This window comes from Scleropages formosus, chromosome 21 (assembly GCF_900964775.1).
Source record: "Scleropages formosus chromosome 21, fSclFor1.1, whole genome shotgun sequence".
NCBI classification, from domain to species: Eukaryota; Metazoa; Chordata; class Actinopteri; order Osteoglossiformes; family Osteoglossidae; genus Scleropages; species Scleropages formosus.
The window spans coordinates 10,205,792-10,317,335 of record NC_041826.1 but is presented as its reverse complement, the minus strand read 5'-3'; the positions used below and the strand labels follow the sequence as shown (position 1 = coordinate 10,317,335).

The following is a 111,544-nucleotide window of genomic DNA, read 5'->3' as shown; positions in this document are numbered from 1 at the left end:
GGAAAGCAAGTGAGTACAACGCTAAAGAAAGCACTGTACATTCCTTCATATCCACAAGACATATTCTCTGTTAAAGCAGCGACTGCCAACGGGGCTTCTGTTCGTTTTCGACAAGGACATGACGAGCTCATCCACAAGGATGGCACGAGATTTGAAATAAAAGAGTATAATAGACTGTACTATCTAAACACTATAGATAAGGGAGGAGATTATTGTAACGGCTGTTACGACATTCAAACTTGGCACGAAATCCTCGGCCACTGCAACTATGATGATGTTTCCAAGTTGCCAGATATTGTGGAAGGAATGGAAATCAAAGGAAAGATTGACAAGTCCAAACTGCGCTGTGAAGTCTGCACACAAGGCAAATTTGCGCAAAGCAGGAACAGAGAATCCGATGCACGTGCCAAAGTCCCACTTGAACTTGTGCACACAGACTTGGCTGGTCCTATTCAACCAGGGGCTAAAGATGGTCACAGGTATGCACTTGTATTTGTTGATGATTTCTCAGGCACAATATTTGTTTACTTCCTGAAAGCGAAAAGTGACACTGTAAAGGCTACGGAAAAATTCCTAGCAGACACTGCTCCTTATGGTACTGTAAAGTGCATTAGGTCAGATAATGGCACTGAATTCACAGCAACAAATTTTCGGTCATTGCTAAGCAAAAATCGCATTAAACATGAGACCTCTGCACCGTATTCACCCCACCAAAACGGTACTGCTGAAAGAAGTTGGCGAACATTGTTTGAAATGGCCAGATGCATGCTCATTGAGAGTAAATTACCAAAAGAGTTATGGACTTACGCTGTGATGACTGCTGCAGTAATTCGCAACAGATGCATTAATAACAGAGTAAAGCAGACTCCATACTACATGTTGACAGGAAGAAAACCGGATCTTTCAAAGATGAGAATTTTTGGATCCATGTGCTATGCATACAAACACGACAGAAAGAAGCTAGATTCACGTTGTGAGAAGGGAATATTTGTTGGGTATGACAAGAATAGCCCTTCATACCTAGATTACACAGACACTGGAAGAGTCCTTAAACACAGGCTTGTCAAATTCTTCAAGAAATGTGCTGTCGAGCAGCAAACTCAAACTGACCCACAAATACCAGATGAGGATGTTTATGGGGGAAGTTATTTGCCATCTAAGGTAACAACAAACATCACTGAACAGAGTTCAGGGAAGTCTCAAGATAGTGGAGACAAAACAGATCTTCAAAATGATGATCAGACTGAAAATATTCAGAATAGATGCAACCCCAAAAGGAACAGGAAAGCTCCCCAATACTTATCCGACTATGTAACTGATATTGAAGATGATGATCAGATACTTACTAATATTGACTACTGTTACAGAATGTGTAATGTACCACAAACCTTCAAAGAAGCCATGAGTTCAACCAAATCACAGATCTGGATTAAAGCCATGGAAGAAGAGATGGATTCTCTAAAAGAAAATGGAACTTTTACGTTGATGACTCTACCCGAAGGCAAACATGCAGTGGGGGGTAGATGGGTCTATGCAATCAAGAACAATGCAGATAACAATGAAACATATAAGGCTAGATATGTTGCTAAGGGTTATAGTCAAGTAATGGGAAGAGACTATAAGGAAACCTTTTCTCCAACAGCAAATATCACATCAGTTCGTGTCTTGATGCAAATGGCAGAAGTCGCTCCAGCTCCGGCAGCCGCCGCTCCGGCTAAAGCTTCCAAGAAGAAGGCTGCGTCCAAGCCTAAGAAGGCGGGCCCCAACGTCGGGGACCTGATCGTGAAAGCCGTCTCGGCCTCCAAGGAGCGAAGCGGCGTGTCTCTGGCCGCCCCGAAAAAGGCTCTGGCGGCAGCAGGTTACGATGTGGAGAAGAACAACTCCGCTCTCAGTGTGAAGAGTAACGAGAAGCTGAAACTTACGGCATACAGCGATGCTGACTGGGCATCAGATCCAAATGACAGACGAAGTACGACTGGATACTGTTTTAGTCTAACCAAAAATGGTCCCCTCATTTCCTGGAAGTCAAAGAAGCAGCCTACAGTTGCTTTGTCAACATGCGAAGCGGAATATATGGCACTGGCTGCGACCACACAAGAAAGTCTGTACCTTGTACAATTGATGAATGGACTGGAAAATGGATGTCAGTATGCACCGGTAAAAATCTTTGAGGATAACCAAGGTGCAATTGCTCTTTCCAAAAACCCTGTTTGTCGACAAAGATGTAAACACATTGACGTTAGGTACCACTTCATTCGATCAGCAATTAGTGATGGTAAAATAACAATTGAGTACTGTCCAACAACAGAAATGGTTGCTGATGTGATGACTAAACCAATGACGAAGTATAAGAAAGAAAAGTTTGAAAGCTTTATGTTTGGGGCATAAATGTTGCTGATACAGGGATGTAACTGTGTGTTGTATTGTAAATGGACCTGTAGAGAATGAGAGCAAGTGGGGGTGTTGGAGATTCTATTCAGTGTGCTCTCATGTTGGTGAAGTATCGATCACATGACCTTTGTTGTGCGTGATGTGTTCTGATGAAGCACGTACGTAAATAAATGTTCTCCCCTTCCGGTTTAAGCAAACCGATGGTGTGAACGTGTACTTTGTTACCTCCGTTAAGTATAATCTATTTACCACTTCTCAAACGCAGAGATGGCTGCGCCAACAAGCAGAAACTAAACTTGTGATGAAACGCTTGCAGTCTGAGTGCCAAGCTTGGCGAACACCTGAACATCTGCTTTTTACAGTCTTTTGCACTCAGACTAACATTTTTCCACATTTACGTTTAAATTTATTCATTTAGCAAATGCTTTTCTCCAAAGCGATGTACCTCTCATAGAAAATACAATATATGCACTACCTTAGGAGAAAGACAGACATAGTTGCAGATGTGTGATTCTTAAGTACAGTTAGTTTCTTTCTTTCACCATATGTACCAATGTTCATCACATGAGTAGCTGCATAAAACTTTATCAGAATATCAACGATTCCTGATCACCTTCCTAGTAATTTTATTTTGGAGATACATATAAACATTTATGTTACATTACAGGAGTAAAAGTGTAAAGGACTGATCCGGGCATGATCTTAAAGTTATAGCGCGTGAACATTTACACCTTACATGAACTTAAGACATGATGGGCGAAGCGAGTCTGGAAGAGGTGAGTCTTAAGACCCTTTTTAAACGTGGACAAAGATTCAGCAGTTCTGAGTGAGAGAGGGAGGTCATTCCACCACAACGGAGCCAGAAGCGAGAACCTCTGCACTTTACCTTTCGTGCGTGGGAGCACCAAGCGGGCAGATGTGGAAGAGCGTAACACTTGGCGTGTAGCAAATGATCAAGCCTTGTAGATAGCTGGGAACAATTCTACTGATGCATTTGTAAGCCATAACCAGGGTCTTAAATTTGATCCAGGCAGCTAAAGGAAGCCAGTGCAGAGAAACGAGTAGAGGAGATACATGGGAATGCTTCGGCAAGTCAAACGACTCGAGCAGCAGCATTCTGTATGGGCTGTAGAGGTTTGATGATGGCAGTAGAAGGAAGGCCAGACAGGAGAGAGTTGCAGTAATCCAGACAGGATGTCACCGTGGCCTGGGCAAGTAGTTGGGCAGAGTCAGTTGTGAGGTAAGGACGGATCCTGCGGATATTATGCAGGATGTATCTGCTGGTCTGGATTGTGGCTTCGGTCCTTGAATTTTTTACCACATTGAAAGTAAATTATTATGTGTCTTTTGTTCACACTGAAGATGGTTTGAAAGTGTGTTTAACAGTAACAACATAACGTGTATTATTCTGTGTGCTGCCACACCCGCCGCCGCACCTGCAGGCATCCAGATACACGAGTATAAAGGACGCAACCAGACCGGAGCAGATCGTGGAACCTCTTACGCGCCCTGCGCTCTACTCACTCTGTTTCCCTGCTCCCTTCTCCTGGATTCCCCCAACGTCTCCTTTGGCTCCTTGACTTGTGCTCCAGTCCTCAACTTTGATTACTGAACGCCCTGTTTTGCGGATTGCGAATCGAGAGAATTCTAACTGTGCCTGACTATTCTGTGGATTTCCCCTCACAATAAAAGCACTTGCATCTGAATCCGCTGCGTACGTCTCCTGTGTACGACATGACAGTGTGCAGCTTGGAACAACTATATAATGCAAAAAAAAAACAAGTCAAACCAACACTTTTCCATTATTATATAGCCAATATATTCATACTATATTGAGATGTATGGATTTTCTGTGTACATCTTCCACATGACTCTGTTCACCTGTTGTGTTCACAAAGTGCTAGACTGCGGGGGACACTTTGTCACAGTTGAAAAAAAAATCCTTAATCTTTTTTCTGTCTGTCGCTGCAGAAAATAGCAAATTATTTATAGCATAAATATATAATTTATAGTATGCTTACAAAGGGGGTGCGGTGGCGCAGTGGGTTGGGCTACGGTCCTGCTCTTCGGTGGGTCTGGGGTTCAAGTCCCACTTGGGGTGCCTTGCGAGGGACTGGTGTCCCGTCCTGGGTGTGTCCCCTCCCCCTCCAGCCTTACGCCCTGTATTACCGGGTAGGCTCCGGTTCCCTGTGACCCCATATGGGACAAGCGGTTCTGAAAATGTGTGTGTGTAGTATGCTTACACTGAATATTTTTTCCCTCTCTCCCTTGAGTCCTCTCTCCTTCTCTCTCTCTGTCTCAGTCTGACTTTAACACTTGATAATCTGGGTTTAGGGCATTGACAGATCCCTTTAGCAAGAGAGAGAGAGCAAGGCGAACTCACTGCTGTGATTCGCTGTGCTGTGTCTGAACACAGAACCCCTGGGTCTGAACCGAAGGAGCGGGGAAGGACCGTGCAGCGCCGTGCAGGACAGAGAGAGTGAGAGAAACAGTGTGTAAGTGTGTCCACTTCGCTGTAACTGAGACTGTGGTGAGTCGCACATGGAAAAATAGTTCCATTAGTGTGAGATATTTTTACTATGTTATAGACATAGCCACTCTAATCTAGTTTGCATTGCATCAGAAAGAGTTACGCTCTCTGCGTGTCTGTGTGTGTGTGTGTGTGTGTGTGTGTGTGTGTGTGTGTGTATGTGTGTCCGTTTATTCGCCCTTCACCGTATGTACGGGGGTTTGCGAGCCATTGGTTGTGACAGGATGGGGGGAGGGTGGATAAGTCCAGGTAAGCAGCTTGCAGACAGTTTGATGGATGAACCCACCTACTGCTGCCGTGGAGCTCCGAGCTGCAACAATATCCTCGACGCTTGGGGGAGCTGAGACAATAGCGGGCACGGATTTGTGACCAGGTGGTTGTTTGGTCAAGTCTCTGGATCAGCCCGGCTGCTGTCCTTTGTGTGATTGCTCCAGTTCATGTGAACATAACCTAATCCCCGAAATAATCATTCTGAACACAACTGAGATTTTCATTTACTCTCGCATGAACAAAAAACGTGCGGGCGGTGTGATGTGGCACTCAGTACAGGCTTCCCTTGCATAATGACAGTCCTTTGGTCACTTCTCGTAAAATAAGCTCTTAATCACCATTAATTCACACTGGAAAAAAATGATGCGTTCCTGAGTCACTAACCGTTCACCCATTTTTTGAAGAATCAATTAAAATTCCGGCATTATCTTTTCAACACCAAGTCTGCAGCATCAGAATACAACCTAAGAAACTGCTGATACAGTGTTTACTTCGCTCGCTATCCTCTTCCATGACTTTTATCGCCTGAAAGGTTGCCTTCTCAACTTTCCTTTAGCACTTTTCTTACAGCTGTGTTTGCTCTAGGGCTCAGTCTCGTGATGGATGGTCAAGGGTCACGAGATTTGGCCTCCGGACAGCTGAGATGCGCGGGAGAAGCCGCAGCGGGAGTGTGGGAGGAGCTCGGGGTCACCGAGGCTCATATTTTCAATGAAATTTTCTGTTGTAGTGATGCATTCCTCCGAAGTGTGAGCTGATAGCTCATTATGTACATTTGTGGTGCAAGTTGGACGTGTAATAAAGCGAACACTCGTTATGGGCGGGAAACCTCGATGTAGTTTCCGCTGAGAGTTTTCTGGCCCCGCACCCGTCAGTCCTCACCTGATCTAATTCAGCTGCTCTCCATCCTTTCGTTCTTACTTTTCTTTCTCCTTCCTGTGTCTTCACCCTGTTTCTGATGTCCGTTCCCGTCTCTGGGTCCTCCCTACGGCGTCTCGGTTCTGCTGATCACCCTGTCCACCCGCTGCCCTCAGGGATTCGCAGAGCCCATGTCGAAGGAGCAGGTGGACGCGCTAGTGCGCGCCGTCGAGTCCCTGTTGGCCGGAGCCGCTCAGCTGCAGGCGCGGTGCCGGGAGGAGAGCGTGCATGCGTCCGCCATGGCTGCGCAGCTGCGGGAGGAGAGCGAGCGACTGCGTGTGCAGAGTGAAACCGTGCAGCTCGACATGGAGGACATACAGAAGAGGCTGGAAGAGCTGCTGGACACAAAGGCGGCCTTCGAGGCCCGAGAGAGACAGGCGCGCAAACTCAGCAAGCAGCTCTGAGAGAGCGCAGGAGGGATGGTGAGGGATTCTGGGAAAGAGCATGAGCAGGAAAGAGAGGTGGACAGAGCGTTGGGAGAGAGCACTAAGCCCGACCCAAACCCCAACTCAAACCCCAACCGTCACCATTAAACTGACCCAAACTCAAACCTTAACCCCAACCCAAGCCGTAAACCTAACTCAAATCCCAAACCTGACCTTAACCTTAACCCTGAGGCTAACCGAACCCTAGCCGAAACCTTAACCCTAACTCCGACTGAAACCCCAACCCTAAATGTAACCCTAATCTTGGGTTTGATTGACTAAATTATGCTCTGAAAGCAAGACATCAGTCAAAGTCAGAGTCCACAGCACACCTACACGCACGCAACACACACACAGTGTGTGTCTTTATGACTAAGTTATTGTCTCTGATTTCATGTCTCAGTGACACAGGCAGCAGGAAGCTTGTTTACCTTGAATTTGCTATCTTGGCTTATCACCAGTACTTGAGTACTTTTCAGACTATAAAAAAGAATCTATGTCAAATCACATTTTCATAAAATTATTTTCTTCGGAAACAAATAAACCAAGCCTAGCCATGGGCTCTTTATTGAGGTAAGCTGCTCTTTTACCGCACTTCCTTAGTAAACGACCATCAACACGTTGGAACAAAAGCCTTCCCTCCCATGTCTCACCTTCTCTAGTACAGTTTGTACAGATTTAAGTCTCTTGTTACCCCTTTTCTGACACATCCTCTCACCACCTCCTTACAATTTATAATTAAGATTCATTATGTATTTTTTCTCCAAATAAAAAAAACAAATTACAACAAGTTTTTTATTGCAGTATAACTGTACTGATGTTGATGTTCACATACAAGCTGCCACAAATTATTCCAACACATTAAATAATTATTATTGAATGACAGTATAGGAAATATTGGAACTTTACACTGGAACTTTCTGAAGATAGTGACTGAATACTGTTTTTGTAAAATAAAAAGGATGGAACTTTTTTCAAGATTTCACGCACTTGTGACATAGGAATAACAATCCGCTTTACATTAAATGTATTTTTATTTCAAGATAAAAATGTGTACATTCAGTGATGCCACTTAAAATGATAAGACTTTCAAGGAGGAAAATGTACTCTTGGCTTGTAGAAAAAATTATAAATGGATCTGTAACAAGTAAAATATGAATTGTTATAAGAACGAATAGAAAACAAGTGATGAAATTACATAATTTTTGGGGAAATATCCAAAAGATAGAAAGGCAAGAGGGGTGGACATGGGCCCAGGAAGCTGGACCGGGTGAGCGGAGCAGCTGTCACTGAGGCCTTGGGGGTCTGTGCAAAAAGGGCTCCGTTTCGGAGGGGGTCCAGTTCATGTTCCCACGGCCTGGCCTGACCTCTGCCCCTTGGCACCTCTGGACGGACATGATGATCACGATGAGCACCCAGAAGAACAGGTTCACCCACACAGATTTCTGTCGGGGGGCGTTCAGTGGGACAGACAATACAGGAATGTTACTCCAAAAAACCTACAATGTTAAGCTATTTACAATTATTTACCCATTTTTACAGCTAGGTAATTTTACTGGAGCAAGCCAAGTTAAGTACCTTACTCAAGAATACAACAGCTGGACGGGGGATTCAAACCTACAACCTTTAGGTCCAAAGGGAGCAGAGCTAACCAGTGCACCACCAGTTGCTCCCTATAAGAACCACTATAAAAACTAAAAAATATGTAAGACTTCTTTTTATTGCTTTTACATTTTTACCTTACTGAAAATAATGTGTTTGTACTTGCTGAAAATAAATGTACACCATCTGCACAAAGTCCTGCGCTGCTGACTTGGCTGGTCACGTTCCTCATCTCAGCTTTGATCATACACACCTCTGCGCTTTGCAGGTTGCTGTAGAACTGCCTGCCATCATAGGGGCTGAGCCATGTCTCATTCTCAGCTCCTTTGCAGCTGAAACACACACACGCTTTGTGTGATGATGATGATGATGATGATGATGAGGACGATGATACACACGTGTGCACAGAGACACGCAGCAAAACCACTGAATATTTTGGGAAATGCAGACAGACACAGAGAGGAGTGAAAAAACTTAAACAAAAATAAGAGAACAAGTGACAAAGTGAGGACAGAAAAGTAAAATAATATATTCAGATGAGATGGGAGGGAAACGGGGCACCTGAGCACTGAGTCCCTGCAGGTGAACCGAGCACAAGCCCTTCTGGATGCAATGAGGAGATGAACCCCCCCAATGAAAGGACAACTAGCAGATGGCAGATGCATAGGTGTGTGAAGCAGGCGTCAGCCTCACCTGGTAACCGTGGGAGCGCTGTTGATGATGGACAGGCACAGGTGGTCCTTCCCGATCCTCAGAATGCACCCGGACACCAGCAGGAAGAAGGAGATGATGCCGCAGGCACCGAGAGATACGCTCGTCCACAGGCTCGTCCTGGAGGACAGGAGTCATCGTTTGACCTCTGACTTCTGACTTCTTATCCGCACGGCTGGTGTGTGTGAAGGTGGAGCAAGAGAACAGCAGACCCACGCGGCACTGAGTGTCTCACATCTATGCTCAGCCTATGTACCGATATGCAAATAAGATTGACTGGTAAACTTGCCGCTCTCCACTGTTTGATTGACTGCTGATGCATTTCAAAGGGGGGGGTTGGGGTGGCACAGCGGTTTTGGCCTGTGCCTGCTCTCTGGCAGGTCTGGGGGTTGAGTCCTGCTTGGGGTGCCTTGTGATGGACTGGTGTCCCGTCCTGGGTGTGTCCCCTCCCCCTCCAGCCTTATGCCCTGCACTGCCAGGTTAGGCTCCAGCTCGCTGCAACCCCACTTGGGACAAGTGGCTTGAGTCAATGTGTGTGTGTGTGTGTGTGTGGATTTCAAAGGGTCCTATGAAGTATGACTGTCACATGGTGTCACTCTTTTGTCCCACCTCCCTTCCTCTCTCACCACTCTTCAGTTCTCCTTGCTCACCTCTGGGTGCGGTCGTCCACGCAGCTGCTGTATATCCAGTAGAGGATGAGGACGGAGCAGTAGATGGCCACGCACACAGACACGGCCGACACAAAGTAGCAAAGGGTCGAGGAGCCGAAGCCCTGGAGCTTGATGGCCTCGGCGGACCTGTTGTAGGACACACTCGCGTAGAGGATGCACTGTCCGGCAAACTGCCCCTGCAGCACATCATGGAAACACAGGGCTGCTTGACTGCCTGGGCACATTGCTGAAATGTGCACACACGCCACATAAACTATTATTATAAGCAAAAGACACTCAGTAATACAGCAACATTCAGCTGACACACTTTTCTATGGGAGAGAGCTCCTTGCTGTGACGGGCAACGGTGATGACCGTACTCCGTGCGCCCTGCGGCGCTCCGACCGCAGGCGGTCACAGCAGCACCGACTCACTGTCTCACTCCCTCGTGTGATTCCAATAAGCAGTAAGCGGAGTCAGGCGCTTTGTTATCAGTGCCCACAGCGTCCGGACACCAGTGACCACACGGGTGGAGGTGCGAGAATCCAAGGAAACGAAGGGAGGGAAGAAGAAGATACAGATCGTACAGCACGGAGTCTCACTGAGTGCGCAAGAGTAAATGAAATATGTCCATTCTCGCGGCGTAACGTGTGTTCGATTACCGCTGCAGAACGGGCGAACGACAGGCAGAAATACGGAGAGAGAGAAACACGCAGAAAGACAGACAGATGCAGACAGACAGTCGGATAAAAAGACACCGAGAGAAAGAGACTGAAACGGTCAGGTTGACAGACAGGTAGAAACAGAGAGAAAGAGACAAAGACAGAAAGTCAGACGGACAGATAGAGAGAATCAGACAGGTAACCTGCAAAGAAAGTGACTGAAAGCACAGCCACGGCGACGTGCGGAGAGTCGTTATGACACGTTTTTCGGTCACAGAGACTTCGAAGTAGAGAAAACACGTCCTGGAAGAGCATGCAGCAAGGAGACGGGAGAGCCGCGCGGGTCCTCTCGCTCCCACCTGCGTGACGGCGAGTGTCGCCGCGCAGATGACCGCGCAGACGAAGCAGCCGGCGTGCAGCACGAGCTCCAGCGCAAGGAGCCACGGGAGCAGCGTGACGAACATGTCGGCCTTGCGAAAACGCCGGGGTCCTGCGCTCGCCGTGTGCCGAGGGGCCCCGCCGGCCCGCGCGCCTTAAGTAGCTCTGCGCTCACACCGGGGCCACAAAGTGGTCTTTGACACGCAGGAGCACGAGGGACCGCTGGGCAGTGCCGTTTATTGGCTGCGTGTCGCCGGAGGAATGTCCAGCAGTGTCTCAGTCAGGGCCACGTGTGACCCCTGGAGCGAGTAGAGCGCACGTCAACCTTGAACAGAGCCACTCCACAGACACACTGGACTGCTTTCGGAAACACACACACACACACACACACACACAGCAAATCACTGGGAGTTTCTTCTAAAAAGGCTCACAGTAATAAAAAAAGGATAAGGTTTTAAACTGATTTTTAATTGTATCTTAAACTGTCCGGAGAATTTATTGGAAAACATTATCGATAACACGCATTATACATTTCGCTGATTTTTTTTGTGTGTTTAGGCACTACGGACAACCCTGTGGCACAGCGGGTAGCGCCGGTGCCTCGGAGCTCCTAAGCTGTGTGTTTGGGCATGGGTTTGAATCCAGCTCAGTCTGTGTGGAGTTTGCATGTTCTCCCTGTGGCTCATGCGATGTGTTCCAGGTGAGCCGGTGACTCAAAACTGCCTCGTGAGTGAGCGATTGCCCAGTGATGGACTGGTGTCCCATCCAGGGTGTAGAACCTCTCTTCATTGTGTATCAGTACGTGATACGGTACTTTTTTCTGAAAACACCATAAACTACAGCACATCGGTAGGTACCCTAGCCACCAAACACAGAGTCTGCATTTAAAGTAACACAGAATTTCTATGTTCCAGGGGAAAGGCAGCCTCTGCTGGAGGCGCGCGGACACACAGCTCCACACTAACATTCCTGCGCGGACCCGTCTTTGTTCACACTCTGTGCCGCACTCACTTGTTTTTGTACCTGCGTTCACAAAATGTTCATCTTCGCAACTTGTACGCAGCAGAACAGCACAGCTGGGCTTAAATCATTAAACAGATTTTTAAAACTTGACTGAGATTTTTCTAGAAGTGAAATTACAACCAATCCTCAGTGTGTTGTCAGGCAGAAGGTGGGCTGTGTATACATAATAAACAGACATCACAGTGCAATATTACCTGGGCCACCTGCTTATCCCTTTAAACATGAAGGGCCAGCAGGCGGTGCAGTGGTTAAAGCTACCACTTAAGACCCAGGTTTGAATCCCACCTCCTGCTGTAATACCTTTGATCAAGGTCCTTACCCTGAATTGATAGAGTAAAAATTGCCCAGCTCTATAAATGGGTAAATCAATGTAAACAGCTTAGTGTACAAACTTAAAATTGTAAGTCACCTTGGAAAAAGGGGGGGGTTTTTGAACCGCGCTTTGTCTCGTCTGTCATCCAGGACCTGTCTGCCATGGGGGACCCTACCAGGGACATATAGCCCCAGACAACATAGCTCCTGGACTCATTCAGGCACTCAAACCCCTCCACCACGGTAAGGTGGCGGTTCACGGAGGGGGTTTGAGTTCAAAAACCCCTTATGAAGAAAAAATCAAGGCTTTCGTTTACCCCGCCCGGTATGGGGTCACCGGGGCCCCACCCTGGAGCCAGGCCTGGGGGGGGGGGCTCGCATGCAAGCGCCTGGTGGCCAGGTCTATGCCCATGGGACCTGGCCGGGCTCAGCCCGAAGCCATGACATGGAGCCGCTCTTCGGTGGGCTCACCACCTGCTGGAGAAACCGTAAGGGGCCGGTGCATTGTGATTTGGGCGGTGGTCGGGGCCGAGTGCCCGGCCGACCCAAACCTCGGGCGCCAACTCTGGTTTTTGGGACTTGGAATGTCACCTCGCTGGCGGGGAAGGAGCCTGAGCTGGTGAGGGAAGTTGAGAGATACCGTCTAGATATAGTCGGGCTCACTTCCACTCACAGCTTGGGTTCTGGAATCACTCTTCTCGTTCAAGGGTGGACTCTCCACTATTCTGGCGTTGCCCAAGGTGAGAGGCGGCGGGCGGGTGTGGGCTTATTAATAGCCCCCCAGTTCAGCCGCCATGTGTTGGAGTCTACCCCAGTGAATGAGAGGGTCGTCTCCCTACGCCTTCGGGTCAGGGAACGGTCTCTCACTGTCGTTTGTGCTTATGCGCCTAGCGGCAGTGTAGAGCACCCGGCCTTTTTAGAGTCCCTGGGGGGCGTGCTGGAAAGCGCTCCCACTGGGGACTCTGTCGTTCTACTGGGGGACTTTAACGCCCACGTGGGCAGCGACAGTGATACCTTGAGGGGTGTGATTGGGAGGAACGGCCTCCCTGATCTGAACCCGAACGGTGAGTTGTTATTGGATTTCTGTGCTAGTTGCGGTTTATCCATAACGAACACCATGTTCATGCATAAGGGTGTCCATCAGTGCACTTGGCACCAGGACACCCTAGGTCGGAGGTCGATGATCGACTTTGTAGTCGTTTCTTCTGACCTTCGGCCATATGTCTTGGACACTCGGGTGAAGAGAGGGGCTGAGCTGTCAACTGATCACCACCTGGTGGTGAGTTGGATTCGATGGCGGGGGAAAAAGCTGGACAGACCTGGCAGGCACAAACGCATAGTGAGGGTCTGTTGGGAACGTTTGGCGGAGGCCCGTCAGAGAGGTCTTCAACTCCCACCTCCGACAGAGCTTCAACCAGGTCCCGAGGGAGGTGGGGGACATTGAGTCCGAATGGACTATGTTCCGCTCCTCCATTGTCGGTGCGGCGGTTCGGAGCTGCGGCCATAAGGTCTCCGGTGCCTGTCGCGGCGGCAATCCCCGAACATGGTGGTGGACACCGGAAGTAAGGGATGCCGTCAAGCTGAAGAAGGAGTTCTATCGGGCCTGGCTGGCTCATGGGACTCCTGAAGCAGCTGACAGGTACCGACGGGCCAAACGGAGCGCGGCTCTGGCAGTCGCCGAGGCAAAAACTCGGGCTTGGGAGGAGTTCCGTGAGGCCATGGAGGAAGACTTTCGGTCGGCCTCAAAGAGATTCTGGCAAACCGTCCGGCAACTCAGAGGGGGGAGCGGTGTTCCACGAACACTGTTTACAGTGGAAGTGGTACGCTGCTGACCTCAGCTGAGGATGTCTTCGGGCGGTGGAAGGAGTACTTTGAGGATCTCCTCAATCCCTCCGACACGCCTTCCGTAGAGGAAGCTGAGGCTGGGGACTTGGAGGGGGACTCGTCCATTACCCTGGCTGAAGTTGCTGAGGTAGTCAAAAAAACTCCTCGGTGGCAAGGCTCCGGGGGTGGATGAGATCCGCCCCGAGTTTCTCAAGTCTCTGGATGTTGTGGGGCTGTCTTGGCTGACACGCCTCTGCAGCATCGCATGGAGTTCGGGAACGGTGCCTCTGGACTGGTTGTGTTCCAACTACAGGGGGATCACACTCCTTAGCCTCCCTGGGGAAGTCTATGCCAGGGTACTGGAAAGGAGAATCCGACCGATAGTCGAACCTCGGATTCAGGAGGAGCAATGCGGTTTTCGCCCTGGCCGTGGAACACTGGACCAGCTCTATACCCTCACTAGGGTGCTGGAGGGTTCGTGGGAGTTTGCCCAACCAGTCCATATGTGTTTTGTGGACCTGGAGAAGGCATTCGACCGTGTCCCTCGTGGCATCCTATGGGGGGGTGCTTCGGGATTATGGGGTTCGGGGCTCATTGCTACGGGCTGTTCGTTCCCTGTATGACCGGAGCAGGAGCTTGGTTCGCATTGCCGGCAGTAAGTCAGACCTGTTCCCGGTGCATGTTGGACTCCGCCAGGGCTGCCCTTTGTCACCGATTCTGTTCATTATCTTCATGGACAGAATTTCTAGGCGCAGCCAGGGAACGGAGGGTGTCTGTTTTGGTGGCTGCGAGATCTCGTCTCTGCTTTTTGTGGACGATGTGGTCCTGTTGGCTTCATCAAGTCAAGACTTGCAGCGTGCACTGGGGAGGTTTGCAGCCGAGTGCGAAGCGGCGGGGATGAGAATCGGCACCTCCAAATCCGAGGCCATGGTTCTCAGTCGGAAAAAGGTGGATTGCCCCCTCCAGGTTAGGGGGGAGTTGCTCCCTCAAGTGGAGGAGTTTAAGTATCTCGGGGTCTTGTTCACGAGTGAAGGAAAAATGGAGGGCAGGTTGACAGACGGATCGGTGCGGCGTCCGCAGTAATGCGGTCATTGTACCGGTCTGTTGTGGTGAAGAAGGAGCTGAGTCGTAAGGCGAAGCTCTCAATTTACCGGTCGATCTACGTTCCTACCCTCACCTATGGTCATGAACTCTGGATCATGACCGAAAGAATGAGATCGCGGATACAAGCGGCAGAAATTAGTTTCCTCCGCAGAGTGGCTGGGCGCACCCTTAGGGATAGGGTGAGGAGCTCAGTCACCCGGGAGGAGCTCGGAGTAGAGCCGCTGCTCCTCCGCATCGAGAGGAGCCAGTTGAGGTGGCTCGGGGATCTGTTCCGGATGCCTCCTGGACGCCTCCCTGGGGAGGTGTTCCGGGCTTGTCCCACTGGGAGGAGGCCTCGGAGCAGACCCAGGACACGTTGGAGAGACTATGTCTCCCAGCTGGCCTGGGAACGCCTTGGGGTTCCCCCAGAGTAACTGGAGGAGGTGTGCGGGAAGAGGGAAGTCTGGAGGACTCTGCTCAGACTGCTGCCCCCGCGACCCGGCCCCGGATAAGCGGAGGAAGATGGATGGATGGATGGACCTTGGAGAAAGGTGTCGGGCACATGAGTAAAGAACCAAAAGAGCCACACGTGAAGATGAAGAGAAATAATTCCGCCGAAGCCAGTTCCTCTCGCTGTTGTCATTATGCGTTTGTTACCTTTCCGTATGAGACACAAGAACATCGTTGTGCTATGAAAACACTCTTGCGCACATTGGCTTGTCCAGAGCTCCTTTTCACACCGGATCTCCCCAGCGAGCGAATGAGCACCTGGTCTACATGGAACAGCCGCATGTAACTCGCTCCCACATTTCAGTTGCTCTCTCTTCCTATTATCATGAGGGGCCCTTTTCCACGAAGGCAGAACACGCTGAGCTGTGAGCCAACAGCACAGACGCAACCTTTTATGCATTATTTTTAATTGATTATTTATTTTTTTATTAACACATGACATTCATCAATGGCAGATGACTGAATGTGTGTGTGTGTATGTGTGTGTGTGTGAAGCTCACTTGTCCTGCGCTCCGCCAACTCTCCCACACTACATTGAGGACCAGGGAGTCAGGTCAGTGGGCAGAGCGCCACCCGCTGCCTACGCGCTGCACGGGGCCATTGTGTCCTCCACCCTGTAGCGCTGTGTCGCACTGAAAGGGGCCATTCAGCAAGTCTCGGAAAAATGTGAGATATTTTAATAGAGCCACCATGGCTCGAAGCGAGCGCATTCAGAGCTGGACACGGGGAAAGAATGTGAGCCCTCTGCGGAGGGGCCCCCTGGCCTTGGACTGGTGCAGCTCTCCATCTTGCACTCAGGTGCAGGAAAAAGTCACGCGCAAAGATGTTATAAAGCGTATAGAGTAAAGTGCCTTTACGGCACAGGACTCTGAGCTCCTGGTACCTCTCTGGGGTCTCCATGTTCATGTTCCTGATTCTGTTATTTACTCCGAACTCTGAGTATTTCACACTAACTCATTTGCGTGCAGGCCGCATGTTGCACAGGGGGCGGTGGGATCGAATCCCGTACAGTCTGTGTGATTACCCTGTGATTGGGTTTACCCCGCCCTTCACCCTAACCTTCTAGGATAGACTCTGGACCATCATGCTCCTGCTCTGAACACACTATTTTTGATAATGAACGAGTTTTTGTGTGCCTTTGCATTGTTATGTACTGAGATACTCCCCATTTACACCATCGAACACTTGTATGTGGGGGGAACAATAGCCACTCAAAAGGTACAAACTGCATCCAACTCATCACCAACAGCTTTTGTCTCACTGCTTAAAACAGCACTGATATTAACAGAGAAACACACACCAGCTACATGTAGGCAAAACTCCCATGATCTGCTGCAGAGTATCAGTATGTACAGTATCTAAGAAAATATTCTGAGATATGTCACAAGAGCAGCTGATCCAGAATTTTGCTGTGCGAGTTGTGTTTGACCAGCCCACGTGTTCCCATGATTCTTTGCTCCTTGTCTCTGTCTACTGACTTCCTGTAGTTATTTGTATCAAGTTCAAAAGCCTGGTGAAGGCCTACAAGTCCATCAGTGGCTCTATCCCCTGATACCTGTAGGACCTGATTACTTGCTACACCCCTGAAAGAGTGCTGTGCACCTCCACCTGTGGCTCCTTGGTGGTCCCGCTCACAAGGGGTCCAAATTCAAAACCTTACTGGTTCTTGGTTTTATCCTCAATATGGCAGGATGAACTCCCCCTATCCCTCAAAGCTGCTGAATCCACTAGAAACATTAAAGAAGTGTCTCAAACCATCTTTTTCAGACCCACTTCTCTCCAGATCTCCTAACTGCTCCATCTGCCTCCATCACCCAAATCTCTGTATTTCCTATTAATTCCATAAATAGCCAATCATGCAATGTGTGGTGATGTTGGACAAACTGTACTTCGACACTCTTGTGTCTTTGCCCATAACTTCACCTTTAGCAAAAAAATCTCAGTCTCATCTCGTTGAGACAGAAAACAGGAGCAAAGGTGAACACAGGTAGTACAATAAAAACTGAAGGATCTTGGGGCTCTGGATTCGAGTTCCAGATTAGAATGAGTTCAGGAGAGTCACACGGCGCAGGGGAAATGATAAGGGTTCAAGAGGGTTTACTGATTTGATCTTCCTAACACTGTGTTGTTAATCAATTGGCTCCAAGTTGTGAGTAAATGACCTTTGACTGGATGAAATTCTCTGAAGCTAGATCAGTTGAGGATCAAAAAGTTTCATCACTTTGTACCATGAGAGAAAGCGACACAGTGTTGAGATATCACATACTAGCTGAAGAACTTCCTTGTGTTCTGACCCCAACGCACTGGAATAAGCTGCTCCTCAGAGCTGCTGAATCCCTCCCAGCATTCAACAAGAGTATCAAACCCATGTCTTTGACCCACTTATCTCCTGATCTCCCGACGGCTCCATAAATGAGTCCGACACCATCTGCTTTGATTATCTTTTTATTTGCTTGTTGAATGTCACTTCTATAGGAGCTACTGGAAGGATGTGAGCCTGCAACACGGTGGTATCAGACACACTAGATGCGCGTCAAAAATTCTCTGTCCGTCCCTAAAGCTCTTCATCTGCTGTTGATGCACTTTTATTAATTTTGAGTTGTATGTCACTTTGGAGAAGAGCATCAGCTAAATGAATGAATGAAAAGGCTTAGATACAGTGTGGATAGTTAGTTAAAAGACACATCCACACAGGTCCCCTGTCCCTGAAGAAGACTGTCCAGGACGGGTGGGCAGCCACGGGCACTTGAACACCCAGACGTGTATTTCAATCCCTTTCTTCGTGGCTGGGAGTTCTTTGCTTTCCTCTCAATTGCCGTGGCTCCACTCTGTCTACTGTGCAGCACTCTGCCACTGCGCTCAGAATGCTCTTTAAAAATGAACTGAATTGAACCGAAGAAATGTAAATGTATTTTCAAAAAGATACATTTAGGACTCGTTCAAAAGCCCACGGAGGGCTTGACTAAAAAGGGGTTTCAGAGTGCGTGTCAGCTGCATAACCACTGCACAGTTCAGTCCGAATGCAAAGCCTGATCTTACTGCAAAACATGGAAGTGTGTCTCTGCCCCCAGCGCGCGTCCGTGTGTCTTTTCCTCTGTCTTTCTGCGACTTCAGGAAGAAGTCGAGGGTGTACAAACAGAAGAGTGTGCATCTCCTCAGAGGCTCCTGGCCTCCCAGTATTTCCCCAGTCAGAAAGTCGTGTTTTTCCTATTTCGCCCAGCTGTTCGGCATGAGAGGGAAGTGCGAGCAGAACCTTCACTTCCTGGAAAGGGCTCATGGGCTCCGGAGACGGGCACCTCGATCAGCGGTGTAACTTACCTCGGTCTAGAAACAGTCTGGGACATGTGTTTCAGCCATGTGTTTGTCCGCTGGGGGCGGGTAGATGGAGAGAAACATGATCGTACTGCTTTGGAAGCTGCTTATATCACACGAAAGTGGAGAACAACAGTCTTACACTTGTTTCCATCATTTCTTTTTGGTGAAGATGATTCTCCTCGTCTTGATGAATTGTTCTTGCCTTCATGTTGTGAGCTCCCTCAAGTTCAGCGTTCATCTCCTTAGCTGAGTGGAAAAAAAGCAGATAATATCACCCTTGAGATGAACTAGTGAAGCTTTTTTAAAAAGCATCGATTAAGAGCCATGGTGAAAAACAATGACAACGTTAGTGTGTTTGTGTGAACATGCTTTACTTTATAGGAGTGTTTGACCGCAGAGAACCTTTCAGGGAACCGCAAGAGAACGCCATGTGCTCTGGATTGTTTACAAGAAACCAGACACTGCAGACCCCCCCTTGAGCTGGGGAGGGTGGGGCGTCACGGGGCTCAACCCAACATGTGGGCTCTTTTTCTGCTGAGTGTGTCCTGGGCTCTGTGAGGACACACAGCTTGTGAAACACACACACACATTTTCAGAACCGCTTGTCCCATACGGGGTCACAGGGAACCGGAGCCTAACCCAGTAACACAGGGCATAAGGCCAGAGGGGGAGGAGACACACCCAGGACGGGACGCCAGTCCGTCGCAAGGCATCCCAAGCAGGACTCGAACCCCAGACCCACCGGAGAGCAGGACTGTGGTCCAACCCACTGCGCCACCGCACCCCCCGCTCACGAAACAGTCATACTATAAAACAGGTTCCACTCACATCGCATGGTGTTTACCTGCTGCTGCGCGCTGCCATAATGTTGACATACATGATACTCGGCAACGTCGCGGTAATGTTGGTATGTGTGGTTTACGGTTACATTGCTGTATAGCACAACTTTACCATAACATAACGGTTGTCATATGTGGTAAACAGTAGTGTCTCAGAGTGTGTGCCCGTGGCAAAAGCACTAGAGGATTGAGTCTAAATGCAAAACCTGATCTTACTGTTAAAGAACCCACTGTGCTGTGTTTACCTCCGGTGCATGTCCTTGTGAGAGTTTCCTGTGTCTCTTTGAAACTTTGAGGACAAGTAGATGAGAAAACATCCCCTCCAGACTCTCTTGGCCTCCCGGGATTTTAGTGTCACAAACACATTTTTTTCTTATTTTCCCAGCTGTTCAATACTAGGTTGTGTACAGTAACGCCGCCACGATGTTGACGTATGCGGTCCAGCAGCTGACACAGGTCTCCACTTCCTCTGCGTCTTGAGTTTCTCTTTGCACATTTTCCTGCATCAAACCTATTAGGTAATACAGCAATGTCTGAAAGCACATGAACCCTATAGGGATGGTCATTATTCCTGTACAAAGTATTATGATAAAAGTATAAAATTCAAATCTTAAATGTAAAGAATGAATAAATAATTATGATTTACACACCTGATTCTGCTTACCTTCATGGTTTAACCAATACAACTTGAGGTTCATTTTTGCACCTGCACTGCTTTCATGTTTTGCATGATTTCCTCTAAAGCAACATATGGAATTGGTCATATGCCGCTCTCTGGCGGGTCTGGGGTCTGAGTTCCGCTTAGGGTGCCTTGCGATGGACTAGCGTCCCATTCTGGGTGTGTCCCCTCCCTCTCCAGCCTTGCGCCCTGTGTTGCCGGGTTAGGCTCTGGTTCGCCTCGTCCTCACTTGGGGCAAGCGGTTTCAGCCAGTGTGTGTGTGTGTGTGTGTGTGTGTGTGTGTGTGTGTGTGTGTGTGTGTATAAAGTACATTTATAGTTGGACATACTGTATATAAAGTACATTTAGGACTTGTTCAAAGGCCCATGGAAAGCTTGATGAAAAGAGGTTTCAGACTTTACATATAAATATAAATATGAACAAGGCAGTCAAGGTCTCTTAAACAGACACTGTCATGACCTGGAGCCTATGCAGGATGTCCTGCATATGAAACATCACCATAGCGACTCAGAAGAGCCAGGAGGTGTAGATTTTTTTGCCCCACAGAACTATGAGATGTGGTCTTGAACCACATTGATTTCTTCAGTCAAGCTAGTTAAACAAAGCATGTGAATGACCTTTGCCACCCTGACTTTTGGGTGTAAAAGGTTATCATTGCAAGCATTTCTTTGTAAGATGTATGTTATCAGTGTTCCATATACAAAAGTCTTCGTGAACTCATACCAGTATATTATTTTATGTTGTTGTGCTGATTAGTAAAAAGGGGGGTGCGGTGGTGCAGTGGGTTTGGCCGGCTCCTACTCTCTGGCGGGTCTGGGGTTCGAGTCCTGCTTGGGGTGCCTTGCAATGGACTGGCATCCCGTCCTGGGTGTGTCCCCTCCCCCTCCAGCCTTGCCTTGGTCCCTGTGTTGCTGGGTTAGGCTCCGGCTTGCTGTGTGTGTGATTAGTAGTACATTAATTTGAGGTTTGTAAGATTTTTTTCAGTGAAAATGCAGCCCATAATGCAGAAAATGTGGAAAATTAAAAAGCCAGTTGTTGACCAAAAATAAGTAAAATAAGTAAAATGTATGTCTACTTGAAGTTTAAGGTGGTCATCATTTGTAGGTCAAAGGTCATAGCAATTTAGTCTCATACAGGGAGAACTCAAGTTAACTCAGTAGGATTAACTCAGTTGAAAAGAAGTGTTTTTCACTTATGAAAACATTTTGTTTGCGACACCTACGCATGTCCCAAATTAGCAAACTGTAGGAAAATGTGAACACCTCCGGAAGCAGACTAAATTACTTTTCTTTTCGATGTTCTGCGGGGTATCTTGTGTGGTAATGACCAGTGTTGGGGGGAAGTTTTCCATAATGTGACTGTGTGTGTTTTCTTCAAAAACAGAGATCACTGGGAGCCATTTCATGGAACTTGTTTACGAAAATTTTAGACCCCACTTGTTTATTCAGAAGATAAAGGGAATAGCCTCTTAAGGTGGAAAAAAAACTGATTATAAGGCACGTTTGTATCAACCTGTTGTCTACCATAAAGCTATATTAAGATACGTAATATACATGTTAATATTTTATTTAAAACAAAAGTCCTAGTATGTTGTCAGTGAACTGCTGTTCAAGGAGGACAAGGAGCCCTGGTGTTTGCGCTTGTTGTCGCAGGGTGATGGTCCACCTTAATTGTGGGCGGGTCGACCGGTGAGCAGAGGGATATAAAATAGCCGCGTGTCGGCGGGCGCCGTCGTAGTAGAAGGGGTAGGCAATACAGTGCGGTTTGTTAGTTTATATTAGTGCAGTAAGAAGACGCGTATTTCGGATACGTTGTGGTTACATTCAGTTATAACGGAGGGCCACATTTGAGGTACACTCACTCACTGTACGTGCAGGATACGTTGACCGCTTGGTAACACGCACAACCACTGTCAGTGATTGAAAACTACGCGGGAGGAGAGCCGTGGCGTGGGAACCGGTATGTTTTTTACGTTTTTTCCGTTTATTTGCACTGAGCGCTTATTTTTTATTAGATGTCGCCGAGCGGCTGGCGTCGACGTGACCGTGTTGCGAGCTCCGATGTACTCAATGATTATTATTGTGACTCATTGATTGTGTACAGGTAATCGATACATGCGAACACACAACAAGGATTACAAATTTAACGGAGTGGACGGCTGACTCGGATCATGTATATTATAATTATGTTGTATCATGTGAATACGTACTTAGAAACCTGCTGTTTTTGTATTCCGTGGTCAGACTGTACATGCAAATTTATGCTGCAGTCAGATGCGTGGGAATCTGCACCAAAGATTTTCACCACACTGGTGAAGTGGCAAAGTGGCGTTGTTGCTCGACGGTTTGCATCTTTAACTTCTTTACCGTGAGATTGATTGGTGCTGACTAAACGAACGGGTTTGCCGTGGTGCAGGACAATTTTTTTTTTTTTTTTTTTTTTTTTTTTTTAAACGCAGACCAAATTACGTAATCGGGGGACGCGAGCATCAGCCGTGTCACTAACTGTAGTGACTGACTCCCGTCCCGCGTGGTGGCTCGGCTCCGCGCCGGAACCGGATCATTCCGGTTTTCTGCCGCAGTGGAACCTAAATCAATCAATGGATTGTCCCCGGTTAGAAATAATGATCGTCATTTATGACGTGTAAGGAACACTAATGCGTTGTGATAATTTAATAGTCCTGTTCCCGCGATGGAGTAACAAAAAAGAGGGGGTGCTGCATACGTCGTTAACGCAATCTGTACATCAATTTTATTTCGACTAATTTATAGCGTATCATGACGTTGGTTAGACGCACCGACCGTTACTGAGCTACGATGGGAGCTTCTGCGGGATACGTCACTCGCAGGTGATTGGTGGGCGGGCGTCACGCGCTGATGTGCATTTTGACATGGGAGGGTTGTGTGGCAGCTCCGTTTGGTATAATGCAGACGGTAGGGGTGTGGTCATGAACCAGTAACCTGAAGGCTGTTGTTTCAAACCCCACTCCTCAGTAGGGTACTGCCTTATTCCAGTGAAATACACAGCTGGATAAATAGGCCAAGTACCGTAAGGTACCTGGGAAACGCGTTGGCAAAGAAGGCAAGTTAATTAGTATTTTTCTGCAGGGTTCAGTGTAATAAAATACGCCGGACGTCAGCCTTGTCGACATGAGTAAGGACGGAGATGGCGAGGTGGACCTGAAGGATGTGGAGCTGAACGAGGTGGAGCAGGAGAAGCAGCCGATGACCGATGGAGCGGCCGGGAATGAGCTGGCAACGTCCCCCAGCAGCACGGAGAAGAACGGCTGCGTCAAGGTCAAGATCCCCGAGGAGGCGGATGCAAAGTTCACGGGCCTCTCCAAGGAGGAGCTCCTGAAGGTGGCTGGAACTCCAGGGTGAGTACCTCCCACAGTTGTGGTGAACTTGGCTGCGTAGTAACATGTTACTGACTGTAAGCGTAGGACTTCGTAGTGATCAGCTGCTACTGGCGTTCGCTCTCTGTTCCTCAGGTGGGTGAGGACCCGCTGGGCCCTGCTCATCCTCTTCTGGCTGGGTTGGATTGGGATGCTTGCAGGAGCAGTTGTCATCATCGTTCAGGCCCCATCCTGTAAGCCGCTGCCCACCTTGAACTGGTGGAACATGGGGCCCCTCTATCAGATCGGGGATCTGAAGGCTTTCAGCGATGCTGGGAATCTGAGAGGTAGTTATTGGGGGGGAGGGTCTGAGACATGAGCAAAATACTTTGTCCCACCTCATGATGGAAATAAATGAGCTTAACAGTTGGGACAGATTTCTTTGATGGGGTGGGTCGTTGAGGTTGGAGCAAGTGTGCATGTTCATGTGATGGCAGTAGCCCTGGGACCTGTTTATACAGGCCAGATTTTTATAGCTGCCAGTTTCCTGGCAGTTGGAATGGGGCCAAGTGCATAGTGTGGTGACTGGGATGCTGACTGAGCCAGAACAATCCAGATCTCAACCTGCCTCATAAATATGGGAACATGAATTACTCAATTGCTGCTTTGATTTAGTACTGTGGTTGTGATATGTATGTATTAATGTCCAGCTGCACACCTCTCCTGTGATCCCTGTACTTGACAGGAGTGGAGGAGAAGCTTGACCACTTAAGTCAGCTGAAGGTGAAGGGACTGGTTCTGGGCCCCATCCATGTGGCTGCCATGGACAAACTGGCAACTCTAGAGTTTGAGGAGATCTCTTCTGATGCAGGAACCCTGGACCAGTTCAACAGCCTCATCCACATGGCGCATAAGAAAGGTGAGTCAGTCCTGGCGGGTGATGTACCACGTGTTTTGCAGCACTTGTCCTTATAGTGTTTACTGAATATTTGTTTCATTGGTTGACTTGAGCTGTGGAATAGTCCCTTTGGAGTCCCTAGATCTTCCTTCTTGATCAGTGTTCAGTTTTCTTGTCAACTCAGATGCAGTGCTGTGTCATGGCATATCTTGATGTGCCAAGGGGTTCATGTTGCACATTTCTCATTTCTTTCACCTCCCACAGGAATCTCTGTGGTCTTGGACCTCACACCCAACTACTTGGGCAGGGTGCCATGGTTTGCCAATTCAACTGTCACCAGTGTGGCCGAGAGGCTCAAGGTGAGAGAGGGTGTCAGATGCTCCGTGTGGTGTACGTTCAGCAGGAGGAAATAAATGCCCACAGAGCACCACAGCCTTTCGTTTTTGGTTTGGTCAGCAAGTACTGTCTTATTTTTTTGTAGTTCTGAAATGTGCAAAGACCCTATAATCTAGGTGCAGAGTTCAGCAGTAAGATCACATCTACAATCTGCTGACTTCATCTCCCAAATACCTCTCCCAATAGGTTGCCCTGGTGTTCTGGCTCAGCCGGGGTGTGGATGGGGTTAAGCTTTCTGGGATTGACCGCGTTACCTGGCTGGTTCCAAGCCTCTGGTCAGACATCAGGGCTATTGTGCAGAACTCAACCCAGGAGAAGAAGAGGTAACAATTTAATTCATCTGAAACATTTTTGCTTCCCTTCAATGCTATTAATCTGATTTAGCTCATAAGACATGTCATCCATGAGTGGATGCTTTCCTATCAGTGCAATATATCCCATGACTTTGTAATTAACTTTTGTATTTCTTTTACTCTGTAAATATGCTATTTATTCTGTCTGTCAGCTGCCTTGTCTATTGTCTGTAATACTGAAAGCACCAAGCACCAAATTCCTTGTGTGTGTCAGGGCACTTGGCAAATAAAACCTCATTCTGATTCTGAATGCCTTAAATGCAGACAAAAGTAAAACTGGGTTGGCAGATCTGAAATGTGGCTCATTTACACCCTCCAGTGGTTGAGGTTCAACTTAAAGGATGAGATGTGGACCAGGGCTTGACATTAACTTTTTGGCTTACCCACTACTGCGACTAGTAATCTTCCAAAGTCTAGCCACTCAGCATTTTCACTAGCTAGAATGGCACCCCACACATACACATAAATAAAAGGTAACTGGAGACTTTTTTTGATTTGAACAAAAATGAATTTAGCTGGACACAATGCTCTTTTGTGTGTGCTGAGGGTCAGTTGGAAGAAATGGGGGAGACAAACGGCCTTAATGTTAATTTAGGCTGCTCAGACATGTGCTCACAATTTCCTAGCTGACGACAGTATTACATGTAAACGAAGTTACCGTCCTTATCTTAAAATTTGTAAAATTAATTACTAACAATCAAGTACAATAAAGTTAGTTTTGAGTCGCACATCCACAAGTAATCAGTGAAGGATCTGCCATGCTTTTCGGAAAAGTGGCGTCATCTTTTGAAATTAACTTCATGTTAAGTGCTTTCACAGCAACGCTCTTCTGACAACAAATTACTTTTCACCCTTAGAGTATGGTTATGAATGTGGCCATTGGACTTTTTGTGATCCTTTGTCTCCAGTTTGAAAATGGTAGTTCCCACAAATTTTCTGTACCTTGTTACCATGAGCGTGACAGTTTGCACAATGTTTTTGTTGGCATCACACTGTATCCACTTGCCACCCAATCATGACTTTTTATTGAAAATCGTGGTTTTTTGCCTCATCTTGATTGGTTTTTGGTATTTTTTGTTGTGCTGTCTTTCTTCACCTGATCTTTTCATGCTGTTAATGTCACCACATTTTCAACTTCTTTCATCATCTTGGAGTGTGGTGCTGAAGCAACCAATAGTATGTGCCTGCACACTGCAGCAAGTGCTCATGGGAGTTGTAGTATTTAGGATGACATTCTCTTGATTTGATCTGAGTTTTGTGAACTACTCCCCTTCCCCACCACCAAAACATCACCTGCCAAAGTTACTAGTAGGGGTGATGGTTAGCTGCTATTGCCATTTTCTAGCTGCATTTGACAGGTGGGTGGGTGTTAATGTTAAGCCCTGATGTGGACCATGTCTTTTTGTATGGATTTAAAGGACTTTTTATGGGCCCTGAAAGATGTCTCCCCTCCTTTAGGGTTCTGATAGGTGTGACAGACAGGAGGGACACTGTTGAGGTCTCCAGGCTTCTGAACCACTCTGGAGTGGATTTGCTTCTGTCTGAGGTCCTGCAACCCAGCAGCCATTCCCCTAGTGAATGTGCTTACACTGTTCAGCAACTCTACTCCACCCAGCCCCAGACCCAGCTGGCCTGGAATGTGGGAGGCAGGACACAGGGTCACCTTGCCTCCCTGGCTGGACCCGATCTGGTTCAGCTCTACCAGATGCTACTGTTCACTCTGCCTGGCACACCAGTGTTCAACTATGGAGATGAAATTGGACTGGAGGACCAGGTAAGTGCACAGGAAATGCTTGCGGTACAGCACTGTGTGCATGTTATAGGAAATGGACAAAGCCTGAACTTTTGAGATTTTGTCCTTTCCACCAGGACACGAAGTTTCCCAAAATGCTGTGGGACACTAAGGAATTAGGAGAGGATATAAATGAGACTGTAAAGGTAAATATTTGATTTAATTTTTAAAAATGTTTTTAAACATGGGTGTCAGACTTTAGCCAACAATCTTTCTGCTGACTATGCTGCCTGCTTGCACCTGACTGCCCTGTGGCTTATGCTTTTTGACCTAAATATCATCTTCATATTTTGCAGGCTGAGAGAGAACAGAGGCTTGCCTTCAGCAGTTTCTTCAAGAGCTTGAGTGACTTGCGGACTAAGGAGCGCTCGCTCATCCATGGGGACTATCTGTTGCTCCACAATGACACCACCTCGCTGGCCTACCTGCGCTATTGGGACCAGAGTGAACGCTACCTGCCTGCCTTCAACTGGGGGCCTGACCCAGCCACACTACGCCTGTCCCACTCAGAACTGCCTGCCCGGGCCACCGTGCGCCTCAGCACGGATCCGGCCAAGCACAAAACTGGCAGCGAAGTGGACCTGACTGCCCTAGAACTGGAGCCTAGACAGGCAGTTCTGCTCCACTTCCCCTTCAGCTCCTAGAGCCAGAAGGGTGTTGAGTGTGTAGATGTTTAGTGATCATTTTAGCTTGTATTCTCCAGTATAGTTTTGGGCATTCATGACTTGTGGTTACATGTGTTAACTCATGACTCTGAAGTCCATTCACTTATTTATTTTTTATCCATTTTCTTACTAAGTAATGGTCTCAAATTCTTTATCATTCCAAGCAGTAGTGGATATGTGTTAAATGATAAAAACTGGTGGCTTTAGTGATGCAAGTTGCAAGTACTGTGGATATCAAGTAGCTGTAGTGTTTGGAACTAGTTTTGCAAAATTTGATTTGGATAATGTACTCTAGTACAAAAGATATGTCCTGAATTAAACACTTCGTGGCTCAATTTGTCTTTTTTTTTTTTTTTTTTTTTTTTTAATCTTGCTTCCTTGTTGTACGAAGTCTGACAGTGAGTTGACCATAGATGTTTTAGTCTTTTCAGTGCTACTTAAAAGTGGCAAGCAGCCAGGAAATTAGATGACAAATTTCTCTGGTTAAAGCTGCCAAGAAGCACTTGGACAAAATTCTTAAGTGCAGGGAGATGACTCTGCACAGTGACTAGTTCATGCCATGCTCTTCAGTCACAATATAATGATGCAAAAGTTGGACAGGAAGAAAACTGACACCTTTGAACTATGGGCCTGGTGAAGAATCCTGTTTATGGTGGATGGGCTGGAAAACATGTGGGTATTGTTACAGATCAAACCAAAGATGTCATCAGAAAGCTCAGGTGACATTGTTGACTTTCTTCAGATGCCTTAGGAAGAGAAGTTATGTCAAGGACATGCTGGGCAAAGAGGAAGGCCTGCTACACAGTGGATTGACAGTGCTACTACAACAGAGGAGCCTGTCTAATTCCCAGTATGCAAATGTTTTCATGTGTCCAAGCAAGTACTGTATTGCTACTTGGTTACTCTGGCACAATTGGGGGCCATAAATCCACACCCAGCAGGAGTAACTTGTTACCTGGTTTTAGTAAAGGGAAGCCAATGTTGACATCTTGTTTATGGGTGGTTGCTGTAACTAGGTCGTAGCAGAGTGCATATGTTCATCAAATTATAATGGTGAGCTGGCAATAGACACTCAGTAGAAACTACTTTGAATTTCCCCCCCCGGGCAAGTGATATGTGGTGTGAAACTGGGTGGCGGCAGGCATCCATACCATTACAGAAATGCCCATCTGTGTTCTGCTACTGGTGGGAAGGTGGCAAGTCTGTAATGGCCATTGCCCATATACTAGGCTAAGATGTTTGGTAGGTTAGGTGTATTAAATGCATTTTTAACTGACGATGGGTTTTGCAGAACAGTAATCTGTCGTAAATCGGTGATCACCTGTACCACATTTAGAAACGCAGAACTGTAAGGAAAAAACACTCGAACGTGGCCTGGTGACGCCCGCTCTATTGATTCTCCAGTGTGACGCTGTTGCTTTAAGGATTCTCAGCCTACACCCGCTAGCCAGCCTTCCCTGACGCATTGCAGGCGACTAACAACCAATCCGATGCTTCTTCCTGACTCAGCCCACCCAATCAGTAAGGTGTTCCCCCTGCATAAAAGTTCCGGGTTGCAATAACTGAAATGTTCTACAGTTAACTAGAAAACTGTAACTGAAGTCACGATTTTACTTTTTGAAATGAAGTAAATCGGGTTATAGGTGTATCCATATTTTTCAATAGCACTCTTTTTTTCCCCCCAAATAGTTAATTGTATCCGAGTTCCAAGGATTCCGTACTACTTCTCGTCCCGACACTCTTCACAGTTGGCGCAAGAATACATCAGTTTGACAGATGAGTTGTCGGGCAGCGAAACGACCCCATTCATGGACGCAGAGAATCGGCGGATTGATCTGCGAGCGCGACCAAAGAGTGTCGGCGCGAGGCGCGGAAGGAAGCTTCACGCGGCGAAGCAAAGAAATCGACGTTTACTAAAGCAAATTGAAGCTTGAAACGTAGCTGTACAAGTACCATGGTAATTTTTTTTTACTCTTTCTAAATATTTCTGATCTGTTTAGTCTGGATTTAACATTAAGTATGTCTTGTGAGGTATGTCTTAGGTTTCTAGCCGGAGAACATGTGTTAATTGGAGCGTGTGACTGCAGTGTTGTTGCGGCGGCTAGCTGTATGCGTTTATGTTAGCTCTCTAGCTAACTCGATAAAACTCTGTTATTCAAGCGTTTGTAAACACAATACTGTACAACAAAAAACTTCCGATAACTAACGTTTTTGCAATCATCTCCTCTTATTCATCGAAATAGTTCACGTGAATGTAAATTAAATGACCTGGAAAACACTATTTTCGGAGCAGCTGAGTCTGTCTGGTTGTTCAATTTAACTTCTTCTCCCGCAGGTTTATATATTATGTGAATTAGGTTAAAATCATCGTAACGATGCTTTGAAGTAATTTCTTAGACGGCTTCTGCCGTTCTGGTAATTATACTTTCTTTGTCAGTGGTGGGAAATCTGTTTGGATTGAAATCTGTTTTTATGATTATTATTATTATTATTATTATTATTATGTCAGTATTTTCTTAAGATTATTATTTGCGTTGGTGGTATTTGGATCAAGTGCTCTACATGAGTGCGACCATGAAATGTTTTATTTTGTAGCTGCGGTGGAATACATTAAATTAATCTGGACCCTTTTAGGGTTAATTAATTCTTCTTACCCTCCCTCAGTGCTGTCACTATCACTGCTTTCTAGGACACGTTTCACTCAGATCTAATAATACCCTAGATGTAATGCAAGAAGGCCTAATTTTGGATAATTGCACCAAGGATGGTAGTCATCACAGCAGATATTCTGGTGAAATCACTTTGTCACCAAAACCTTAAAGTTCAAAGGTACCATTCAAAGTTTTCAAAGGTTATTCTAAAGAGTTAAGGTCCAATCACAGGACCAGTGTGTTGGGACTTGACAGTACTCAGTGGTACATGTCATGTTCAGGTGTCTGCGTGTGTGTGGGATGGCATGTGGCATAGGGTTAGAGCTGCTGCTCAATGGACCCAGGTTCAAATCTCTCCCTCTTGTCGTAGTACTCTTTTGAAACGGTTAAAAATTCTCTAGCTGTATAAACGGCTAAATCAATATAAGTATCTTACTTTTCGATTCTCACGTTGTACGACAAATTTCAGAAAACTGTTATTTAAATGAACAAATATAAATGTGTGCAACATTTAATATTTGTTTGCAGATCAATTTCATCTAATTGTTCACTAATTTTTTTTAGGCAGATCAACTGACAGAGGAGCAGATTGCTGGTGAGTAATTAAAAATAGTATTTTATTTATGCAAATACTGTAGGTTTATGTTGGGCTCTGATTCCTCTGACTGTTTTGAATTAACCTAAGCATTGTTGCCAACCTAGGCCTTCTGTTCTAACATGGGCACATTTGCTTTCTGTGGCTAACAGTCACATGTTACATCTGTGATGGTAAAAAACCAGTGCCTGACAGGCCAGGCATCCCTCAGCATGTGCAAGGCTGCAATGCAGTGCCAAGTGACCATGCTGATTAAGATAGGGTTTGTTTCCCTCCTTCCCCTTGTGCATTCAGAGTTCAAAGAGGCGTTCTCACTCTTTGACAAGGATGGCGATGGCACCATCACCACCAAAGAGCTGGGAACTGTCATGCGCTCCCTGGGCCAGAACCCCACGGAGGCAGAGCTGCAGGACATGATCAATGAGGTCGACGCGGATGGTGAGGAAGACGGCGGTGCAAGTGCCCCCCCCAGGGATCTCCAGAAGGATGAGTTTAGAATCTGGAGCATTGTGTTCAGGACTTGCTCAAGGTTATACCTGTGTTTCTCTTGCATGCAGGGAATGGGACCATCGATTTCCCAGAGTTCCTGACCATGATGGCAAGAAAGATGAAGGATACAGACAGTGAGGAGGAGATCAGAGAGGCTTTCAGAGTTTTTGACAAGGTGAGCTGTGGAAAAAGAGGACCAGGATTACAACTGTTTCAGAGTTTAATGAAAGAGTTTTCAGAGCTCAGAAAGTGGCCTGATATTATTATCCAGCGTTTATCCATCATGCTTATTTTACTCCTTCAAATAGCTGTTTATCTTTACAGAAGAAGTTCAAGTTCTATACCTCTGTATAGGCTATAAAAAGGTTCCCCTTGGAATTCAGGTTAAAAGTTTGTTTTGCTAACTGCAGTGTGACAGTTCTTCGTATTGAGCAGGAGCAGAAAATCAATCTTGCAGTGCAGCCTGAAATCAGTTTTTGTACTGTATCAGAAGCAGCAAGATAAATTTTTGTTGATTAGAAGACCTTAACTGATTCAAATTTGCATTAATCTGTCAAAGAAAGAACAACATGTAGGTAGCATTTTTAAATTAAATTGTGAGCTTTGTACCTAAATATCTTTTTCTTTCTTAGGATGGCAATGGCTACATCAGTGCTGCAGAGCTGCGTCATGTGATGACAAACCTTGGGGAGAAGTTGACAGATGAGGAGGTGGATGAAATGATTCGAGAGGCTGATATTGACGGAGATGGGCAGGTCAACTATGAAGGTCAGATTTCTTGTATTCTTTGTAGAAAACAAGGCCAGACAGATTTTTCCACAAAGAACATTTTGCTTCATTTTTTTCCCCCCACCTTAACTACTTGTGGAAAATTTGCTATGCTGTAACAATTTCTTAAAATCATAACTGTTCCCTCAACAATTAATAAAGAACAACCAAAGATATAAGATCTGCAAAGTTAGAGTAGGAGTTAGGACTGAAAGGTCCTGAGCATGTTAATATTATGTTCCTGATTTATCTTGAAGTACCATTCTGAATTGTTAATTTATTTCTAAACCTGACTCTTTTTTTTTTTTTTTCTCTTCTAAAGTGACCTGAAACATTACACTTCTAAAATACATTAGAGCTTTCATGAATTCTAGGTAGCAATACAGTGACATTCTAATGTGGATGTACTGCGCTGCATTGCACAGTGAGGTGTGGCAAATTGATTGCTAATGACCCAGCTGCCACACAGGAATAGTGAACTAAGGGAATTGCAGTGGTGTAATGACAAGTGCACATGGGAAGCTTGTATTACTCAGTTATGAGTTTTTGAAATATGAATTCTGGATTTGCTTTTGACCCACTGCTGTGGCTGATTTCTTCCACAGAGTTTGTACAGATGATGACGGCAAAGTAAAACAACCCAAAAGACTGCGCTGGATTAAACAGAGCAGTAACGTGTATTTCAACACTCAACAAGCATTCAGACCCTGCCTTGACTTTTTTCTTTGCATACAGTTGTTTTTTGACATTTTCCATAATTGTTTTTTATGCCTTAGTTTACCTTGCAGCGAAGAACATTGACATGTGTGATGAGATTAAAGTATAGGAAAACAAATCATTTTCCAGATTTGCTGAAACAAAAATGCAGCATGCATGTTTCTGTGTGTGTAGTTTCTTACATGCCATATTGCCTATTTTTGTGTTGCAACCCTTTTTTTTCTTTTTTTTTTTTTTTTTTTTTTTTTTAAAAAAAAAAAAAAAGATATTTTACCGTGGTGCAGCCTCCGGTTGAACTCTCTTCTCAGTGTTGCAGGGTGGCAGAGAACCTCTGACATCACAGGGAATCCAATCACTAAAATGGTCAGTAACTGATCTCCCACACATTCAGATTCAACATTATCCATTGTACTTCCTTGGCAGGAATCTGTTTTCCTGAGCAATTGTTGCATAGCTTTAAATTTGGCATGAATTTTGTGTCAACAACCCAGATAAAAATGTGTAATGGAAGGCAATATGGCTATCACACTCGGCACAATGGAAACACGTGCCTTTCTTAATATCAGCAAGGTATCTCTACTGAGCTGGTGGTAGGTCAGGCAGTGTTGGAACTGGAATTTTCATTACCCCAGGATTTGGAAGGTGCAGCTGCCACTTTTTTTTGAATGGTGGTTTAAATTTCCATAGAAATGCATGCTTCTCCTTTCTGAAATAATATAAACTAATCTGAGTTCAGTGAAACCCAGGTGATGCCAGATAGTGAGTGGAGGTTTATGTCAATGAAGGGATTAGTCTGAAACATTTTCTGGATCCCCCCTGCCTTTTCCCTGCTTTCATTTCCCTTGATGCACTTACAGGTGTATTGAACATCTCTGGAAACTCCAATATGATCCATTAACTTGTTTTCATAATGTTGAAGTCAGATTTAACCTTATTTCTCAATCAAAACTGCCAGTAACTGACAAATGAATCTGCTAAGCAGTTTAACCTGATTGGCAAAGCATCACTGAGGAGTTTATAATCTGGGAAAAATGTTGTTTCATCTGAAATTTTTTTTTTTTTTTTTTGTGGTGCACCAAAACAATTCCTGCTGCAGAGATGAACATGCAATGTTTTGCATTTCATATTGTAATAATGATGCACTGTCTTGAGTGCATATACTGCATCTTTTGAAGAGAAAAATCAGTGTTAAATTAGTATTTCACCAATGTTTCTCTGACCTTTGAAAATGACCTGTTGACATCTGTGCAACTCCCAAAATTTTATAGGTTCCCAGCAAGCATGTGTGTATATACAGCATTGTTCTGATTTCTAGAGGCTGTATTTTTGCTGCAACATTGATTTATACATGGCTGTCTTCATTTAGTTTTTTCCTTTTCCCCCAAATGTTTTTGAATACTGTCGTAAGCATGTTTTTTGGTTGTGACAACTTGTCTCAGTTTGAGATGTATGCAGCTAAATTTGTTTTCCCCTATACTGCTCATGTCATAAGAGCAAGGGAAGCCATGCATTCCATTGAAGAGCTGTTTTATCTTGCTAATAAACTTGGTGTTTCTAAAATTATGGTTTCATTGACCTGAGGCCAATTTGGTGAGATACTTTGGAAAGATATCTTAAGTGATTTGTTAATGGGTTTTTACATGGATGTTAAGTGTTAAAGAGGATATTCTTGGAAACATGTAGACATGGGCACCTGTGCTGTTTCTATTTAGATGGGTCTTCTGTGACTGTTCAGCTTAGGTGTACAGTGATAGTTTCAATAATTTAAATAGGATGCTTTGTAAAATGAGTCTAGAATAAAGTCTGTCTTTGAGAACACTCTGACATAGTACTTTGCACAAGGTGTTGAGAAAAAGTTAAGTACATGAATACTTTCAAACCATTTTATACATCTTTTCAAAGAGATGAATGCAAGAATTACTCCAAGTAATAAGTGGGGGGGAAGCAATGAAGGAGAGGCGCATTTAAATATTAGCACAGTGTACTATATTAATACGCTGGTAAGTACTGGAAAGGGAGAAAACCGGAGGGTCCAAGGTCAACAGCCTTCCGTCTCATCCTGGGCCTGCTACCCCTACATTGTAGTGCATGCATTAGTGAAAAGCACTGGTGCCTCAGCTCCTGGGCTGTAGTTTGAATCTGTCAGTTTGTATAGAGTTTGCATGTTCTGCCTGTGTGTGCAAATTTCCTGCAGGTGCTCTGGTTTCCTTCCAAGGTCCAAAGGTGTGTCTTGGGTGAAGTAGTGGCTCAGTTGCCTGCAGTGTGTGGCTACCCTCCGATGGACCGAGTGTGCCTTGTGCTTCTGGAATTGGCTCCGAACCCTGCCTTGAACACGGTTACGGATAGTGAGTGAGACTGAACCAAACATAAGTAACATACACTACAGAAGTCATGCGTGGAAAAAGTGCACAAGTCAGTGGCTTGTCGAACTCCAGTCAGAAGAAATAACTACGTTTATACATATTATATAAACCATCGACTATGTAGTGTAGTATAATACACACACACACTAACTGGCTGAAGCCGCTCGTCCCGAGCGGGGTCGCGCGGTGAACCGGAGCCTAACCCGGCAATACACGCTGGAGGAGGAGGGACACACCCAGGACGGGACGATTAAAACATCCATGCTAATACCATAATAATTATAAATAAACACGAAGTTACATGGATTATAAACCCGTAATAAACATGTGCTCACGTGGGTTTCTTCGGCGTTTAAGTGGAATCATATATGAAGGTATACCATTCATTCTCACACAGAAAAATACCAGAGTAACACGGAATAATCGAGTCAATCCAGCAGAAAGGGAAGTCACAGCTCGACAGCAGCCCCGAAAGGGAACCTACCGAAATACCATTGGCTGCACGCACTGTCACTCAAAGGGTACAGACTTCTTTGACGCTTATAATTGCTGTGATTGGCTGTCGCGAAACCCAAGCGTTTCATGATTGGTGAAACTGCTTCTGGCTTGCGGCTTATCATCGAATCATATAGACCGGTTCTCGAGCTCGAAAGGTCCTTGTTATTGGCGCAGGTTCAAGGGAGGGCGTGGATGCTCGAAGCCAATCGCGAGTTCCTCGCGAGGGATGGTGGGACCACCTGACCACCAAGGGGGTTGAAAAGGGGATTCGGGTGGTTTGCGCCAGATGCCCGAAAGAAGCGACACGCCTCCGTAACGAGGGGGTGGAAGTAGGCACCTCATCTTAAATCGTCGCGCGTTTACAACGGGGGAATAAGCCGGGGAGTTTGGAAGCCGACCTGCACGGACGACGTCGCGTGCACTTCCTGCCTGGTCTTGAGCTGAGCGGTAGCGCCGCCGCGAGAGCGCCGACGAGGCAGCGATTTAAACGCGACGTCAGAAGAAGGAGGTAAAAGCGCGCGCGGCGCTCCTGCGCGTCTACGACTCGGCAGCTCTTTGGGGTGGACTTAACGATCCGCTAACGCGGCTGGTGGGCTCGAGTTCGTGTGGGGTCGCCAGCTCGTGAACTTGAACCCCGACTGGCGCGCACGTGCAAGAGTGCTCTGGAGTGGTGCGTTACTATGGTAAAAAAGTGTAACCAGACGGCGTGGCGGCTTGCGATGTCCACCGAATACACTGATCAAGTGATATGTGAGGCGGAACAGTTCGATGGGATTCACTCGCCCCTCGTGACGTGCAGCTTAGTGACCGGCTTCCGTGTAAATTTCACCAGCCCGCAGCGTGGTTGAAGCACTGTGTGTGTGTGTGTGTGTGTGTGTGAGAGAGAGAGAGAGAGAACGAACTACACACACACACAGACAGTGTTACTTGGAACCCCGCACCTCCACTAGAAATTCAAACTGCAGGAGGAACCAGATGGTCCCGGGTCAGTCGGGGTCACACCCTCCTGCTCTGCGACTCTTGACAGCAACACTTTGCTCAGGGCCGCAGATCTATTTTTACCATCTTACGATGTAAAATAATCCTACGTTCCTTTTAAAGAAGCTGAGGTAGTTTGACTTCAAATGCCGCTTGAGTACTGCATCCTGACCATACACACACCCTGAGCATTGTGATAGTGTGCGCTTGTGTTGCCTAATGCTCTGTTTACACCCATAACTGAAAGCGGACACAGTTTGCAACACTGACTTGTGTGTGTTTTCCTTGGTCACTCGCCCACAACGTGATTACACACAGGATGTTGTGAAAACAGTGTAAAAGGACTGGGTTACACTTGTCCCTTCGCTGTGGATGGGCAGATGTCCTCTTTCCGTTCAGGTTTATAGTGTATGGCCCCAGTGTTCTTACTGTAATAATTCAGGGTGAATAGATTGATCAGGGGCACTGCAGGGGGGATCAAGTTTTTCAGGTGGCACCCCTAACCACTCTGCCCCCTGCTGGCCATGCACAGTGGAGACGGGTGGGACTGTGTGCGCGAAGCAGTATCCGCTGGGTCCTCGACTTGCCAACCCACATGGGACCAGAAGCCTTCTCGTAACTTGATTTGTTTGTACGTAACCATCATAAGGTGTGCAGCTACTGCCTCAGTTTACATTTGTTCCTTTACCAGCGACATGCATCTCAATTTGAAAGTTTAAGATGCAGACATCTCCTGATTTTATTAGCAGGTTAGGTCTTGTAACTAATAATTGTAACCTTAACACTGCATGTTTTGGAGAAATTCATCAACTAAATGAATAAATGTAAATATTGGTTGTGTAAAACTTCACTCGTGGCTCTAATGATTAAATATTGCTGTAAGACTGTTTTTGTCAGTGTCTTGTACTAGGCTGGGTCACTATCTTCTAAGTCCTGTTGTGGGGGGAAAAATAGGGTTGAGATGGAGAGGGAAAAACCTTGAAAAAGTCCTGGGACAGACCAGCATCTTAATTTGAAATATGCTGCTATCTTCAACATCCAGATGCTTCATCTGCATTATCAATACCTCTAACATTGCTACAATTTTATGGCAACATACCTTGTTTTGTTCACTGGGCTGGTCCTGTAGAAGTCCAAGATATAGCTATAACAAAAATGGGTGAGGATCCTTCTAATTTCATCATTGTTGACTTTGAGCTACTTTAACTTAAAATACACTATATCCAGAAAATCCTTAGTGCCTGTAGCTGACTGACTGAGCCCGGAAACCTGTGCAACATTCTTTGATCACCAGCATTGAGGAACACCAGCCAGGAGTTGTAAGCACTGAAGAGTTGATGTTCCCCCACACTCCTGCTCTTTGCTGCCTACTAATGGCTTGAGGTGGAACCACCGCAATGCTCCTTTTTGAAAAGGGAGGTTTACATTTATTCATTTAGCAGATACTTCTTCTTCAAAGCGACATACATCTATTTGAAAATACAACTTGTGCATTACATTAGGAGAAAGACACATAGTTGCAGATGTGTGATTATGTACAGATTTCTTTCCACAATATGATGCATGAACAAAATGAAATAAAATTTTGAAGATATGAACATTTAAACTTCGTTGCACTTTGGTCCAGAACTGTTTCCATGGGATGGTTTTCTTTAGCAAAATGGTCAGTTAAAACTCTGAGAGGCTGTAATTAAGACTGGTGTTTTGTTGAACATTTGATAGTGTTTCCCTTTGACCAGCTGTTACTGGGATTTGAGGTTTCTGGTTTCAGGGATGGTAACACACCCTGTTTTCAATAGCTCTTTGTCAGTCTCCTTGTCCTGGAGCTGTCTTAGTTTCAGACAAGCAGGGCGAGCAGGAAGATTGTGGGACAGAGCCCTGTAAAACATGGTAAATGTGAACCTCCACCTTGAAACAGCGTGACCGTTGTTTGTGCAGCGAGCTGCTCCACAAAAGAACGACCTCTGTGTGAGAGCTTGTTGAAAGGTGACGCGAAGGTTTGTTTGTGGAGCCTTTGTTTCCTGTGGAGCGGTCCAATGGAGAAAGTGTACCGCTGCGAGAACTTTGCTCTTGACATGTTTGGGATTCGATAACTGGTCGGTCACCTTCATTTAACATAGCTGTGGTCACATTCTGTACTTGGTAACTTGTGCTTGATTGCAGCCGTTTCTGTAGGTCTAACTGGTCTAAAGTGTCAGGCTATTATGGTCCAACAATAGCACCCAACACTTTATGTAGGTGGTAATTGAATTAATTACCCATCATGCTCAGTTAGATCAAAAGTCCTGAACCACTTTGCTTTCTGGGCTGGTCCCAGTACCCAAAGTGGTTCAGGGCAGTGTTCCTCATGAGCCCAGAACTTTCGTGGCCTAACCGAGCAGTATGAGTGTGAAAAGCCTTTGAGAACCACTCCACAGGTACAGTGATTCCATCTCAAAGCCATGTTGTGGAAAAGTCCAGCTGCAGTTTGCCTCCTTTATGTATCTTGGGACAACCCTTTTCAGACACATTGTTCTATAGAGGGGTGTGGCCAGCAGGATCTTGATTTTTATTGGCTGAGCTGATGTCACAGGGGCTTTTGATTGGCTGTTTTTTCTCAGCAAGTTCCTGTACAATTTGTGGAGCGAAGGTATTTGGTAGCAGTGCTCCTTAGATCTTCCCTGTGTAATTGAGGCTGAGATGAGAAGTTGGAACGGGGTTTGTTACAGTTTGGGTTTACAGTGCCTGTATGGAGCTTAATTTATTTCCATGATGCTAATCTGTCTGAAACAAGTGACTTGCTGCTCTGTCAATGAGGGAATTGGTACCACCTCCACTAGCCTTTGTCAGGGTTCCCCCCCCGTTCAGTTTCCAGTCTTGTTTGTACCAGTAAAATTGTTCGGGTAGTGAATTTCTGTAGTGTTTTGACCCATAAATCCATCCTCCCAAAGAAAAATAAGCAGTACAAAAGTATAGATAATTGTAAGGCTCCCTGTGTATTGTTGTAAGTCGCCTTGGGTGGAGTTGTCAGTGTAGGGGGTCCGTGCTGTGCGACCTCCTACTATACCTACAGTTTGACCTGTGGCTTCTTGTTTGTTGGTTTCCCTATAACATGCTAATGTCAGGTATGTTGTTAGACCTGCGTAGGATGTATTTTAAATTTGGAATTGAAAGCTACAAAATGCAAAAAAATATCTGGATATACTTTAAATGGAAATAAAGCGTTCTCAGATGTAAAGTGGGTAATTCTCTTTAGCAGATGCATTTCTCCAAAGCGACTTCAGTGAACACTATGCAGTGTTATCAGCCCACACTTCATTCACCAGGGTGACTTACACTGCTAGATACACTACTTACACTGGGTCACTCACCCATACATCAGTGGAACACACACTCTCTGGCACTCACACACTATGGGGGGACCTGAACAGCATGTCTTTGGACTATGGAAGGAAGCCAGAGCACCTGGAGGAAACCCATGTAGACACAGGGAGAACATGCAAGCGCCATACTGACTGAGCAGGCATCGAACCCATGTCCTCTCACACCACCCAGGCACTGAGACAGCAGCACTACTTGCTGTGCCACCATGGCGCCCAATCCAGTAATTTTTGTACTTGTGTCCGAACTAGTGGATGTGATTCCCACCCGTCGAGAGCTCATGATGCACTTAGTGACAGTACACCCTCAAAATAAAGAAAAAAACATCAGGGCCACTCCAAAGGTACAGTGATTCCATCCAAAAAACGGGGGAAGAAGTGTGGGGGGTGTTACTGGTACATCTTTGCAGTACTGGTTTCTGCACCAGTGAGAAGGTGAACTTGTCTCAGTACTGTTTGTTTTGCTACTACTGAATGTACATAAAGCATCCTTAGATTTTCAGACTTTAAAAATCTGAAATGGTTACTGGATTGCCTATTGGGTAGTGATGAACAGCTGTCATTCTTATATGAGCACTATTTTGGTGGTTAGCAGGGGCCTCCAATAATAATACTAAGTTCCGTTTCTGTTGCTTGTTCTTTAGTTGGTTCTTTCTAAACCACCTTCACACACAGTGGCCCCCAGTGCCCCTTTGCACGATCAGTGCTTGCTGTTTACTTTTGTTGTGTGCCTCTTGGATCAGTTGAGACCCCTTGTAGTTTGTCTTAAATTACAACAACACAATAATACGTGTGGGGGAGGGGGGTGATTGACATTTCTCTCCGGAGTTGGGCACCTGTTGTGTTTGGATTGGACCACATGCTCCTGGTCTTCATGCAGCCTTGCCACTGCGGTGACGTGACCGAACGTCACTCCCGATGTTCTCGGTGTACAGCGGGTGCCGATTTGGCCGTGACCTCGGCCGTGGGTCTCTTGCAGCGCTGCGGCTGACTGATCCCGCCGCCGTGTAACGGAGGGACATCTCCCATCTGCGTATGGCCGGTGTCAGCAAGGTTAGTGAGACACGGAAAAGATACACGGCACCCATGCTTGCCTGGAGTTCAAGTGGGCTGGGGGGGCTGCACCATGCAAACATCGACGATGCCCATCTGTACTTTGCTCGGCGTACACGAAGGGGACCGCCACGTGGAGAGCTTGTGTCCGAGACAAACGTCAGAGGTCGTCCGAATGTAGGGATCTGTGTCACGCTTGATTAATGTCCTGAGTTGGGGACAGAGGGGTCCAGATGAAGGACAAGAAGACCGCCGCCGTCTTGGCAAAATGGGACGTTGTTGCGCCGACAAAAGCCGAGTGCTATTTGGGGGTTTCGGTTTTGCAGGTTCTTTGCGAACTCCGCTCCAGAGACGAGTTGCACTCCTGGGAACTCGGCACTAAACTCCCCTCCATTCCAGATGTTTCCATTTATGCTGCTTATATGCTTTGGATGTAAAGACTTTCACTCGTGAGCTCAAATCATGCCAGTTAAATGCTCAAGCGTGTTGCACCGGTGTAAATGAGGTAAGCGTTAAACTGATAGAATGCTGATGCATTAGATAAAAGGTCAGCTGGTCAAAGAACCAATGGACTTGGCGCTTCCAGCTTCTGCACTGACAGCTGGTCCCTTGAAACTGGGTGTACTCCATATTTGTTGTAAAAGCAGTGACACATTAATGTCTCATCTTTGTAACAGAAGCAAAGAAATTTTTTTCAGCTTTCCTGAATTCCTGATCTTTCTTTCTCCCATCTGTATTCCTGCTCATCTTTCTACCCCATCTGACTTATCACCTATTTCTTGGTCCCCCTTTCCACCTGTCCTCAGGCCCCGTATCAGCTTCTGTTTTTCCATCTTTTTTCCCAACCTTGATTCTTTGTCTGCAGGCCATGCTGCTCCAGGTCGGGGTGCTGCGGGCGGGTCTCGGCCTGCTAGCCGTCCGCAGGGCTCGATGGCCTTGCCGCAGGACCCACACGTCTACCCAGAATTTGGAGCACAAGCCCATCAAGAAGGTGATGGTGGCCAATAGAGGTATGTTTTCCCCATCTACCCTGAGCGGTGGTGTGGAGCTGTAAGGACACTGCAGGGGGTGCTGTTGTATTGTGCGAGAGCCAGTGTGAAAAATGTACAAGTTGTCAGCTTATGACAGGGTTTCGTTGTTACTGCAAGTATTATATAAGCCGTAAAGGTTTACAAACGGTTAGCATGCATGCATGCATGAATGAATGCTACATTGTACAGTGTAGTAGTTTTTACTAAACTTTTGTAATATTTCAGGCATCACTGCTATTGTTTTATGGCACGTTTGACTTGAAAGTACTACAGGATTCGGAGGTGTGATGGAGCTGAGATCGTAGAACAAAATGCCCTTCCTGATGTCAACCCTCACTGTTTTTCTGGGCTTGGGACTGCCACCGAGTAACCTTCCAATCACCGGTTCACCTGAACTGCACGTGGTTTGTGTGGGAGGAAAGCAGAGCACTTGGACGAAACCTATGTAGATACAGGCATAACGTGCAGATGCCACACAGGGATCGAACCCATGTTCTCTCTCAGCAGCTCTACTTGCTGCACCGTCCTGCTGCGCTCATTTGCCACATTACTAATTTTAAAATGTAATACACAGAGCAATATATTTTCATGCTGCACTTTGATTTAATTTTTAAATCTCTTGCTTTTTTGCGCACCGTCAGAACGCTTACCGTTTCGCTTGTTAACTTTTTAAACTTTTAATCCCAGAACATTCTGTAAATGTTTTTGTGAATCAACTAGTTAGCGAGACGGTCAAGACACGGTGTCTCTCAGCAGCGCGACCAGCTGGCGTACTCTTACAGCACATGGGAGGTCCTCCTTAGATGCGACATCCGAATACCGTAACTCGGGTAACGGTAGATGGGGCCGGTGTCGTAAGTCGCGTATGTCACAAGTGGGGGACCTATGTGTGAGCCACTTCTGTGCCTCCAGCTTTATAACTGCAGTATTGAGTGTGATACAGTGGTGTAACAGTGTCCCTAATTTCTGGGTAAGACGTCAGGTTGATAACGTGTCCCTTATTACCACCCATGACTGCACATCAGTCAGCCCGCAGCCAAAGAATGCAATAACACGGCAGCGTTTGTTATCTTTCTGAAACATGCCGCTTTTAGTCAGCGATGTAGCTCCTTTATCATTTTCTGAGCTCTGTAAAACCCACATTCTTTATGCAGGACCCTCTAAAGCCTTTAAGCAGAACCAAAGCATCTCTGAAACATCCAGCTTTTTCTGCTCTTTGCTCCAAGTTTCTTCTATTATCTGCTTCTCTGCTGTATCTTTTTTTTTCTTTTCTTTTTTTTTTTTTTAAAGCCCATCTCCATTCATCTTTTACCTCCCCTCATGTTTGCCCTGATTTCCCTCCCGTACACTTGCTCCTCGGTCTAATTTTGTCAGTCAGCGCCAACATCCTCTGTAGATAATTTGTCCACTGAGCAGTACATACCTTCTGTCCTCCGTTTCTGGGGTTAAAAAAAAATAACCATGAGGATGTGGGTTTCTGCAGTCTGTATAGGGAGTGCTAATGTCATAACACCATTGCATCAATATTCTGCATAATTAAGCACTGAATGGACTAATTAACCGAGGGGAATGTGCTGAACGACTGTCACATAGCTGGCCAGGGTCTCATTGTGCGAATGGTGATTTAAGAGGCTGTTTGGAGATGTATTGAACACACGCTGCTCCCCAGGTGAGATTGCCATCCGTGTGTTCCGGGCCTGCACCGAGCTGGGCATCCGCACCGTGGCCGTGTATTCTGAGCAGGACACGGGCCAGATGCACCGGCAGAAGGCTGATGAGGCCTACCTCATTGGCCGGGGCCTGCCCCCCGTGGCTGCCTACCTGCACATCCCTGACATCATCAAAGTGGCCAAGGTGAGAGGCTGGTGGTGTCTGCGCTGCCCATGCGGGGGGTCCATAATGTCCCCAGTGCAGTGTTGATTGTGCTGACTCCAGTTTCTTTGAGGACACAATGATGAGAGGTGGAGATGTATTCATTGGATATTGCTTCCCAGATGTAACACTTTATTCTGAATCAGCATGTCCCCAATGCACCTCAGTCACACCACTCTTCTTCCCTCTTGCTGCTAGAGGCTGTTGCGCACATTCTGCACCCAACATTTACATCCCTGCAGTCTCCCTTTGGGAACTAACCCCTCATGACCACCTCCTTCTAGAATGTTTTGTGTAAAGACAACACATGAAAATGTCATACCGATAACAAACTATACCAAAAACCGAAAATCATAAGCCATGGCTGTGAATGGAAGCAGAAACTTACCCCTTAAGTTATTAGTGAGATAGTAAAGTTATTCTCCCACAAGTAGCAACTTGGGGAATCAGGCCTGATTCCATTATTCAGTTTGTAACTAGATCTGGTCCCTCTCACTCTCCAGTTTCTCGAAGTTGAAAGCCTGTCCTGGAAGAGCCATTAAACTGAACAGTGAAACTGAGCAATAATATCAAATGTACCGAAGCTGCTAATTTGCCCAATAAAATTCATGTTACGATTAGAGGGTCCAAAGCCGTTCTTGGCTGGATTGATGTCGGTTTTCCCAGAACACTCTTAGGGGGACTGGCGCCGCCATTAAAACGTGTTTGCCTCATGTCCTGGCAGATCAGTGTTGCTGCGCCAAGTGAGAGGTGTAATGGATCCAGTTACTCCCAACATTTGTTCATTGATACACCCCCTAGGAGAACAACGTTGACGCCATCCATCCTGGGTATGGCTTCCTGTCGGAGCGCGCGGACTTTGCGCAGGCCTGTACTGATGCAGGGGTCCGTTTTGTTGGCCCTCCGCCCGAAATCGTGCGCAAGATGGGAGACAAGGTGGAGGCCCGCACCATAGCTATCCGTGCAGGTACGAGGATCTTACTCGTGCCCTGTTGACCTGTGTGGGTACGTACAGTCATGGTGGGGACGTGCAGCTCTATCCCTGCCGTCTTCTTTCAGGAGTCCCTGTGGTTCCTGGGACAGATGCCCCGATCGCTTCCCTGCAGGAGGCCCAGGAGTTCGCCAACACCTATGGCTTCCCCATCATCTTCAAGGCAGCCTACGGGGGTGGTGGCCGAGGCATGCGGGTCGTCAGGGAGTATGAGGTGAGCTGTGCAGTTGCAGTGAGGGTGTTTTTTAAAAAATGGACACAGCATAGTCTCTGCTCGGTTTAGTGGCTTTCGGTAGTTTTTGGGGCCAATGTGTACATGGGGCCCAGTATGGAGGGGTTGACAAACCTCAAGTGTGACAACTGAGCAGAATGAAGATCCTACATCTGCGCTGGCTCATCTAACAGTTGAAAGGCTTACTGAAGGCACAGGAGTCCTGTTTGTTTCAAGCCACGTTTACACACAATAGGAATGCGTTTCCTTGTGGGTATTGGTGCTGCAGAGCACTTCAAGACGTTTGTCTTAATTGGTAAACAATGCAGCAAACTACTAGATTTGTTTGGCATTCCGCTGCCCTGATGTTCCGCATGGATTCCACCTCATACCCTAGAGCGCAAGTCATTATGGACCTGTTAATTAGTCGGCTAATGGGAGGGAGAGGATTACTGAATTAGTGGGTCACTATGGGGATGAGGCCTGGCTAGAGGCTCCTTCTGACTGGTTAATCGTGTGGTGAGAGAGCTCATTTGGTGGCTGATGGAGTGTCTCCTGCAGGAGCTGGAGGAGAACTACCAGAGAGCGTACTCCGAGGCTCTGGCGGCTTTTGGCAACGGTGCCCTTTTTGTGGAGAAGTTTATTGAGAAGCCCCGACACATTGAGGTTCAAATTCTTGGTGAGTGTGTGTATGTGTGCGCGCACACGTGTGTTCCTGCCTCACTCCTCTCATGCATCTGCATTCTAAAGGCCCATCTAGTCCTGCCACCCTGAATTTTTGCTGTTCTAGGAGAAATAACTTCATGATAATGTAATAATCTTAGTTTTTCTTTGCCTGTTCCCTTAAATAAAAAGCCTTTATCATAGGCATGATCACAGCATATGCAGTTTGAGATTAATAACTATAAATTCTTAAACACTGCAGTTCAATAGCATCCAGAAGAAGTGGACTTGAAAGACACTTTGGCGGTTGAGACTTATTTGTTAAGCAGCATTTTCCTGCAAAATGAGGAAGTGACTAATGGCTAGGTACAAGGAACATACCGTGGTGACTGTACACTCAACTTCAAAGTGCTACAGTAGCAGTCTAACAGTTTGAGGAAAATTATAATTGGGTCCAACTTTTGAGCACAACTGCAAGTCTAGTTTAGTTTAGTCAAAACTAGTAATTTCTACCACTGAGTTACAATCAGTGAAAGATAAGTAATAGAAATGTCATTCTGCTTAACAGATCAGACAAAGCATTAATAAGGAATCCTCCAACAGTCCCAGCGTATCAGTAAGTGCTTGTCCAGTGCAGGGTTGCAGTGGTTCTGTATCCCAGAAACAGGGTGGGATACAGGGTGTACACCCTGGATATGGCACCACTGCATCAGTGTAACACTCTGAACAGCATTAAAATGAAAACTTAATTAAAATTACTCGGTGTCACCTGCACAACCCCTCCAACTCGCGTGAATTCTTAATTTTTTTGTTGGGTCACATTCAAATTTTATTCTATTTGGGTAAGTTTCCAGGCTTCCCTTTATTTATAGGCAAGGTCCTGTAAAAATCCAGAATCTAGCTGTAGTAAATGAAATACTTTCACTTTTAACCTGGAGTTTGGAGGAGTTAACAAGGGAGTGAGTAGAATGAAGGTGGTTGTTCACATCTTGGTTCTTTTCAGAGTGGACTTTGCTGTTAACTGAAGGCAGGACAAAAATTCAGGTGGCTTTGGTGCCACAGACAAAGTAAAGGAAATGCAACTGAACATTTAACTTTTTAACTCAAGTTTGTAATTCACCAAGCCCGTTTACAATAAATTCTAAATGGCATACACAAATTTTGCAGGAGCGTCTGAACATTTCTAAATGGTACATATGATATAGGCAGCATGTTAGTGCTCTGGGACTTGTTTTTGAGGCGCTCTTGCTCATGGTTGGTGTGTGTTGCTGATCTCACTGTGTGCTCATTTTCTCAGGTGATAAGTATGGCAACGTGATGCACCTCTACGAGCGCGACTGCTCCATCCAGAGGAGGCATCAGAAGGTGGTGGAGATCGCCCCTGCTGCTCAGCTTGACCCCCACCTACGAGACAGACTGACCGCTGACTCTGTCAACTTGGCCAGACAGGTAGAGTAGTCAAGGCCATGATGCTAGAGTTACCTCCTTCAGAGTGATTTATCCACTTATACAGCTGGGTAATACCTAGGATTGATACAGAAAACTAAGTACCTGGATCAAGGGCTGTGATACTTGAACCCAGATTCTTCTGGTAGGTGGTGGCTGTAACTGCTGTGCTACCTGTTCAGAACTGCATTAAGTCCTTTCTAATGGGTTACTTTTGGTTGCTTAGAATGAGCTGTGTATCATCCTATCCAGCCAGTACTTTATGCCAGACATCGCTTTGCTTTTCAAGGCTTTTGCCTTTGGCCCGTTTCATTGCTGGCACCACCTACCTTTAAATGCTAATGTCTGTAAGGATCTAACAGCAGTCTAATCCAAGGAGGATGGCGCTTGGCAATTAAATGATCAAGTGATGCCTTCTCTCCCCTCATGTACTTAATTTTCCAGCTTGGTGTTTGTCACACAGATAAAAGTGGTTTTTATATCTATTTGTGCATCGCAGATCACAAGAAGGTCTTGTACTTGATGGAACAGACTAACAGAAGTGAGAATAGCCTCATTAGAGCTACAGTGTCTTTGCAATACTCTGAATGATTTTCAGAGTGGACCTAATTTTACACACACAGGCTGAAACGGCTTGTCCCAAGTAGGGTCGCGGCAAACCGGAGCCTAACCTGGCAACACGGCGCAAGGCTGGAGGGGGAGGAGATGCACCCAGATACGTCGTCAGTCTGTTGCAAGACACCGCAAGCAAGACTCAAACCCCAGACCAGCCAGAGAGTGGGACCTAGCCAAACCTGCTGTGCCACCGCACTGCCCCCAATTATACTCCTGTATCAAAATTTGTGGTTCCAACCAGAGTTCAGTGAAAACCCTTCATCAGAGCACTCTTAGTCAATATTGAAATTCATATTTCCTTATTTGAGGGCACGTCCCCAAAGCAATGTGTAACTCTGTTAAAATGCACTTTTGTTTACAAAGAACTTTAGGTGCAGGATTATGGACACACAGCTTGTGCCACAATGTTGCTGGTTCACTTATAGAAGTGAAATTCAAATGGCAAATGCATAGGTAATCATATCAGGTGGTACTGGACTCATTTATTGAGCATCAGGTGAGAAGTGGCTCTCAGATGGGTTTGAGACCCTTCTTGAATATCAAGAGGGATTCAGCAGCTCTGAGGGAGAGAGGGTACTCATTCCAGTGTGTCAGGGTGAAAACTTAACTCACCAGCTTTTAGTTTTGCTGGGACCAAAGCCAGAGGTAAAGGAGTACAGCACTTTTGTTGGGCTGTTAGTCATCAGTTCCTATGGTGTGCAGACCATTTTAAAGGCCATAAGTAGAGTATTGAACTTCACATAGGCAGCAGCAGGAAGCCAGTGGTGAGACAGGAGGGGAGAGTCTTGAAGCAGTTCGGGCTATAGCTAATGATACTTTCTCTGAACATGTGGTTTGCTCAGCTAAGAAATTCCAAAGTTGGATTTTGGTAGTTATTGTGTTGAGTTTCTTTGCACATTGGCATCTTCTAGTACTGGAACATAAAGCTGGCACTAGCTTACCATGGCATTGCCTTCGGTGTCAAGCTGAAGATGAGATGATTGTACGGTCCAGATTTGGACTGGAACATGTCCTGCAGTGGCCTTAATTGTAACGGCAGCTGAGTTTAGTCTGTAGTCCGAGGAAACATATTCATTGTGTATACGTGAATAGAAGGAAGTTAATTTTTAAAATTGCCTGCAGGGTAAAGAGGGAGGATCAAAGGACTGTAGCTAATTGAATTCAGCATTGGAAAACTTGGGTACAACTTGTGTTTCCTCTAGGTGGTGCTGTTCACACAAGTTGCAGAGAAGCACCATGGTAGAAGCTGTACCAGTCAGTTTCCATTGGCAACCCTGTGCCATCTCAATATTCCAGCCGTCGCTCCCTCGGGCTGTGGCACGGAACTGAGACCCTTCGGCTGCTGATGTCCAAAAGGCTGTGATGCTGCCCTTCTGCCTGCAGATAGTTTCTGTTGTGAACAGGCTTTTTTTTTTTTAGCAGTGGTGTTATGGCAGGTTGGTAAAGTCCGATGACAACACTGTCACCTGATGGTGAGACATGGGCTCCCCTTCCATAACACGACAAAATGAATGGGTACCGCATCTGTTTGCCAAGCCCCTGCAGGCCTGGGGTAGACATACTTTGTGTGTCTGAGTCTGCTTGCTTCCAAATGTAAGGAACGGGAGAGACTCCATGAGCACTGACCAAACAGTCCAATAGTCCCCTGTCCAACAGCTGGACATCAGATACTGCAGTATTGTTGGTGCCCAGTAGAGGGCAGAAGTGGAGTAGTTGGACTCGGACTGAAAACTAACACCCCCTACAGAGCAATAATTGTTTTTGAAGATGCTGGGCAAAAGATGACACACGCCACTGACTCTGGATGGATTAAAAGTGCATTTTTCCCTCATCAGAAGAGGGTCATTCATGATGTGGGACAACAGCCGGTACGCATGCGGGCGGTGTGAGCGGGACAGGTGTGTGTAGGTGCTCAGTGACCCAAGGCTGCATTAAATACTCAGTCACAGGTGTCTTCAAGTGGCTTTTTTTTCCCCAATCCTTTTCACCAAAGTGTTTGCGTTAAATCGGTGCCAGTGGCTTACCCATTTGTCCAGCAGGATAACTTCTGCTGTATACATTCAGGTAAAATACCTTGATCAAGGGTACTGCAGCAGCAGGAGGAGGAATTCAAACCCAAAACCTTTTGGATGCTGCTACATGTGGTGTCTCTGAGGTACATTGCCAAAATGCCTCTTTTACAGGAGTCGCTCTTGGATCCTTTCGGGAATTTTTCCACAGAGCCGGTTGTGTGGGGCTGCTGGGTAATCTGCAGCAGCTTTACCTGCATTTGCCAGTTCTGGCCCCTCATCAGTTCCACTGTTTACTTTAGCAGTTACCGAAGTGGCCCTCGATTTGAACCCGATGCTGATGGAGTGAACTTGCGTTCAGCCCGTGGAGCTCCTGCTGAGCGGTTTCCTTCTGCATGCGATCCGCATCTGTGTTCTGTTAAGGTTAATTTAAGACGACCGCATTGCAGCGTCTGTTTTATATCTATCAAATATACAGAACGGCAAGCTGGGCAACGCATCGAGCCCAAAATGGGGAGAATGGTGCGTTGGCAGGTCGCCGGGGACGGTGATGTTTGAGCTGCTTACGGCTATGAAATTCTTACCTGAGCTGCTCTCTCCGTGCAGCTGAACCCGTGTTTGCTCCCGGTGGGGCATTTTGCCCCACCCCCTTCCTTTGAAAGCTTTCAACATATCTTTTTATACCTGCGCCTCGTGCCGCCATCACACTAACTGATTATTAATTGAGGACCCACGGGTAGGGATGGTGGCTTTCGGATGGGGGGTGTCTGTGGTAACAGCCCATGGTGCGAGGTGGACTCTTCCCCTGGGCTGGTGCCTGGGAGAGAAAGAGAGGATGTGGTTCAAGTTCCCACAGTGGACTACTGCAGAGCCCAGCGGGTGATCTCTCCCCCTGGACACATACACACTTTGCTGTGTGCTCCTTTGTTTGCTCCCCGCTATCTTTTATCACTGGCTAGGAGATGGCGTTAAGCGTGTTGTGCGGCCGCAGCTCATTTTCTACATGTCCTCAGCCCCCTTATCTCCTCACCAGTGCGTGTTTGTGTATTTAGCTCATTGTCTTGCTCAAATTTCTACTCTGCTGATTCTATCGTCTTATTTCTTACATTAGTTGTGAAATGCTTTCTGGGCCATGGGTGGATGACACGAAGCAATCGGATGTAGAATGATACTGTCGCAGTGAGTGTCTGCCTCTGTGTTTGCACACATGCTGACAGGTCCAGCCCTAATCCCTCCCAGTTCATCAAATCTCTTGGTCTGTTGCAGAAAATCTGCCTCATTTTAGCTAATTTGCATGTGCCCCCCCCCCCAACCCCACCCAAGCCTGGTAGCACCACCCAAGACAGCTGGGTGTTGGATTACCAGGAAGTGTTTGTGGACTGGGTGTTTCTGCCATGTATGTTTACACTTTGCTGTTCCATTTGGTAGATGCTCTGGTCCAAAACACTAGCCCACACACACACAATGCCTAGTATGCAGCAGATTACAGCTTTAGATGGCGCTTCGTGGCACGTGTGGAATTCATTCGTCCCTGGGTTTAACCCTCGTGTTGGATGTCCGCTACAAACTTGAGCCTGCCTGTCGTTCAACCGTCCTGCATTCATCCTCTTTGTGGTGCGAGATCTCATCTGACAAGCCAGACTTACTGCCAGTGTCACCCTGGGGAAATGAGAAATACCGTGCCATGGGAGCAGAGGGGACATCTCTCTCTCTCTCTCTCTCTCTCTCTCTCTCTTCCAGACAAAGCTTGATAGAGAGCTCCTGCTTTGTTTCTCCCCTCCTTTTGCCAATGCTGCCACAGCAGAGCACATGTAGTCAGCACTTCCCAAGGAGTGCTGGTGTTACTGCTGTAATGTAACTTGCTGTTAATGGTACAATGGCCGTATGACCGACAGTCGTACGACTCATACTCCCGACGGGCTCCGCGCAGCGCTTCAGATGCTGATCTGCGGTACACGATTCCGTTCCTGTCAGTCGCTGCCTGTCTGATCTTTATACGTAGAGGAGCTAATAGAGCTGTCAACTACTTCAAGGACTTGGGTTTGAATCCCAGCTGTATAAATTGATGGATCAGTTTTAAGCAACTGTGAAGAAAAGTGTCAAGTGTCTGTGTGACCACTGAAGGACATAGTCATTGCCCATGTTTATTTTTATCCTCATCAACAATTTGCATGTCAGTAGGTGACATAATGACACACACACACACACTGTCTGAAACTTTTGTCTTGAGTGGCGTTCCAGTGAACTGGAGCCTAACCTGGCAGCACAGGGCTGGAGGGGGAGGGGACACACCCAGGACAGGATGTCAGTCCATCGCAAGGCACCCCAAGCAGGACTCAGACCCGCCAAAGAGGCATGCACTGGCCAAACCTGCAGTGCCTGCATGCCCCCTGACATGATTACAGCTATTTTTAAATCTGAGGTTAGGTTGGGGGGGGGGGTGGTCAATGGACCCATTCATATGAAGCGATTTGGTACAATAATCAATCTGTCAAGGTTGCATTTTGGTTTTTTGGATGCAGTTTCCCTGGTGACAGTTATTTTAGAGAGCTGTAAACATGGGCGCACGATCACAGCCTTGATTTATTTTCCCTCTCCTCCCCCGTCTTCTGGCACACCTGTTACTGCACTGTTTTGTCATCTTTCTGCTTATTTTATTTATGCATCTTCCACTCGCTTATTGTCCCCTGTCGCATCTGAGCTCTTATCCGGACACTGACAGCTGTAATAGAGCGGCACAATTGAGGTGGTGCAAACAGATGGATGTTTTGCAGGGCATCACCTGTTCACTTACCCTCATCGCTGCTTCTGCGTGGACAGACTCCTCATTACGAGTATCTCCTGTCTCGAGCGTTTCCCGGTTCCAAGTTGGAACTGGTCTGTAACCAGGAGGTCGAGCCCAGCCTCACCGGGTGGGTTGGTCTGAGGAGGTGGATCCATAGCGGCTCTGGTTGATGCTGGATGCCAAGTCCCAAGAGTGTCTGAGATTGGAGTGGTGGGACTGGCTTCTGCGAGGTTTTGGAAGCACCGATTCACCGATTTAATCTGCCTCCAGATACTTGAGCAGAGAAATTCAGTAACATAGGTACCTTGTGTTCAAAAACTAGTCACAGGGACAGTTGGGCTCTGCAAAAAGTAAGATGAGGACATGTGATCCTCAGAGTACAGGATGTGCCAGGGTTGGTTCTGCGCCGGCACCTTGCCGCTGTCGGAAGAGAAGGGGGAGGAAGCTCCCTCACCTGGGGAGTGTTTGACAAATGGAGACACCTCAATTAGCCAGGTAACTCCACGGGTGCCAACAACAAACAACCCAAGCACGTTTCTCCCCCGGAAAAATTCCTTTCTTCAAGATCATCTAGCTTACCTCGCTTCATGGAACCCCCCCTAAATCTCCAGTGATTTACTGTGTTAATCAGGTGCTAATTAAACCTTCAGGATTTCTGACTCTCTGGGATCATGCAATTTGGCACCTCCTGCATCTGAGCTTTCGTAATTAAATTCCAGTGTCAAGAATGAAGAGAATGAGTAACACTTTGTTAATGCCAAGTAAATTGTATTAGTGTGTGTGTGTGTGTGTGTGTGTGTGTGTGTGTGAGAGAGAGAGAGAACAGTTTGTGTTTGAGCATCCAGGCTTGGCACAGCCTGGTGGAATGGGATTAAGAGGGATATATTAGTCTTTGGGAGAAATTGGATCAGATTACAGTGAGTTTTGGCCAGGAGTCATTTCCTCTCCCCATGGGAATGGGGGGAGGGAAGGGGGATGGATGTCGGAGAGAAAATGAACCCCTCCTCCCCCCCCCCAAAACAATTTAAGTGAAATGTACTCAGACGTGTGCGCAGCCACCAGAACTATTGGTACTAAACGGCTGTCATGCCCATGATTATAATTACCATCTCAGCCGGTGGTTTTTTATTTTTATTCATTTATTTATTTTGACTTTCCCCGTCTCCGTCATCTCCTTGACACACTCAGGCTTGTCACGCTCGCTTGTGGTTTCAATGCTCTTATTTGTTTACCTTTTGTTTTAATTGCTTGGCAAACACCCCACATCCAAGGCTACAGTCCTGGTCTTGTGTTAATCTGCAGGGTTTTAATTTGGCTCTTTATCCATTTTGAATGTTTCCCATTTAAATTATACCCATTAAAATGCCCCTCAAGTCTAATCTAGTAACAGTTGCTTTGCGTTTGGGGGGGGTTTATGTGTCTTGCACATTACCAGGTGTCTCTCTCTGGAGAGGGACTGAAGGCATTGCTGTCCTCCGCAGGTGGGCTACGAGAACGCGGGTACTGTGGAGTTCCTGGTGGACAAACACGGCAAGCACTACTTCATCGAGGTGAACTCCCGCCTGCAAGTGGAACACACCGTCACCGAGGAGATCACAGAGTGAGTGTTGACTCCTGTGCTCATTGAGCAAATGCATTCCTCTTGGGATTAAAAACTACAACCTTCATGTTATATGCTTGTCCTTAACCACTGTGCTAGCTGCTGCCCGAAAGCCCGCGGTCTCGTTCATATTTGGTCTACACGTCACGTCGGATGGCACGGACTGTGATCCATCAATTTTTCATGGGCACCATTGATTTTCAGCGCCGGATGGAAACGGGAACTCGGCTTTCCGCTATCAGATGAGCTCTGGCGCTGTGATCCCGCGTAGTGGCTCTTTGACCTGGTCTTAGTGAGCTAACCACCTGAGTCCTTCATCTCCTTGTCACAGTTTGGGCTTTTGGGCTGTGATTGGAAGCAGTTGCCATGGTGATTATGGAAGTGTGCCGTTACTCTAGCGCACCCCTCCTCCCTCCGTGATGCCCAACCTTCACTGTCCTGGAGTTTAGTTGGAGGGGTGGTGGTTACCTGGACAAATCAGAACAAGAACCTACTGGAATGTATGAAACCATTCCCCACCCACACACCTCTAAGATTGCTGTTCTCTGAATCAAAAGGCCTGGTGTTGCATCAATTCTGAATTAAAAGCAGCTGAATTTGAAGGGTTGAGTACCAGACTACTGGGGTCTCTACAACCCCCTAATCCACCTATTCATTCTTGCCTGAAAGTGAAGAGGCTCATGGGGAATTAACCAGTAATTTTGCAGTGACCAGCACCAGGCCAAGAGCACGGTTGCGGAGGGAGAGTAAGTTTATCCTGTGTGGCATGAATCAGATACTGAAAAGTGTGCCATTTGAGTCCTTCTGCAGGCTGCTGTGTGCACATTGTTCCCCAGTTGCTGCAGGTGTGTGTGTGTGTGTGTGTGTGTGTGTGTGTGTGTGTGAGGGAGAGAGTGTGACATGACTGAGGTACAGTGAGAGTAGGAATACAAACATTTCTCTCATGCTCCACCACAGCTGTCCACTGGTGCCAGCCCGGTTGCACCTAGTTGGTCCGATTTTGCTTTATGAAGTCACTGTCAGTCACACTCGGACTGTTCTGCTGCAAATCCTACATTTGGGTGCATTTTCCCTCCTCCTCCGGCACTATTTTTAGCGGAACATGTCTGCCGTGGTGTTGGCTGTGCAAGTGGGCTTCGCTTCCGTGGAAAACTAGGTTTCCGCTTACCTTTGCACTTTCCTCGTGGGCCGCTGTCATCCTCGGCTCCACTGCCCTACCTCTTTGGCTGTTGCTATGCCAGGATCTGGCAGCGCGGTGAGCCCTGGTTCGACAGGCTTTAGCAGCACCTATGATGGGCTCACCCCACAGCCTGGGAATTACACTGGAGGGGCGTGCATGTGCGCATGCGTGCGTGCGTGCGTGCGCGCGCTGCCAGTAATTGCAAGCACCCCACTACTGTACCTCTGGAAGAGGTAAGGATGAATGTAAAAGGTTGAGTTTTTATTCCCCCTGTTAAACATTGAAATTGACCTCTCTTCCAAGCCCTTTATTTCTAATGCATTAAATTAACTAACCAAATTAACTTGGCAATAAGGGCTTTGTATTGACTGATGTAGCTCCTCATTTTTAGCAAAGCCCCCTCTGTAGCTGTATAGTTTGACTTATTCAGCTTCAGTATCTCCTTTGTTCAGCAAAGGGATTTGAACCACCAACCTTCTGGCTATGAATTCAGTTTGACCTCTGAACCATCAGCTAGACCCAGTTTTAACGCTTCTAACTTCCCATGTCTTCTCTAGTTTATCAGCATTTAAGGCTTCTTTTTTTTGGTCCTTGTGATGGTCCAGCACATAAGCCAACAGGCAGCTGAGAAGAAAACAAATTCCAAACTGTGGACAGATGAGGGTTCTTGCTCTGCAGGTCAGAGTACCAGTGACTGCCCACCCTCCCAGCTATTGTCTGTTACACTGAGCCAGTGTTGGTGGAGTCGGTACCTAGAAAGAGCAGTTTATCATAAGGTCATTGGTATATAACTGGTGTTCAGCATAGCTTTAGTGTTGGGGTGACTAGTCCAGAAGGGCAGCAGTTTAATGCAACACCTCTTGGTGTGTAATGCTTGCATGTGAGTCCACATGTGTGTTGGCTTTTTTAAAAAAAAGCCACGTTTTCATGTGTATATCTGAGAAAGAACCAACATCCAGGATTGGCTGCACTTGCTCCTGAACCGCAGCAGCTCAGGCTTGACGTGTAGCTGGCAAACAATTATTAAATTAAAGGGAAAAAAGTTGATACCATGCAAAGCAATTCCTTCTTCCTCCTGTAGGGAAGTATCAGGCTGCAGCTGCCAAGAGAGGAAATAAAGAATAAACCTGTGGACAATTTGGCCGTTTGAGCCGCTGTCATCGGTGCCGCATGTGACGCCGGCAGCAGGAAATGTGGAGAGATGGAAGCGCTTCCTAAATTAGGCAGCAAAGTGAGCTGCTGCTCTAATAGAAATGACTTCCCCTGCGTTCCTGATTTCTCCAAGTGGCCTTCGTTGACCTTGCGGCGTGTGATAGCCTCGCACCCTCAGGCATGCTGTGCCTAACACGGGAACGCGATGTGATTCTCGAAATCGGTCTCCGCCTGCTCGTACCGCCCCCCCCCCCCCCCCCCCCCCCCCCCGCCATCCGCTGTCAATCAGTGCGGTTGCTCACGCACTCTGCATTAATGGCTCTTTTCAAATCTTTCCACTGTTAAGCTTTTTGGAAATTCTCCCAGCAGGAAATCTGGTGGTTAAGGAGCCGCAGCGTGCGGCAGTGTCCCCCAAGGGTGCCCTGCCATTGCGTGCGCATGCGAAGTGCTCTGCTGTTTCAGTAAACACCCAGTAGTGTTGATGATAGGTGTGAACCTACCAGCATATAAAACTGCATTCTTGTTGGCACCAATGTGGTAAAGGACACTGTAAAACATTGGATCTGTCAGAAGATGCTAGACGAGTCAGCTGGAGCTTCTTGTGCATATCAAGGGTTGACTTTAATTTCTGCCATATGGTTTTTCTCACGCGCGCGCACACAATCTGCGTGTGGGTGGTTCTCTCGCTGAGGCCACTAAGGATTGTTCCTCGGCCCATTAATTACCGTATGTAGGTCGTGTGTTTGCATGTTGCCGAGATCTCCATGCTTCCATCCACCTCATTTTGAAGTTTCCTTGTTTTTGAACCGTGGTCAAATGGCTGTTGCATAAATGTCCGGCAAATGTCCTTCCCCGGCCCCCAGAGGAGGGAGCCCCTGCAGGCAGCTCTGCGCGGTCGTGGTTGCGCTCGGCTCTCGGTATTTTAAGCGAAGGCTGATATGATGAAATAAGAAATCCATTTAGTTGAATCTGAGCAGGGTTTTTTTTTTTCTCCCTCCTCTCTCCTCGTTCACTAAAAGCTCACACTCCGTTGCTCTGTCTTGACTCTGCGATAATAAGCTAATCGATGACCTGAGGCACTTCCTCACATTTTTCTAGTGCAATGCAGATGAAGATAATCGCTCAAAGGTGTCTGTTTGGAATGCCATTCGGGAGCTTCGCATCGGTGCCTTGTCTGCATCGCCCCGTGCCTTCGGGCTCATCGGTGCATTTTCCTTGTCATCACGCCAGGGTTGTGTGCCACACTGAGCTGGGTGGCTCTGGCTGGTTGAACTGCTGTTGGAGAGGTGTGTGTGTGTGTGTGTGTGTGTGTGTGTGTGTGTGTGTGTGTCTGTCTCTGACTTGCTTACAGTGTAGTATGGGCAGTTGTCCCTTCACATGGTACAAACCAACCATCCCACTTCCATGTTCATGGGCAGCAGGTTGCATAGTAGAGCTGTTGATGCTTAGCCAAAACTGGGTTTGAATCCCACCTCTTACTGCTGCATGCTTGAACAAGTTACTTGAACATATTTACCCATTTCAGCTGGGTTATTTTGGCTGTGTCAGTTCTGGGTAAGTACCTTAGCATAGTCGCTTTGAAAAGTCAGATAAATGACTAAATATGAATGCACATCACTGTCAGTTGCTGACACTGAGTCTCCTTTGAATAAGTGATATTGTACTGTGAGATGCAGTGTTCCGCTCCTTTCTGAACATGTCCCCCACCCTCCTACCAGTGTGGACCTGGTGCACGCCCAGCTGCACATATGCGAGGGCCGCAGTCTGCATGAACTGGGCCTCAAGCAGGACAAGATCCGCATCAACGGCTGCGCCATCCAGTGCCGCGTCACCACCGAGGACCCGGCCCGCGGCTTCCAGCCGGACACGGGCCGTCTCGAGGTACCATCCCAGGGTCCCGTACCCCGCTTTGTGCATTCTCTTCTAGAGGCCGGATTAGCAGCATTGCCCTGCTCTTACTGGACAGCCCTCCTCCCCCCCAGGCCGTCAGCAGTTATGACTTTTTTTGTCTAGACTTCACATTCATAGAACCACCTGGCAGCCCACTGGAACATGTACTCCCTTCTGCATCTAGCACCAGTGGGGTTGGTTCCCCACACACATACCTTTCCACAAAGCCCCTGTAGGTGAGGAGATGCTCATGGCCTGCAAATGCAGCCATCCCATGAATAAGTCATGACTCGAGTGCACGTTGGGGGTTGGTGGCTGGCCCTGAGGGGTTGAGGCCAACTGAGCGTTGGAGGAGGAGGGGGCTTGTTTACAAAGCAGCTCTCTCCCTCCCTGGAGACAGACTGAGACCGTGTACTCCAGCTGAGATGGAGATACTCGATACAGGGCTTGGGGGGGGGATATGGATCTGCTTTCCATCAGCATTTTGTCCCTTTTCAGTCTCTGCTGTGGGGGGGGGGGGGGCAGTTTGTATTCTTGTATTCTCTGTATAAACAGATCAGGTTCAATTGCATGGGTGTGATTGATGGCTTGAGTGGAGGACATGATGATGATGATGATAATGGTTCAGTTGACAGGTGAAAGGAGGGCTTCTTAAATTCAGTATTTGACACTCCTGTCTGTATGTACAGCGGGGTAAATTACTGGCTCTTTTTGTTTGAGCTCTTTGCTCGAGGGTGCCAGCGCAAGCCTTCTCCTGGGACTTGGACTTTCAGATTTCAAGTTCTATGCTGTTCTCTACAGGCAAGTTTCACAGCTCGGACCTCACAGGGACTGAGATGGATTTTGCAAACGTGTTGGATCCAGTGATTTGGCTCCTTGCCCAGCTGGTCCAAGTTCTCCCAGGACCGTTTCTGAACAGATACCGCACCCCCCGCTGCATCAAATGCATTTTAGGGAGGGAAGGATCCCATGGACCAGTTTCGCTCTGCCTCCTCATCTTCAGGATGAGATGTCTCTACACTGGTCTTAATTTGTGTTCCCTTTGACCAGCATCAGCACTAATAGAATAAACGGCACAACACCAGCTTTGCATTGCTCACACATCCTCTCAACCACGAGGCCTTGCCAAACTTGCAGTCTGAATAAGCGGCTGGGCGAGCAGGTCCAGTGCTGTGCGTGTCTCAAATTGCCGCAGATGAATCTGCTTAAACAAATGGGTAACGGTGTCAACACGTTCCAGTAGAGCACACTTGAGTTCTTGCTGCTGTCAGGGACTGTAATGGTGGTAATCAGTGTGTATCCACTGTGTGTCATCATAGCCTTGGCTGCGGTATGTCTGAAATGCGTTTTTGTGATTTAGTAAGAAAGACTTGCAGAAGGCCCAACCTGTCCAGCTTTCGATTCTTTGCAGGAACCTGGTTTCCGCAAGGCCTTCAAACGCAGCTGGTTGTAGGCAGAAGGACAGCAATGTGGATTGAGAGAGAGGCACACAAGTTTGTGTGCCTATGCCACATGAACACAAAGAGGTCCTGGCAACTCCACACTCTTCTAAGCCCATCTGAACCTGCAGCCTGGGAACTGTGTGGCCCTAACGCTACCTGCTGAGCCACGGTACTACACTGTGATTGACGTAGATGGGTCCGATCCAACCAGGGTGGCTCCAAACCTGCTGTCAGACTGTTCAGGACACGCTGAGAGAAGAAGCTGTTGAATGCTGCTGCCTTTGTTGTCATAGATGTGCTTGAGATTAATTGAAGACTCTGTCAGACAAAAACACACCATCGTTTCCACGGCATTTACTAAATTAACAATCAGGCGAGATGCTAAATCCCCTTTTCTCATTTACTGATGCTTCCATGTCTGCAGTCTCCTGTGTAGTTCTTGCCCCTCATAGCTCATGCTGCAGGCCACCATGCCAGAATGGAATGGGTCAGGTCCCGCCTGGCCCGCAGTGAAGTGGTTTCTGTGCTTTTCCACTGTGGAAATCCCTGGAAAAGCATGGATGCGACTGTTTGAGCTGCAATATAAAAGCACTGCTTGTGGTTTGACATTCGGGTTCGTGGTGCCGTGCTCATGCTGGACCACTGCCTATGTTGAACTCTCCCATTAAAACCCAATGTTCTGATCCGGATTTAATAAAAATTGCTGCCCTGTCTAAGTGCCCAGTTGCCTGGAGATTCGGTTAATTTTCATTATCCGTTTCAACACACAGAAAATGCGACCAAACAATTAGTCGGCTTCCGTAATTAACGGGCGCCACTCCCCTCCAGCCTGTGGTTTGAGTAGATGAACAAACTTGGTCGGTCTGGTTGCCAGGCGGCACTGCGATGCCATGCATATCAGGGTGACCACACTGATCGCTGGGCGAGCTGGTGCGGTTGTTCAATTTAAGGCCCGTTTGGCATCAAACAATTTCCTTCATTAAGTGCTTCTCAGATGGAGATGCTGTTGGTAACTGTGCACTAAAAGCCTGAAGAGGCTGTGGACAGGTAGGGATTGTCTACTTGCACCTGAGTCTCATGCACCACAGTCCCCATTAATTTTGTAATATGTCAAACACCAATCTGACATCCCTTCTCCCCTCGCAATAATTGACCTTGCAAACCGAAGTCCTTGGTACAACTCCTAAATCACTGTTAGCATCATGCCTTTGTTCAAGCTGACTCTGTGCTACAGTGAAGTGTCTGCAGTTATTCACCCCCCTGTATCTCAGAGCGACACAAGTTTAGGCTCTCAGGCACCAGTGCTACCTGCTGTGCTTTAGGGCCCTGCAAATGTGTTTTCATACCTTCTCTTGGTCAAAACAACGTCTGGGTGGCACGAGTCGCTTTTATGCGTCTGATGCTTTCGTCCTGCTCTCATTAAAGGCCTCAAACTTGTCGGCACCTGGTGCAGTTCAAACCCTATCAGATGGCAGGATGCCCCGTGCCGCAGCATTGACGCGTCAGCTACCACGCAGCTGCGCCCCCGAGCTGTCGATTCTGTAATCCCTGGATCAGTTCTTACACGGCACCCTGTGTTGCAGAACGCTGTTGGGTGAGACCACCTCAGACTGTGCCAGAAAGTGAACTGGGATAGTGTATGTTAGTATACCCATGCCTCTTCGTGAACACCCCCACATCACACACCTCATTTCCTGATTTCATGCGTCTCGATCTGAAGTGTGTGCTGTGGTCTTTGTGCCACGATATCTTTTCTCCTTTATGGAGAAGATTCTCTCGTCACACAGCAGTCGCCCTGAAAAGCCCAGAGAAAGATGTCCTACGGGGGTTTTGTCTGGACCCCCCGGAGAAACACCCTTGACCGAGAATCACGGATCACTGGTCCATTTGGGTCCAGCAGTGCGCTTAGTAGTGGCTGATTTGAAATTTCCTGTAGGAACAGCAAATATCTCAATCTTCCAGAAGTTCCTAGCAGTTTACCTTTTCCTTAGATATCATAACGGGGGATTTGCCGAGTTTGGTCAGCGAGCACTAAGATCAGTGCTCATTTCAGGAGCAAAGCTCTGAAATCGGGGTGGGAGGGATGTTGGGGGAGGTGGGTAGCTGAGGACAAACACGTCACATGGCACCCTGGGGGATGAATAGAGGAAAGAGGCCCATGAAAACACATTTGCACATCTCTTGTGTGTACCCTTGTGCTGCTTACAGGATTCTTAACATTGGGGGGGAAAAGAATGGAATTGTGGGAAATGCAGCACCAGTGAGGTCACTGGCATCTGCTATAGTGCTCAGGTTTAAACTACTTATCAGTTTGAGCTAGAGACAAATGACAGCAGTGCTCCTGCTTACTAACAGGTGGCAACGGGGTGATCTGCTGCTTGTTGTAGGGAATCTGGAATCTTTCTCTTGCTTTTGGCAGCAGGTTCTACTGGTTTTCAATTGGAATTTGTTTTGTTCCGGCATCAATTTTTATTCCCACGCGTCTGAACGCTTTCCGGGGGGAGGGGTGGGCAAAGAAACATCTGAAAAATCACGCCTTTCATCTTAATATTCAGACCTTGCGAAACGCCAGCTCCTCTGCGGCGACACGTCAAGCGCTGCGGTTCCCTCGGATGTTGACTCACGCCGGATTAGAATTAGGGGCTGTCGGTAATTCATAAATCACTGCCGGTTCTTTCTAGTCCATGAAGCCTTGCTGAGTCCATGAAATCTTCAGACGCCACTTTTCCTCCTGGGCTGCAAAATGTGAAGCAGGTCAGGAAAAACTGATTGCTTTAAGAAATGCAGGTTTTTATTTATTTCTTTTAAAGGCACGTGCACCCACATCCTGACACGTTTTGTCTGAACTCACACTTTTCAGGGAAGCTCGCATTTCACTCGGCTTTGTGGGTATGGGAGGGGCAGAGTTTATTCTGAAACAACTGTTAAAGCCAGGAAGGGCTGTTGGTGGGCAGAAAAGGGTTTGTTCTCAGCAGCCAGGAGTCCCTTCATTCTTTTGGTGGCATCCTGGGGGGGTGGGTGTTCATGTCATGCCTTGGCAGCCCCCCAGCAATGTGCACACAGTGTGAGCTGTTTAGCCCAAGAGAAACATGCTGTTGACTGAGAGGGAGCGGTAGGATTTTCTGCTGTCACCTGCGTAGACCTCACGTATGCAGATGAGCATTGGGTGGGACATGTTTGTTTGGGCGTCGTCTTCATGCATATGTGCATATGGAATCTCTCAGATGTGCCACTTCCATTGCTGACTATGAATCTCATTAAGAATGCCTGTTGTGGATGACCTTAATTTCCCTGTTTATGATTCATCTTTGTGGCACAATGGCTGGGGAAAAGGGGGAGGGGCTTGGAAAGGTGCGCAACGCTTTGGGTGCCAAGCAAATGGTTAATGGCATTTGGATGCTGTGGCGGAGGTCTCTGAGGGGTGGTGGTTTGGGTTCCACACCCCTGTAGTGAGAGCAGTTGGAGTGGCCCTGGGGTGTAATGTACTTGTGTTGAGTAGCAGCAGTATGGACCCCCTCCCCCGGTCCCAATCTCCATCGTTTTGCCCTTTGTTTACGGAGTCATTAGCATGTTCCCTATTTTATTTATGTGTACAGCCTGGTCCCTGGTGCTCGTGCTAAATTTAAAATGGAATTTTTAAAAATGTGGGTTTTATGCTGGGTGGGGGGGGGTTGCGTGCATCCTCTGTTGCTTAGCTCCCCTCTGTCGGTCTGCTGTGACAACCCCATCTCAGCTGGCCCTGCAGCCACTAGAGTATGGATGAAGAGGGGTCCTGGGGGTAGGGGGGGAGGTGCCTTACTTGTTCCCATGATCTCCAGCCCACCATGAGACCCCTCCTTCTTGGTTCCCACCTAGCATTTTTATCAGTCACTTGCACCCCATAATCCCTGTCTGTAGCACAACTTGAACCTGTTGCCCCAGGATTTCATTCCTCTTATGAAAAGGAATATCTTTCTTTTTAAATTATTTACTTTTGCTTGGTTGGCTTTTTTCCAGACAGGCTTCTATAGCTTGTAGATGGCACCTTTTTCTTAATTCAGCCATTTCTACTCAAGGTCAGTCCAGGTGGGTCTGTCTCAGTACCTGTGTGCCATCAGTAGTCTGGATTCGTAGTGGAAATGCATAAGTGTATTAATTCCAAGGGCCTAGCAAGGAGTAGGGGCCACCCTTAGCCTTCAGTACAGCTTCCATTCCTCTTGGAATGGTGTTATAGAAGTCCTGACCTGTGGTTTGTTCCCAAATGACTTGCAGGAGACCGCTACGGAACACCCATCTTGTTTACCGACCTTATAATGAAGAGATGCTTTGGCTTTCTCCAAACATGAACCTCTCCAGATGTAGGAAAGAAGGTGAGGGGATTCATCAGACCATATTACTGTAATCCATTGGTCAGGGCTCCATGTGTTGTGCTCCTTACCCCAGGTTGTCTTTGTGTGTTGACCTTGGCTACAAACAGGTTCTGAATTGCAGTTCTGTCATAAATTCTAGCTTTGTCAAGTTCACAATGTACAGTTTTTGTTGACAGTGGGTCACAGGTGCTCACTCAATTCTGTGGTAATTTGAGGCTATACTTTTGGGCTATTTAGTAACTATTCAGTGAAGTCAGTCTGTCACTGGTGGTGAGCTTTTCTTGTGACCACTATTCCTCTTCGCAATTTGTCCGTCTTTGTCACACACATTTTTGACACTGTCCTTTTGACACATGAAATTTTGCAATTTTTGGGGTGGATTCACTTGCAATTTGGGGACCGGCTCTTTGGCCTCTTTGGAACTCATTTAGTTGCCTCATTGTGGCTTTGAAAACTCACATGTCAAAGTATTTTTAGGGCTCTTTTATAGTAGGCAGTCTGACGCACTGCTAATCGACAAAAAGCCGAATGATTCAAATTTTGTCACATGTACAGCCGTACTTAGTACGACATGCGGTGAAATGAAGACTTGCTTTTGTAGCCGCGTTTCTGATTTTAAAGTTTCAAGTCGTTTGGTCCGCACCCGGTAATTGCGGTAATAAATCTGTTGCGTACATTTCTTTTCATGATGCTACATGTTTAACCAGAGGATTCAAATAAGTACTTTGCACCAAAGCTGTATTCTTGTAGAAAGTGTCCACAGCTCAGTCGTCTGTCTTAGAGTGTTTGAAGTCAAAGCAAGAACTAATTGGGAGGCTTTCCTCACTCTCTCCTCTTTGTCCCTGGGGACCAGTTCCATGTTTGGTGCTGAGACTAAGGGGGAAATTAGCTCCGAGAGGGCAAACGGCACGCCAATCGTCCGCTGACCTATTGTGTGTGTGTGTGTGTGTGTGTGTGTGTGTGTGTGTGTGTGTCCTGCTGCTGCAGTGGGTACACATGGAAAGGCTGGACAGTGTGGGCCCTTTGGGTAAATTCATCTGAGTTTGTTCTTGGCCTAACGAAGTGTCTGAGCATGCGGAGACCGGCAGGGTTGGGGTCGTGTCGGCTTGTTCTCCTGTCCACCACTGCACGCTGATGATATGGGGGCTCGGGTTCAAATGAGACTCTCCAGGCCAGCCGTCCTTTTGAGGCCCTGATAAATATGCTGTTCTCTCTCACGCTTGCGCTATGCCAGCAAGATTTTCTGTTTTTAGGTGTTTCTATTCTCCCTTAGCTGTGTTTTGTTCACTTGCCCTTTCTGTATCTCCTTTTCTGAGGTTTATAGCTGCTAGTCTCTGCCTCCCTCCTTTCATTCCAAACCCTTACTTGCATCCCATTGGCATCCTTTGTTCACAGCTCTTGAGGTCCCTTGTCTTGGCACACCGCCGTCCCCTTTCCTTCACCCATCCTCAGTTTGCTGACTTACCCGCACCGCCATCCATCTCTAAATCCGGTCTTTATTTTTGTGACATTTTTCTCCAAAGTTGCTTAGTGTTTAAGCTGCTTATGCTGATTTACCCATTTATATAGCTGGTTAACTTTGACTGCATTAATTCAGGGTAAGTACTTTGATTGAGGGTACTACAGTAGGAGATGGCATTTGAACCTGTGGCTTCCATGTTCAGTCAGCAGCTTTAACCACTATGCCGCCTGCCATACTTCCATTGATTTAGCAGTTTATGCTGTTGGCTTCTGATTTATCTTAATGTTTGAATCCTGGTTCATTGGAGACCAAACAAGGAGACCTCATTTTACTGAATTTGTTTGCTTCCAGGTGTTTACTATAACACTTTGGCTACGCTTTTGCTATACTGAACATCTGTAAGACCAAGGAGATGATTCTGGATTGTAGGAGACCTCAGGGAGGAGACCACACACCTGTTCATATCAACGGGGCAGCAGTGGAAAGGATGAGCAGTTTTAAGAACCTGGGGGTCAACATCACTGAGGACTTATCCTGAGCCCACCACACCAACACCATAGTCAAAACAGCACAGAAGTGCTCCCCCCCCCCCCCCCCCTCCATAGGCTAAAAAAGTTTGGTGTGCCATCCCATATCCAGGCCAATTTTTACAGGTGCACAATTAAGCATTGACTGGCTGCATCACTACATGGTATGGGATCTGCTCAGCCCAGCATCGTAAAAAACTGCAGAGGGTGATGAAGTCGGCACAGCTCATCACTAGCTGTGAGCTTCTGAACATCCAGGACATCTATGCAGCTAGATGGCTATCCTCAAGGACCCCAGTCATCTGGTCACACACTCGTTTTCCTCTCCCCCCCACCATCTGGCAAATGTTACCAATGTATCGGATCAAAATCAGACTGCAGGATTGCCTCTATCTCTAGGCTGTTTGACTCTTGAACAGTCAAGCATCACCCAAATTCAACTCATCTGGTTTTTGTTAAATAGTTTCACTTAGTAATTAGTGTTACCCAATTCCTATTGTTTCTTGCAAATGTTAACTCATTTGTTATCTTAATGTATCTTGTTACTCCCCCCCCCCCATAAGCTTACGGAAAGACATTTCATCGCCAGTAGCTCCTCTTATGCATTTGACAAACTATAGATTGTATAGTTCAGCCTACTTTAATTCAGCTCATTTCCCCATCTCTTCTCTTTAACCCTTAATTTTTACCTCCCGCTGCCCATGGAAGTTGTCATGTACCCACCTATGCACTATTTACTGTCATCCCCTGCTAAGCTCTTCCTCCACAGTCTCCATTAGCAGCATGTCAGATCAGTGCTCACCCCTCCTGCTCTTGGGCCCGCAGGCATGTCTAATCTAAGAGTAATGTTTACACTCTTACCACTCATTAGTCCCTACACCCTGCACAGTGGGGTTGGCCCTGCAAAGCAGTGTAGACACATCACCGGGGGCCTCTGGAAAGCCTCTGAAGTTTAAATTAGCTGGCGCTTTTCTCCAAAGCGACTTAATGTTACTTATCATAAATTTCCCACCTGTACAAATGGGCAAGTAATTGTAAGTACCTCCCTCAAAGGTACTACAGCAGTACAAGAGTTTGCACCTGCAACCTTTGCATTCAGACCCAGCAGCTGTACCCTCTGTGCTACCAGCCATGTTTGGACATCGGTTCAAATCCAGGTCCATCTCCGTGGAGTTCGCATGCTCTTCCCGTGTTCATAGGAGTTTCGTGCCCTTGTGCAGTGTGACGGGCATGCTGAGCTGTGCGGATTGTGCCATGGGTGTCAGAGGCCGGGGAGAGACTGGGGGCACCGTGACCTACTTTGGTGGGCGGCAGCAACTGTTACTGAGGGGAGGGTGGGACAACTGATTGGCAGCCAGCCATTTTGAATTGTCTGGTTGCTATGGTAATGGGACACGTTGCAGCTGACTAGTCTGTCTCGTGCACACGGGCACTCGTTCCCGCCTCTCACTGTCCTGCACCCAAATCGCTCTGTACGATGGGCAATGTCAGACAGATAAGGTGGTCAGTGCACCGTGGAAACAGCCCTGTCCACACTGCTCATGTGATACATATGTAGTGAGTCAGACCCTACCCTGTCCTCACTGAACCTCAAGTGGTTCATCAGGTGGATTTACTGCTCCCGTTTGTGCTCTTTGACACTTGAGAGATAAGATGGAAACGGGCCTAAAACATGCATCCATCTGGCTCTGTCTCTAGTGGACATTTGAGTCACCTGCTGAGGTAAAGTGGGGGATTGCCAGGCCTTTCAGCTTTGCTTGTGTGGCCAGCAGCTAGCACAGTAGTTAGGACCACTGAAGGTACTTTGCCCTGAAGTGGTACTGCAGAGTTTTTAATAGCAGAGTAAGTGGTTCAACACTGTAAAATTAACTAAGTTTGGGGAAAATGTAAATCTGCCCTGAGGGCTAAAGACCCTGCATGTGACTCTGAGAAAGGGACTCTTGGGGTATGTCCAGAGTACAGTTGCTGGAGCTGTCTGGTTTACTCCCCCTGTGGCACCAGCATATCCTCGTCTAAGTCTCAATTGTCCGTCGAAGGGCACACTGACGATACTGTGACTTCAGGCATTACCACAGGGCAGCTCTTCTCCCTGGACATCAGCGACTCCCTCATCTCCGTCTACAAAGGGTTTTATCACTGCTCCTGGTGATTTTGCACATACCTGCAAACTAGGGGTAGTGCAAGAAAGTGCTGATGCAGTCTCCTATGCCAACACTCCTTGCTCAGCTACCTTCTCCATAGATGGTGTGTGTGTGTGTGTGTGTGTGTGTGTGTGTGTGTGTGTGTGTGTGTGTGTGTGTGAGAGAGAGAGCGAGCGACAGACCAGTTTGGTATTCATGCTACATTTTTGACTGAAAAGCAGCTTTTCAAGATGTTCAGGGTGCAACTTCTGCTCTTCCTTTTGTCTGTTTAGCCTCCGTGGGGGAGGCTGTCTGACCAGGAAGTGGTCAATGACAGACCGATTGAGATGAGTCCTCATTGTGTGTTCATCTAGTTGATTTTCTCCGAAATGTCAGTTTGATTTGTACACTGTCACATTCAGTCTCATCAATTTACACACCAGGGTAACTTTTTAAACTATCAAGTCAGGGTAAGTACCTTGCTCAAGCACACTACAGCAGGAAGTTGGATTCAAACCCAGGCCCTTCAAACTGGAGGGTAGCAGTTCTAAGCACTACGCCACCTGCTAACCCCTTGTATGCAGCCATCGTTTCAAAGGAGAGTCAACTCCGGTCAACGAGGTCCTTGGTAGTGCAGTGCGTTAATTACCTTGTTTTGTTAGGATGGAAGTTCTCGGCATTAATCAACACACACAGCGGTGTGCTGCATGCACTTCATCAATGTCACACCAAATGTGGGTTCCTCCAGGCTGTGAGCTGTAATGGCGCCGTTCTCTTCCACAGGTGTTCCGCAGCGGCGAGGGCATGGGCATCCGGCTGGACAGCGCCTCGGCCTTTCAAGGCGCCATCATCTCACCCCACTACGACTCACTCCTGGTCAAGGTCATTGCCAGCGGCAAGGACCTCCCCACGGCAGCAGCCAAGATGAATCGCGCGCTTGCAGAGTTCCGCATTCGTGGGGTCAAGGTATGGTCCTGGTGGGGTGATGCTGGGTCTCTAGAAATGGGGCAGTGCTGAGACCTTCCTGCCATCTCCAACACTCGTGCACACACCCGGTCTAGATTTCTTGGTTATTGTGGTTAAACGCAGCACCATGCAGGCAGAGCCAGTTGGACCGAGTGGTCCCGGGCAGAGAGGAGCATGCAAATTCTCAGTCAAAGTCAAACTTGCCATTGGTAGGAAAGGGTTACTGCTCTTTATTCATGTCTTAAAATTTCAGAAGTGCCCGACTTGCATCATTGAGCACTAAATTTCTAGCTCAAAAGGAGCGAAGAGTTTGTCTTTGTGTGTTATCGTAATGGGCTGACATTTCGGGTAACAATGCCTTTAAGCGCATTTCACTTTGTCTCCATTGCAGAGAGACAGAGTGGGGGGGGGGATGGCATGCTAATGCAAGTTGGGGTATGGAGGGAGGGAGGGGATGGGAGGAGGAGGACACGATGAAACGAAACAAAATGTAGAGAATCCGTAGAGGCGAACCTGTCAAGCGCCATGTCCTAGAGCGCCTGTCAGCAGCTTCAAGCCAGCAGTCTCGACAAGACGAGAGCCGTCCCTCATCGCGCAGAACAAGCGCCTGTCGAAGCCTGGACGTCACGTCACTCTGAAACCAAAGAGGAACTGCCGACTTCGGCAAACGCCGCGTTGTGGATATGCGTGGCCGGTTAAACTTGAAAAACTTCACACGCTGTGCATGTTCCTGTTGCCTCTAAATATGCATAAGCCCCCCCCCCACTTTTTGTAGGTCTGTGGTGGAACGGTGCCATACAGGTGAATTAGTCCCTCCCCCCTCCACAGGGAGTAATTACTGAAAATGTTAGTTTCTTGCTCTAGTCCAACAGTTCACGGTAGTTTTCAGTGCTTCAGATGCACTTTAAGGATCTTAGCGTAGCCAAAGTGGAATCGGAGCCCAGTTTCACACGAAATGTCTGAATTCTTAGTCCGCCCCCCCCTTCCCCTAAACCATTTGTGCACATCGCGAGTGTGCAGTCATTCTCGGAATGATACGGGATCCTTTCGATTCTCAGGAAAATTCTTGTGCTTGGCGACTACTTGGGGCTAAAGGCATTCCCAGAGTCATTTCTCCTCCGACGCGTTAATTGCTTCGCTCAAAGGGTTCAAGGGACATGCTCTAAGTGCACTTCATCAACCCGTGACCAACACGGAGGGGACTCTAAGCTAAGCATCGCACTAACTCGATCGATTGAAAGAGAACATCGACTTCGGGTGCTGAAACGGTGAAGTTATACGCCCCTCTGCTGGCCAGTTAGTCCTTGAGTTTCAAAACTGTGACCATGCTGGGGGGGGATGGCTTGATGGGGGCTATTCCTGTGTTCCTCCTCCTTGTGCATGACTTCTACATTTATTACTGGTGGGGTAATGGAGGGGCGCAGGGATTTCGCTGGAGGTGGGAGAACAAGAAGAGAATGATGGGGGGGCTAATGGATGTGCTGTGGAAGGGATAGCGACGGGAACGAGGCCACCGCCACTCTAAATAATTCACGGGTAATGCCAAAATAAAGGCGTGTTACACTAGTTTTGATGTGTAATATGCATCGTGTGGCGGTTGTTGTCCTGGGCTTTCAAACCTCCAGGGAGGGGGGTGACCTTGAGCAGAGACTGGGAGTGAGCGAGTCAGGGTGCCACAAAGCACAGATGAGCTTCAGGAGATGAGTCTAGGAATCATTAATGATTTACTTCATCTTGATATTTGGCTCTCGCCACACACACGTTCTTCCTGGCCTCTGTAGACCAGCTCTCCTCCACCACTGTCATATCCTTGTCTCTGAAATGGCTCCTTCTCACATTTCCATTTCATACTGCTCTCCCCCAGAGGGGTGTGGTTTCCTATGATCCTAACAGTGTATGCTGCTCCTCCACCGCCTTCTGCTGCCCTTAAATGGTGGCGAAATGGAAGGTGTGTGTGTGAGAGAGAGAGAGATATATCCCATTGTTCTGGTACAACTCTAGAAATTGGCATCAGTTAGTGATTGTTTCCACTGTGTGATTCATGTTCTTCAGCCCCCATTAGTCGTTCCTCGTGTTCTTCGTCACTCACTTGCTGCCTCTTCTCACTTTCCTTCCTACACTGCCCTGCATGTCATTTTCTTCATCTTATTAGCAGGGAGCTTCAGTTTGGCCTGATTAGATGGGTATGTTGCCCTTCTGACACCTGCGTCGTGTGTGTGTGTGTGTGTGTGTGTGTGTGCGCGCGCGCGCGCCCCCCCCACTGCATTCAATGGTGGGGGAGGGGTGTACTGGCAGCGTTGTTAGCTATCAACTGCTTTCCACTGTCCGGATTGCAGGAATAAGGAGGATATCGAAGCACCACAAGGAGTAAATGCCCATATGTGTACACTGGTCCACACAGATGCACACAGGAGAAAGGGATGAGGGCTGGACTTGCAACCGAGAACTGCTGGCATGGTCACGGTCATCTCTGAATGAAAGGGCAGTGAATGAGCGAAAGTGTCAAGAACGCTGTCTCGGTCAGCAGCAGGACAACGGCGCACAAACGCCATGCCTCCCCGCCCACGAGTGCTTGGGTCCCTCCTGCTCTTCTGAGCTCCTCAGGCCACCTGGTGCCTAACTGACACCACAAATTCAGATGAACCTGTACTCATACCAGGTGTCTCAGGCCCTCCGCTCATCCTTTTGTGCCACAGTGCACATAGTAAACGAATGCGGAGGGGGCATGTAAACCTGCAGCGCTCTGTAATTAGACAAGGCATTAGGGTTCATGATGACTTCTTAATGATTTAATCATTCTCCCCATACCACTTTAGTACAAAAGTTGATGCCGAAGCACTTTTTTGCAGCGCAAGCAGCATTACTTGTGACTAGAAGGCAATTCTTCAAAAAAGCAAGGCAGCACGTCGTCCTGCCAAGTGAGTGTGCACCTGGCCAGGCGCCCAGTGGGCCCGGCTCTCGGAACGTACCACCTGTTCGGCGCGACGGCCTTGACGCTCTGGTTGGGATCGCAAGGTTACGCCCGGGAACGGCGCTATCTGCTGCATCTGTGGATATGAACGGAGTGTGGTGTTTCAATGGAACAGTCACGTTGAGTCTAAGTGGGGCACTTCCATAGGTCACATACTCAATGAAGGCACGTGTATGTGGTGTCCAGTGAGTCAATTTGTTGTTGTCCACAACGGATAGTGTGGTCAGTCTTTGAGCTGCTGTCCTCTGTAGGCTGGGAAGTTCTACTCCACAGTACCTGGGATGTTGCAGTTTGCTTTCGGATGGGGTGGTAGACCGCAGCTCGTAAGGAGCTGAGGTGGTAGTGTCATTATGAACATATTGGGTCCATTGGAAGACCCCCAGCAAACTCTGCAGCATCACTTGACCACCGTCGCAGTGCTCCGACTACGGAAAGTGTGAAGTTTTTACGCGTCCGAGCAGGAGGTTGACCCGGTCAACTCCCCAGGCCGCGAGCACATGGAGAGATGTCCAGCAGCTGTCCGCTGGGAACGGTTAGACGACCGCCGGACGGAGCACATGAGCAAGACCCGTCTGCAGTGATTAAGCTGAGAAAGGAGAGCTTCAGAGGGCGGCAAAGATCAGCACAATAGGCATGTTCCATGGTAGCGCAACGGTTGCTATGGAGCGGGATCTTTATTTATTTATTTCTAACAGAGGACTTAAACTGATCCTGGCACCCTTTTTCAAAACTAATTAAAATCCTCACGGTAACAGGGTCTTAATTCTGCTCCCAGGCTGTGAGAAATAGAGCCACTTGTACTGTTGGTGGAAGGACTTTGCTTTACCTTTGTCCTGCTTGCTGCTTTTGGGGGTTTATATTTATTTGCAGCTTCCCCCCCCCCTTACATTGCCCTCTTGTCTTTCCAAATCAAAACCAACAGGGTTTAACAACATCCTGGTGAATGACTTGAATTGCCAAATTGTATTATGAAGCCAATATTGCAGATTTTATGCATAAATGCAGTGAGTTCCTTCCATATGCTCTATGCAGGTTTCTTGACTTCCCCTGGAATTTGCCATGCTTGTCTTGTACTCATTGGGGGGGGCGGGTGTGGTGGGGAATTCGAGCGTGTTTTGTTACAGGTTTGCTTTTTTTAAAAAAAAAAAAAAAAAAAAAATTTGTGCATGTGTACTTCTCACACCCTGACGCTTGCAGAAAGGAACACCAGCGTGTTTGGGTTCGGGGGAGTCGGAGGAGGAGGCTTTGAAGCGATAATCAGGATTACACGCTCGCAATCGGCGTGACTGGCTTTCAGCATCCCGGGATGGAGGGTGGGAGATTCCGGAACGTGTGGGAAGCTGGATGAAGAGCGGAGAGGGGCAGAAGAAAGGGGGATTGAAAGGCTTCCCTTTTGTCAGAGCATATTCGCACCATGGCCTAAAAATACCCGTGTGGTTAGAACAATGGTGGTGAGTGCGTATTGGGCCGAGAAATGTGTTTCTGAAAGCACTCGGGCCCTGGGAGCTTCAAAGGGAGCAGAATTAGTGATGCACAGTGGAGAGCGAGGCTGTCTACCGTATCCCCTCCCATCTCCACTTCTCGTTCTTTATCTCCCTCCTTGCTCTTGATGTCTTTCCTCGCTTTCCGTGCACGTCACACACTTTGCCCATGTCACAAGCAACGAGAGCTCGTTCCAAGTGGAGCTCTAGAACCAGGGTTTCTCTGTGGGGAAGCTGTCGGCATGGCGGTAGACGGGCGGTGACCTTGGCCCGAGCGCTCCTGTGCCTTAATCGGGGCTCGCTCGGATGTCGCCCGCTCCACCTCGGCTCGGTTTGACAGATGTGAGCGGCATGCTGGGGGGAAAAATGATTTGCTCAAGTTGTCAGGCGGGTGCAGGCGAAAGGCGGTGGCAGGAGGGTGCCCGAGAAGATGTGTGTTGGAATGCAAACGGGGAGAGGTAAATCGATCAGCGGCTGTGTGGGGAAGCTAAAGTAAAGCAGAGAGCCCAAAAAAAGCTGCCTGCCCATCCACCCACCTTGGGCCACTGGGCCTTTTCACTGAGTCCTAAAGAGACCATTTGATGTGAAGCCCCACCTCCACTTCCTTTGCTTATTCAGAATGTTCTGTTCAGTGGCCTGGGGCCAGGTCCTGGTGTTTGGTGGAACACCACTGTTACCTGGTGGTGGGGTTTTTTTTTTTATTTTTTAAAGCACATTTTCTTTAAAATGAAAGTCTGTGTTGCCTCTGTAGCCCCAGGCTACCAGATCAGACCTAGATGTTGCTCAGACCAGTGGTTTGGAGAGAGGGGTCACCTTAGGAGTAGGATGTTAAAGCCCAGGGTGGACTCGTAGATCCTCTGAAGTGCTCGTTGACCCAGATCTGGTGATCAGACCCCTTGTGCTGGTTACCTCCATGTCTAGAAACACCTTACTCAGATGCTTGGCCCCACTAACCAGACCAGTCAAGTTGGGTCGTGTGAGACTTGCAGAGTGTGGTAGTTATAAGTTCCGTTTAAGCAGTCCCTTTTACCCGAGGAAACATCTGGAAGGATTATACTTTAGTAGTAAACATCAATACCGTTTCTATTGCTCAAGTACATTTTAATAAATACTATTTTCATCACCTTCTTGCTACTTTTACTTTTTGCATTTGAGTAGTTTTCTTTTCACAAGATTTTTCTTGTGAACAGTTGGCAGAAGCACTTCCACGTCAGCTGATGTCTGTAGATTTTATTGGCCATCAGTCCTCGACCGGTGCTTATTGTCGTTCTTTCCTTCCTCTACTGACGACCTAATTCATTCCCATCCAGCAGATCTGAGGAGAAAGTGTTTCAATAACTTTAATACCATAGCTTTATTTTCTTTTCTGGAGTTATTGGATAAATTGCTTCTGTTTTGGTATACATAAGATTTTGCGATTGCCACATATGTAAGTAGCATGTAATTGTAAAAACTGCAGAAACATTAGGTCAGATATTAATTTTAAATATATGGGTGTTATCTGGTGGAAGTTTTTTTTTTGCTTTTAACTGCTATCGGAGTTGTGATTGAACATCTAATTTTAGGAGGCTGAACATTTTAACACCTTTAATAGAGCAGTTCATATGTTAATTACACATGCCTCGAACAGTAGTACAGAATCTGTATTGATCAGAGAGGAAAGCGGTTTGATTTGGATGAATATCAGTTGCCCTTTGGTCAAAAAGCCTGCACATAGAGGTAGTGTTAGTCCTAATTCTGTACACATTTGGCATTATTATAAATGTTAAATAGGTCTTTTGAATACTGTGAATGCATTTTGGTAACTTTATAGTAAACCTGGGTAGTTTTAGTCACATTAGTCCTGTACCCCCTTTTTTGGCATACCGCTGCTTCCCACTGGGGCCAGCAGTCTGCTTATGTGTGGGTTTTCTAACAAAGTTATATTGACTAAACATCCACCTACCCTTCGCATGGGTGGTATCTTTGTCTGCCAAAAGGATGTCAGTCTCGGTGTGCATGAACTTCAATCTCTAACAAAAAGTTACCCCAAATAGTATCTCTTCCTCTCTTGTGTAGCTGGCAGCTCAGCTCACCAACTAGGTAACAAATTGTGTGTACTTTCAAACCAGAATCATTGTCAACTTGGTATGGAATTTTATTGCCCAGTTGGATAGCATTTAGCTGGGTGCAGCAAATAAACTGTGTTCCCTCTATTCTAGGCAATCCCTGCTGCCGTGACGTTTTTATGTCCTAAATAAAGTGTTGCTTAACTAGTAAATCAGCGGAACTAAGTAAAACTAGTTAATAGATTTTGACTATGCTTTTTAACTTTCCTTGCATTTTCAGTGTCTGAAGAGACTGGCCTTCAGTTTTAGTTACTTGCATAGTGGCTTCTGTAGTTATGGGACAGTTGGTAGTATAGTTTTGGGATAATGGCTTCTAACGGAAAGGTTCAAATCCTGCTCCTCTCACTGCTGTATTCCCTTTAAGCAGCGTTTACCCTGAATTGCTCCGGTGTGGCCTGTTCTAGAACTTATTGCTGCTATTCGTTAACTGATGCCTTTTACCCATGCGGCTTATGGATTCATTGGGTCCTGGGTTCATATCCCTGCTCTAGATTGAGTGCCCTTTGAGGTGCTTACTCTGAATTGCTCCAATAAAAATTACCCAGCTGTAAATGGTAAATATAAATGGCTTTGTATACAAACCTGATGTACGTCGCTTTGGAGAAAAGTGTCTGCTAAATGAATAAATGTACAAACCTAATACTGTTTTGCCTTGAGCAAAAAATATCAGAAGAACAATTACATTTACTTAGATGCTTTTCACCAAAGCGACTTCCAACAAACTATGTAGTGTTATCAGCCCACACACATTGACCATGGTGACTTGCACTGCTAGATACACTACATACAATGGGTCACTCATCCATACATCAGTGGAACAGTCTCTCACACACTATGGGGGAACCTGACCAGCATGTCTTTGCTCTGTGGGAGGAAACCAGAGCACCCTGAGGAAACCAACACAGGGAGAATATGCAAACTCCACAGACTGAGCAGGCATATGAACCCAGGACCCACTGAATCCATAAGCCGCATGGGTAAAAGGCATCAGTTAACAAATAGCAGCAATAAGTTCTAGAACAGGCCACACCGGAGCAATTCAGGGTAAACGCTGCTTAAAGGGAATACAGCAGTGAGAGGAGCAGGGTTTGAACCAGTGTCCTCTTGCACCACCCAGGTACTGAGACGACAGCGCTACTTGCTGTGCCTCCGTGCTGCCGCTACAGTATATGCAGCAGGTTATGCACATTTTGCATTTGTTTAGCCTAATTTAATTTTATTGGCACGGTGGACTTAATTTATTGGAATGACACTTTGAAGCAGTATGCTGGTGGTTCAGAACATCTCCAAATCTGAATCAAAGTAATTTGATCTAGTTTTTTGACCTGACGCTTTTTACTCAGGTAAATGTGGAGTATTTTTACTTTAACGATGTGTATTTTTTTGCCCACCTTCCTCTGATACAGGTCCTGCAGAGCTGCATCTGGCAAGCTAAGGGACTGCTGGGTAACTCTCGCCACTGGTGAGAATTGGTACAGTTAAACAGGGGGGGGGGATTGTGAGGTGTTCCCTGCCTGCTGTCCTCAGCTCCCTGCAGCATAGTTCTTTATTCTGGCAAGGAGGACATGTCAAAATGTTGGCTCAGCTGCCGCTTGGGTCCTGTTCCTCCTTGCGCTTCTGTCCCCCTCCCCCGTCAGGCAGGAATGTGCTGAGGACTTAAAATAGCACTCTGCAGTGCTGTCAGGTGTGACCGGAGGCTGTGGTATTGAGGGTGGGGCTATGCCTTCTCCTGCCCGCAGCCTGCTTTGGCGTGTCAGGGGCTCTTGGCCCCCTCCCACTTCTCACTGCTACATGCTGCTGCTGTAATGTGCTGTGTAGGGGACCAGGTACCACTGTTGGCTCACAGCTGCAGGTTCGAGTCTACCTCCCTCGCTGCTAGTGTGGCATCTTTCAGTCGTTCAAGGGCACTTCCTCTGGGGTTTTCATTTGTGAGGTGTGGAGGGACAGCAGGTGACACTGTTTAGAGCAGTAGTCTTTCAAAAGACCCAGGTTTCAACCCCACCTCCTGCTGTAATACCCATGATTGAGGTACTTACCCTGAATTGATGCTGTAAAAATTCAAACCCAGCTTTATAAATGGATAAATCACTGCAAGTTACATTGGAAAAGAATCCACTAAATTAATGTAAAATAAATTCTGCACTGAACTGGTAGTCATTAAGGAAATGGACTTCAGCTATAAGGGTCCAGGGTCAAATCCCAGGAGAAAACACTAGCAGTAGCTTTGTCTACAGACCTGTTGCTGCCAGGTCGTCATGGAGGAAGGTCCTCAGTTAAGTGTGTGGATGGTCTGTGGTGCACAGGTGTCCTGTCCACTGTGTATGCCGAGTTTAACTTATTGGTTCAAAATAATGACCATGGCCTCCTGGTAGGTGGTGACTTGACTAGATGGACTTGAGTTTCTTGGTAATTCTCGCAAGACTGCAGCAGTCACACTCCTTTTCAGTCCCTTTGGAGCATGTATTCGCTCAGCAAACATTGGTCTCCGATTCCCACCAGGTTTAACGCCACTGGATTACTGAAGCAAAAAATGTGATCATTCTGTTCTACTGTGGACTGAACTTGACCCTCAAAGTATTGTGGGTAGCAGTCATAGGGATCAACGGGCATTTACAAATTAAATGTACTAAAAGTTGTGGTGCTGTGTGAAATGCTGCACTTTCCACATTTAAAAAAAAAAAAAAAAGCCTTTACTTGGAAATCCTTATCTGGCAAATGGCGAAATAAAGGGGCCTATTGGCGGTTTCTAAATGAAAAGCGACAGCTCTTTAACCTGAGAGGTGACCATGAGCTCCAACTCTAACACGCATCCAAAAATATCAGCGGCAAATGTGAAATACTGCAACGTGCCTTTCTCCTCCTGCCACCTGCCGAGCGCCCTTTCTCCTGATGTTTTAATGGTCCTTTCTCCCATCCGTTTCCGAGCATTTCTATGAATATTTATTGATGTTCATAATGTTGTAAATCCCATACTGCTACACAAATTTGTGCTGTTAAACAAGCTCCACTCTGATCGTGTTGGAATTGCAGATGAGCGGCATGTCCAGGATCAGACCTGGAGATGAGCTATGTCAAGCTGTTCCTACACTTGTGTGCGTGTGTGTCTCCGTCCATCCTCCTGTTACTACAAGATCCTGCCGTTGCTGGGCACGGTACAGCAGTTTCATAACTAAATGGGAAAAGTGGAACTTAGCATCATTAGCTTATGGTTTGGCCCATTCTGTGACCCTTAATTCAAGATCAGTGGCCGTTTAGTTTTTGCCCAAGGTCACTTCCAAAGTCTGATGTTCAATTTTACATTTATTCAGTATGAAACTCTTACTGTAGGAGTTTAGTGTAAACACCTTGGCCAAGGCTATTGGAACAGGAGTGGGTTTCAAACCAAGAACCTTCAGGTTCCAAGGTGACTGCTCTAAGTGCCACTTAACGTCATGTGACTTTACTCGGTATTCGCAAGCAGAACCTCAGCTGAAACGGAATTTTATTTCCTCAGTCTATCAAGTCAACAAACCTGTTAATTTCTCAGATTAATCTTGCACAAAAACATGATTATTCATATTGCAGTAACGGTTGGCAGAGCCACCGCTAAAGAACAGTTACACGGTATAACTGGTATAATCGTAAGGAAACGAAAGTTATTGTAGGCATTCATAAGCTTATGAATATTGTACGTGTTCCAGTGACTGGCATCCCTCTTGAGCAGCTCTGGTATGAACACCTTCAGTCTGTACAGTGGAAATGTCTTCAATGTATTTTTCTTATACTGGAAACTTGAAGTCCAACATGGTTTATGAACATTAAATTTCACTACTTAACAGCAGGCTTCACTTGCATGTTGTACAAACATTTTGGTTTTTTGTCTTTGTCCTTCAGAATGAGTTTTGGATTTTTCGTGATGGTTGTCTGATCCTCATCCTTGAGAACACATGAAATGCAATACAAGGTTTGCATTACCCTGTTGCCCCCCCGAAAAGAAGCGCACACGTGTGTGTTCACATGGCAAAATCCTGTCCCATTGGGTGGTCCTGTTGCATCTTCACAATGGTGGTTGTTCCCCAGCCCCCCATTCCCTGTTTGACTCTAACAGGTCTTTCCGTCCTACAGTTCTAATGCTCCTGTGCAGGACCGTTATCGCAGAGCCTAGACGACGGTCTCCTCCAGGTCATCTGCATTGGCTGCCATGCTGCAGTTGGAATTGGAGTTTGAGCTGTTGTAGGCGTGCAGGTAACCGTGGCGCAGTGCATGTGCATAATGCTCAGTCCCACTGCCCGAAGCACAATGGACTAGCATGCCATGCAGGGACTGGCTGCGACGTGTCCAGATCACGCTCAGGCGCTTGGCATAGCCATAGCAGGTTGCCGTAGCGACCTCACCCATGTCAAAGGAGCAGCTACGCTTAGTCATGGGAGGCAGGTCCTCAGGGGAGGGGCTGCAGTCTGCACCTCCCCTGCTCCCAGTGGGTTTCTTGCCCTCAGTCTGCTCATTGCCCACTTGGGGTGGGGCTGAGAGTCTGGAGCTGGCCATCCTGGCCTTGGCTCTTTGGCCTTTGGCCGAGTTGCCTGGGCGGGGGAGGGTGGCCGCATGGCTGGAGGAGTAGTACAGGGTGTAAGGAGGGAGGGTGTTCTCCAGGACACCCCTGCTCTGACCACTATGCTGTTCAGGGTTGAACTTGGACCTGAGTTTTGGAGGGGTGGTTAGCATCCCTTTGGGCACCACCACCATCACTACACCCCCGTTGCCATTGGTCTGCAAGCACACGTCGGCTGCCTTGCGCGGCAGCGAGGCAGCTGGGTACTCGGTCTGGTCAGCGTGGCGACCACCACAGGCCCTTTTCCGCACCACCATGGCCACGGTGAACACGAGCAGTGTCACCACCAGGACCCCGCCCACCAGCACGGTCAGGGTGCCGCCCAGGAAGTGTGCCTGCAACGAGCGGCACTCTGGGTAGCCATCCTTGGTGCTGAAGTGGATGCAGCCCAACACCTTGGTGGCAGCCATGGCTGAGATGCCGTCGAAGATGGCCAAGACGCACAGGTTGTAGTCTGCGCCCGAGACCAGGTTCTTGAGCTGGAAGCTGGTGATGGTTGAAGGTAGGATTCTGTCAGAGCAAAGAGAGGAGCAGGTGAGGTGTGTTTCTAAGGATCAGACTGGAGGGAGGGAGAAATTGCATTGGAATTAGAGCAGTTCGATCAGACAGCAAGTTAAGGACAGGCTGCAGGTAGAACGACCAGGATTTGGAGGTGGATCCAGTTTGGGATTTAAAGGAAGAGGAACTCTCATCCTGCCATTTCTTGGAAACCCTTCTGTGTGTTGGAGGTACATGAACTATGAAAGTGGTGTAAAAATGCCACCCACACCTCCAAGGGGTGGAATTCGTTCGTCGTTTAACAAAATATAGAAAGTCAGTCTAACAAGGAAGGAAGCCTGCTGTTGACTGACTGGCCGGGGGGGGGTGAGTTGTTCTCGCTCCCTCCTCTCCCATTTTAACCCGTGTCCCCCTCCGTCCACTTCTTAACCATGTTAATGGTCCACCATAATAGCTTCCCTATGGCACACCACAGCCGTCTTGATCCATTAATGTGACACATTTCTGAAACATTTCAGCTTTACTATCAATTAAGGCTCAAATACCAAAAATAATAAACTTAAAATGCCAAATTCATTATGCCTGGTGGTGACAAGGATGACTGATTCCTTTTATTGGCTTTTGTTTCTCAAAAGTGCTCGTGATGCATCCACACAGCAAATGTCCTGAATTTTCTCGGTTTTTGCATAGTGCCTACAGTCTAAGCACATTTATACTCTGGGATAATCTCTGCAATAATCGAGGTGGTGGTAGGAATGTCTCACGGGGAGATGCAGAGATTCAACTCGTTGACGGCACTAAAGACCCTGCGCCATCTTACAGGGCTATAGCGCTCGTTGCCCAACCTGCTCAGATCAGTCTCCCTGCCACCTCTGTCAAGTTCAGCCTACTGAGTTATGGCTCCCTTGTTCTTACACTTACATATTCACTTCGTATCATCTGTTTTGGTGTGTGGTTATTTTAAAAGGAGAAATCATAAAATATGTATGTAGGCTCTTATGTCTTCAGTGTTTTCATGTTGCTTGCATTATGGAAGTCTGTTGCAATTAGGGTGCTGTGGACTCGAATCATCCAGCCGTCACTATGCGGCAAACCCTCATTCTGTTGTGCTCTCAGGTCATAGCTGGGTTTACAGCTTTGTTGAACTAATTGGATAGTGAGTCGCATCACCTCGTATCGATGTCTAATACCCCCTCGCTCTCGGGTGTTTTTGCACATCCTCGTGCTCCCCTTGGAGATGTGAGACCGACAGGCTCTGTCCTGCCATGGTTTCGAAAGCATACAGCATGGCTGAGGTGGGGGAGCTGCGGCAGCACGCCAACTGCTGACCTCCCCACAGAGTCTCACCACCTCGTTCAGCAAGATGCCCTGTGATTAGCCAATTGGCTGTGCTTTTCAGCCTTTTAAACCCCGTTTGGATTTCCCTCTTCCTCCTGCCCCGAGCAGTGTGTATCCCCAAATACCTGTCCTACATCTCCACTGTGTTAGATGTGTTTATAGGAAGCAGGTATTTTTTGCAGACTTTGCCGTAGAGATGACTAGGGGTGGGCTTTTGGAAGGGACACTTGCCCTAGAGAGGAAATAAACTCAGTCCTTTGCAAGGTAACTGAGTTAAGTGGCAGGACAGTGATACTGGCGTGGAAGGGAAAACTTCTATATTTGAGAGTACAGTGCCCTCTAGGCCACCTATGTGTGTCAGTGAGCAAAGAACCCCAGTAACAAGCAAATGGCTCCACTGCAGCGGCTCACCTGTACACCAGGGTCTCGTCGGCCGTGCTATTGTACTGGATCTGGTACATCCACACCATGTACGCTCCTGAGGACCTCCCCAGGTACCAGCGCACCTGTGCCGAGCTGGATGTCACCCCCAGCACCGCAACCTTGCACTCCCCAGGTGGTCTCCCATCCCGCTCCTCCTGCATGCTTACATTCCTGGCCACGACAACCCTGGTGCCGCCGCCGCTGCTGCTCTTGCCATTGGTGATGTCGGAGGAGCCGGGGTCACGGCCATACACGAGCGGCACTGTACCGTTGCCGCGATGTGGGAGCGGGACGATTTTGAGGTCCACCATGGCAGTGGCCTCGCCCGCTGCATTCATGGCGATGCAGGTGTAGGTGCCGTCATCGCGCGCCCTTGTCACGAGCAGGTCCAGCGTCCCGTTGCGGTAGGACTGCGTGCGGCTTGTGTTGGCCATGATGCGGTCATCCGGCGATACCCAGTGGATGACTGGCTCAGGATCCCCGATGGCGCGGCATCTCAATGTGGCCCTTTGGCCCTCCAGCACCCACAACTTGTGGGTGTGCCGGGTAATGAGTGGTGGCTCACAGGTGAACTCCTCCTCAGGGATGGACCAGAAATACCGTCCTGCCAGGTGTGCAGGTGTGGCACAAGTTTCCATGTCATCTGTGCGCACCAACCGCCGCAGCCACAGCAGCTCGCAGTTGCAGTGCAGCGGGTTCCCGCCAAAGTTCAAGCTGATAATGGTGTTGTAAGGCGTAGGGCTGATTACCCCGGTCTGTGAGCGGGCGAACAGGGGATCCGGGGGCAGGGTCTGCAGCCGGTTGGACGTCATGTCAAGCCGGGCCAGCTTGTACATCTCGCCAAAGGAGCCCTCAGCAATGTGGTCAATGAGGTTGTGGTCCAGGTGGAGTGTGTGCAGGCTGGCCATATTCTGGATTGCTTCCCAGGGCACGCCGCGCAGGTTGTTGTAGGACAGGTCCAGGTCCTCAAGTGTGGACAGGAAGTCATCGAAGGCCTGGGATGACACATCCGTTAGTTGGTTGTTGTTGAGGATGAGGTGTTGCAGGTTGAGCAGTCCAGCCAGGTCTCGCGGCCCCACCGCTGTCAGCCGGTTTGTGTCTAGGTGCAGCGAGCGCAGGCTCTCAAGGTCTCCAAAGGCCATTGGCCGGATGCCATGGATGGTGTTCCGCGACAGTGTCAGCTCCACCAGGCCGGTCATGTTGGCGAAGTCGGCTCCACCCACCTCTAGGATGAAGTTGTCGGCGAGGCGCAGCTCCACAGTGCGCCGGTCGATGTTGGGTGGCACAAAGAGGAGCCCCTTGTTGACGCACAGTGTGCTCAGCGACTCGGACAGGTTCCGGCACACGCAGTGGAATGGGCAGAGGGACACCATGCCCCAGGTTTCTCCTCCGGACACGGGTGTCACGAGCAGGCTAACGTAGGTCACCAGTGTTAGCCAGACAAAGGGGCGGAGCCTAGGAATCACAGCCAATTGCAGTCGCTCCAGTAAGGGGTCGGTCCCATTCAGGCACATGCGGAGGCTGAGTCTTGGCAAGGGCGGCTGGGAATTTGTCCATCCCTGGGCAGTTTGGGGGTCTCCTGGATGGATCCATTTTGAAGAGGGGTTTCGGAAGACTAAACGGAGCTGTGTTTTGCTGTACAGGTGCTGCGTCGATGGTGGCTTCGGTTTTCCGGAAGGGTGCCGAAGTGGGGTGCAGGGCATGGTAGACCTAATTTGTCCTCAGACCTGGACAGAAATAGAGAAGCATTTAACGGCATGCCAGGGAAGAATTCAGTGTTGAGAAATGATGAAAAGAAAACCCCAGACAAATGGTTCCTCTTTCAATTTGCTTGTCGCTTTATGGTTTCATTAATTTGCAGACAGCGACATGCATATTGAGACCAACTGGCAAATTATGGGAAACAATTGTTAGTTAAGTTTCTGAACACTACAAAACTTGGTCCTGGTTGTCAACAGTTGGCTGTAAAAAAAATTGACTGAGGTTAGATTGGTCTGTTCACTGTGTACAAGTTGCACGCTTCCAAGTTGGTGGCATCCGGTTAGTCCTTGCAGGTACCGTCCTGCTGTACTCAAAGATCGTGCTAAATGGGTTTGTCAAGCGTTCGAGTCACTTGAGCTCCGCCTCAACAGAATTAAATGAAGGTTAGACCAAAGTCAAGTCAGGATTGGCACTTAATGGCCCTTTGCTCATGGGCTCTGCGAGCTTCATCAGACTAATAGTTTGCGAGCGAGGATCTGCTACCCCCCTCTGCTCCCCCCCAATAGTCCCCGTTAAAGAATTCCAGTCACAGCTGAGTCCCACTCTTCACCGACTCCCATTACTCACATTGATCGCCAATGAATAATTCTGCACATCACAAGTAATTTGAATTGGAGCCACTTGGTACTGCCACGCAGGAGAGGGATCCATCACGGATTCCGAGAGGACTGCGAACACACCGTGGTCCTCGCTGTCAAACTTCTTAGCTAACCTTGGGATGCAAGGCTCTTTGTCTGTCTGGTGTATAGCAGCAAGTTCAACTTATTGCTCTTGTGTGTTGTTCATCGGCATATTACTAGTTTGCATATAAATGTGAGTTGTACCTGAGAATCTGCTTACAGCATTTGACCCATTTTGTTCACTTGGCTTTTTTTTTTTTTTACTGTATCCATTCCAGCTAAGTACCTTGTCTGAGGGTACTGCACTATCTTAAACCAGCAGATTTAGAGCTGTAACTGCTGCGCCACCTGTTGCCCTGTAAGATGAATTACACGTGACAAAAAGACCTGAAATAAAGGGAAACACTTTTACATTTGTGTTCTTCTACGATGGGATAATGAGATGAAATGAGGTGTTAAATAGGATCGGTGTGCCGGGCTTGATATACATCTGCTGCCGTGCGTGCACCTGCGAGCACTCCGGTTTTAATTTGGCTCCTATGAGCCTTATGTAACGGTGCTCCCTGACCGAGAGGGGGAGAGGCCGCAAGGGGAGCAAGTGCAACTTGCGGATGAGCTGTAATTGAGTGCAGCCGCATGTCTAAACAGGCGTGTGTCTGTGTGCACGCATGTGCATGCATGCGTGTCACGGTAGTTCTGTGCAATTCCTCTGTGGATGCGTGAGAAGGGTGTGCCCCGTAACCAGTGGTTAGAATCGGAACTTCCATGCATTTCAATGGCTTGTGTGCGATTGTTCGTTCCAGTTTATCACTCCTGCGACTGTAGGCTGTCGCTGAGCATTTATATCAAGGTGTGTGTTGCGTGAGCATAGTTTCCATAGACGAACGTTTCAGGCTTCCGATGTTCACGTTCGAACAGGAAACCTGTCTGTTCCCAACTCTCCGTGGGGCTTGTCGGACCATGTTGGTGCAAGTGAACGGGCGCGCGTCGTACCTTCAGTGTCTGGGCTTCACCGAGGCTCGAATCAACACATCAGCCCATTTCCTCCGTGGGCTGGTGCCATTCCTGGTGAGGGATGCGGATTTGGACTGTGTGTACCACCCGGGTTCGGGGGGGGGCCGTCCTCAGTCACGCCGCGCAGGAGTTTCCCTCGTGTTTGGAAAAGCACTAATTCCACAATGAGACGCCGTCACTTGCGCTGCGCTCCACCGCCGTCTGTCCATCGCTGTGTTTCTGCCACACATTCAGAGCAGGCAGGATCGTGATACCCCCCTGCTCTGCAGCTCAGTTTCATTCAGCCGATTCCTCCGATTGCACACGACTTCAGGAGACTGGTCCAAATGGGTGGCGCACACCGATGAGCCGAATGTCCACACACTTTACTGAAGTAAGGGTGTCAGTCTACCCCCCCATGGGTCTTCCCGGGCTTCGCTTTTTTTAGCTTAGTCTTCGAACTGCTGAGTGCACTTGGGCCGCCCTCTCGCAGATGTTCTCCAGGTAATGAACACAGATGTGTGAAGTTGATGGTGCGGTTGAGGTAGCAGCCTTCAACAATGAGCTTCGATGCTGTCGTTCGGAGGTCTCGGACCACGGACGATGCTCACGGTGCGAGGAGGGAACTCGGCAGCTCGGTGGAGACCCCGGGGAGACTCGTGGCCCTCCTCATGGTGCCTCTGAAGTAGGGCTCAAACCCAGGGCTGCCTGCATCCGCTGCCTTCGTTCCTCTGGAGCAGCGTCTCCCGAACGCAGTCGACTTTTACTGCAGAGCGCGTGCGTGTGTGTGTGTGTCTGAGAGAAAGAGGGAGGGGAGGGAGAGCGTGTGCCCCTGCGTCGGCACCCCTCCGTTCAAAGAAAGCAGTGTCGGAGCAGTAAGCGGCAGTCTAGCTCGGCGCTCGTCTCCCTCAGTGACTGATTCTCTATCCCCCCCCCCCTCCCCAGATGAATGGGTTCTGCTGTTGGGGGTAGGGGGTGCAGCCTGTCGCCGCTCTATGCGGGAAGTGGGAAACCCAACTGAACACGAGATCGAGCGAGAACGAGATGCAGCCTCTCCTCCTGAGCTCTGCTTTCCCCCTCCCCCTTCAGTGCCGCCGTCACGCAACGAGTCGAGTGTGTGATTTGTAGCTTTTGGTGCAGGGAGCCCGAGTGTGACTGCAGTGTGTGTGTGTCTGTGTGCGCGCATGTTTGAGAGGTAGGCAGCGCTGGGTTTCGGGGGGGGAGGGGAGGTGCAGCAAGTGCAGACGGAGGACCAGGGTGAAAGAGGGGCAGCGCTGTTCGCCCGTGTTCTCGAAACGTGCCCAGATGGAGTGCCACGCTTGACTGACTCATCTTGTGCCAGTGTCTCTAGTTGGAGGAACACCGGCTGTCCAGTGGCAGAGGGTCCAAGTGTGCATGAGCCACCTGCGTGCGTGCGTGTGGGAATGGACACTCCATTTGCAGGTGTGCGCTCCAGCGCGTCTACTGCAGTCGCCATAGTGACAGGCACTAAGGGTCAACCAGGTGTTGTGGAGCTTGGGTTCAAAATGATGATAGGCATGTCTTTGGCGGGGGCAGGGATCTGTCACGCCTGCTGCGAAGATGTACTTTGTGGGTGCCGAGTGACTCAGGCCTGGGGTCTCTCTCTCTCTCTCTCACACACACAGAGGTGCTGCAAGTGTGTGTATACTGAGTCAGTTTAAACCCCAGGACAGTCTGTGCACACATGAGGAACATGTTATATGGTGGGAGTGTTTGAAATGGCATGTTTCTCCACTATTGCGTTGGACCCCCCCCCAGTTGATTTGCACTTCTTTCTTTAATATGTTCACTTAGTCAGGCTTCCTGTGGATTTTGCAGTGGGCTCTCAATTACTGGTTGCAGGTCCCATCTTGCATCTGGGGGTCAAAGGCTGTGTGTGTATGTGGGAGAGCTGCCTTATACTATTCACTGGTCTCCAGCACTGAACAAATGGTCTCAATGAAAGTTTTTCTTTCTGGGTTTGCTTGACACGGATCGCAAGACCAAATACACACACTCGCCACCCCTCCTTCAAGAGCCTTTTATGAGAAGATCTCACCTGAGTCATCGTGAACCTCGGCTGAAATTGACGGGGGGAGCAGATGGGAGAATCAATTTTTGTCCGGCTCCGTGTCGCTAGGAAACGGTACCGATAAGCTGTGTGTGTACGCGCGCACGCAGCATAGTGGAACGGCAGAGTGCACGCAGCTCCTCGATGTACCTCGGTCATCTAACACAGGCCCTGATCCCAGCTGGCACGGGCGTGTAGTACAAACTGCACTGTTTACACTGCTTGTTTGTCTCAACTTGTGGGCCAGTAAGTGTTTAATGCTGGTCCTGCTGTCACCTAGGTACTCTGGAACAGCAGTGTAGTGTGTAGCACTGGTGCCTCATCTCCTGGGCTATGTATTTGGACATGGGTTCAAATCTGGCTGTCTGTGTGGAGTTGGCATGTTCTCCCCATGTTGGTGCGGGTTAGTGCTCTGGTTTACTCCCACAGTCCAAAGGAATGTTCCAGGTAAACTGGAAACTCAATTGCTCGTGTGTGTGTGTGTGTGTGTGTGTGTGTGTGTGTGTGTGTGTGTGTGTGTGTGTGTGTGTGTGTGTACACATACTGGTTGTGGAGCCACCGCTCAATACTGACTGCAGCCCATGGCTTGATTATTTTGACACACATTAGGATCTCAGCAGGTCAAACAAGCACTGCCCATGTTCCATCAATGCCCATTGCCACTCCCCAGGGGGCCCCTCTGCAGTAGCTGCAAATCATACTGTGTGTGTGTGTGTGTGTGTGTGTGTGTGTGAGAGAGAAAGAAAATGCGCAGGCTCATGGCAGTGAGGGGACCCTTTCTGTTTACATGTCTTCATTTTTGCTGTTGTCTGTGTCTATTTAATTAGCGGGAAGTGTGGCACTAGCCAGTGAGGAGCACAGCTCTGCAGTTTGCTGTGTCTGGGTTGCCGCACTGGCACTACACCCCCCCCCACCTAATGGAGCCAGATGCAAGTGGTGCTGTTATAACTGGTCCTTTTATTATAATCAGATGGGGGTCCCAGGTCCACTCCTGCAAAGGGGAGGGGCGGGAGTGTGCACCAGGGCTCTGAGCCAGGAGTCAGCACCGTAATGGACCCCGTATCGAGTGCTTAATAGTCCCAAGGGGAGTATGTAAGTCCCAGGGATAGATGATTCTTCAGCCAGACGTCCTGCTGACACGAGAAAGGAGCCCACAGCAGGAGGGTGGGTGGTGGGTTTGTCTCCTCTCCTCTTCTCTCCGTTCCTATGCTGTAATACCCCCCAGTCTGAGTTGCCCCCTTTGTCTCCCTGTGGCCCTGCAGACAAACATCCCCTTCCTCCAGAACGTGCTGAGCAACGACCAGTTCCTGTATGGGACCGTGGACACGCAGTTTATCGACGAGAACCAGGAGCTCTTCAACCTGAAGCCCGTCCAGAACCGGGCCCAGAAGCTGCTTCACTACCTGGGTGTGTGAGTCAGGCCCGTGGGAGCTCGTTCGCATCTCCTTGCATCACAAGATGCCTGTTAATTTATCCTCACTTGTTGAGCCCGCTGCTTATAGATCCTCCCTGGACTTGAACCTCCAACCTTGTGTCATTTGTCTGTTTCTTAGTGTTCCTGTTCTTCCAGCTCAGCTGACTTTTCTTCATCTTCTCTGAAGAGACTTGATGTTTAGCTGCTTGCACAGGTTTTTGCATCCAGTTCATTAGCATGCTAGTGATGTGGTCTTCTGGTTTGCCTATAAATCTGGAAAATGTATTTAGGGTCTGAGCTGATGCCTTAAAACTACTCAGTGTATTTGACCCACTTTTCCTAGTTGGGTCTTTTACTGTATTCATTCAGGGTAAGTACCCTGATCAAAGCAACTACAGTAGGAGCAGGGGTTGGAATCTGTAAGGCAGTGGGTCGAACTGCTACGCCACCTGCTGGTCCTTATCTGTGGCTCTCTGCGGTCATGGGGAAATGGCTATTTGGATGTTGTTGCTGTCCAGGTCCTGTGGGTGGGGACCACACATCCACCTGTTTTGCTGCATTCACATTGACTCTCCTCCGCTTGAATCCTGTTAAATGGAGACGTTCGGATCGATTTCTGCCGAAGCAACGCTTTGCTCTGACGGAAAGGAGCCCACAGTTACCGTAAAGCTTACGGGTTGTGTCCTCGCTCTGTGTGCCAGTAAGAACCATGTCCTTTTCTCCTCCAGGTCACGTGATGGTGAACGGCCCCACCACTCCGATTCCCGTGAAAGCGAAACCGTCGCCTGTTGACCCGGTTGTTCCCATGGTGCCCCTAGGTGAATACACCAACTTCCCCCCAACCCCCGTCACAACCGTACCTCTACCCCGTGGCACAGTGGGGCTGCAGTGCATGTTGGGACAGCTGCTTGGTGCTCGCACTCAAATTATGGTCACGACCTTCATACTTAACACACCAGGTTTGAGTCTTCTGTGGGTCTACATTTATAACTCGGTTAATCTTATTGATTCTTTTCTGTGAAGCATCTTGACATTACTTTCATTTGTGTTGCTTTTCTCTAGCGACTTTACAGCATTAAGCTATTTAGTTATTTACCCATTTATACAGCTAGGTAATTTTACCTCGATTAAGGGTACTGTAGCAGGTGGTGGGATTTGATCCCAGGTCCTTTGAGCTGTAAACCACATTGCTGCCTCCTGCCCACATTAAAGATGTTTATCTCCTTTTTGTTTTCTTTCCCTCACGTGGCAGATGGCATATTTCATCTCCATCTATTAAGAGACCACTCTATGAATTTTCGTAACGCTTTCTTCTCATTGGTTGAGAGGAGCACTGTGTAAAAACTTCAACTTGTGAGCTGCTTACCTCTAGAGTGGCTTGCAGGGTGAGAGCACACAGATGCACCGAGTATGTAGGAATGGGGTCGAGTGTGTAATATAAATAACATGCGCACACAAGAAGAGGCTGCAGTTCACGAAGAGCAGCTGACTGGACTGATGCAACATCTGGATGTTGTATGCTGTATGAGGTGTGTTACAAACAGTGTCTGGCCTACTTGGTTTCCGCTTGTTCTCATGTTTTATTAAGACGCCATCGAGCTGACGAGTTTCTTTTAAATTTGAATTTCCTTCCCCAAGGATCCATTTCTTGTTGTTCATGGTTCCTTGGCTAAAAAGTCAATTACACACCAGAAGGGTATAGCATCAGCAGTGTGTTGCCCTTGTGCCCCACACCCCCTTCCTGTGGTTTCACCCTGCTTACATGCTGGGGGGTTCCGCTACGTTTGGCTCCTCTCTAGTAGTCTGTGTGTGATTGAGCAGCTTGTCAGGAGCATCAGCAGAAAGGTATTTTTGGGCTGTCAAACTTATTCACCGTACAGTAAACAGCTGAACATTTATTCATTTAGCAGTCTCACTTACTCTTTTCTCCAAAGTGACATAGTGATTATTAACTAGTATTTAGCTGACACCTTTATTCAAAGTGACGTACAGTGTTTGATACACTAAACTCCTTATGGTTATTCACACATTTATACAGAGGCGCAGTATCGCGCACACCCACTGCCACAATTTGGAGTGACCAGTTCACCTTAACATGTCTCTGGACTGTGGGAAGGAAACGCATGCAAGGAGACCGTGCAAACTCTACAAACTGAGCTGAATTCAAACCCACAGCCTAGCCTCATGGAGCACTAGCGCTGCAGGGTGTTTCACTGACCGTTTTTAATTACGCTGAAATGAAGTGCAGACACTTCATTTGTACTAGGCCTAATGCAGGCATCCATTTCATTTGTGTATATTTTCACTAAAACATCTTATAATAAGCTGCGTATGCTGATTTAGACAGCTGGCTAACTTTTACTTTATCAATTCAATGGAAGTGCCTTGATCAGGGTATTGCAGCAGGAGATGGGATTCGAACCTGCAGCCCAAATACAAAGGCAGAAGTTCCAGCTATGCCCTTTGCTGCCCCACTATATGTACACTTGTTGTATGGGTGTATGTATTCACATACTTGAATGGTACCAGTGACTGTGTCCAGGTAAGTCAAAAACAGATGACTGATATTCTCAAGTTTTATTTTTGGCCATGGCTACCCCTGACGCTGAGCTGTGATTGGTCGACCTCAGGTGATCCGCCAGCAGGCTTCCGTGAAGTGCTTCTGCGCGAGGGTCCTGAGGGCTTCGCACGGGCGGTGCGCGCCCACCAGGGCCTGCTCCTCATGGACACGACCTTCCGTGATGCCCACCAGTCCCTGTTGGCCACACGTGTGCGAACCCACGACCTCAAAAAGATCGCACCCTTCGTCGCCCACAACTTTAGCAACCTGTTCAGCGTAGAGAACTGGGGAGGTGAGCTGGGGGAGCACTGTGGGCAATCTGGCATCTCCAGGGTCCCTGGTGTCCTGTGTCACTGACTAAATTGTGAGACTTACTGCACTTGTACAGCTGCATTGCCTTGGGGGGCATGTTGAGGGGGTTGGTTTGTAGACCCTGTGTGTACACAAGCCTCTCCTGGGCTGCTGCTCTACACTCAAACACCCAGAAAATGTACTTGAGCACCCTGAAGAGCCTAAATGACTCATTATACTTGCTGGAAAGAGGCTATAGGTGAGCATGGAGGGTTCAGTGACTCAGGGCTGCAAGAGTCTGCTGACATGGCACACATTCATTTACATTTGCTCCTTCACTTTTTTTTTTTAATTTTTTTTAATAAAGGCAACATGCAAATTAAAACTTAAGTAGTTGTAGAGCTTTAGATGAAAGATTATCAAAGCAGCTTCTCTGAGACCACCATGTTGGGTCATGTCTCAAGCAAATGCCTATAGAAGTGACAATTTATATTGACTATTTCAATATCATAGCAGATGGTTTTGGACTCATTTATGTAGTGCTCAGGAGAGAAGTGGCTCTCAAAGAGATGGGTTTGAGACTGGTCTTGAATGATGGAAGGTATTCAGCAGCTCTGAGGGACAGAGTTCATTACATGACGTTGGGGACAAAAGAGAACCTGCACACTTTGGGTTTTGGTCCACCCAGCAGCTATAAGTAGAGCATCCAACTGAATGAACTCGTGTGTTGCTTTCTTTCTACCCCTTCGAGGTGCTACGTTTGACGTGGCAATGCGGTTCCTCTATGAGTGCCCATGGCGGAGGCTGCAGGAGTTGCGTGCGCTCATGCCCAACATCCCCTTCCAGATGCTGCTAAGGGGCGCCAATGCAGTCGGATACACCAACTACCCAGACAACGCAGTCTTTAAGTCAGTACCTTTGCCACTTCACTCTGACACTGTGTGTTTGTTTTCGTTGGTCATCCACTGTGTGGTGCTCTTTCTTCGCTGTGGCATTTCCCATTGCTGACTGTTCTCCACCTTCCCCACAACACCCCTCCCTGCTCTAGGTTCTGCGAGGTGGCCAAGGAGAACGGCATGGACATCTTCCGCGTCTTCGACTCTCTCAACTACCTTCCAAACATGCTGCTGGGCATGGAGGCGGCTGGGGCAGCCGGGGGCGTCGTGGAGGCGGCAATCTCCTACACGGGCGACGTCTCAGACCCTATGAGGCAGAAGTATTCACTGCAGTACTACCTTGAGCTGGCTGAGGAGCTGGTGAAGGCAGGCACACACATTCTGGCCATCAAGGTGAGGGCGTGGCCTGTAATCGAGCACCATATCCGTCTATGCCGTTGTCGCCCCCCCCCCCTTCACCCCGTCCATTAGAACAGACTGGCACTGCCTCAACTCCTCTGCTGGCTTCCATGCTGTGGGAATAAGTGTAGAACAGTAAAAAGGCTTTTCAGTGCCGTGAGCATTAGGCTTTCAGAGCAACTGTGTTCTTACTGGACCCCCCCACCCCCGAATCCCCCTACACACTTGAACCAGCTGCCGCAGTGAGGCTACAAGAGAACGAGGATCTGCCGTCTCCATTCTGAAAAGCTGAGCAAATACTGTGGCTCAGTCCATCTCGATGTATCCACTGTATTTAATAAGTAATGCATTACCTGTGAATCACATGTATATTAATGTCTGTGTTGCGTACTTAGCAAGGAAGTTTATCGTTCCCCAAATATGTGGATGACCAAGGTGCTAGAAGAATGTTTGTTCTGTATAATTGAGGACTTAAGTCTGGACACCCTTGTGGGACTTGTAACAGGTCCGATCACACCTGTGACATACTGCAACCACCTGCCCTTGTTTTATGTAGGGGGGGGTGCGGTCTTCCACTGCCATAGTAAGGAACGCGGTCAGGTAAAACCCTCACTGTGGAGGTGTAAAATCTATTACTTGAAATGGTAAACACTTGTATGTATTCCTAAGCCCAAAACTTGCCCCACCCCTTTATGCTAAAATTTCACCAAATTCAGTTAAAACAGGCAGTTTTATTTCCATGGTTAACATTAACAGTATAACAGGGTGGTTGGCCATTACTCTAATACTGCCTGTTACACTCGTTCAGGTCTTTCATAGCTACTGTGTACCAAGCATTTAAAAAACAAAGCATGCATACAACACGTTAATTTACACTTTAATGCAGCAGAACATTGAAGGTAAAAGAAATCAATGAAAACAATGCGAATGAACTAATGTTCGGTGATATGGTTTGCACGGTCCAGACAGGCCTGTGTTCTCTGAGGTTATGACAGGTGGAAGTAACAAATGGGCTGTCTGGAAATGAAAACGATACGAGAGGAGTTCCGCTGGAATCTGGTCATACGCTGCTCAGGTGGTGGGTGGAGCGGAAAATCCAAATTTGGTTCTTATAAATGTGGAAATGCCTTGTCAGTTGAAGTAGGGATATTAACTGAAATTCCGGGTAAGGTCATATGCTCATGATGCAAATGGGCGTGTCCCATTACCGTCTATCTTGTAATTTTTTTTTGAGTGCTGTTTGTATGTTGCAGTGACCCAGTGCTGTGGTTTATTTTTTTGGTTAAACTGGTATGTTAATGGCAGCAGAGTCAGACTGATAGAACAGCTACAAGCACTGTATTACCTGATCGTTTGGATGTGAACATGTGGTTATCTGGTGTGGAAATGAATGTTAAATGGAAAATTGTCCTTTCCCGTCCCCCCCAACAGGATATGGCCGGCCTGCTGAAGCCCCAGGCGAGCCGCCAGCTAGTGGGAGCCCTCCGCAACCGCTTCCCTGACATGCCCATCCATGTGCACACGCATGACACGGCGGGCGCGGGTGTGGCCGCCATGCTGGCGTGTGCCGAGGCGGGAGCGGACATCGTCGATGTGGCTGTCGACCCGATGGCAGGAATGACATCGCAGCCCAGCATGGGTGCCATCGTGGCCTGTACCAAGGGCACAAAGTTCAACACTGGTGAGGAGCGGGACCCGGAGTCCGCATCCCACCGCCTACACCTTCTCGTGCCAGCGGTCACTTCCCTCGGGTTTCTGCAGGTTACTTGAACGGCTTGTTGCAACCAGGGCAAGGTGACGACGTCCCTACACCAGATCCTTGTTATGAACATCCGCGTTACGAATTCTTGATTATTTTTCTTTTCTTCACATCTCATTTCTAAAATGCGTTGCGGCGCAAAACCTGCATTTATGCTTCCCATCCGTAGTTGGTATCAAAACATCCCCAAACAGAATAGGAGTCTGAATGCAGAGCGCTTCAGTTCTACTCGCTTCTGCATCGGGTTTCCATGTGTCTGGATGTGACATTCCACATATCCTTGACCGGTGTCCCCGTGCTGCTGGCTGCTGCTTTTAAAATCACTCAATGATACGCTGACTTATCAACTTTATTCTTTCTACTTCTGACACTTCTCTAAAATGGCTTGCAGTGTGAGGTGGGTGTAACAGTTCATTGGGCCCATACGGCTGAGTCACAGCTTAAAACTCATTTGTCAGTTGGCCAGTAAATACACCTAATTGAACAGAATATTGTACTTCAACAGAAAACAGGACAGTTTGGGTTGAGAACACTGCTGGTAGATCCCCTGGGACTTGAACCCAATCTTGTGGTGAAAAGGGTCCCCCCCCCCTTAATGTCTTCAGTTCTCCCAGCTCAGTGCAACTTTTTAAATTATTGATTTATCTGCCACTTTCTCCAAAACAGCTTTGAATGTTAAGCTACTGATTTACCCATTTATACAGCAGGTAAGCACCTTGATTAAGAGTGCACTGCAGCAGGAAATGGGGTTTGAATCGGAGCCCTTTGAGTGGAAGTGACGGCTCTTAGCAGTACGCCACCTCCTGCCCGATGTAGGCACGCGTCACCGTTGAGAGGATACGGCACCGTGGGATGTGGGACGGCGCCGCACGACACCGTTCTTTTCATCCCCTTTCAATATTAGCACACACCGCAGCTCTTCATCATTGACTCAGCAGATTGTTTTATCTGGGCGCCAGTGGGCACACGCGACTCTGCCCTTTTGTTCAGCGGGGTATTTACCAGAGCTCTCTGGTTTGAGTACCACGCTCACGGGCACGCCAGCTTTGCGAAACGCACTTCCTTTTGAACTTGCACTGCTGTTTTTTTCTGTTGTTCTGTTTAGCGCTTTCATCCTAAAGTGGCTTCCACAGTTTACAGTTCTGCCCTCACCGTCATTCATTTAGCTTGCTGTTTGTTTAAACACTTCTGGAGCGCTGCCTTGCTCAAGGGTAAATCGGCAGGCTCCCCGCGCTTCTCGCCCTGCCCGGCAGCATGTGGTGGACGGCACGTTGCTATGGCGACGACGTGTCTGCTAGCGGAACCCAGCTCCGTTCGCCTCCTTCACTCATCATTGTGCTGCTTGCTTCCGGTTTATGCCCCTCATGGGCTGTGCCCTGTCCCCAAGGCTGTGGGTACCGCTGTTCCACATGCAGAGCTTGTACAGAGTTCTGCCAGTAACTGAAACGTGGGACGGTGCCCTTTGCCGGTGCTGCCGACCCCCTTGACTGCACGTTCAAAATGCTCGTTTTCCAGTGTTGGCAGCGAATGAACGTGAGCAAAATGGTCACCTTCACGGGGAGTAGCAGGGTGGCACTGCACTACTGTGGTGAGCAGGAAGTGAAGCGGGCAGAGTGTGGCCGGTGGGGGGCTGAGAAGACTTGCCCGCTGGCTCTTTGCCGCTGACCCTGTGGCCGTAGGGTTACAAGCGCAGTGGTCCTGAGATTCTGTGGCAGTGGAGCTTCTGGGGGACCGCTCGTGTGTGTTTGTTTGGACCACTTTTCTCAGCCCGTCTCCCTGACAGACAGATGACTGATGCCTCACTGGCACCGAGACGAGCTGCTGGTAATGGGTGCTTTTTAAACGCCGCGCTTGGCTTCGTGTATGTGTACAGTAGTTGGTACCGTGACGTCCCCTTTTAGGTTCCGACCAGTTCTCCCAGGACAAACATCCAGAATAAATCACTGTTCTGCATCTGTATAAAATGTTGAATACAAATGTTTCCAGTCAAAAATTTGAGTACACTTGTCATTGAATTGGCATCAAGTCTGCACAGCTCTTCAACAGCAGTTCCTTCCTCCACTGCTCACTCTTCCCTCCAGTTTTTCCTGTCTAGGTGACCTTTCACTGTTTGCTGGTGCTCTACCTATGGTTTCTTTATTGCTCTGTTGGGGCTGAACATGAGACTTCTGTAGGTCACGTAGGTAGAGTTCTACTGATCCATCGCAGTGAAGCGATGCAAATTGCCACGTGTTTTCCACATGACCAGATTTTTTTTTTTTTCCCCCTTTCTTTTGAGTCCCGTCTCAGAGAATCACCTAGAAACACCACCTGGTGACTGCTGTGCTCCGTACCCCCACCCATGTCACTAAATGCCCCGTCTCCAACCATATTCAGGTTTCCACACGCCAGCGAATCATCTGTTCAGGCCCCCTCTGTGCACTGGCCCGTGTCAGTTTGTCAGTTCTCATTTTCTCCCGATCTTGGAATAAACTTGGCTTAGCCCCCCCCCCACACACCCCTCTCTTGCCAAGTTTTCCGCGGTGCTGCTTCGCTAATTGAGTTGTGCGGAAGCTGTCAACCAGGTGTGGAGATGCTGCATCCGTTGTGTCCAACCACACTGCCTTCCCTCGTGGCTTTATCGGCTTCCTTCCATCGGAACGCACTTCTCTTCATGAACGGCAGAACAGGCTGCTGTCTCTCAAGCCATTCTCTACTGTACAATATCTTTCCCAAGCAGCCCTCATGGGATGTGAACTAACAATCTTGTGGTCACTCCTCCAATAACCATAACCACCAGGACTCATGCGTGTGACCGAGCTTTTGTTGCATGTTCATGTTATGGTCACGAGAACAGACCGCACTGGCCACATGCATAACGTGAGCAGTCCTCCCAATATAGGGAGGTTGCCTGTTTTGGCGTTTTGCCTCCAACACTCTGGTTCCCAGGCCCTTGATTGACTCTTGTACTGACTCCTCATCCATCTTTTTGTCCACCCCCCCATCTAATTCTCCAGTTGCAATTTGTCATCCTCCAATGGCAATTTATTGTAGCCTTGAAGTGTAATGAATGAGGGTAACTTATTCACTGACAAGCTGTAGAGTGTGTGTGTGTGTGTGTGTGTGTGTGTGTGTGTGTCCATCCATCCATATTGAACTGCTTGAGAGATGGTAGGAGGGGCTCTTCAATTTGCACTAATGACTGTTTGCACCTGAGTTCACCTGAAAGGCTGCTCACTACTCTCACCTGAATACAGCATATCCCTCAGTCTCCCAGGGAGGTGACTTCAGGTGATGTGCCCGCACTGGGGCGATGGGTTTGTTGAGGACCAGCGGTCAGACCGCTATTGAAAACCTGTGTGGTCTCTCTCCGGTCAGGCATCTCCCTGGAGAAGGTGTTTGACTACAGTGAGTACTGGGAGGTGGCCAGAGGACTGTACGCACAATTCGACTGCACGGCCACCATGAAGTCGGGCAACGCGGACGTCTACGAGAACGAGATACCTGGCGGCCAGTACACAAACCTGCACTTCCAGGCCCACAGCATGGGGCTGGGCAACAAGTTCAAGGAGGTGAAGAAGGCGTATGTTGAGGCTAACAAGCTGCTTGGAGATCTCATTAAGGTGAGGCGTTGGACTGGTATGGTGCTATCAGGAGAGAAGTGGCTCTGAAAGAGATGGATTTGAGACCCCTTCAGTGTGGGAGGGGTTTTAACAGCTCTGACAGACGCGGCACTCGTTTCACGCAGTCTAGCCGCAGCCCAGCTGACTCACACATCCCCCCCCCCTTACCCCTTCCTCAGTCTCTTCTCTACAATATTACAATGAGATATTTGGGTCTCTCTCTTGCTCATTGACTTTTGTCAAACATTGTGCTTTGCTGTGGCGCGGCAGACGGTGCGTTAACCGCAGCCGCTGGCACCTCCCAGCCTTTGTTTTCTTGTGTTCCTCCATTAGTCTTGGCACTAATGAGACAATCGGCACTGATCGGCTTTCCTCGCTCCCCCCCCTCGTTTCCTCCACGGATAACGGCGCCTGTATTGGTGCTGCAGTGAATCACCAGGATTTTTAGCTGCGGATGGATTTCTAGAGCTTTCCGCTTTGTTTGCGGCCCTTCTGTCTTGCCTGTTGACACCCTCAGCTGTCACATTTGGGTTTTATGGCTCTGCTGCTGACACCTTGGAAGCTGGCTGTATTTGTTGTGCGTCTGGCCCTCGATCTGCGTGCTGATGGGAGCGGCTCTTGCAGGTGACCCCCTCCTCCAAGATCGTTGGCGACCTGGCGCAGTTCATGGTGCAGAACTCGCTAACGCGCACCGAGGTGGAGGAGCGGGCCGACGAGCTCTCGTTCCCGTTGTCTGTCGTGGAGTTCCTGCAGGGCCACGTCGGCATTCCTCACGGCGGTTTCCCAGAGCCCTTGCGGTCCAAGGTGAGTGTGCACGCCATTCAGGTTGGACTCCTTTAACGGTTGTTTGTCTGCAGTGATTGGAATTTAGTAAAATACAGTGAACCCTGAGGAACCCATCAGTAACACCTGATGGTGTTACTATCTTGGTGCCGAGCTCTTGAGCACCAGAGTCAACGATCCTTACGAGGTGGAGGGGCAGAACCCAAGGAGACATCTCTTTATTTAGAGCCAGGTGCATAATATATGTATTTTCTGTTTTGATAGTCCAGTGACATGTCCTTTATTAACAGCCTGAGCAGGAGGAAATTAATGCTATTGCACCCCAGAGGTGGGTCCTAAGTGGAGGGTGGCACCTCAGTCCACACGCTCAGCTCTTGGTGTTCAGCTGCATTTAAACAGCTTCCTCCCTTTGGTTGGTCACCAGGGAGTATTGCGGAGACGACGGCGTGCCTCTGTTGCTGTGCCAGCGCTGATGCGTGTGATCTGTGACGCCAGAGTCTCCGGTGCCCCCTCTTGACTTATAGTCTGGGCTCTGACTGCGGGCTGCTGTTCTCCCTAATTGCCCCCTCGGTGACCCCCTGCATTGTGGATCTGCTAGTTATGGAGATGTGTGACCATCTGTCGACCGTGTGACTTCTGCAAGTCGCCAGTGGGGGTTGCGTTTCAGCACTGAACCTGCCACGCTGCTGCGGGTTCTGTGTGATATGGCTTTTAAGCATTTGCATTTGAGATACCTACCTGAACCTCTTGGGTGGATAATGTGTTGCGGGGTGCTGCTGTGTCACCACACTATTTTGTCCTTTTGTGTGTAGACATACCGGCTTATTTACTTTTTAATTTATCTGTTCTGTCACCATGTTTATATGTACATGTCGTCTTTATATTATCTCCTACAGCCAATGGAATTAACATTAACATCAGTTTAGTAGGTTCATTCACTTGCTCATTGATTCGTTCATTCAGATGATTGTTACAGTCCCCTTGACCCGCACATTCTCATACTGACCGGTGTCACACTCCAGGTGCTGAAGTCTTTGCCCCGTGTGGAGGGTCGCCCCGGTGCCTCCCTGCCCCCGCTCAACTTCGAGACTTTGGAGAAGCAGCTGCGCGAGGCGCACGGCGATGACATCACCCCCGAAGACGTCATGTCGGCTGCTATGTACCCCAAGGTCTTCCAGGAGTTCCGTGATTTTGCCAACACCTTCGGCCCCGTGGATTGCCTGAACACGCGCCTCTTCCTGGACGGCCCTAAAATCGCTGAGGAGTTCGAGGTGGGTGTCCAGGACCCCTGGAGTCCATGCACCAAATGTGTACAAAATGTGTTCGCACCCTTCTCCACCCAACACCCCCTCCTTCAAGGTGTTAAAAATCAAAAATAAGTACAAAAAATGAGTTCCTCCTCATTGTGTCTGGAGAAACGGTACGCTTCAGTGCTGATTACAGAACGTTGCGGTTTGAACCAATGTGGCATGGGATGGGGTTCGTGCACCAACATGATGGCAGTTCTGAACAGGGGCTCATCCTTCTCAGGTGGAGCTCGAACGTGGGAAGACCCTGCACATCAAAGCCCTGGCGCTGGGGGACCTGAACAAGGCCGGTCAGAGGGAGGTCTTCTTTGAGCTCAACGGTCAGCTGCGGTCTGTCCTGGTCAGGGACACAGTGGCGATGAAGGTACAGAAGACTCCTCTGCACGCTTGGTGGTGTAGTGATGCAGCAGTGCTCAACACATCTGTGCGTGGGTGCATGCGCAGTCTTTGCACTCCATTCGAACCCTGAACGCGTGTGTGGAATTCATTTCTCACGCCATTACGCATGTATAGATCCTTATTGTTGCTGCACTGGAAGAGGAACGGCTGAAGTGGTGGCGCTTTACCAGCCTGTCTCTCTGGAGTCAACACGCCTCCTTCAGCATCCCTCTGTAATTTGTTGTGAAGTAGTCGAGTGCTTCAGGGTTTCAACTTTCCTCCAAACCTTAAGAAGGCGGTCGTTTTGCCCGGTGGTGGCCGGGGCACCAGCTGAGCTGCGCAATCTCGCTGCATTCCAAGCTGAAGGCAGAAAAGCGGCAGATGAACCCAGTGTGACGTGGGTGTGAACGCACATGTGCCTGCACACACTCAGCCCTTTGGCCTTTTAGTTTGAACAAAGGCTCCACTGATTTCCTCCTCTCGTTAATGTTCTTTCTTTGGGCCTCGACAGGTCGTTGAAGGCAAGTCCCGCTGTTGTAACCCGAACGTGAAGCTGCAGTCTTCATCTCTCCTCCGTGTTTTCCTGCAGGAGATGCACTTCCACCCCAAGGCCCTGAAAGATGTGCGGGGCCAGATTGGCGCACCCATGCCAGGCAAGGTGGTCGAGGTCAAGGTGAAGGCAGGCCAGAAGGTGGAGAAAGGGCAACCGCTCTGCGTCCTCAGCGCCATGAAGATGGAGACGGTGGTGAACTCCCCGCTGGCCGGCACCGTGGCTAAAGTGTACGTCACGCCCGACAGCAGCCTGGAGGGCGACGACCTCATCCTGGAGATCACGGAGTAGGGGGTGGCACCCAGGGGCGGGGCAGATGGGGTTGGGGGGACGTTTGCAGGGAAAGGGCATTGGGCAGCATGAAAAGAATGTTTACAAAGTCTTCCTCACTGCAGATACATGGGTGCTGTGTTCCTCCGCAGCGCAGCAGGGCACGCAGGTCTTCGATTTAATGGCTTGGTTAATGACAATTAGTGTAAACGAGGACAGGGGCTTGTTGGGGGCAGTGGGATGGGCAGGGAGCCCACAGCTGCGCCGTGATTGATGGATACAGGGTGTGTATCACACACAGCCTCGCCGCTTCCTCCGCCGGTGGCTTTTTCTCCTTTCCTGTTCGGTGGTGTCGATTGCAGAAACGCTTTCCAGCATCTTCTGTGGAACGTGGCTCAGGTGTGGTCACCAGTGAACGTCAGCATGTGGATCTATGGCTGGAAACACTTTGCGTACTTTAGATTTTTGTGATTTTTTTTTAAAAGTATTTTTTTAACCTTCTTAGTTTTGCTACAGAATGTCAGTGAACGAACAGTCCCAGGGGCTCATAGTTCTCACATCAGTTTTTTTTTTTGGTTGTCTTAACCCAAAAGAGAACGCAAACATGCACACATACCTACTTTTTGCCTCCACTGTCTAATTTTGCGTTCCATCGCGCACGCAATGACCGTAAGGGAGGCGGCTTTGTTACACACCACACGCCTTCGGCCACCTGCCTTGCTTCACATGGAAGACGAGTCCTCTCACTTAAACTCAAGTCTTACAGCACGACATGACTTGAATGATCGACCAAAATGTTTGTTCCGCTTTTCTTCCTGTGTAGCCCAACTCCCCTCCCCAACAAAAATCAGTGCTTAAGCACACAGCTGTTCTTGACCAACTGCCTTCTGAACCAGCGGCGCTGCTCAGAGTGACGCCTGCTTCAGTACTAATGAGTCTTTAAAAGATCCTTGCTCAGGATCCTCCACATTCCAGTGTGTTCCAACTCAGGAACAAGTGCTGTCCAACTGGACCAAGCAGTTCTGGTATTAAATCCCACTCCACCTTTTGGGCCCTAATTGTGTAGTTTACTTTCTATTTCAGAGCCTCGTTCTCCTGCTTGGTCTCGTTCTGATTTGTACTCCCCTTGTAGCCCAACTGCGTAGACACTTTGAGCACAACTGGGATGTGTTGGAGTATCATACGGAGTGGACACGAGTCTTAGAGCTGCCTGAACCATAGCTGAGTCCACACGTGTGTGAGAGAGGGTCATTCTTCTACCAGTTCTCTCATGTGACCCCAGCTCTTGCTTTCTGCTTACACTTCTATCAGTTTTTCTCAGCGTTCTCAAGTGTGGAGTCTCCAAACCCTGCCATCTGTGTCCTCTTGGTTAGTCCTGCCCTTGTTCGCTACTAAATTGGACCATGTTTGTTTACATCATCAGTGTTTTCGTGACCACTTTAGTGTAACAAAGTCTGACGCTTCTCCGGAGTGCAGTGGCGGGTGTCGAGCATTTGGACCGAGCACCATGTCGATGGTGTCAAATGGAACTTCGGAGCAATAATGGAACGACAGCATCTCAGTGCCTCCATGTGAGCACAATAACTGTTAGATCCCCGCTAGGTTTAGATACTGATAAAAGGATAATCGCTAGTATTTGCTGGTGTGATCTGGAAACGTGATTGACAAGAGTGTAACGTGTAGTCTAGAGCCTCACACACTTCTGTTCAGTTTTCAAATGTGCAGACATGTGGTTTCTAATCCAATAATGTAAAAAAAAAAAAAGCAGCTAAATAAAGGAAATTAATAAGCAATCTGCTTGGGTTTTGTCAGAGCATGTGTGTTCATTATCTCCCCTCCCAGTGAACCGCTCGAGTGTTTCAAGCCTGTGATCATAATGCATCGATTTATGACTGAAATTAATGAAATGCACCCAAAGGAGCATGAGGTGTCTAGAGGAAACAGAAGTGTGCGTGTTTGTGTGCGCGCTCACATTAAGAGCGATGGTTTCCCTGTTTTCCGCTCTTCTCACTCTCCTCAGTTCCCCTTCAACAGGCACCGTTGTTGGTACAATAACCACTCGCACTCCAAGGTTTGACTTTGAATCTCCAGCTCCGGTCACATGACCATTAATGTCTGAAAGGACAACCTCCTAATGTCCTCTGAAATGAATTGTCTGCAGCAAATGGCTTTGTGAAGATTCGTTACTTCTTGGAAAGGTGCAGAATCCTCGTGTTTACCTCAATGTACAGGGGACACGTAGCGACAAAGGAGAGTTGGAATGGACTTTCTGGCTAGGCTGGAAGGAGACGACGGGAATGTGCCGGCAAACGGCATGGGGAGAGCAGCCCGACAGCAGATGACGGGCGGGAACTGTCAAAAGCCCGGACAGAAGATCAGGCGATGTGATGCAGCCCTGGCGCCGCTGAACTGAACTCCTGAGTCAAAGTGGCTCCCAGCCTGTTGAAGGAAGCAGGAACCCTGGTCTGATGTGACTGCATTGCCCTTGGAGGCTGGAGGAAATGATAAAGCAGGAATTCTGCAGCTTGGGACAAGGGGGAATATTTAGTGACTCATGCACGTTTTTCCAGCAGAGCGCTGTTGTCGGATTTCAGCCTACCACCTTCAGGTTATTGGTCAGCCGTGCAGCTTCCTGCTGTCCTTTTCTCAAAAAATGTGGACTCGAATCCCACCTCCTGCTATAATACCCTTAAAGTACTTGGCCTGAAATGATAGGGTATTCATTACCCAGCTGTATAAATGCGTAAAACGGTGAGGTGCTCTGGAGAAATGTCCGATAAATGAAAAATAACGCCGATATCCTGTTGTGTTCGGTCATTCCCTTCTCTAACTCAAGTTTAACTGCATGTGTGACAGGTGTAACAATGCGGCATCACCCAGTCGCAATGGAGATGTTTGCTCCGGTGGTCCAGGCTGTGCTCGCGCGTCCTTCAGATTGAACGCGGCCTCAGGATTCCCCACATCGTCCCTCGCATCCAGCCTGTGGCACCAGCATCTCCGATCTTCCCGTGGCTCCTCACTTACGCCAATCTGACAGGCGCCTCTTGCTCTGCCGCCGCAATTTCACCCCTCAGTGCTCTCAGAGATGGAGACGGCGCGTGGCTCGGCTCCCTCTCCTCCTTGTGTCTCGCTGTTTGTGCAGCTGTGATAACGGGGCTTTGGGATGGACTGCCGGAGTCGACCGGTACGGACTCCTCGACACAGGGCCTTCCTCAGCCGTGCTGCGTGTAATCTCTCCCCGCTCTTTGCCCGCGGTTCAATGGACTCATCTCTCCACACCCCCCAACCAACTGACCCAGACTCTTAGTTGAGGAGATAATACAACATTGTGGGTTCAAAGAAATACAGCATGTCAAATGGTGGTAGATCCTCTAACAGGTGTGAGAAAGGTGATATCAAGTACAAATACAAACATCGGAGGTAAGCAAGGAGATGTGGAGCACATCCCCATCTTTAACCTTAATGGGTGGTGGATGCTGGATGCTGAAAAATGAGCAGGTGTCAAATAAGACCAAAAAAAGTGGTATGAATGGAACTGTGGTGTTCGCACTGTCGCACTCGAGTGCCGTTTCTCCTGTGAACATCTAAATGGTCAGTGTGTCCAGAATGTTCTGTGCTCCACTTGTGTACATAAGGTTGAAAAGGCTGTGTTCGCAGTCATGCTGGCGGAGTACATCCATCCGGCTCGATCCTGCTCCTCCTTTTCTTCAATCTTTCCAATCCTCGCCCTCCACCCTTCTCGGGACGTGTCCGAAGTATGCTGTGTTATTTGTGCTTCCGGAGTGTCGACCTTATTTGATGCGGCGCCCATCAGTTTGTTTTCCTGCCTATTTACATTTTATTCTCCAAAGCAACTTTCAATGAGCTCTGTAGTGTTACAGCCCCCACACCTTATTCACCGCAGTGATTTACACTGCTAGATACACTACTTACACTGGGTCGCTCATCCATACATCAGTGGAACACACACACTAGGGGGGAACCTGAACAGCATGTCTTTGGACTGTTTGAGGAACCTTTACAGGTCGTCTCCAACTCCACTGGTGAGAGGTGTCTATGGACACCTAGGTGCAGGGGCATGTCTAAAGGGGTGGCACTGCCCCTCAAATATGATCTCCCCCCCCCGGGTCCCTGCCAGCGCCACTGGGCTAGAGTACTGTCAATTTGACAATGCCTAACACCATTGGATCTGCCTGATTCGCTGCCTGTAAATCTGACAATGCTCAACACCACTGGATCAGAGCGCTGTCGATAGCTGCTTGATTTGTGCGAAGCGGGATCGCAGTACCGCGTTTTTCAAACGGGAGGAGAGACACGACTCGACCACGTTGCCGTTCACGGTATGTACTGCCTGAAAATCGCGCCCAGTGTTTTCTAAGCTAATTTTCAACGCTGTATTTATTTCTGATAGAATTTTCTCATTTCCCATGGGCCACCCTGACCGGTTCTTGGTTCCCCCTGTGCCACCTCATTTAAAAAATCCTGAAATTGCCTTTGCATAAGTGTAAAACTGAGCTGCCTTAACTGAGCTCAGCGAGAATTAAGCACCCCCCCAAGTGAAAGGAACGGACGCTCCTCTACTTACATAAATTTTACTTACATAAGTCTCTGGCATACACATTATTTACGGTTAGCGCTTTTATTTATGCAAAACATGTGAAATATGTTAAGTGCACGTCAGCGTAACCAGACAAGGCAGGAAGCTGCATCTTTCCGGTTCCTGTGTGTTTTGAGCCGTGAACACATCTCTCCTTAGTGTAGTGCTTTTTTCCCCCATATTTTTTTCACCCTTTCCATAATTCACAATGCCTGGTGGTAAACGTACACTTGAAGGAAAAGGAGAACCGTCTTGCAAGCGTACAGCTGTCAATTTGGAGATGGACAAAGATTATCGTCCATAGCAAGGGAACCAGCCTTAGCCGTATCGACTGCGAATACGATCGCGAAGGAAGAGGGGGAATCTGACATACGTAACTTTTGACTTACGTAAGGGGTTGAAGAACGGTATTTGCATAAGTTGAGTGGTGTCTGTATCTCGGCTGAGGATTTTTGGGGGCGAAATGGCCCAATGCTCAGCCTGAGTATTTATCCATCCGTTCATCTTGGGAAGCACTTAGGAGGGTGAGGCTTGACAAAGTGCTATGATTATACTTAAGCACTTTTTTTTCCTCAACTCCAGATGTACAGTGTGTGCAGTGATCACAAAGGGGAGTACAAAAAAAGCGAAGCGTTGGTGTGGAGCAGGACACAGGTGGGTATTTCTATTAACCCCTAGGCTTTCAAAAGCTGCTCGCTCCATGGGGGGGCACAAAGACGGACACTTCTCTCCATTATTGGCAACGTTCACAAATGTCATCCGGCAAATTTCCTCTTGCATAAAGGCAAACCAGCAATTATAAAGAGAACCAAAAAAAACCCAACGATCGCGATGTTGTTTTAGCTGCATTTAAAGCAGCGACTGCTGAGATAAAATCTAAGTTTCTGAATTTCAAGTGAATCGGCTGAACTGTTTGCTTGGGCAACTGGAGGGAATTGTATTTATGAGGAGCTGAAATGAGGAAGAAAAACTATTTAAAATGAAGGGTAGAAATAGAGAAACGGTTCTGTGGAGATGGTGAGCGGAGATAAATGACAAATCCTCCCGGGGGAAAGAAATATGAAATGTGGGATTTTTACGTCTGACTGTCAAAGAGAAGCAGAAGAAATGAGTGGAAACTGTGGAAGGGATGTGAGGAACAGTTGGTCCCTATGTAAATGAGATGCTTTATTTGAGGCTGCGTTAAGGGCGGGGGTGCAGCACGCACGGTTCGTTTTGAAGTGTCATTTCCGACACTCCCTGATCACGTTCGAGGGCCCTCGTTTCATGGTCTGTGCAGAACCTTGATAAAAGTATTTTTTCGTAACGGACGCTGATGTAACCTCGGAAGGGGGATGTTGCGCATCCTCTCCTGCCTCCTAAGTGGGCTTTTAGATGAGCTGCGCGTCTGACCTCCGGCTCGTGGAAGCAACAGGCGCCCAGTTGCCCCTCTGCTTCACGGTCGAGCCTTTTGAAATATCGCTGGAGAACCGGCGCCTCGAACTGTTCCGGCGGCGGCCGGCGGACCCTTTCATCTGCCCGAATCCTCTTAACGGGCCTTTAGAACGTATCCTTAGTCGCTAAAAGACTTTTAATTAAAAGCAAAATAGTCCAAAGTGAATACAAAATGGGCTTTTGTGCGTCATCTTCCCCCGGCGCTGGTCTGAGCGCTCGGTCCGGCGCGGGGGACCGGAGGGGCCTTGCTGAGGGCCCGCTCTGAAGGCGAGACACGTAGTCGTGCCCCGACCATCTCCTTTCTTAACAGCCACAGGAGCCGCCGCCGCCGAATGCAGATCTAATTACGGCGCTTGTTAGATCCGAGGGGTTTGTCCTTGTGAAATATGTACCGTGCCCGCGAGTCGGGAGAAACCGCCACCTCCCGGATCGTTTCCGCCGCCGCTGCTGCCGTGCTCTCGGGCACCGCGGCCTGTCAAATAAGGCTGAGATAATGCGGCGTCTATTCCCGGGCGCCGGACCGCCTGCAGGCGAGCCCACCTGTCTGGGAAGGTCGTCCGACCCCAGACATCTGCCCCGCCTCCCGTTCGCACCAAAAGCACCTGCGTCGCGGTGACCGAGACGGCGAGCGCTCGCTCCCTGCGGTGTGACATAGCGACTGCTTCCTCTGTGGCTCCTGTCACCGCGCAACGCAGACACCTGTGAAGGGTTTCAAACGGGAGGGGACTGCACCGAATCCTGGGCCGCCGCCTCTCTGCTGTTGGGTGGCATCGAACAGGCCTCGTCTTCGAAGCCCTCTACTCACGAACATTTGCATTCCGCTCATGGCTTCCATCAGCTCGTGTACACCTCCCCTTCGGAGAAACTCAGCAGTTGGTGTGAGAAATTAGCATCTTTACAGCAAATGTGTTTAATGATGTTAAACTGTGACTGTACTGCGATACAGCTGGTTAGTGCTCCTTACAATGAGGAGAGCAAGGCATTTGACTATGGAGAAAAATCAAGGCAGATTAAATAAACCTGGGGCAGCTGGTACCGCAGTGGTCGCAGGTTCAAATCCCACCTGCAGCTGTAGAACCCTTGAGAAAGGTGCTTATCCTAAATTGATCTGGTACAATTACCCAGCTGTATAAATGGGTAAATAATTGTTGGTTCCTTCACGGGGTTAGTTCCTTTGGAGAAAAGCGTAGATAAATGAATAAATGCAAACGTAAGTCGCCTTGGAGAAAAGTGCGGACCGAGCACCACATCCATGTCCAGCCATCAGTGTTGCAATGTTTGCGACGCAACAGCGACTGAAATTAGACCTTGAAATCCGCTGCTCCTTTCGCTGCATTTAAACACGACCCATGCAGACACAGCGGGATCCCTTCTTGGACGGCCAATTTGTAAAACAGATGGATGGACCTTTGTTTATTCCTGTGGGTCCTGTAAGCGCAGATCATTTTAAAACAGCCCGTGTGCCAAAGTTAATGACTCAGTGCAGTAATAAATCCAAAGCACCTCCGTTCTAAATGGAGTCGCCATCCATGTTGGTCTTTTTTTTTTTATTTTTATTTATTCTAAGGGCTGATTGCGTAGCCTCGAACACATCCGCTCAGAACACGACACGTGCGTTGCGTAGCGTCGAACCCGTCGTCGCAGGGTGCGGTTCAGCTCCTGACAGCCTCCTGCTCTTGGATCCTGCACGTGATCGCCGGCGGCTCAGGACTTCGCAGCTGTTGATGGATGAGCCTGTCTCTGCTGGAATGGCTGCAGGGCTCCACGAGACTGCTTTATGGTTTAGCGTGATGGGTCTGACATTGTGGCGGAACAGCCGAAGGGTGTGGGACGCAGCGGGGCCCAAGGCTACCGGAAAAGATAGTTTCCGTCCTTTTTGTCCTTGTAACGTTTACAGGGGGCAATACCTTCACTTTGCTGCCATGCATTAGAGACGCAGCGGCAGAAACGGACGGGTACAGCGGGTCGGTCCGGGATTCTCCCTTCTATCCTGCTAGCCCGCTTGGCTTGATCTCGCTGGGCCGCTGGAGCCTGTAGCACTCAGACGGAGAGGGATCGAGAGCTCCGGTTCATCTAAGGCAGGGATTTTAATGGACTTGGCATTCAGAACCAGGAATGTTTTACTTTGCTTTCATGAGTTGGCTCAGCGGGATGTGATATAGCTCCCCTGGGTCTGGATTCAGGAGGGTACCGGGCTGAGACTGGGTGTGGTCTCGGGACTTTGCCTGGTTTACAACTGGCGCTGGAAAGAGGGGAGTCATCTTCGTGGGTTTGCCTGCCACCCAGCTGATGCTGTCTGAGGTGTAAATCTGTGTGGCGTGTGTTGGGGTTGGCGGCTGGTCGGATCCCACTTCAGAGCTTCTCTGCGATGGTCAGGGTGCTAAGGATGGTTCCTCGGGGGGGGGCAAATATTTAATAATCCCCTTCAGTGATAGTAATACAACAGTTACGGTTCTTGTGTGTCCTGCCCTGTGCACAGAGCTCGGGATTTCCTGCCCAGTGCGGGAAGAATAGGAGCCCACACATCTGCACGTCGTTTCACCGTGGATATTGTCTCCTTGGCAGGAGATGATGTTTGCGCTGCTTAATCGCGCTTTCACGGCTGCCCTCGCTCCAGGGCCGAGAGGCATAGTGGGCGGCTGCCACGTTCACCCGGATCCGTTTCTCCGAAGGCAGAACCCTCTTGAAATTGGACTGCCTTCCGCCCACCGGAGAGAAGGGAAAAACATGTTTTTTTAGTCTTAAACGACACAATATTTGGGCTGAAGCCACTACATTATAATCATGCCTTTGATGGCAAGCGAGTGAGCGCAGTCTCGGGGTCCCTTTCGGCGATGGCTGCGGTTCAACACATGCGGAGGCACGGCTGGTTAGCGGAGCAGCGTTGGAGGAGCTGCAAGCGGGGAATAAATTGCAGGAGCAGCGGTGCTGATCAAGCAGAAAGAGTTGTAATGCAGGCAGGTGTCGGATTGCGCCCCTTATTTGCTTAGCAGCTTATATGTTCCTATAAGTAATGTGTGTTTTAATCCATCTTTACAAGAGAGGTGTGTCGCTGCAGCGGCTCCGGTCCAGGGTACGACACCAGAGCTCCCAGAGGAACGTCAAACAGCACG

At 48.2% G+C, this 111,544-nt stretch overlaps 5 protein-coding genes across 7 annotated transcripts; 3 read left to right on the top strand and 2 right to left on the bottom strand.

The window, feature by feature from the left end:
- Positions 1 to 7,650: 7,650 nt before the first annotated feature.
- On the bottom strand, positions 7,651 to 10,643 carry tmem179bb (transmembrane protein 179Bb). Its single transcript, XM_018728925.2, has 5 exons — positions 10,516 to 10,643; positions 9,495 to 9,691; positions 8,827 to 8,964; positions 8,387 to 8,465; positions 7,651 to 7,976 (listed from the first exon to the last, which is right to left on the bottom strand). The coding sequence occupies exons 1-5, from the start codon at positions 10,618 to 10,620 to the stop codon at positions 7,818 to 7,820; spliced, it is 678 nt and encodes a 225-aa protein (XP_018584441.1). The 5' UTR covers positions 10,621 to 10,643; the 3' UTR covers positions 7,651 to 7,817.
- Positions 10,644 to 21,861: 11,218 nt separating this feature from the next.
- On the top strand, positions 21,862 to 27,887 carry slc3a2b (solute carrier family 3 member 2b). Of its 2 annotated transcripts, none has more exons than XM_018728813.2 (9): positions 21,862 to 22,078; positions 23,227 to 23,495; positions 23,610 to 23,800; positions 24,199 to 24,372; positions 24,616 to 24,710; positions 24,934 to 25,070; positions 26,559 to 26,874; positions 26,970 to 27,038; positions 27,189 to 27,887. In XM_018728813.2, exons 2-9 carry the CDS (start codon positions 23,269 to 23,271, stop codon positions 27,534 to 27,536), a joined length of 1,557 nt encoding a protein of 518 aa, XP_018584329.1. In that variant the 5' UTR covers positions 21,862 to 22,078; positions 23,227 to 23,268; the 3' UTR covers positions 27,537 to 27,887. The 2 variants fall into 2 exon arrangements, with proteins under 2 accessions (XP_018584329.1, XP_018584327.1); XM_018728811.2 differs by having other exon boundaries at positions 26,967 to 27,038.
- A 1,510-nt stretch (positions 27,888 to 29,397) lies between these two features.
- On the top strand, positions 29,398 to 34,337 carry calm3b (calmodulin 3b (phosphorylase kinase, delta)). Its single transcript, XM_018729062.2, has 6 exons — positions 29,398 to 29,514; positions 30,773 to 30,803; positions 31,098 to 31,241; positions 31,361 to 31,467; positions 31,925 to 32,060; positions 32,666 to 34,337. Exons 1-6 carry the CDS (start codon positions 29,512 to 29,514, stop codon positions 32,692 to 32,694), a joined length of 450 nt encoding a protein of 149 aa, XP_018584578.1. The 5' UTR covers positions 29,398 to 29,511; the 3' UTR covers positions 32,695 to 34,337.
- Positions 34,338 to 35,795: 1,458 nt separating this feature from the next.
- pcxa (pyruvate carboxylase a) lies at positions 35,796 to 104,063 on the top strand. Of its 2 annotated transcripts, none has more exons than XM_018728994.2 (21): positions 35,796 to 36,146; positions 41,894 to 42,038; positions 43,729 to 43,913; positions 44,733 to 44,898; positions 44,991 to 45,136; positions 45,695 to 45,812; positions 47,094 to 47,245; positions 54,133 to 54,251; positions 58,302 to 58,464; positions 69,157 to 69,339; positions 89,454 to 89,598; positions 90,334 to 90,423; positions 92,236 to 92,457; positions 93,208 to 93,364; positions 93,505 to 93,745; positions 95,183 to 95,432; positions 98,868 to 99,112; positions 99,737 to 99,916; positions 100,918 to 101,166; positions 101,426 to 101,566; positions 102,170 to 104,063. In XM_018728994.2, the coding sequence occupies exons 2-21, from the start codon at positions 41,897 to 41,899 to the stop codon at positions 102,419 to 102,421; spliced, it is 3,546 nt and encodes a 1,181-aa protein (XP_018584510.2). In that variant the 5' UTR covers positions 35,796 to 36,146; positions 41,894 to 41,896; the 3' UTR covers positions 102,422 to 104,063. The 2 variants fall into 2 exon arrangements, with proteins under 2 accessions (XP_018584510.2, XP_029103028.1); XM_029247195.1 differs by having other exon boundaries at positions 41,835 to 42,038.
- lrfn4a (leucine rich repeat and fibronectin type III domain containing 4a) lies at positions 79,594 to 87,137 on the bottom strand. Its single transcript, XM_018728997.2, has 3 exons — positions 86,121 to 87,137; positions 82,735 to 84,473; positions 79,594 to 80,997 (listed from the first exon to the last, which is right to left on the bottom strand). The coding sequence occupies exons 2-3, from the start codon at positions 84,447 to 84,449 to the stop codon at positions 80,040 to 80,042; spliced, it is 2,673 nt and encodes an 890-aa protein (XP_018584513.2). The 5' UTR covers positions 84,450 to 84,473; positions 86,121 to 87,137; the 3' UTR covers positions 79,594 to 80,039.
- Positions 104,064 to 111,544: the final 7,481 nt, after the last annotated feature.

What these genes read in the sequence shown, in the direction of transcription:
- slc3a2b (XM_018728811.2), top strand. Translation starts at nt 23,269, where the DNA reads ATGAGTAAGGACGGAGATGGCGAGGTGGACCTGAAGGATGTGGAGCTG. An exon ending in AAGGTGGCTGGAACTCCAGG is followed by an intron (nt 23,496 to 23,609) that starts GTGAGTACCTCC and finishes TCTGTTCCTCAG; the next exon opens with GTGGGTGAGGACCCGCTGGG. An exon ending in GTGTGGCCGAGAGGCTCAAG is followed by an intron (nt 24,711 to 24,933) that starts GTGAGAGAGGGT and finishes CTCTCCCAATAG; the next exon opens with GTTGCCCTGGTGTTCTGGCT.
- pcxa (XM_018728994.2), top strand. Translation starts at nt 41,897, where the DNA reads ATGCTGCTCCAGGTCGGGGTGCTGCGGGCGGGTCTCGGCCTGCTAGCC. An exon ending in CAGCGTAGAGAACTGGGGAG is followed by an intron (nt 92,458 to 93,207) that starts GTGAGCTGGGGG and finishes TACCCCTTCGAG; the next exon opens with GTGCTACGTTTGACGTGGCA. An exon ending in CCAGACAACGCAGTCTTTAA is followed by an intron (nt 93,365 to 93,504) that starts GTCAGTACCTTT and finishes TCCCTGCTCTAG; the next exon opens with GTTCTGCGAGGTGGCCAAGG.
- calm3b (XM_018729062.2), top strand. An exon ending in GACAGAGGAGCAGATTGCTG is followed by an intron (nt 30,804 to 31,097) that starts GTGAGTAATTAA and finishes TTGTGCATTCAG; the next exon opens with AGTTCAAAGAGGCGTTCTCA. An exon ending in CAATGAGGTCGACGCGGATG is followed by an intron (nt 31,242 to 31,360) that starts GTGAGGAAGACG and finishes TCTTGCATGCAG; the next exon opens with GGAATGGGACCATCGATTTC.
- tmem179bb (XM_018728925.2), bottom strand. Translation starts at nt 10,620, where the DNA reads ATGTTCGTCACGCTGCTCCCGTGGCTCCTTGCGCTGGAGCTCGTGCTG. An exon ending in CGACACTCGCCGTCACGCAG is followed by an intron (nt 9,692 to 10,515) that starts GTGGGAGCGAGA and finishes GATGTGCTGCAG; the next exon opens with GGGCAGTTTGCCGGACAGTG. An exon ending in GCAACCTGCAAAGCGCAGAG is followed by an intron (nt 7,977 to 8,386) that starts GTGTGTATGATC and finishes GCCCCCCGACAG; the next exon opens with AAATCTGTGTGGGTGAACCT.
- lrfn4a (XM_018728997.2), bottom strand. Translation starts at nt 84,449, where the DNA reads ATGCCCTGCACCCCACTTCGGCACCCTTCCGGAAAACCGAAGCCACCA. An exon ending in GACGAGACCCTGGTGTACAG is followed by an intron (nt 80,998 to 82,734) that starts GTGAGCCGCTGC and finishes TTGCTCTGACAG; the next exon opens with AATCCTACCTTCAACCATCA.